Genomic DNA, 144,179 nt, shown 5'->3' on the forward strand with positions numbered 1-144,179 from the left:
CCTGTACAATAGCTATTATCCAGGAGACCCCTGCTTTCCCTCTGAACATAGTGGTGGAGTTCATAAGCTGTTTCATTCTGGTTCTAGAGAAGTTGAAGGCCACCAGTACATCCTTAACCTTCTATCAGGCCCTGTAGACTGTCTACCTTCAAACTTGGGGGATATTCATATAAGATGTCCTAGAGTTTAGGATTGCTATCTAAGCCAGTACCTGAAAGACTCTGTTTCCAGTAAGCTATCTGGCAATTTCTCACACATAACTGTAAAAAAACCAAGGCAGAGGGCAGCCAGTGCTCCTCCACATTTCCTGTCTTAACCTTTTGTAGGTTCCTTGGGCATGAAAACATGTGCTCTCATCAGGGTGAGCCACCAACCAGCAAACCTGTGGAGTTTATCTGTGGTTGGCTGTCAGGAGCTGACCAGCCCCTGGGGCTCAATCTTGAAACTTGAGGCCAGAAAATGCTGCCTCCTGCTGGATCCTTTCCCTCTTTCTCATCTGCAGAATCTCCTTTGCAGACAGAACTATGCAAAGAAAAATGCATGTTCCAATCTTGGCCCCAAATGTATGAGACAAAGTTATTACTCAATGGCTATATGAATGACATATTAAGATGTAAGAGAGCACTTATTGGTGTTTCTCTAGGCTGTAGAGTAAAAAGCTGTCCATTTAATTGCTTCATTATGGGGCTGGCGATAGTGCACCCAGATAAGCACACACAGTACATGGTCAAGGGCCCAGATTCCAGTTCCTGCTCATCCCTGCAGCAAGGAGGCTTCACAAGTGGAGCAGGTCTTAGGGGTCTCTATCTCTCTTTCTCTCTCTCTCTTTCTCTCTCTCCATATATATTCCTCCCTCCCTTCTCTTCTGAATTACTTTTTGTCCTAGCCAACAAAATAGGGAAGAAGAAAAGAAAAAAGGTTAAAAATGGCAACCAGGAGCAGTGGATTCCTAGTGCCTACACTGAGCCCCAGCGGTTATAACCTGGACACAAAGAAGAGAATGGATCCCAAATGTACTAAGGAAACTCAAACTATTTATTACGATACTTAACTCTGGACACACAAAAAGTGTTGTGTAGCGAGTCAGGCGAGAGCACAGCAGGTTAAGTGATTGTGGAGCAAAGCGATAGGACTGACTAAGGATCCTGGTTCAAGCCCCAACTCCCCACTGCAGGGGAGTCGCTTCACAGGCAGTGAAGCAGGTCTGCGGGTGTCTATCTTTCTTTCCCTGTCTCTGTTTCCCGACCTCTCTACATATCTCTCTGGCATATCTAACAACAATGACATCAATAACAACAATAATAATAACTACAACAACAAAGATCAACAATAAAGATCAACAAGGACAACACAGGAGAAAATAGATAAATACTAAAAAATAATAAAAAAGTGTTGTGTAAATTTGGACCCAGATGCATCTCTAAAGTATGGAATGGAATAATTCCAAAGATCTAAAAAACATAAACCAGAGAAAGAATCATTTTAGAAAATATTGCTGAATGCCTCCAGCTGACAATGTACATGTACTTTGAATTTCTGATTCTTATTCAACAATATGCACTGTTATAAGTTGATAATTCACAATTAAAATATGTGAATGTATCTATTGGAAGAATCTCCTTTCTAAGTACTTGAAGAAGAAAACTGAGTGAGTGTTGTTCATTTTGCTGCCCTGTGTAGGTGATGAGTGCCCTCAACTAGCTGAATCCCAAAACTGCAGCTAAAGCAAATCTGTCTGAACCTTTTAGAGGTGAAGTTCCAATGAGTCTCTGACAAACAAGGGAAGTGAATGACATCATGGCCACCTGTCTGTGCTTTACCGTGTGCCAGCAGCATGAAGGAAATCTAGCATATGTGGTCCATTGCCTCCTTAATATTTTCATCCTTCCTTATGGCAAAGACAAACATCTCTCTCGTTTTTCCTGGATTGAGTGAGGAAAAGCATTGTTCAAGCATCACATCATTAGTAAGAACGTCATATTTTCCTTCAAATAGTTTATAAGATATTAAGGGAAGGTAAGAAAGAAAGAAAGAAAAGTCTGAGGAACCACTCAGCCTGGTCATGCACTCAGATGATGCAGCAGGTGAGAACAGGCTTGTCCCCACCTCTCTCCCACACAAGCAGACACAGACACAAACACACTGTCTGGTGCTCAACACCCTGATTTTCCTGACCAGTGATTCTCTCACTGATGTTAATCTGGATGTTTCTCATCTTTGATCAGGTGGAGTGCATCCTACAGAGCTGTTTAAAACAAGAAGTGGTGGAAGGCTGGAGTGCACCTGGCTCAGAGCACTAGTTACAAGCTGCTGGGTTCAAGACACGGGTCCCCATGAAGAGGAAGAGCTTCACAAGTAGTTGAAGCAGTGCTGCAGGTGTCTCTCCTCTCTCCCTCCATCTCCTTCACTCTACTTTTTCTGTCACTGTCCAGTGAACTATATATAAAATAACAAAAAAGGGAGTCCAGCAGTAGCGCAGTGGATTAAGCACAGGTGGAGAAAAACAAAAGGACCAACATCAGGATCCTGGTTCGAGCCCCCAATTCCCCACCTACAGGGGAGTAACTTCACAGGTGGTGAAGCAGGTTTGCTGGTGTCTTTCTCTTCCCCTCTGTCTTTCCCTTCTCTCTCCATTTATCTCTGTCCTATCTAACAACAAGAACAACAATAATAACTACAACAATATAACAACAGAAGGACAACAGAAGGGAATAAATAAATAATAAAATTAATTAATTAATTAATTACATAATTTTTAAGAAGTGAAAGACTTTCATGTGTGTCTGGAGTACTTTCCAGGTTCAATCCTACTGACAAAGGCCTAAGCTGATCAATGCTCTTATCCTTCTCATTAAGATAAATAAATTGATTAATTAATGAATAAAAGAGAAAACATACCAAGAAGCTAAGGCATCTATTCTAGGATACATCAAGTCCTCCAATAGTTCCTTGAATGTGTGTCTTTTACACTAGAGTTGAAGGACATCAAAGAATGTCCACAACTCATTTGCCAATGGATTCATTCTTTCAAAAATGGTTTCATGAAGATAACATTGCCATTGTGTATGTACACACGGACACACACACACACACACACACACTCCTGGTAATAGTATGTCTGTGACAGCATCCATGTGAATATCCTACAGTGATATTTACTCTGTTTAGAATTATATAATTAGATGACCACTGCATGAAATAGGGGCAAGGCTTCTGGAATCTCTATTATTTCCAATAAAAGCATGGAAGTCTATAGTCATCTCAAAAGGAAAAGATTAAAAGACTCAAAGCTGTAGGTGCAACTGGCTTCAGAGGGTCACTCTGTCAACTCTGTTATGACACTGACCTTTTACCACTGACATCACAGCCCAGGGTCCCTGGCTACAGTGGAATCTTCAGTCTTGGAGACTGAGCTGAATAGTGCACACAGTGCTGTGCCCAGCTCTCTCATTCGCATCAAGGAGTGAAGAGTAGAGGATGTCTGTGTCTACCAGAAACTCTTCCAGGCTTTCAGGGTGTCTGGGCTGGCTGCCCTGCTTATGGTAGAGTCTGTTCACATGCCCTGTGTGACCAGCAGAGGAGGAGGAGGGTGGTCCCAGGAGGTGCTCTGTGTGATTCCCACTGACAGGATCCTCAGCTTCAGCCCTAGTCATCAACAGTTACTTGTGCTCATGAGATTCCCTTCTGCTGATGCCAGAGAGCAGGCTTGACCTGTTAGGATCTGAGTCCTGTGGGCTTACTCTGGGCAAGCTAAGGAATAGCTTTGTATGTCCTTGAGTTGAGAAACATTTGAATGTTTGGTTTATTCTCGGCTGATCATAGGTTTCCTGCCCCCCTCAAGCCCAAAGTGATGACTGGCTTAAAGGAGATTAGAGTCAGTTTTCCAGAATCCTGTTATCTAAGTGTGTATGTTAACCTGAGACCACAATGGAATGACTTCTTCACACTCTTGGATCTATGCAATCTGATCCCTATAGGTCACACATAGATCCATTTAAAATTATTTTTATGAGAGAGGAAGAGAGAGAGAACAAAAAAGAAAGAAAATAAGGAAAGAGAAAAGAAAAGGGGAGAGGAATGGATAGGAAGAGAGGCAGAGTCACTGAGGCAAAAACTGCAAAGGATACTTGGGGTTGATTATGTACCGCAACACTCTAGACATTGTGCTGCCTTCAGGCCTTGGCCCTGTGTCCCTGAGTTGGTTCTTTGAAACATTTCTCATCCTCTCTCCTTTGACCTCTTAGTGTCCCCTTACATTTTTTTATCCTTATATTTTGGGGTAAGTGTTAATTCACTACAGTGTGATTTGTTGACACAGGGTGTCTGCACAATACTCTCACCCCCACTCAGATCCTCTACCAGCACCAAGCACCAGGGCCCCAATACCCTCACTTCCCCTAACTCCCTCTCAGTGTCTCCTTTCTACCAGGTCCTGAGACTCTGCTACTTCCTTGTCCCCTGACACTGAAGTGGCAGGCCCTGTGCCCTGTCCTTTAAGCTTCCCTCCATTACCACCAGCCCTGAGTGACCTCAACTCTCACAGGAGCTCTGTGGAGCTCAAGACTACTGAATTGGGTTGCTGAGCCCTTCTGGGGAACTAGACTCCTCTGTAATGCTCTGTGAGTGCTGACATCAGCAGGAGCCCCTGTGTCCTGCCTGCCAGTGACAAACTGCCCTGTGGGTCTGCTCTGTTGCAGCTCTTCTTTGGAGGAGGTTGGTCCAGAAGAGAAGAACCTAGTGTTGCCTCATGGCCATATCTAGTTCTTTGGCTCTGGCAAATTCCAGAAGGGTGGGAGGTGGCAGAAAAGGCAACTGATCTTATATTCTAACGTGCTGCTTATCTCCAACACAAAGTATGTACCTGCTCACCCTGAAGTTGGTGTAAAGCACCAAAGTAAAAAACTGGGGTGGAGGAGTGGGGGGAAATACAGGTCTTGGAAAAGAATGACAGAGGACCTAGTGGGGGGGTGTATCATTATGGGGAAACTCTCAGGGAAAACTGAGAAATATTATGCATGTACTATTGTAGTTATTGTCGACTATAAAACATTAATCCCCCCAATAAAAATTGAATAAAAGCAAGAAACCCACCATCTCCTTAGGAGAAACTCAGCTGCTCACAGATCTATGGGATACAAGCTTACAGTGCTGTGCTCTATTCCCTCTCCAGGTACAAGAGTCACTTCAGAATCACTTCCGAATCAAGTACTCCGTGCCCCTGATGGAATTGTGGGTGGAACCCAACATGAGGAAAGCCACGAGAGCCCGCACATCGCTGGTCCTGGGCTGGGCTGACCGCAGCTTCGTGGTCTCTTTTCAGTAAGACTGCAGTCAGGCTCTGCCTGTCTCCTCATGACTCTCAGGGGGAGCACAGCTCCATCTGGGAGTCTATTAGCCACACGTGCTCTGACCCCCACAAGGACAGCTGTGTGCTCTCCCTTGTCCCCCAATGGATGATTCAGGCAAACACATGTAGCTGCTAAGACCCCTGCAGGTGGGGACCTGGGGCTTGAAACCAGGTCCTTGTGCATAGTAGCATGTGCAGTTAACCACCAGCACCACCAACTGAGCCCAAACCCAATTTCTCCTCCAATTATAAGATTTCCTTGCCAACCCAGAAAACTATTAAAGAGCAACATTCTTTTGCATATACAGAGTGGTTTGGATTGCTCCCTGTGAATTATTTCCCCCTGGAATGGGTGACTCTACTAATTAAAGAGAAAATAACAAGCTCAAGTTTTCTTTATGATACTGGACCAAAAGCAAGCTAGGAGGGACCAGGCAGTTGTGTAACTGGTAGAGTGCACATGTTACCATGCAAGAGGACCTGGGTTCAAGTTCTGAGTCCTACTTGTGGCAGGGGGAGCTTAATGAGTGGTGAGGCAGTACTGCAGGTGTCTCTCTATTTCTATGCCCCTTTCTCCCCCGTTTCCCCTCTATCAAATCAAATGAAAAAGAAGAAAATGACAGACAGCCAGGAGCTGTGGAGTCATGATGTAGCCACCAAGTCCAGTGGCAAAAGAAAGTTCGTTGAGTATCATTTGTTTTCTGGAATTGCAGTACAATAGCTATGACATTTACTATGGGGGACTAAGACATTCTCTTACCCACATTTTTAGTAGTGACTGAATAATAGTTAATAAACTTATCCAAGTATAGGGGTAGAGTTGCATGCTCATCCCACTCCAGAGCTCTGTGTTTCCCATAAGAGATAAACCCATAATTCTTGAGATAGCTTGGCACTTCCATTAGGGGGGGAGGGGCTGGAGCTGATTATGTTTAATGAATTGAGGTGGTGAGAGCTACTAGGTGGTTTCACACATTTAGGAATATAAAGAAATGAGTCATGTGAACTTGAACAAAGTAATTCGGAGTATCTTCTCCAATTTGTAAATGTACTTCTTTCACTAAGTTAGAATCTTTCAGTCATGTGACCTTGTATATTTTTTCTTTCCCATCTTAAATCTTCCCCCATTTTCAGGTATGGGACACCATCTTCTTCCCTTGGAGTTTTTTTGTCTCTTTGTTTTACTATTGATACATACAGAAAGAAATTGAGTGGGGAGGGGAGATAAAGAAGGAAAGAGACAGAGTCACCTAGAGCACTGCTTAACTACTCATGAAGTTTTCCCCTTAAGGTGGGGCCTAGGACTTGAATGTGGGTCCTTGTCCATGGTAATGTGTGTACTTAACTAGGTATACTGCCTTGCCTGGCCCTGAGGAGGGATCTTTCTTTCTTTCTTACTTTTGCTTTTTTTCCAGAGCACTGATCAGCTTTGGCTTATGGCCTATAGTGGTCCGGGGGGTTGAACCAGGGACTTTGGAGCCTCAGGCATGACAGTCTCTTTGCATAACCATTATGCTAGGAGATCCCACTATGCTATTCTCATGAGATCCCACTTACAGATATACTAGACCTATGGATACTGACTGCATGCCCCTTGGATACTGTGTGCTCTTTGTACAATTCTTTATTGCATTAGGATGCAATCATTTTTAATGATTTATCACAAACCAATTCCTCCTTAATTTCTCATCTTCATTAACAGCCTCATGTCAATAATAAGACCTTCTGGCAGAGTAGTGGCACCCAATCCTGGGTTCTAGCACTTGGTAAGGTGTGTGCCTAACCAGCTGCACAACTGCCTAGCCCTCTTTTTTTATTTCTTCTTTTGCATAATTTGAAAATCTGCATCATGTCATGGTTGGCCTTCACTCTGCAGCATTGATGCCATTTTCCTATTTCTTCATACACCAGGCAATGCTTCTCCTCAAGTGGAGGGGGCAGTTCAAAGCATTTGATTAGATAGTTGACATTTTAAATTACAAAGTACTTACTCAACTGGGAGTTACCTGTGTGTATATCCCGAGACTAGAGAGCAAGCAGGAAGAAATCCACATATCCTTGTCAACACACTTCTGAAGATGTACTGAAAATCTAGGTATTTAAATCTGCAGTGTTGACTCTAAACCAGTCACTCCCAGGGGTCAAGTAGCTTTGTCACTGGACACAGGGCTCTCTCTCTCTCTCTCCCTCTCTCTCTCTCTCTCCCTCTCTCTCTCTCTCCCTCTCTCTCTCTCTCTCTCCCTCTCTCTCTGGGGAAACAGAGCTGCTGGGAAATGTGTTTTTCCACTGCTCACTCCAAAGGCTTACTGTGACCCTGACTGCTTTCTCTCCCACGAGTCTGAGGAACCTGATCAGGGTTCTGTGAGTTCCAGGATGGAAGAAACCACAGAGCCACCTGCAGGTGAGTGGCAGGGCAATCTAAGAAGAGGTTGACTGGAGTGAGACATTAACTGCAAAGGCTCAGGGAAAATGGTTTCCAGCTTAGCTTCAATACCTTCTGACAGGGAAAAGTGCAGGCAATAGGCCTCCATGCATTCAGCAGACACTGACCAACTCACGGCTCTGTAACAGGCTCTAATGACAGTCCTTGCTTCTCTACTTCTCTGTGGCAGACAGGGCTGCTCTGTAGAGTTCTTTCTCATGAGGAATTCATTGCGTTCCAGGCACAGGAATGTGTAAGAGCATCTTCCTCTTTACTTTGTCAACTCTTTTCTTGGGCACATGCTAGGGCAGGGTCTCCTGTCAGATTCATGGACACAGAGACACAGAGACACAGCCTTCTTTGCACAGAAGGTCCAGGAGAAGGCCCATGTGTCATCTTCTACAGTGAGGTGAGTCTCTTCATGGTCAGCCTGGACCTAGATTCAGGTTTCTCTCCAAGTAGGTGGCAAACATCTGAATGAACATGAAGTGGGTCAAATGCCAGCCACTGAGGGGCTTCCATTAGAAGCAGATGACTCCTGCAGCCTCGCATGTGGAGACCAGCAACAGAGAGGGGACCTGCTGGGTTCCTGAATATGCCTCCTGCCAGGTCATATCTCCTTCCTGAAACAAGCTCATGACACTGAAAAGCAATCTCAAGGAAGGAGTGGAGGGCAGGATTGGCAGGGACCCAGTAGCCCCAAAGAAAACCATGCACATCTCCCTGGAAGATACTCCTCCCTTGCCAAACTCTGGCTACATCCTGTGGTCACAATGTGCTCACCACAGCCACCTCAGCCTAAACCTATGCTTGGATTTCTCTCCATACAGATGGTGAATATCACCATGAAAATGGAATGTCTCCACTGCCTGTGACTGAGGAGCAATTTCAGGAACAGGAAATCTCTGGCTTGGCTTCCAGCTACCAGGAGTCTTTCCTGTTGGAGCAGCTATTTGAGGACACCCCAGGTTAGTTCCTCCTCAAGCACAGACCCCAGGACAGGGCCAGCAGAGGAGAGGGAAATTGAACACTCTGCTGCAAGTGCCACCTCTCTGGCCATTTCTCCCTCCTGAAAACAAGCTCATGACACTGAAAACCAGCCTCACTGGGGAGACGGGACCATGATATACACCAGAACTAACAGTGACCCAGCATAACTTCTACTTCCAAGTTTCTAGAAACCTCTTATTTTGTCAAATAAAAAGCCACGGCCAGTTATATACACCTTCAAATTCAATCAAAAGTAGGGAGTCCAGGTCTCCTTTCTCAAATCCTCAAAGATTTTCCTGCTGATATGCAGAAATCGTCTCCTACACTTAAGACTTGATTTGCTTTCTTCATCTGTCCCTTTACAAAGGTTTCAGTTAGGAAGTAGACTCTCAGCCCCTTGGTTCTCCATGTCCTTCATCCTCTCACTGCCTCTGGTCTGCTCGCTACGGCCCCTCCTTTGTCCATTGCTAAGCCCAATGCTATGTTCACAGGTCTCTGTACTGGGGGTGACTCTACCTGGACACTGGGCAGCTCTGTTGGCAGAGGCCACCACAAGAACATCTTGGTGGCTGTGGACCAGAGGGATGACACTGACACCACCCTCCATGATGTGGAAGGCATCAGGAAGAGCTCCATGTTCAACTGTCCACATGGGGGCCCCTCATGGCCGCCTTTGCTGGACCTCACTGCCTCTAAGCTCAGAATTGAATACCTGATGGGTTGTGGGGACAGGGCCACCCACAAGCTGTCACTCTACAACTATGCCCTGAGCCACCCCATCATCACCATGAATCTGGCAATGGAGGACATCATGGACTGTGTCGCTCTGCTCCACCAAAAGGAGACGGCCACCAGCACTCAATTCTCCTGCATCATGGCCGTGCTGTGCACCAGCAACCACACAGAGATTAACAAGGAAGACAGGGAGGAGTGAGGCCCTCCATCCTGGTCCCGTTCCTGCTAGAGGTAGGTGCCTCCTTCCTGACTGATGCCAGTGGTACAAAGGTGACCAGGCTCCTGGACACACCTCATCTACACCATGAGTCTGGGTGAACCTAGGCCATGTGAGATTAATTCAATCAACTAGTATGTGTGAGACACAAGGTGTTCTATTTGATTAAAGCAGGACAAGAGAATCACATCCCAACAATGGCAGGACTTTACTCATTCTACTGGTGGCAGTACAGTCTGGGTAGAGGCAGCAGATTTTTGCTGTATAGAGAGAGGAAAGGTTTCTACTACATGCTGACTAGGTTTTAATATATTTAACTCTTTTGATAATAACTCAATTTACCTAATGGCTAGAGACAAAAATTAAGATGGGAGGGAGAGACAAATGGGGGGAAAAGAGAGACACCTACAGCTTTGCTTTTCAGCTCCTAAAGCCTCCCCCTTGCAGGTGGGGACAGGGGCAAGAACCAGGTGCTTGTTCACTGTGGCATGTGTGCTCACCAGGCACCACTTAGCCCCTTCATGTATTTATCTCCTTGGAGAAATTCGCTCTTTGGCTTACTTTCTCAGCTAGTATATGAGATTTTGATTTGACTAAAACAGTTCTCAGTGTTTCATTTCAGGCATGACAAGAAGACAGCCTCCAAATTCCAAGCCAGGAGAGTGACACCTACAGAAAGGTGCAGTGATGGACCATCTCAGGCCTCTCAGAGCAGGATCCAGACAGCCCACTGTCTACACCCTGCTCAGCTGATAAGGGCTCAGGTCTCCTCTCAGCACCTTGCTGGGGTAACCCTGGCAAATTTGCAATCAGTGAGGCCACCTAGGTGTCTGCTGGAATGCCTACAGTCACCCTTCCCCTTTCTAGAACTAACCCTTTCTTTTCCCTGTTAGTTTATGATATCCAACTGAGAACAATTATTTTCCTAATCCTTTGCAGGATTTTGAGTTAGTTCTCAGTCCTGCCATCTATGTGTAAACTTCCTGGTTCAAGACATGAAGCCCTCCGACTAAGACAGTTCTTTTAAACTTTTTGTCTTGTGGGGTCACAATGAAAAATGTCAACATTCCACATCCAGCTCATTTCATTTGAGTCATCTTCCCTGATGCCTTCTTACATCCTAGTTTGAGGGTCTTTTCACAGAAATCTCTCTCTTATTCCTTTCACTGTATGTATGTAGTTACAGAATCTTTTACTGTATTTTCTTGTTGATTGTACTGCTATAATAAATATCACTCCCTGACTCTGTGCCTTATATCACCCCTCTCTTTGCACAGGGCTCAGATGAAACCTTGGTGGGCTCCTCTGGGCAGCTCTGCATTAGCTGAGGTACCATGTGTCTGCAGGCAGGTAACAGCTCAACTGGATCTATTTTCTGTGTGTTTCCTGTTCCCCAAGCCTCCACAGGGTGGCACCGAGCTTCTTCAGTGCTGGGAGAAGGGCTCCCATACCATAGCCAGACAGCCACTGAGGTCTCTGCCTGCTTCCCATTTGTCCACATTCCATGGGCCAGAGTAAGGACATGACTGATTGGAGTCAGCTCAGGAGGAGACAGTAGCAGAGACTAAAGATGTTGCACTTCCAACTTCTGGATGGATGTTACAGTAAGCAGTACTTTCACAGCAAAGCTCAAGGTGACACCTCTACTACCATAGGACCTAAGCCTGGTAGTAGAGCTACAAGACTTTTACTCCTTAGCCCAGCCTCTCCCAGACAGATGCCAAGTGTGGGGACAAACGGTCATGGAATAGCCGCTCATTTGCTGACACTGGCATCTGCACACAGCCTGCAGGTCAGAAGGTCACAGGTCAAAACTGGCCTCCTGGGGAACTGAAGGTCACTGTCCAAACTGACTGCCCTTTCTCTTTTTAGGAAAACTTAGTACTACACTGTCTACTAAGGACTTCAGAAAATTTAACATTCAATGTTGTTTCAAAGAGAAGTGACATTTTTAAATAAGCAAGTACACGTTTTCCAAAATAAAAAGTTCAAATTTTCTAAAATATCATAATATGTTTTTGTCAAAATTAAAAAAAATGAAAACCTGTGTACACTACTACCACACCTGAAAATTAAACAAGTTTAAGTTCAGGAGTCGGGCGGTAGCACAGTGGGTAAAGCACAGGTGGCACAAAGCAGAAGGACGAGTGTAAGGATCCCAGTTAGAGCCGCCAGCTCCCCACCTGCAGGGGAGTAGATTCACAAGTGGTGAAGCAGGTCTGCAGGTGTCTATCTTTCCCTCCCCATCTCTGTCTTCCCCTCCTCTCTCCATTTCTCTCTGTCCTATCCAACAACGTCAACAAGAATACTAACTACAACAAGGGCACAAAAGGGGAATAAATAAATGAATAAAAAGTTAAAAAGCTCAGAAAGGCAATAAAAAAAGATAGAAACATGGAGTTGGTCAGTAGAGCAGCGGGTTAAGGGCATGTGGCTGAAATGCAAGGAGTGGCGTAAGGATCCCGGTTCTAGACCCAGCTCCCCACCTGCAAGGGAGTAACTTCACAGGCAGTGAAGCAAGTCTGCAGGTGTCTATCTTTCTCTCCCCCTCTCTGTCTTCCACTCCTCTCTCCATTTCTCTCTAACCTATCTAACAAGGACAACAACAATAATAACTACAAAAATAAAAACAACAAAGGCAACAAAAGGAAAAATAAATACATAAAAAAATTTTAATGCACCTTAAAAAATCATTTTTTAAAAAAGATGGAAACAATGATTTCAGTCCCAAATCACTGAGCATGGGAGTTTTTTTATATATATATTTCAATAGTGACCCACTTTTTTTATGCTACTTATAAATATAATCAACATTATAGTTTCTTTTGCACCTCCCTGATAATAACTGAACAAGTGTAATATTTTTATGTATTTATTGACACTTGTACTTTTTCTGTACCCTATTCATAATATTTGAAATCCTCTAAAGGCCAATGTGTCATTTTCTTCTTGATGTTTCACTGCTGTTGTTAATGCTATGGCTTCTGCTCATAAGCTATAGGACTCTATCATCATTATCAACTGTCTTAATTTAATTTTTATTTATTTTATTCATATATTACTAATATATCATTTATGTTATTTTTACTATTAGCGACAGGACTCTAACATCATAATCAGCTGTATTTATTTTATTTATTCATTTTGAATGTATGTAGAGACAAAGATGAAGAACCGAGGTGCAGAACTGTTCTACTATTTCTAAAACTTTCCCCCCTCCCTGCCTCGCGGGTGGGGACTGGGGCTGAAACCAAGGTTACCAACATGGCAACTTAAGTACTCTACTGGGTGACACACAAACTGCCCACTTTTCTCAATTTTTAAGAACTTCCCATAGTCTTGAATACTCAGATTGTCTCCAGGCATGTCATTCATCTGACTTCCTTATATTTCACTGTCCCTGCTGGGGAGCCAGCATAATGGTTCTGCATGTCACAGGCTTTCATGCCTGAGGCTCTGAAGTCCCTGGTTCAATTATCAGCTCCACCATAACCTGGAGCTGAGCAGTGTTTCTCTTTTTGTATCTCTCATTAAAAATATAAATTATATATTTATATTTTTAGGGTCCAGGCAGTGGTGCACCTGGTTGAGCGCACTTTACAGTGCACAATAACCCAGGTTCAATTCTCTGGTCTCTGCCTGAGGTGGGGAAAGCTTCAAGAGCAGGGAAGCGGGGCTGCAGGTACCTCTCTGTCTCTCCCCTTCTCCATCTCCCCCTCCCCTCTAGATTATTAATTGTGTGCTAATCCCAAGACACATGCACAGCTATGTTTATATAGCTATATAGTTGGTAAGTCTAATGTGGAACCAACCTAAACACAGACAACTAGATAACCATGTTAGAATGGGGCATGGCTGGTGATGCACACAGCTGAGACTGCTCTTACCATACACAGGGACCTGGGTTTGAGCTCCTGATCCCCACCAGCAGGGAGGATGTTTAATGAGTGGGGAAGTAGGTTTGAAAGTCCCTCTCTCTATATATCTCTTTTCTTTTTTTATTTAATTCCCCCCCAAAGATAATTGCTGGGGCTCAGTGCCTGTACTACAAACCCACTGTTCCTGGAGGCTCTTTTTTTCTTTTGTTGCCCTTGTTGTTTATCTTTGTTGTAGTTATTATTATTGTTATTTCTGTCATAGTGGTTGGAAATTGAGAGTAGGGGAAGACAGAGAGGGGGAGAGAAACATAGACACCAGCAGACCTGCTTCATCCCCTTGTACAGTGACCCCTCTGCAGGTGGGAAGTGGGTGGCACCAATGTGGATTCCTAAACTGGTCCATAAACTTCCTGCCATGGGCTCTTAACCCACTACACCAGTCCCCCTCCCTTTTTTCTTCCCACTCACCTCTTAATTTCTCTCTGTTCTAACACATAAAACAGAAAATTAATGACCATTACTCATACTACCACACCACTGATAAACTTGATGATAATAATAATAATAATTTCAAGTATATACTTAATATGAAAATATTTTGCAATTTAAAAAAGAGATAGTACCATGTCCTTTTGGACAAAGAATATAGAAAATTGGAACAAAAGAACTTGGAAAAAAGTGAAAGAAATAGAAGCAGCCAAGCTGACTTCTAAGATTATGTGAAAACTATGGTGGTTCCTCTTGTGGACAGAAGTACAGAACTTTGGCAATGGGTTTGGTGTGGAATCACGGCTGTCCATATTATAATCTTATAAAGCATTACTAAATCCCTAATACAAATGTTAAAAAAGATATTTAGTTATAACTATCATTTTCCCCCTTTATTCCTCTGGTCTTTTAAAAACAGTTTTAGCACTTTTAACTCAGGAAGACTAAGTGCCATTGCAAAGCAGAATAAATTTAAACCTGTAAGTTACAAAAATAAAAACAACAAAAAATAACTACTTATCATAATCAGAAAGTACCTTGGGAAGGAAAAAAAGACATTCACAGAGCCAGAGCAATCTCTATTTATACTAATATGAAAACAGAAAAGAGAAGCATGAAAAGTTGTTTGTGGCTATTGGTGATTTAACAACTGCGTAGTATCAGACACGACTTAGGCTCTGAGAGAGGAAAGAAAGCACACGTCTTCTGCCCACCAGAAACCACAATTCAGGTGTAAACAAGCATAATGTTAGCAACATTCAAGCAGCAGTGATTCTAAAGAGTTAGTGATGGGCTTCAAACCAATGGAAGTCATGATGCTGACAGTACAATGGAGAAAAGAATTCTAGTGGGTCTGAAAAGAGAAGAGCACCAAGCCTCCTTTAAAGAATACTTAGACTCTGATGAAAACATAATAAAGGGAGGAAAAGCACAGGTGTCACAATGAGTTCCATGAAGCTTTCTTGACACAGTAAACTGACCTCCAAACCCAGCTTCAGCTCACAACACCTACATGGCAGCACTCAGGGCTGCTCCTGGCTCCTTCAGGTCCCTGCACCAAACCTTGGTGCTATAAGTCTATTTTGCAAACACAACTGCAGTGACCGGGAGGCAGCATAGCGGTTACACAAAAGGCTTTCATGCCTGAGACTCTGGACTCCCAGTGGAACCTCTGGCATGACCACAAGCAGAGCTCAGAGGTGCTCTGGTTGTTTTTAAAAGCAGAATTATTGTGTCCCAGGAGGGACCTCAGAAGTCACAAAGCAGGGCCTGCAAGCATAGGATCCTGAATTTGGTTCCAGCACTGAATGTGCCAGAATGATACTCTGGTATGTTCTCTTGAGAAGAATTTGACACAAAGAATTCACTGTTCCAGCAGATGTAGAGAGCATAATGGTTCTGCAAAAAGACTCTCATACCTGACACTCCAAAGTCCCAGGCTCAGCAGCTCACACCACCATAAAATAAGCCGGAGTTGAGCAGTGCTCTGGTATAATAAATAAAACAAATAAATAAATAATAGAGAGAGACAAAGAGAAGGAGGGAGGAATAATAAAGAAAAGGGAATTTATAATAAAGAAAAGCAATGTCCAATATCTAGAAAACTGAATTTTCACTAATTTGTAAAGAGCAGCTATGCCTATAACTGGCATCCACACAAAGCTCAGAGGTGCTATGGTTGGTTTTTTTTTTTTAATATTTATTTTATTTATTCCCTTTTGTTGCCCTTGTTGTTTTATTGTTGTAGTTATTATTGTTGTTGTCGTTGTTGGATAGGACAGAGAGAAATGGAGAGAGGAGGGGAAGACAGAGAGGAGGAAAGAAAGATAGACACCTGCACACCTGCTTCACCGCCTGTGAAGCTACTCCCCTGCAGGTGGGAAGCCAGGATTCGAACCAGGATCCTTATCCCATTCCTTGTGCTTTGCGCCACCTGCGCTTAACCCGCTGTGCTACAGCCTGACTCCCTCTGGTTGTTTTTAAAAGCAGAATTACTGTGACCCAGGAGGGAGCTCAGAAGTTAGAAAGCAGGGCCTGCAAGCATAGGATCCTGAATTTGGTTCCAGCACTGAATGTGCCAGAATGATGCTCTGGTATGTTCTCTTGAGAAGAATTTGACACAAAGAAGTCACTGTTCCAGCAGGTGTAGAGAGCACATTGGTTCTGCAAAAAGACTCTCACACCTGACACTCCAAAGTCCCAGGCTCAGCAGCTCATACCACCATAAAATGAGCCAGAGTTGAGCAGTGCTCTGGTAAAACAAACAAACAAACAAATAATAGAGAGAGACAGAGAGAAGGAGGGAGGAATAATAAAGAAAAGGGAATTTATAATAAAGAAAAGCAATGTCCAATATCTAGAAAACTGAATTTTCACTAATTTGTAAAGAGCAGCTATGCCTATAACTGGCATGTAAAGTCAACCTATCCTCATTCCAAGACACTGTTTTGCAAATGCTACCTGTGAAAAAACAGTTTAAAATAATGTGGAAAATGAACCCTTTAACACACATAGTTCACCAAGTAGAGCAGGCTGCCCAGAATTGGACCCTGGCCCTACATGGGAAGAGAATGGACCAGGAGAAGTTTCAATGCAGTCAGTATGCCATCTGTCTCTCTTCACCTCTCTTGTCCCTCTGTCTGAATGAAAAAGCAGCCTAGAAGTGGTGAAATCAAGCATACAGGAGGTCCTAGATCCACAAGGTTAATAATGCTTGAAGTATAAATGCAGTTCAATTCCACTTAACTAGAGAAGGACATTCACTGATGGAATGAAAAACCATAAATGTAAATAAAGCCCTCACACTTCAGGATTATGTAGTACATAAAACAATCTTAAATGTTTCTTAGAACACTGAGTTCCTTAGCGAAAACTTCTCATACAACTATGTGTATGTGTATATATACAGATACACACTTCCTTACAAGCTGAGATTCATTCATGATGCTACCTAATCAAGGATGGTTTTTGTATTGCTACAGCCTTTGAATATTTCCTATGACTAATTGCACTAAGTTAATACTTTAAATTCTTGGAACTAAAATAATCTAGCAGAGACACCAGATGTACTGCAAAACCTTTCTAGAAGGGATTTCAGAAGAGTATTAATCCTTACTGTGTTAGGGCATTCATAGTCCTGACTAAATGGAGTTTTCTCATGTGTGCCTGGAATGGTCTTCTAATCCTTTTTTTAAAATTAATTTTATTTATTTTTTTGAGAGCGATGCAGAGAGAGAGAGACACACACACACAGAGAAACACCAGAGCACTGCTCAGCTCAGGCTTATGGTGGTGTGGGGGATTGAACCTGGGACTTAGGAGCCTCAGGCATGAGAGTCTGTTTGCGTAACCATTATGCTCTCTCCCCCACTCTGTATTATCAACTTTAAGAGAAAGGAAACAATAGTAACTCACTCCCTGGCCCATGTTAGAAAAGGTTGTTACCCACTAGATGATGAGACAAGGACCTGCAGAGTAATTGAATTCCAGCCAAAGCCAAATGGGCAAAATCTAAAACACACGAGGTATTTGTAAAATTAAGAACAATACATTTGGGAAAATAAAAATAAATGACTGAAAGGCTATTACTATGCACTATATACTGATCTAAAAACTGTATTCTACAGAACTTCAGTTTAATCCTAACAATACATAAGTGAGCCACCTAAATTAGGAAGTGACTTCTGTCCATAAAATCTAGTTTAAATTAAGGACAGAAGAACTTCTTTCTGTGGAAAACTAGAGTTTAGTGCTTAGACCCCAGAGTCTGCAGATGAGGTGCAGGGGGTTCATTGGACTCTGGTGGAAGATAAGGTGTTGCAACACATTTTGAAAAAGGGAAGATATCAATTTCTGTAACACTGGTTTATGAATCTACCTCAACTCAAAACAGCCTATTGTTAATCTTCAAAATTCCTTTCAGTTTATTTTTCTACTTAGGAAAGAATGATTTAAAAAATAGTAGTTATCAAGTGGGCACAATTTCTCCCCGTCTCTGACAGTCACCTGCACACTGACTCCACAGCCATCTTAGCCTTTCTGCCACCCTTGGGCAGAGTGGGTATCTCCAGCACCCACTCTTCCTCTTCCTGTTACAGCACAAGGCCTGGTCTTGTTGCAACAGGCCAAGCCCAGTCTAAAGTCTGCCATGTATCTGGCTTTTTCTTGCTAATTTTTTTTAAATGAAGGGAAAGGGCATTTAAAAAATATAATTATTGGTTTATTCCCTTTTGTTGCCCTTTTTGTTTTATTGTTGTAGTTAATGTTGATGTTGTTGTGGGATACAACAGAGAGAAATGGAGAGAGGAGGGGAAGACAAAGAGGGGGAGAGAAAGACAGACACCGGCAGAATTGCTTCACTGACTGTGAAGAGACTCCCCTGCAGGTGGGGAGCCAGGGCCTTGAACCTCTTCCTTATTTCTTAAGTTCCATCTATAAGTGAGATTTCCAAATACTCATCTTTCTCCTTCCAACAAATGGTACTAAACATGGCCACCTGAAGTTCCATACAGTAGGACGTAAGAGGATAATTTCTCCATCTTCAATGGGTGAGTAGACTTCCCTTGTGTATATGGACCACAAGCATTTAAAACACTGTTAACCCGTCTGTTAACCTTCGCGGTTGCTCCCGGATTTGGACCCACCTGTGCACTGATCATTTTGGAGACCTATTTGTCTCCTTTTGCATGGCAGTTTTTTAATCCTCTGCTTATTTCCTTTCTGTGTGTGCCTAAGTTGGGCGTGTGTGTGTGTGTGTGTGTGTGTGTGTGTGTGTGTGTGTGTGTGTGTGTATTTCCCACAACTAGAAGGCATTGCTGTCTCAACTTACCTGACACCAACATTTCATTCAAATGCTTCTAATGTAACACTGGCTCTGACTGGCCTGCTCTGGGCTCCCAATGTGGGAAAGGGCCCACAGTTCCTCTGTGACACTGTGTCTGTCTGGCTGCAATCACAAGGCCAACACTTCCACTTTGTCTCTCTTTGGTGGGGATCAGTCAGATTCCTCTCTTTGACATCAAATGAGCCAGATTGTTCCTTAGTTCTCATTTCTTTTGTTTTCTTTATACTTTCCTTCTCTTCCCTCCTTCATGTCTCTCTCCCTCTCCCTCTCCCTGTTCCTCTCTCTCTATATATATATATTTGTAAACTGGCACATGTATTTATGACCAGAAAGTACCTCATCAATACCCTTTGCAACCTTGTGTGAGTTGAGTAACTGTTGCAAAGTTACCAGTCACCAGCAGACTCTAGCAAGTGTTCAGACTGGTCAGCACAGGCAATGCAGACAGGTTGTTTATAGTGACTTCTCAACTGAAATTGAACAGCCAAGGTTTTAACACAATGGCTCCCTTAATATTCTGTGATGTCTGAACTTGATCCACTGTGGGAGCCTGGCCTTGTCGGTCCTCTAGTTACAGCCTGAGCCTTTCACGAACAGGAGGTGATGAACACCTTGCTGCTTTCAGAAATTCCAAAAGGGACCAGGGTGAATCTGGAATAACAGAGAGCACATGTTCCCCAGCATGAAGACTGAGTACAAATCCCTGGGCCCTTTACAAGGGGAAATGCGAGGATTTATGATATGTATACATTTCACTTTCTTGCACTCTGGTCTGGTAAGAGACACAGTGCACAGAGACAGAGTCCTGTGTGAGAGAGGCTCCAGAGACAAAGAGGAGGAGCCACTATCTACCTACAGCCACTGAAAAATAAGAACCCTCCCTAGCAGTGAGCTGGGTCTGATTTCACAACAGGAAGTGTCCCCAAGTTGGACTGTGTTGGGTCTTGGGCCCTGCCTGTACGACCCCCTCACCCCTACAGGTGGCTTTCAATGTCAGGAGCCACATCAGGATGGCAGTCATGGGCCCAGAGGGGACACTTGCAGAATGGCTGGGGTTCACCAGTGCTCCCTGCTGGTTCCTACTCAGTGTCTGGGCCTGAGGACACACTGACCTGGGTTCTCCTCAGAGGTCTGCTCCAGATGGCAGGGCTCTGCCATGATGGAGACAGAAGTGGAGTCTTGTGGTCTCCGGCGCAGCAGCTCAATAGTTGGCAGCTCACTCATTTCCTATCCACAGTCTTGTTGATGCCCTACACGGAGAACAGTCAACATGCAGACTCAGGCTGAAGAATGGTACCAATCAGGCCAACTCACCTTGAGCTAGTGCCCACATGGTGCCTTAGGTCCTCCCTCTGGGCGTCAGGATGGAGCCACTGTGTCTGTGGGAACATCACTGCACTCAGCCAGGGAAACCCTACAGAAAGCAGGTGCCCAGGCATAGAAATTGCTGAGTCCATGGGAGCAAGCTTCCCAGGTTCCCTTGCTTATAATGCAGACATCCCTTGGTACAGGGTGCAATAGGAACTTTATATTCCGTGATGTCTAGGGTGACATTGCACTGGGTTTGTCTTTCTTCCAGTAGAGGAGGGAGATAGATCAAAAATAACAAGAGGCCGGGAGGTGGGGCACCAGGCTGAGGGCACACATGACCATGTGCAAGGATCTGGGTTTGAGTCCAAGTTCCCAACATGCTTAGAGATGAAACACGCTGCAGGTGTCTATCGTTCTTTATTCTCTCTTTTCCCCTCCAATATATCTTTATTCAATAAAATAGGAAAAAAAAAAAAAAAGGAAAACGACTGACAGGACCAGTGAATTCATGGTGCCAGTAACCAGCTCCATCCACTGAATTACAGGATAGCAGAGAGAGAGGAAGAAAGATAGGGAGAGGGAGAGGGAGAGAGAGAAAGGCAGCAACACAGCACTGACACTTATTTCCATCATATGGTGAGGATTGAGCTTGAACCTGGATCTGGCACAGGAAAAGCTGGCGACTGCAGTACGAGGGCTCTTCTCCTGGGCCCATTAGTAACTTCTGCTAGGATCCTGTCTGAGAACACTCCTGCTCGTCCATGCCCAATACCATTGAGATCTGTATTTCTATGGCAGATTATTTGTCAGTTCTGACACTAAATGTGTCCTTCTTTAGAAAAGATTTGATTTACTGTTTCTTGTGAATAAAGATAAGAGATATTGAGAGGAGAGATGAGGGTAGAGAGATAGACAGGAGCATGTAGTTCTGTTTCCCTGTCCATCAAGGTTCCCTGTTGCAGGTGGGGGCTAGGGACTAGAACCTGGATGCTTGTGCACTGTAATTTGTGCGCTCTACCAGATATGCCACTGCCTGTGCCCTGACATTGCCCTTCTAAACTGTGCCTTTACAGAGATCTGTTAAGGAGTCAAACAAATGAAGGTAGGAACACTGATGGCTGCTGTGATTAAATAACTGCAATGGATTGTGTGGAATTGCTCTGCTCACTATACTGCCACATGAGGTCAGTCTAATAGACTTTAAATGTTTCTTTTCTTTTATTATTTACTTAACTGCTATGGTCTTATGACCCACTAGTTCCAGAAGACCTTTTCTTTTGAATCCTTTAAAAAGAGCCAAGGTGGCCAGGCGCTAGTGCAGCAGGTTAAGTGCACATGGTGTAAAGCTCTAGGACTGACCTAAGGATTCCGGTTCGAGCCCCTGGCTCCATAAGTGGAGAAGCAGGTCTGAAGGTGTCTGTCTTTCTCTGCCCTCTCTCTCTTCCTCTCCTCACTAGATTTCTCTCTGTCCTGTCTAACAACAATGATAGTAATAACAAAAGCAATTATAATAACAATAAAGAACAAGGGCAACAAAAGAGGAAAATAGCCTCCAGGAGCAGTGGATTCATAGTACAGGGCACAGAGCCCCAGCAATAGCCCTGGAGGCAGAGAAAGAGAGAGAGAGACAGAGGTTTTGAGATAGAGATCCAGGCTCACTGCAAGCCTCCACTGATCATGGAGTCTCCCCTCTGTGCTGTTTGAGCTGATGTGATGTGCACATGGTGTGTGAACCTGGGGCTTCCTACACAATAAAATGAACTTTGCTGTGGGAGCTCTGTGCCAGTCCTAGAATGTCCTTCTCCTTGTCAGGGCTACAAAGGAACAGCAGGCACTTTGCTCTATGCTCCCATCCCACTGCTCCTTCCAGCCCATGGAGTCACCAAAGAGAGGACGCAGGGGACTGAAAACCCAGAAGCCAAGTACAAAGCCAGAGCTGACACAGGGAGTAACTGTGCATAACAACAGTGGCTAGTACTTCATGCTTAGGATTGCTTTCCCTTGCCCTTCCCAAAATTGAGAAAGATAGTTTGCTGTGGTGTGGATTTGAGTTTTAAAAATGTGGTTCATTTCTTTTTCTTTTTTTTCCCTAAAATGTTTTCTTAAAGACGTTTTAAAATATTTATTTATTTACTTTTGTTGCCCTTGTTGTTTTTATTGTTGTAGTAGTTATTATTGTTGATGTTGTCATTGTTGGATAGGATAGAGAAATGGAGAGAGGAGGGGAAGACAGAGAGGGGGAGAGAAAGACAGACACCTGCAGACCTGCTTCACCACCTGTGAAGTGACTCCTTTGCAGGTGGGACGGTTCATTTCTTAATGAGAGAGAGAGAGAGAGAGTAGAGAAAGGAGGAGGAGGAGAAGGAAAGAGAGAAGCAGAGTGTCACTATGGATGGGCACTGAGGATGCTGCACTAAGCAGCTCACAGTCCTCTGACAGTGCTCTAGCTCGCAGTCTGGGAAATGGAGCTCATTTCTGAGGTATAGAGAGGAAAGTCTCTTTGCATTCTGATCTTGAGGATTTAACTTGGACTGTAAATGCACAACACTAAGAGGGCTGGGAACTCAGTCTGAGAAACACCAAGTGCAGGTGTTCAGCACATGAACACCTGAGCCTGGACACAAGCCTCTAGCTATCTTCAAATGCTGAGTACATTCTGCCATGGGGCTGGGGTTCAAGAAATACTTCTGTGTGGACTCAGAGGTGTGACCTCACTTGAAAGGAGTCTCAGAAATACAAGGGCCTTTTTTGCAAAGAAATATACTAGCAAGGGCAACCAAAAGGAATAAATAAATAAATAGACTAGCAGAATCCCATACTGAAAATAAAAAGCTGTGAGGAAAAGAGAGTGTAATTTGTATTTCTATAAACATCAAGAAAGAAAGACATGATTAGTGAAGTAAATGAATAAATCGATTAACATTTTTTTTCTTTTCCTGTTTTTTTTTTTTTTTTTTTTTTGCCTCCAGGGTTATTTATTCCTTGGGCTTAATAAGAGTCCACTTTTTCTGGTGGCCTATTTTTTCATTTTATTGGATAATACAGAAATTGAGAGTGGAGAGAGAGAAAGATGGACACACCTGCAGACCAGCTTCCACTCTTGTGAAGCGACCCCCCTGAGGTGGGGAGTGGGATAAACCTTGATTCTTGCATGGGTCCTTGTGCTGACTACTATGTGTGCTTAACAGGGTACACTGCCAGCCCCCTAAACATATATATTTTTAAATTTTTATGATATTTATTTATTTATTGATGGGATAAAGACAGCCAAAAATTGAGAGGGAAGGGGGTGATAGGCAGGAAGACACCTGCAGCACAGCTTCACCACTCATGAAGCTTTCCCCCTGTAGGTGGGGAACAGGGGCTTGAACCTGTGTCCTTTAGCATTGTAACATGTGCTCTCAAATGGGTGTGCTACCACCCAGCCTCTCTCTCAAAACATTTTTTCAAGACAGCACTTCTTGGTGAAAAAAATAGAGAGAAGACTTCACCTCTCTGGCTAACAACACCATCAAGCATGGCTAGAGGTGCAGAGGTGCAGGTCTGAGGTTGTTTTTTTTTTTCTTTTTTTTTTTTTTTCCTGAGAACATGTAGCAGAAAATGTGGAAAGGGGATGAAAAAGACACTGGGAACAGGTGAGTTTGGGACAGGGGTATTGATGCCTTTACATTGTACAATGCCTGTTTTCTATTTTCATTATTTTAAAGAAGCATTTTACCTAAAACAAATTACACTGTGATGACAAAATGAATAGAAAGACCCAACAACTATATTGTTCCCAAGATTTACAAATTGGTGTATTCTTCAATGTATTAAAGAAAACCTTTAGGAAGTCAGGTTTGACTTTTGTGCCACAGTAAGGGCTGGTCAGGATGTATGAAATGTGTGAAGACAATTAAGCTAAATACTAAACAGCTGCTACTGAGAGAGTTTTGAACTGCTATTTTAAATCTAACATCCCAACTTAGAATATCTTGACACTCACCCATCAATGTGTCTGGAGTCTCATTTTCCTTAGAAGTCAGACACATCTAATGCTGTGCAGGAACCTTGAATTAAAAAACAAAAACAAAAAACTGGAGTTACAACCCACCTTTCACAGGATCTACTTGAAGAAAACTTGTCTTTAGCTTCCCTAAGGTTCACAAAGAATGAATCAACTAAAAATATAAATTCTCTTAGCTCCACAGACTTCACTATGGTTGGAGAGTAAACATTGCTGATTTCAGTAACTCTTTAACTGAATGCATAAGAACAATATATGTTTAAAACACTAATGTCAACATTTGTATTTCTTCTTGCAGTGTGACTGTTTCCTTGTAAATGAGAAATATATATTCTAGCAAATTCAGCTCTTTGCAAATCAAGTTTAAATACAGATCATAGTTTAAAATAAGTATCACCAGGGCCACGTGCATCTGCATGAACAGGGATTGCTGCCAGGTGGCTTCTTGCTGATACAGGAGGAGAAGTTCTGCTCATCCAGCAGGGTTCCCAGGGCCTGGGAGTTCCTGGTAATGCCCTGGAATCCCGACCAGGGGACTCGCCCATCAGCAAGGACACCTGTGAACAAGACACTGAGCTCTGGGATGAGCAGAGGAGGAGGTTCCTGTCTGCTCAGTAGAGGCTTGGAGAGAATGGAGGACAGCTAAATATGGGGCCTGGGGCAGGTCCACTTCCTACTGAGGCTCAGTAGGACAGAAAGGAGGGGACAGCAAACTCCTATTTAATACAAGAAGGGATTCTCCTACATCAACATGGGAATATTTGTTAATAGATGAGTTGATACATGCATCCTGGTTTTCCTACCTGAGACCCAAGACTTCTAAAATGGAACCCAAATATAGTCCCTTACAAAGGCTTTCGGCAAGAACGCTCTATTCCTTGATGGAACAGAGCCTTTGTGCAATCTTATAATAGTGACTCCAGAACACCGACAGTCAGAAAAGGAGTCTCATCCCGAGAAGGACTGTCAGGCTCAGCTGTATTGTTAGTTACAGATAGATATGCCCTGGTGTAGACTCTGATTTTCTGTGACTGATGACAATAGCTGGTCTATTTTATTTTTTGGGGGGCAGGGCAAATGGAGATGATTAAACAAGTTAATTTAATGAAACCTCATCCTTCATCATCTGTTAAGGCAAGATTCAAGTACAGTTTCCTCAGGTTTCAGTGAAGTAAAAATATTATTGACAACAACAACAAGAACAAAAAGCTGAACTATATGTTAATAAAGTAAGAGTCACCTTAATAAAAGGTATGTTATATGATTTTCATTCTTGGTGTAAGATCTTTTTTCTCAACATAGAGACAGAAAAACAGAGGGGCGAAGAGACAGACAAATAGACAGACAGAGAGACAGAGAGAGATGGTGTCAAAGCTTTTTTCAACATGGAGGGTCTAGGCTTGAGGCTTTGTCATACAAAAGCAAGGTAGTGCTTTACCTAAGAGAGCCTTTTCCCCTTCCTCTGATGCAAAAGCTTATCAAATCATTTTTTTTTCTGTAGTAGGAATATTAGAAGCATAACATGGAATCATGAGGGAATATGAAGCTGGAGAATTAAAAAAAATTAGTCCTGACAATCAACATCCAGTCAATATGTGGGAAGTAAGTCAGTGGAGTGAGGTCAGAGCCACATTCTAGCTGAGTCAAGGCCACTTCAGCCCAGGCTGTGCTCAGAGTCCCTTTCACCCTCCAATACTCTCTGTGCATGGGAGTTCCCCACTACAAGTATGGATTGACAGGCCTGGCAGTGCATCTGCTCCCAGGGTGGCCAGGATACTGGACACACACTGGGGTGGGGAAGGCCTCTTCCCAGGCCCTAAAGGTCCTGCTCTAATGACAGAACAATGTACCTACAGAGAAGCCCATGCAGGATAGGATCTGGGCATATGAAATAAAAGCCACCTCTAGCCTGTGGACAACACGAGACCCAGGGAGTCATTTCATCTGGGAATCAAAGTCAGCACATAGCATCCAATGCTCATGTTCAAGCTGATAATTGTAGGGCCTGTAAATTATCTCTTAAATATCCATGTCACCCCTGGCAGAAAAAGGGTTGGCCACACTGACCTAGAGCAATTCCCAAAATAAAATACCTTTCTAGAAATGACTTCGGATGAGAATTGGGTCCCTGCCTGTAACCTTCCCTGAACCCCCGCACCCCCCACATGCGAATGGTCCTGTGTCATGATCCTGCTTCAGAAAGGGAGACATCCCAGAGGAGGCACTTTGGGAAGGCTGGGGCTCACCTCTCCCCTGCTGGCTCCTTCTCTACTGCCTGGCCTTGCGGACCAGCTGCCCTGGGGTCTCTGAAGTCATCTGCTCCAGATGGAAGGGCTCCTTGAAGGTGGGAAAAGACCATGAAATGGTGAGTCCAGATAAAGTACCTGAGGGGATTCTGAATGATCCTTTTACATTTACCATTTTTTTCTAGGTTATCTCAGTAAATCATAAGGGACAGGGACCTGTGAAAACACTGAAAACACCATTTGTAAGGATGACAATTAACTGAGGGAAATTGTTATTTGTTTATGCTGAGGAACTTTTAATTTTTTCCCCCAAGGGTTGTTGCTGGGGCTTGGTGCCTGCACTATGAATCCATTGTTCCTAGAGGCCATTTTTCCCATTTTTGTAGTTGTTATAGCTGCTGTTGTTGGACAGGACAGAGAGAAATCAAGAAAGATGGGGAAGACAGGGGGAGAGAAAGAAAGACACCTGCAGACCTGCTTTACTGCCTGTGAAGCGAGGCCCCTGCAGGTGGGGAGCCTGCAGTTAGAACCTGTATCCTTAACCTGGTCCTTGCACTTCTTTTTTTAATTTTTTTTTTATTTAAGAAAGGATTAACAAAACCATAGGGTAGGAGGGGTACAACTCCACACAATTCCCACCACCCAATCTCCATATCCCACCACCTCCCCTGCCAGGGTACTGGAGAACTCTCCTCAAATTAGAGTAGTCCTTCTCCATGGGAAACATTTGATAAGAAGTCCAGAAAGTCTCAGTGGAAATCCCCATGCATATCCCAAGGTCTATGATCATGGTCATAAAGAACCAAATTATGGCCCAGAGCAAAATGTAGTCCTTTTCCTCAGGAAACATGGGAGAGGGAATCCAAAAAGTCCAAGGAGAAATCTCAGTGCATCTCCCAAGCTCTATGATTAGGGTCACAAGAAACCAAAGTTCCTGGTCAGGGAAACAAAGTGTGGCCCAGAGCAAAATGTTCCAGAGACAGAGTAACTATCTCATGATGAAACAGTAGAGGCTTTGGCAAACCTCTTCATAACTGGAAGAGAAGACCATAGTGCATAGGTAGGCAAAGTCTTCACTTATCTGGGAGTTATCCTCTTCATAAGTGGAAGAGAAGACCATAGTGCATAGGTAGGCAAAGTCTTCACTTATCTGCGCAGGTCCAGTCCCACATTGTAAGCGCCATTATGTTGTTTTCGACAGGCTGGCTTCACGGGCGGGTAACAGACGACCAGGGACTCATGGTTGAGCTCTACGCAGTATCTCTTTATTCATACAGGACGCAGCACAATCTATACCAAGCTAAGCTAAACTAACTACAAACAATCTTGTCCTTATAAATATACTAGCCCAGTAGGGTGGGAACAGGATGTGATGCAGAGAGGGTGAAAAGAAAAGAAAAGTGACTGGTGAAAATCAGGGTATGACAAGGAGAGGGGGCGGAGCAGGCAAGAATTCTACCACTGAACCACCAATGCCCTGGAGGGAGGGTGGTACTTGTTAACAGCGGTTATGTAAATAGAATGAAGGGGTTATGTAAATAGAATAGTGTTAAGCAGGGGGGATTAAGCTAATGAAATAGAAGGGGTTTTTAGAAGCATACCAATACCCCCAAGGGTTATTGCTGGGGCTTGGTGCCTGCACTATGAATCCATTGTTCCTAGAGGCCATTTTTCCCATTGTTGTAGTTGTTATAGCTGCTGTTGTTGGATAGGACAGAGAGAAATCGAGACAGGAGGGGAAGACAGAGGGGGAGAGAAAGAAAGACAGACACCTGCAGACCTGCTTCACTGCCTGTGAAGCGTGGCCCCAGCAGGTGGGGAGCCTGCAACTAGAAACTGGATCCTTAACCTGGTCCTTTAACTTCTTACCATGTGCGCTTAACCTGCTGTGCTACCTCTTGGCCCCCAGGAATGATGTTTTGCAAGACTGTAGTCATCTGATGGGTTCACATTCATATCTCCCTAAACTACATGTAGAAACTCTCACCCTCAGCCATATGCTATCTCCCTTGAACACAGGGCTTTGGGCCTCTCCCCTGCTTTTAGAAAATTTCTTTGATTCTTGTAGGAGTTTCCAGTTAGTAAACATCACTCCCTTTTTAAAAAAAAAAAATATGTATCATTGGATAGAGACAGAAATAAATTGAGAGAGGAGGGGATACAGAGAAGGAGAGAGCCAGAGACATTTGCAGGCCTGCTTCACTACTCCAGAAGCTTCAACAGGGGCTTGAACCTGTGTGCTTGTGCACTGTAATGTGTGTGCTTATTCAGGACATGACCACCTGGCCCTCAAACTCACTTCCTTACAAAGAGTATGATGACTGACATCAGGAAGAGCCTGATCAACATTATGGAATTTAATAAGCAACATTATTTCTATATTTAGGCTGTAGAGCCACTAAGAATTCCTTTTGCTTCCTATGCCTTTACAGTTTCCCATAAACATAAATATCTGTAGTTTCCCTAGTAAACCAACTGCACAGCATGCAGGTGGTATACCCATTAGAGTGCAAATGTTATCAAGAGCAAGGACCTGGGTTCCGTTTCCTGCTTCCACCTGCTCTGGAGAAGCTTCATGGGCTATGACGCGGTGCTATAGGTGTCTGACTCTCTTCCTCTCCACCCTCTCCAGACAGGAATGCCACTCTTGTTTTTGCTGAACTGACCTGCAGTGCAAGAAATTGGGAAGAAATAAGTTCAACTCCACAAAATACTGATGTCCATATTTCCTTTTTTTATCTGTGGGCCTCCTGTGCATGATTACACTGTGCCAGATGACCCATGTTTTCTTTTGTTTTTCCCTTTTAATGTTCAGAAGAGAACGAGAGAGAATAACTAAGACTAAAGCTTCATGCTTGAGCCACTGGCTTTACAGACAAGTAGATGAAAAGGTTTTAAATGTAAAAGTCATGACCACATGGAAAACCAAGATGGAGGTCTTAGGAGAAAGTAACCAGGAAGCTGTTCCTGGGCCAGCCTAGAACCAGTGACCTCTTGTCTCTGCTGGTGGCTCTCCTGGATCTTTGCAAGTAGGCAGACACCCACAGGCTAAGCAGAGGCACTGAGTGCTTGATCCTGAAGCTCCTTTCAAACTTGGAGAGACAGAGAGAAGCACTCTGTCATTCTCCCCTCTGCTCTTAGCCCAACCCATGAGCTCCTGCAGCTCTGTCCTCATCTGGCAGCTCAGCAAGGGTGGGGAGAGGGGCCTGAGCACTGTGTGTGCTGACTGACCCTGGAGACACCACACCACAGGCAGGAAGGTCCTGCCCTCAGAGCTGAGGCTCCAGTGTGGCTGCACTCTGCACTTCTGGGTTTACAAATGCCATTCAGAGAATGCTGAGTGTTCCTTTCCTGTTGCTGAATTTCTGATATTTATACTTTGTTACACTTAATGTATATACTACATTACTAAACCTCATACATTAGTAGAAATGATGAACTTTTTAAGTCGGGCCTTCTAAATTATTTCAGGCCTTCACAGAAAAGAACACATGATTGGAAAAAAGATTTCAATAGCTTTTTCATAAAAGAATGAAATAAATAAATTTATTTAGAGTTTCTTTCAAGTTTTTATTTAGGATGAGAGGAATAGATCACCAGGTAGCCTACTTCAAAACTCCATTTGTTGATTGATGAGAGAGACAGAGATAGAATAACACATGACACAAGCATATGCAGTGCCACAGACCAGACCTGAGATTTATGTTGCTGAGTTGTTTCTACCCAGTGCCAAAAACCATTCTGTAGCTGTCACTTACCTCTTTACTTATCCACCAAGCATAATCCTATTTATCCCAAAGGATACAACATCATCTTTTCTTTCCTAGGGGATACTTCATTGAGTATATGTCCCATAACTTTTTTATCCAGTCATCTGTCAAAGGGCATTTGGTTTTTTCCAAATGGGGGCTACATAGGTCCTAAACTGGAGAAATGTGGGCTGTGGTTTTTCTAGTTGTTCAGGAAGCTTGATGGACGCCTGTCTTTTATTTAGCACTAGACACAGAACCACCTCAACATTATGCCTCTGCCAGGCATCATTCACAGTTTTGGATGAGACCTTGGTTTGCAAGACTGTATGTTTTAGACATGTCCATGCAGCTTCCAGGGCAAGTTTCCAACACTGTCCAGGTCCTGGACCCCTAGGTGCTAATGACCGTCCACCACAAGTGGCTACTAATGAATTCTTATCTGCATCTTCACATTGGCCTACATATTTAAGTTATTTTTCTGAGGAAATGAAATAGTGTCCTATAGTAAGAACTAAAAAAAAAAAGAAAAAGAAAAGAAAAAAGGCCCAATTCTCATGCAACCAACTTTTGAATGGAGATGACAGAAATTCAACAGAAGAGACTACCAATCACAATGTGATTCTAGACTCCTGGAAATATTACCCAGAAAAAAACAGAGGGAAGTGAGGGAGTAAAGGTGAAAGATGAAACCTGACTGACATTGTGGAGAGGACAAACAAGGAAGGCTCCTTGTAAGAGCTCATTTGAAAGGAGACTTATTTGAATTTAATTTCTTTTTTTTTTCCAGAGCTCTGCTCAGATCTGGCTTATGGTAGTAGCAGGGTTTGAACCTGGGACCCTGAAGCCTCTGACAGAAATGTCATTTGCATAGCATTATGCTCTCTCCCTGGCTCTTGATTTATTTTAATCACTGCAGGGAAGAATCCTGGCCCTGCCATCTGCACAGTGCCACTGAATGGCCCTAATGCCCAACTGTATAATATTTAAAATAATTTTTTAGAGAAAGAGAGAGAGAGCAGTTGGAAAAAGAGAGACAGAGTCATCACAGCACCTGTCACCACGCATGACGAGACTGAGGCCATGTATGGTGCTGATGCTCAAATGCAGGGATTCAAACATGGGAGGCATGCACTCTAAGAGATGAGCTATCTCCAGTCACCAAAATGTAAACATACTTTGAATTCATCTAAAATGCCACTGTGAATAACTGCAGGAACGATATAAAATTGAAGGGTAAAATTACACTTCTCACTGATATTTTTAGCTAAAATTGGTGTTAAGTCCTGGACCCAGACATGAACATGTTTATGTCTACAGTGTCAGAGAGAGAAGCCCACACTCCTTCATTTAGACATGGGTCAAGGTCAGTCACATCAGTTTCTGTTTTTAAAGGAAAAATGGAAAGACTCTAAGTTACAGAACAGCCTGACATGTGCTTCCAAAGAACATGAGCTGCTCAGAAGGGTCCCCAGAACAACAATCCACACACTGTTACTGTGGTGCCGATCTCCGCATCTAGGCTTCCTCACCAGCCTGGCCACCACCACTGGTAACACTCTGTCTTAATCTTATCTTCATATTCTCTGAGCACGCTCTTGCCAAACCAGAGGTGTGTGGGCACTCACAAGACTAACTGACCCCACTTCTCTAAGTTGATGTCAATGTCCCTGAAGCCCCGAGGCTGTCCCTCCAAATAAATGTGCAGCACAGGGAGTTTCACCTGGAGCTATTCAGCACTGAGCTCGGCCCCCTAGAGGAAGTCCATCCTGTGACAGAACAGAATTTCTGGGGTCTAAAAACTCAGATGGTGCCCACCTGCAGCCAGGCTTCATCTCTGCACACTGATGTGCTAAGAACGCTGTGCTCTGCACTAAACTCTGCTCCCTCACCTCAATAATAGTAACTCTGAGCTTCCTTCAGAAGTATGTTTAAATTCTAACATGCAGTTCATTCTGACGGAAGAGAACTTCTAACAGCTGCTGGGAAAATGCAAGTGCATCTGCGTGTATCTTCGATGCTGAATCCCAGGCCCCAGACTGTTCTGTTATTTCCCTAACGTGTTCAGTCCTGGCTATGCTGTGTCATGTTCATAGGTAAGGCCTGTAGGACTCCAACATCAGAAGCTAACTCAGTAGGAACCAAAAGGTTTGGGCTCTGTGTGTGCATATGTGTGTGTCTACATCCACACATCACTACCCCTGGCATGTTTGATGAGAGGGCTCAGGGCAAAAGCCATGGCTCAGGTGCTAGCTCATCTGGTAGAGAGCACATGTTACCATAGTAGAGGACCTGGGTTCAAGTCCCTGGTTCCCTCTTGAAGGGGTAAGAACTCAGGAGCAGGTGACCAGTGCTGCATGCGATCATCTTCTCTCTTTATTTTGAATAGAGAGAGAAATTGAAAGTGGAAAGAGAGATTATAGAAAGGGAGAGACACCTGCTGCTCTGCTTAACTGCTCTGTGAAGCCTCCTTTCCCCCCGGGTGAGGACCTGAGACTTAAACCTGGGTCCTTGTACATTATCGTAGCTGAGCTCTATAGTGTGTGACACTATTTCCCCCATCCATCTGGGTGCTCCATCGAATGAAAAATGGGAAAAGAAGAAGATAAAGAACCGCCTCTAGGAATGGTGGAGTTGGGCAGGTGTGGAGTCCCAGCCCTGGAGGGACAAAATGAAGCACAGAGTAAAGGCCGTCTCACACTAAACATTTCCTTGAACTTTCAAAGGTTCAGTGTTCACCTCACTGTTGCCTTCCTTCTAGCTTTTGCTGTTTGTCTGTTTTCCTTTTGCCATCATCTTAATGGGGCCTCCAGGTTTATGGGAGAGTTGACATAAGGGCACAATCCCAATCACTGTCTCTGTAACCTATGGAGACACCCGGTCTCCTGCCCTCAGAAAGCAGAAGCGCCTTTGAAGAAGCTTCTGGAAGCTCCAGGTGGGAAGCAGTGACGTCAAGGTCATAGGCATGTGGCTGAGGTCTCAGACCCACATCACTGAGTGCACCCCTTCTTACCATCCAGCAGGACGGGATCCCCCTGTGCACTGTGACTCCTGGTGGACTTGGGGTGTGGTCTCCAACCCGGGTCCTGGTGCCTCCTCTCAGAGCAGAAGTGCAGACCCATGTGGAACCATGAAATCAGGCAGGAGCAGGAGTGGGAGCAGGAGAAGGAGGCAGAGGCTCAGGGCATAGAGAGAGCAGGGGTGAGTCTTTCCTGGATGAGTCATGGTGTTGAGGGAGAGAAGGCACAACCCAGAAATGGTAGTGGTTACAGCTGTAGGTGGGGCCTTTGGCTTTAAAAGTGGTGAACCTTGAGGGGCTTGCTCTCTTTCTGGGGAATACCATGTGATCAAGGAGAAAGTAAGCGAGTTCATTCCTCTCCCTCTCTTGTACACTAACATGTTTCGTTTTCTCTACAGTTTAGTTTACTTGGATAATCATGCTCTCTTTTTAATTCATTGTTGAGATTGGCGTGAGGCACTTTCAGAATGGGGGCAGATGCCCCCCCCACATTATCTCTTTAACAATTGTGTGGGATGGAGGGGCTGTGAGTCAGTGTTTCCCCCAATAAAGGCCCAGCAGTGTCACTTCACTAAGGTGACCTGGACTGTGTCCTCCTGGCCACCATCACAGGGAAGATTGTGGGGCTGCTGCAGGCAGGGGCAGGTCTTGTGTCAAAGCCCAGCAGCTCCCCCAAGAGCTCCTGTGAAGGGGAGACCCAGGTCCCCAACCAGCACTGGCCCAAGTCAAGGGCCAGGAAGACACCAAGGTCATGACCTCAGAGGTTACAGGGGCCTTTGATTTTTTTTTTCTCAGCTGCTCACTCCCTGCTCAGCTCTGGCTGCTTCTGGTGCTGAAACAGGATTTGGGATCTCAAAGCCCCAGGCTTTCAAGTCATTTGCACAACAATTCTGCTGACTGGCCAACCCATTACAGGGACATTGGCAATGCAGATTGGGATCACAGTGAGACTCCAGTTCACACATCGACATACCTTTAAGATCTGGGGTCTGGGAAAGTGTGGGCAAAGGGAGCCCTGAGAAGTGACACTGCTGGTGGGAATGTAAACTGGTGCAGCCCCTTTGGAAAGCTGCAGGGAGAGTCCTCAAACAAACAAAAAGGGCAGTGCCTTAAGATCCTGCAATACCATCCCTAGGCTTCTATCCAAAGACATGGAAGCACTGGTTCTCAAAGATATCTGAGCCCGGGGGCCAGGTGGTATTGCAGCAGCTTAACTGCACATGGCAGCACAAGGATCCTGGCTTGAGCCCCAGGCCCCCTGCTCCACACATGCAGGGAGGGGTCGCTTCACTGGGGGTGAAGCTGGTCTGCTGGTGTCTGTCTTTCTCTCTCCACTCTCTCTTGCCCCTCCTCTCTCAATTTCTCTTTGTCCTGTCCAACAACAGCAATGCAACAATGGCATCAAAGTTGGAAAAATGGCCTCCAGGAGCAGTGGATTTGTAGTGCAGGCACCCAGCCCCACAGATAACCATGGAGGCAAACACATAAAAAAAAAAAAGGTATCTGAGCCCCATGTTCTCAGCTGCACTGCTTACAGTCGCCAAACAGGAAAGCAAATAGCCAATAACAGATCACTGAATAAGAAGTTATGGGAATAGGTATTAATCATTCCTTGAAAGTTCTGTAGAATTAAATGAATCTTTTTTTACTGGAAACAATGAATAGTGTTGTTTCCAGTCATTAATGTAGGAACACAAGCAGAATGACTTCTGGTCCACTGGGTTATCAAGCAAACTTACCAACATTGATCACGGATGTTTAATAGTGAAATCTGGCCTAATAGTGAAAATATCTAATAGTGAGACCTGGTATCAAGTGCTTTTTTCTTTTTTTCTTCAATTTTTTAAATTTATTTATGTTTATTTTATATTTTCCCTTTTTATTTATTTTTCCCTTTTTATTTGCCCTTGTTGTTGTTGTTGATGTCGTCATTATTGTTATTGATGTCATCATTCCCTTTTTATTTGCCCTTGTTGTTGTTATTGATGTCGTCATTGTTGGATAAGATAGAAATGGAGAGAGGAGTGGAAGACAGAGAGTGGAAGAGAAAGATACACACCTGCAGACCTGCTTCAAAGCTTGTGAAGGGACTCCCCTGCAGGTGGGGAACATGGCAGGCGGGGGTGGTCAAAGCAGGATCCTTACGCAGGTCCTCATGCTTCATGCCACCTGTACTTAACCCACTACACTATACCACCCAAGTCCCATCCACTGCTTTTTTTCCCAGTCCTCTTTTATGATTAACGTCATGAATAACTCCAAATAAACAGTGTGACACGTAACTTTTTAGTATATTCTTGGGAGAGTTTGCTTCCTACCTTGCTGTTCATTACTCCATTTCTCTCTTGTAGTACACAAATGGGCAGAGAGGTAGAGAAATAACTGCATTTGTATGTATAGATAGAGACATGTAGAAATAGGGAACGTTAAAGCAATACTATGCCGTTATTTATCTACTAGGAAAACATATTTCAGAAACTTTATCTCTTGTACTTCTGATACATTTTTGAACTCGAATTTTAGACACTTCTGCTTTATTCTAAGGAATCTGAGGATCAGCAGAATTGCTGTGACTTGAACTGCAGCTCTTTCCCATCTACATTTTTTCCCTCTTTATTTTCATGGAGGTTAAGGGAGCCTTCCTGTGGTTATCAAAGAAAGAACATGCAGAGAAAAAGTCAATCGACTGTGAGAGATGGTTAGGTCTTCTCTTCAAAAGAACACGAATAGAACAACTGTTTAGTACAAACATTCTTTTTTATAAATTGTTATCTGTGACCACCTGTGGCCAGTAGTTTTGTATTCTTTAGGTCAGCTCCCTGCAGTGCCTCCCAATCCTCCAGCAGAGACCCTCATACTCCCTTCCTCCTTTAGACAATGGAGAGATTGTGAGCTCTGAAGCCCAGCCCAGGGGTGGAGGAGTCAGTTCTGCTTCAGATATAAAAGATGGGAGAAGGCTGAGGGGGACATGCTGCTGCCTGAAGGCCACTGTTGGTGGCACGCCCTTTGCAAAAGAATAAATAAATGCCTTGCTTCAATTCCTATTTTTTGCCTTGACAACTATTTTTAATTGGACATCATTTCCAACACTAGGAACCCAGGGATGCTGATGGCTCACCCCACTCCTGCCACCTAACAACATCCCATTTGTTCTTTCTCTCTGGATTTAAAGTCTACTGAGAAATTGAGAGGAAGGGGAGAGATAGAGATGTGGAGAGAAAGAGACCCCCACAGACCTGCCTCATTTCTCCTCCCCATGCAGGTGGGGAACCAGGGCTCCAACCCTGGTCCTTATGCAGGGAAGTCTGGGAACTCCAGCAGGTTCCTCACAGCCCAGCAGCCCAGCAGCCCAGCACAGGTGTTCAAATCATTTTTCCAGGAAGGGGTTGGAGCAGTGCAAGAAATGGAAGGGGATACACCCATGACACAAACACAGGGGGGGCAAAGGCAGAGCTCCAGGACCCTTCTGTCTCTGTGGCCACCTCACCAGGACAGGGAACTTGGCGCCTCAGCCTCGTAAACCTGGTGCCATGCCCAGTGAACCGTCTCTTACCTCTCTCTAGCTCCTGGGAAGGAAGCTCCCAGGAACAGATCCTGGGAACAGACTGCAAACACCCTGCCCAAAGTAACAACTATTCCAGACCAAGGGGCAGTGCAATGAGAGCAAGGCCAGCCCAGGAGTGGCCCTGCTGTGTTATGTTGCCGCCTTGTGGACACAGAGCAGAATGCACCTTACAGCCAACCAAAGGGCTCCCATATTTCTCCCAAATTTCTCTTCACTTTCTTTTCCAGACACAGATCCAGGGACAAAAACATACAGAGAAACACCAGAACACTGTCAGCTCAAGCTCAAGGGGTGCGGGGGAACTGAAACTGGGCTCTTAAAGCCACAGGTATGACAGGCTTCAGCAGAACTCCTAAGCACAAGTTCTTCTTATTTTATTTAATTTAAAGAACTCACAAAGTTTTATACCACATTCAAATATGGGTCACACAGGTATGTTTCTTCTTCTCCTTCTTCTTCTTCTTTTTAACCAGGACACTGATCAGCTCTGGACTACGGTAGTCTTAGGGATTGAAAATGGGACCTTGGAACCTCAGACATGAAAGTATTTTTGCATAACCACTATGCTCTCTACCCCCACTCTCTTTTATTTTAAATAGTTGTATTTTATTGTATTATTATATTTAGTTATGGGGAGAGAGAAAGATGTCAATGCTCTCCCAGTCGAAGGGCTTCTTTGAAAAATATTTTTATTTTCCATTACTTTCTTAAATAGCTTTACTAATGAGAGATAGGTATAAAGACAGAAAGATGATAACTAGGCAGTCACTTCTGCCCAAGCCCTACTTATTTATTTACTACTTTATCACATTTTATTTTATTGTTATGTTTAGTAATGAAAGCTAGAGAAACGGAATGATACAAAAAGTGTGAGAATGGGCAGGGTTAAATAACATAATGCTGATGGAAAGAGACTCATACTGGAAGCTCTAGGGTTCCTGCCTCACCATGATGCAGAGCTGAGCAAGGCTCTGGTAAAAAAATACTTAATAAATAAGTGTGTGCGTGTGTGTGTGTGTGTGTGTGTGTGTGTGTGTGTGTGTGTGTATCAGAGTGAAAGCACAGCACTGCTCAGCTCAGACTTATGCTGGAGAGCTGGGGATTCAACCTGAAGCCTTGAAACCTGAAGCATGAAAGCTTTCTATGTAAACTTTAAGTTAGCTCCCCAGCCTCCAAGTTTAGATGTTATTAACTGGCAAAGATCCTGAACACAATATTAAGAAGAAAAAAAAGTAAAATCCATTATAGTGGTAACGCCATTATGTTAAGTAAAGACATCTGGGGAGTCAGCGGTAGCACAGTGGGTTAAGCACACATGGCACAAAGCACAAGTACCAGCATAAGGATCCTGGTCCAAGCCCCTAACTCCCCACCTGCAGGGGGGGTGGCTTCACAGGCAGTGAAGCACGTTAACAGTTGTCTATCTTTCTCTCCCCCTCTCTGCCATCCCCTCCTCTATGCATTTCTCTCTGTCCTATCCAACAACAATAACAACAACAGGGAAAATTGTTTTTTTTCAAAAAAAAATAGGAGTAGGAAAGAACAGACAAACTGTGAGAGACAGAGTACGATTATTGTTTATATTTGGAGGGTGGATGAAATGGGGATTTGTGGTTTTTTCTAATTTGGTCTATAAGTGGTAAAAAAAAAACTGAAAAAAAAAAAAGACTGAGGAGATAGCATAATGGTCATACAAAAGCACCACTATACTCCATATATCTCTCCTTCTCCTTCCTCTCCTTTTCTGTATTTCCCTTCCCTTCCTTTTCCTTCTTTAGCTGACCACTGCTTAACTCTGGCTTATGCTGTTGGAGACTGAATCTGGAATCTCTGGTGCCTCAAGCACTAAAGTCTTCTGCATGAACTACTAAGTAGTCCCCCCAATTTCACTCAGAGAGACAGGCACTCCCCCTTGGTGCTGTGACTCTCATTTTTTAATAAATGTATTTGATTTAATAGCACAGAGAGAAATTAAGAAGGAAGGAGAAATAGAGAGGGGAGAGACAGAAACACACCTATAGCACTGCTTCACCACTCCTAAAGCTTTAACCCCTGCAGGTAGGGGCTGAGGGCTTGAGCTAGGGTCCTTGCACATGGTAACATATACACTCTACTGGGTGTACCTCTGCCCAGCCCCTGGTTCTACTATGTGGTAACAGGGTTCATCTGGGCCAGGAGCACCCTACTAGGTATGCATCCGACCTCTCTCAGCCCCTAGCAAAGATATTTAAATATTATGTGGAGCAGAGCATGGTGGGTGGTGCAGCCAGTTGAGCACACAGGTTACCATGTACAGTGACCTGGGTTCAAGGCCCAGGTCCCCACCTCTGGGGGGAGGTTTCATGAGAGGAGAAGCAGTGTAGCAGTTATATTTCTCTCCCTATATCCCCGTTCATTTTCAATTTCTCTCTGTCTCTACAAAGAAGAAAGTAAATAAATATTTTTTTTAGATTTTTATTTATTTCCCCTTCTGTTGCCCTTGTTGTTTTTTTATTGTCTATGTACTTATTATTGTTGTTATTGACGCCATCATTGTTAGATAGGGCAGAGAGAAATGGAAAGAGGATGGGAAGACAGAGAGGGGGAGAGAAAGACACCTGCAGACCTGCTTTACCACCTGTGAAGTGACTCCCCTACAGGTGAGGAGCCAGGGGCTCAAACCGATATCTTTATGCTGGTCCTTGTGCTTTGTCCCACATGCAATTAACCCACTGCAGTACTGCCAACTCCCATAAATAAATATTTAAAAAAAATTTTTAAAAAGACTAAGAAACAAAGATTTTGCTAGGCAGGTGAAATAGCTCACTTGAATAGTGCATTGGCTTTTCCATGTGTCTAATGCAGTTTGAACCCTGCCCCCACTTCACTGAAGCAAGCTTTAGTGCTGTAATCTATCTATCTATCTATCTATCTATCTATCTATCAATCAATCTACCTATGTATCATCTCTATCACAACAAAGAATTATTATGGTTATTCTGGGAAATGGCATAATTCAGAAATAGGATTGACTCACTGCTCAGAATCCTTCAAAGCAGATGCCAGGATCTGACTCCTGAAATGAGTCAGAGATGGGTGAGCTTATAGCAGTAGCGGAGTGGACTCTCTCTATGATTCTATCTCTCTCCCTGTGCCTCTTTCCCCTTCCTTCACTCTCCCTTCCCACTATCTCAGAATTTATAGTTGATGGCTTATTTTTGTAATTGTCTATTCTTGCCTTTCCATTTTTCATTTCTCTTCTTTTCATAATGTCTGTTGTTGTTTTTACAGTGGTGGTGTTGTCTGGCTAACTGGTTTTGATTGAACTGCATCAATCTCTGCTTCAGCTGCTATTATACACTCTGGGGTTTGTGACTTCATCTGAGAAAAGACTCTAGTGTGCCCTTATACTCACACACACAACAACTTAAGAATGACAGGACAGAAAACTACAAACCACGTCAATGAAAAAATAAAGAAGGTTAAATTGAGAGCAAATAAAACTGCTAGCACAATGAATCAGGACAAGACCCCAGAACAGAGTCCAGATAAATCAGAAGTAATTCTAGATTAGAAAGGTATGCAAACACTAATAGACCTGATGATCACAGAAATGAAGACAACTATGGAGGAAAGGACTATCAGAAATAGGGAATCAACAGAGGAGACCCTCAAGGAAAATACCAGCTACCTCAAGGTAATTAGAGAACTGAAAGCTGACATAGCTGAGCTAAAAGGCCAACTAGCAGAACAAGTTACTGAGCTGAAGAAGGAAGGGAACGAAGATTAACAGAAGCAGAAGAAAGAATTACCAGACAGGGAGGATGAGCTAGAGAAATAAAAGAAGGATGTAAAAGAGTTAAAAAAGAGATTGAGAGACACTGAAAACAATAACAGAGACATATGGGATGATCTCAAAAAGAGTAACACTTCATAATTGGCCTACCAGACGAAAAAAGAGAGGAAGGGGAAGAAAATATCCTAGAGGAATTAAGAGAGAAAAACTTCCCAGCTCTCAACAACAGAAAGGACATTAAGATTTCAGAGGCCAGGAGAGTCCCAAACAGGATAAACCCAAACCTGAAGACACCATGACACATCGTAGTTACAATGAAAAGAAGTAAGGATAAAGAAAGGATCCTGGGTGCTGAGCAGCAGCACAGCCAGTTAAGTGCACATGACCTGAAGTGCAAGGACCAGCATAAGGATCTGTGTTTGCACCCCTACAGGGGGTCACTTCACAGATGGTAAAACAGGTCTGCAGGTGTCTATCTTGTTCTCCCCCTCTATCTTCCCCTCCTCTCTCCATTTCTGGCTGTCCTATCCAACAATACTACTAACAACAATAATGATAATATTGCATTTGCCAGTCCCAACCTAATCAATGTAACGAGTACCACCTCAGCATGCTTCACTTCAGACTGTGTCAAGAAACTTCAGGTGTGGAATGACAACCTTCAGCTTCATTACTCGGGTGAGACCTTTCCTTCCATAGTATTCTCTAATTCCATCCCAGGAGGTTCACTCGCAACAAAGTCCCAAAACCTAGATATAGACCAGGTCCATTGAGATAGAGCATATGTTCACACCATCCATAAACTAGGGCAAAACATATACCTGAAAGCATAAGTACACAACAGTCTGCAGTGAGTCAGTATAAAGTTCCTAATGAAATAGTATCTAATTAGACTTAGATACCCTCCTCACCTCCTTCCTATTACAGTTCTCTCACTCACTCCAAAGCTAACCTTAACAAAGCAAGGACTGCAAACCTGAATAAGGGCAAGAGACTGGCTTACGTTAATGATGACTCTTTAGTCACTATCAGGCCACCCCATCAGCTGGGGCCCTATTCGGGGAGTCCTGAGATTCTCAAACAGACATGATGGGCCCAGACATCAAATAATTCCCTCTCTCCATTGTTACCAGTCATCTCTATCAAAAACAACCCTATGTGGGCCCCCCATAGGACCTTGTCCTCACCTTGGATCAACAATGGTAGAGAATGTTCTATCCTCCCTTTGGAGGATGGACAACATAAGCTATGCTACACCTAAGGAAGATCGGTCCTGATATTGGGGCAGCTTGCAATGCTTCTACTCGTGACCACAGAATGTGAGCTCAGATCTACAGGGATGCAGAATTCACATAGGCTCTTAAGTTGAATATTGGCCCCAGTCCATATCAAATAGATGGGGTTTACAGTCAACAATATTTATACACCTTTCCCATATTAGGGAACTACTCTCTTCCCTGATCCAGCTTTCTGTCCCTTTTCCAGCCATGACATCACCTCCCCAGACAATACTGGGATCCACTTGCATATCAGATTTCAGGCTCAGAGGAAAAATAAAAAACAAACTAGTATAGCTACAGGACCTTTGAAATATTACTAAAATATGCCTATTAGCTATCTCCAAAATGGAGGGCCCGCCTCCCCAACACGCCATCTGCACTATTCCAGCCTTTCACATGTATCCATAAACTAGGGAAAATATATACCTGAAAGCAGAAGTACACAAGAGTCTGTAGTGAGTACCCCCCAATACTTCATCTGCACTATTCCAGCCTTTAGGTCCATGACTGTCAACAATTTGTTTGGCTTTGTATGTTAGTTCTCTTTTCTGCCACCAGGTTCCAGATGTCAGCATGATGCTGACCAGACTTCCCTGGACAGACAACCCCACCAATGTGTCCTGGATCTCTGCTTCCCCAGAGCTCCACCCTAATAGGGAAAGAGAGAAGCTGGCTGGGAGTATGCATCTGGATCGACCATTCAACGCCCATGTTCAGCAGGGAAGCAATTACAGAAAACAGACCTTCCACCTTCTGCATCCCACAGTGATCTTTGGTCCATACTCCCAGAGGGATAAGGAATAGGAAAGCTGGCAGGGGAGGGGATGGGATACGGAGTACTGGTGGTAGGAATTGTGTGGAGTTGTACCCCTCTTATCCTATGGTTTTGTGAATATTTCCTTTTTTAAATAAATTAAATTAAGAAGGTGAAGAAGTTTTTAAAAATTAAACATTTTGAAAATTGCCTGCCTGCAGAGATTTTTTTTTTTTTGGCTTCCAGGGTAACTTCTAGGGCTTAGTGCCTGCACTACAAATCCACACTGTGGATGTGCCTAGGTAAGAAAGGATTAAGAGGCCCAGAGGTAGTCTGAGCAGTAACTACTGTGCCAGGACTGTGGGGCTGCTCACCCTTTCACCATGAAATTTAAACAATACATTGCATGGCCCGGCTGCCACATACAAATACATACACTACAGTGCCTAAGGATACCAGGGAGTAAGCCCCGTGACCTTGCCTGCAGGGGGGAAAGCTTCACAGATTCTAAAGCAGGGATATGGGAGTCTCTGTCTCCTTCTTCTCAATTTCCTTCTCTAGAAAAATAAATATTGAATTAACAAAATAAGCACTAAGGTGCAGAGCTTACCCTGCAGTCCTTAGAGCCTGGCTTCTGGTAACTGAAATATGGGAATAGGAGAAGGTGATTCCAGGGTTTAGAAGAAGCCTTTCCAACTATAACTGACTTCTAGAGAAAGTATTCTGTAAAACTTTGGAGGATTGAGTTAATGGGATGACAGAAAGGCAAAAAGATAACTGAAGGGAAGGTTAGAATGTCCCCAGAAGTCACAAGCAAGGTCCCATCAGTGTAAATCAATCTGAGAAAGTCCAGAAAGAGCTTTGAAGAATAGACTCTGTGGGGTTGTAGGCCTCAAAAATAATTTTATTCTATCTCTTTGAGTAAAAAACAAGAAACCCCTGATTTTATGATTTAGCTTTCATGGATGCAGACCAGTTTAGAGAAACAAATACATTAACTGGGTATTTTGAAAGGAGGCACTGGTGATCTGTTTATATATCCTCTGTGCAGCTCTACTTGCAGGCCAGTATCTAAAGAGAGAAAATCATGCAGGCAAAGAGCTGCAAGGAGGTGGCAGATGCCGGCACTGGTAGTGACAGAGAACCATTAGCTGTAGGAGATTTGATTTCACTTTGTTTAAAGCCCCCTAATGGCTACCTCTACAGAGTATTATTTAATTTAGTTTTTGTTTGCTTGCTTGCTTTTTTGTTGTTTTTGTTTCAAACAGAGCACTGATCAGCTATGGCTTATTGGGAATTAAACTTAAGGCTTCATGTATCTTGGGACTGAATGTTTGGAGCTTTAATGCTAGTACCATCTCCCCAGCCCAACACACACTCTATTCTTTAGAAATTACCTTCTGAATATTTCTGAATGAATCCTGTTATGGCCGGCTTTTATACCACAGCCTCTGTTCAGGTGCTTAAAATATCTATGTTCAACATCTTCTCACACCATCCAGTTCCATGCTGTGCTACCTCTGCAACTGCTGCCTGTGACTTCTGAAGGATAGTTCGTGCCCAACTGCCCAAATCCAACTCAGTCCTCCACCATCCAGCTCAGTGTTCCTGTCGCCAAAAAGAAACCTGCTGACAGCAGCTTCTCTCCTCATGAACTAAGCTTTCTACTTTTCACAACACCTCAGTCAGTGCCCATCTGCCACACAGCTGAGCAGCTTCTTCCCCTAGCAGACTGAGGTCCTGCATTCCTGGGGTCACCTCTGGAAAAACGCCAGTCCCCGCAGGTTCCAGCAGGTTCACTAAACTCAATGGTCACAGGCAGAAATACTTAGGAGACAGCATTTCAAATGCATGAATGAGCACCACAACATCTGCAAACTGGACACAGCCAGGTGGGCTCTCCAGGGCAGGGAGAAGCCTGTCTGCCTGCCTTGTCTGCAGCATCTACACTAGGCTCCCTTTTCACCAGTGCTGAGCTGGCCTGGCTGAGGCTTCACTTCTGTCCCGAGGCCCTGCTGGACATGGTCACTTCCCTGCTGGACATGGTCACTTCCCTGCTGCTGGACAACTCTGCCCCAGACAGCCTCCCACTGGATCCTAAAATATCCAGGCTTAACACCCATGGGAGGAGAGGCAGGAGCCCAACAATGCCCAGGGGGACTAATGGCCACATGCCTCTGAAGCTCCAGTCGCCATTCCTTGTACAGGAACATTTCTGAGCCAGAAACTAACTAGGACAGAACTGTCTGTGGGATCAAAAGTTGTTGGCCTGTTGGTCTCTGTGTCCAGAAACAAGGATGAGCTGTCACAGTTGACCTACTAGGCGAAAATGGACTGAACTGATTTCGGCAAGAGTGGCAAGAAAAAGCAGAGAAGATCCTGGAAGACTGACCTAAAAGGAAGACTCAAATTGTTTACAGTGATGCTGTATCTGTGTTGATGGATGGATTGGGGATGTTTTTAGATTTCTCTAGTGTCTCAGACAATCCAGGAAGTGATGCAGTCAGTGTCTGGATTAGGCATGGAATCTACTATGATAGTGGGAGGTGGTAGAATTGGGATTCCCATTAGAAAGAAACTCCATTTCATCCCACAGTGTCTTAGCATCCCTACCTGCCTCAGAGCCAGGTTATGCTGAAAGAAGACAGGAATGTTTTTGACCAGTATTTTTTAAAATTTCTATTTATTTTTTTAAAAAACGAGATGTTAACAAAACCATAGGATAGGAAGGGTAAAACTCCACACAATTCCCAACACCAGATCTCTATATCCCATTCCCTCCCCTTAAGGAAGACAGGAATGTTTTTTACTATTATTTTTAAATTTCTTAGGAGCCATTTTATCCATACCATTCTAATACTCTCCCATCAATAATTATATACTGAAAAAAGTGTATTGGCTTGCTTTGTAGTATGACCAGACTAAGATGTCTAATTAAATAATTTATTATTATGACTTTATTTTTTTTACCACCAGGGTTATTGCTGGGGCTCTTGGCTGCACAATGACTCCATTGCTCTCCACAGACATTTTTTCCCTTTTCTAATTTGCTGCGCCAGAGAGATACAGAGATGGGGAGAGAAGGATAAAGGCAGACATCAGCAGCACTGCTCAGCCACTTGGGAGGTTTCGGGGTGTCTCTCTCCTTCTCCGGCAGGGTGTCCTCCAGGGGAAAGGTAATAGGCTGGTTCTTTCTCGCTCACGACAGGGGTGACACGAAGTAAAAGACACCAGGGGACTCTTAGCGTGAATCTAGAATCTGAGTCCTTAGAGTCCCAGAATCCTAGAGTCTGTTTATTAGCAAAACTGACATGAGTTAAATAGAAAAGCAATGGAGGTAATTATTGTTGCAATATGACAGCAATTACAGGTTTCTTAACAGTCAGCATGCCCCTAAGGTAGGGGGTTGGTATGACAGGAATTGATGAGACACAAGACAGTTATCTTCCATAACACAAGCAACTTAATTATCCAAAGGTATTTGAGAGAAGGATAGTGGTTAAACCCATAGGGTGAGACAGAGAGAAGATGGATATCAAAAGGCCATATAGTTTGGCATTTCTCTTGTCTGGGGTCTGAGGTGTGTGATGAAGTGTGTGATAAGATGTGTTCTTCTGTGATCAGAAAGTGACTTTGAATGAGTGAATCTGTGGCCATGTGGCCTGCAGTTAATGGAGGGAAGTACTGGGGTATCTGTGGGCCTGAGAGTCAAGAAGGAAAGAACCAAGTCTCAGTTTCCCCCCTTATGCTCACCTCGATTGAGAGAGATTTACCAAGAGGTTATCTTCTCAGACCTCCATCCAAAGATGGGGGTGGTTCTCCCTAAGCTCTATCAGGCTCACACATGTTCCCAACAGGGAGGTGTTCTACACTCCCTCCCTCCACCCAGGATTAGGGTCCAGGGACTTAAAACCAGGTAGTGCCCGGGCTCCAGGTGCACCACTGCTAGGCCCCTGGTGATTCTTGCAACAAATACTGTCCATTCAAAAGGCTGAAGCCTGACAGACAGTATGAGACAAGACTCAGTGCCCTCTCTGCTTTCTGTCTTTGCTCATAGACGTGTCCTTGGAGGTAGGACTGTATGTCAAGGGACAGGGCGTTCTTTCTACAGGCATTCTCCCTGTGAAAGATGAATAACACAATATATCTGGATTCCACCTTCGAATTCTTAAATTCTGTTAAAAGTAGAGAAGGCAAAACTCATACATCAGCCCATGCACAAATATTTCCATGGTGAGGTACATTATTCTCCTGGACGTAAGACTGGTTGGGCTTTCTTCCTTCTCTCCTTCTATAATGCTCTCAACTAGAAAGTGGGCCTGGTGACCGCCTGCCTCTCCACCTCCTCTCAGCACACAGAGTGGCCACTTGAGCTCATCATTACACACACTGCTATGTCACAGGTCTATTTGCTGGGAGAGGGTGGGTTATCCCCGGCCCTTGTACAATCTGTCATCAGACACCATCCATCACAGTTTCTTGGTGGCAGTGGACCAGAGCAGTGACATCATCACCACCATCAATGATATGGAAACTTAGCTGCAAGCACTCCACCATATACCACACGCCCATGGTCCCAACTTGGCCAAATCTACTCCTCCTCAGTGCCTTGAGCTCACCCCTGAATCTGTGATGGCCTCTGGGGACAGGGCCGCCCCAAACTGCTCCTGTACATTAGCTACTTTCCAGGAGACCCCCTTCTTCCCTGAGAACATAGTGGTGGAGGACATAAGCTGTTTCATTCTGGTTCTAGAGAAGTTGAAGGCCACCAGTACATCCTTAACCTTCTATCAGGACCTGTAGACTGTCTACCTTCAAACTTGGGGGAGCATCACATCAGATGTCCAAGAGTTTAGGATTACTATCTAAGCCAGTACCTGAAAGACTGTTTCCAGCAAGCTATCTGACTATTTCTCACACATAACTGTAAAAACCAGAGCCACAGGGAAGCCAGTGCTCCTGGACATTTACTGTCTTATTATTTTTTTTATATTTACTTATTCCCTTTTGTTGCCCTTCTTTTATTGTTGTAGTTACTATTGTTGTTGTTGTTGATGTCCTTGTTGTTGGATAGGACAGAAAGAAATGGAGAGAGAAGAAGACAGAGGGGGAAGACAAAGATAGACACCTGCAGACCTGCTTCACCAACTGTGAAGTGACTCCCCTGTCACTTCACGATGGGGAGCCGGGGGCTTGAACCAGGATTCTTATGCCAGTCCTTGTACTTCCTGCCACGTGTGCTTAACCTGCTGCGCTACAGCCCAACTCCAGACTCCCGGATATTTACTGTCCTAACCTTTTATAGGTTCCTGGGCATGAAAACATGTGCTCTCATCAGGGTGAGCCACCACCCAGCACCCCTGTGGAGATTCTCTGGAGTTGGCTGTCAGGAGCTGACCAGCCCCTGGGGCTCAATCTTGAAACTTGAGGCCAGATAAGGCTGCCTCTTGCTGGATCCTTTCCCTCTTTCTCATCTGCAGAATCTCCTTTGCAGACAACTATGTAAAGAAAAATGCATGTTCCAATCTTGGCCCCAAATGTATGAGACAAAGTTATTACTCAATGGCTATATGAATGACATATTAAGATGTAAGTGAGCACTTACTGGTGTTTCTCTAGGCTGTAGGGTAAAAAGCTGTGCATTTAATCACTTCATTATGGGGCTGGCGGTAGTGCACCCAGATAAGCACACACAGTATATGGTCAAGGTCCTTCCAGGTCCTGCTCATCCCTGCAGCAAGAAGGCTTCACAAGTGGAGAAGCATGTCTATAGGTCTCTCTCTCTCTCTCTCTCTCTCTCTCTCTACATACATACATATATATATATATACATATATATATATATATATATATATATATATATATATATCCTTCCTTTCTCTTCTGAATTTCTTTCTGTCCTATCCAAAAAAATAGGGAATTAGTAAAAAAAAAAAAAAAAAAAAAAAAGGTAAAAAAATGGCAACCAGCTGCAATGGATTCCTGTGCTGCAATAAGCCCCAGCTGTTATAACCCTGGAAGAGAACTGACCCAAAATGTCCTAAGGAAACTCAAACTATTATTGTGGTAGTTAATGCTGGACACATAAAAAGTGTGGTGTAGGGAGTCAGGTGAGAGCACAGTGGGTTCAGCTCATGTGGCACAAAGCGCAAGACTGGCTAAGGATCCCAGTCAAGCCCCAGCTCCTCACTGCTGGAGACACTTCACAGGCGGTGAAACAGATCTGCAGGTGTCTATCTTTCTTCTCCCCTCTTTGTCTTCCTCTCCTCTATACATTCTCTCTGTCCTAACAACAACATCATTAACAACAATAATAATAACTACAACAACAATAAAAAACAAGGGCAAAACAAGAGAAAACAAATAAATATTAAAAAAACCAAAAAAGTGCTGTGTAAATTTAGATCCACATGCATCTCTAAAGTATGGAATGGGATAATTCCAAAGTTCTGAAAAGCATAATTCATAGAAAAAATCATTTTACAAAATATTGTGGACTGCCTTCATCTGACAGTTAATATCAATCTACATGTATGTTGAATTTCTGATTCTTACTCAACATTATGCACTGTTATAAGTTGAGCATTCACAATTAAATTATGTGAATGGATCTGTTAGAAGAATCTCCTTTCTAAGTAAGTACTTGAAGAAAAAAACTGAGTGAGTTTTGTTCATTTTGCTTCCCTGTGTAGGTGATGAGTGCCCTCAAGAGGCTGAATTCCAAAACTGCAGCTAAAGCCAATCTGCCTGAACCTTTTAGAGGTGAAGTGCCAGTGAGTCTCTGACAGACAAGGGAAGTGAATGACATCACGGCCACCTGACTGTACTTTACCAGTGTGCCAGCAGCATGAGGGAAATCTTGTATATGTGATCCATTGCTTCCTTAATCTTTTAATTGTTCCTTATGGCAAAGACAAACATCTGTCTCACTTTCCCTGGACTGAGTGAGGAAAAGCATTGTTCAACCATCACATCATTAGTAAGAATGTCATATTTTCCTTCAAACAGTTTATATTAAGGGAAGGTAAGAAAGAAAGAAAGAAAAGTCTGAGGAACCACTCAGCCTGGTCAAGCACTCAGATGATGCAGCAGGACAGTGAGAACAGGCTTCTCCCCACCTCTCTCTCCACACAAGCAGACACAGACACAAGCACACTGTCTGGTGCTCAACACCCTGTTTTTTCTGACCAGTGATTCTCTCACTGATGTTAATCTGGATGTTTCTTGTCTGTGATCAGATGGAGTGCATCCTACAGAGATGTTTGAGACAAGAAGTAATGGAAGGCTCAGATGCACCTAGCTCAGAGCACTAGTTACAACATGCTGGGTTCCAGACACGGGTCCACCCTAAAGAGGAAGAGCTTCACAAGCAGTTGAAGCAGGGCTGCAGATGTCTCTCCTCTCTCCCTCCATCTCCGTCACTCTACTTTTTCTATCTCTGTCCAGTGAACTATGAATAAAATAATAAAAAAAAGAAAGTGAAAGACTTTCATGTGTGAGGATCTGGGGTCCTTTCAGAGGTTCAATCCCACTGCCGAAGGAAAGAGCTGAGCATTGCACTTATCTTTCTCATTAAGATAAATAAATTAATTAATAAAAGAGAAAACATACCAAGAAGCTAAGGCATCTATTCTAGGCTACATCAAGTCCTCCAATGGTTCCTTGAATGTGGGTCTTTTACACTAGAGTTGAAGGACATCAAAGAATGTCCACAACTCATTTGCCAATGGATTCATTCTTTCAAAAATGGTTTTATGAGGATAACATTGCCTTTGTGTGTGTACACACACACACACACACACACACACACACACACACACACACACGCGCATGCGCGCTCCTGGAAATAGTGTGTCTCTGACAGCATCCATGTGAATATCCTACAGTGATATTTACTCTGTTTAGAATTATATAATTAGATGACCACTGCATGAAATAGGGGCTAGGCTTGTAGCATCTTTATTATTTCCAATAAAAGCCTGGAAGTCTATAGTCATCTCAAAAGGAAAAGATTAAAAGACTCAAAGCTGTAGGTGTAACTGGCTTTAGAGGGGCACTCTGTCAGCTGTCAGTTATGATGATGACCTTTGACCACTGATATCACAGGCCAGGGTCCCTGGCTACAGTGGAATCTTGAGTCTTGAAGACTGAGCTGAACAGTGCACAAAGTGCTGTGCCCAGCTCTCACTTTCGTGTCAAGGAGTGAAGAGTAGAGGATGTCTGCATCTACCAGAAAGTCTTTGAGGCTTTCAGCGTGTCTACGCTGGCTGCCCTGCTTAAGGTAGAGTCTGTTCACATGCCCTGTGTGACCAGCAGAGGAGGAGGAGGGTGGTCCCAGGAGGTGCTCTGTGTGATTCCCACTGACAGAATCTCAGCTTCAGCCCTAGTCATCAACAGTTACTTGTGCTCATGAGATTCCCTTCTGCTGATGACAGAGAGCAGGCTTGACCCCTTAGCATCAGAGTCTTGTGGGCTTACTGCAGGCACAGCCAAGGAATAGCTTAGTACTTCCTTGAGTTGAGAAACATTTGAATGTTTGGTTTATTCTTGGCTGATCATGGGATTCCTGCCCCCCTCCACCCCAAAGTGATGACTGACTTAAAGAAGATTAGAGTCAGTTTTCCAGAATCCTGTTATCTAAGTGTGTATGTTAACCTGAGACCACAATGGAATGACTTCTTCACACTCTTGGATCGATGCTATCTGACCCCTATAGGTCACACATAGATCTGTTTAAAATTATTTTTATGAGAGAGAAAGAGTGAATAAAAAGAAGAGAAAAGAAGAAAAGAGGAAAGAAAGGGGTAGAAGAATGGGTAGGGAAAGAAGCAGAGTTACAAAGGCTAAAACCGCAGATGATACTGTGGTTGATTATGCTCTGACAACGCTGTAGACACTGTGCTGCCTTCAGGCCTTGGCCCTGTGTCCCTGAGTTGGTTCTTTAAAACATTTTTCATCCTCTCTCCTTTGACCTCTTAGTGTCCCCTTACATTTTTTTATCCTTATATTGGGGGTCAGTGTTAATTCACTACAGTGAGATTTGTTGACACAGGGTGTCTGCAGAATACTCTCACCCCCACTCAGGTCCTCTCCCAGCACCAAGCACCAGGGCCCCAATACCCTCACTCCCCCTCACTCCCTTTAGTGTCTCCTTTCTACCAGGTCCTGAGACTCTGCTACTTTCTTGTCCCCTGACACTGAAGTGACAGGCCCTGTGCCCTCTCCTTGAAGCAGCCCTCCATTACCACCAGCCCTGAGTGACCTCAACTATCACAGGAGCTCTGTCTAGCTCAAGACTCCTGAATTTGGCTACTGAGCCCTTCTGGGGGACTGAGACTCCTCTGTAATGCTCTGTGAGGGCTGACATCAGAATGAGCCCGTGTCCTGCCTGCCAGAGACAAACTGCCCTGAGGGTCTGCTGTGTTGCAGCTCTTCTATGGAGGAGGGCAGTCTGGAAGAGAACATCCTAGTGTTGCCTTATGGCCATATCCAGTTCATGGGCACTGGCAAATTCCAGAAGGGTCGGAAGTGGCAGAAAAGGCAGCTGATCCTATATTCCAACGTGCTGCTCATCTCCAACACAAAGTATGTACCTCCCTCCAAGGAGTTGGTATAATGCACCAAAGTCAAAGACTCTGGGGTGGAGGAGTGGAGGGAGTACACATCCTGGAAAAGGATGACAGAGCACCTAGTGGGGGTTGTATTGTTATTTGAAAAAATCTCAGGGTAAACTGAGAAATGTTATGCATGCACAAACTATTGTAGTTATTGTCAACTGTAAAACATTAATTCCCCAATAAAAAAATTAAAGAAAGAAACACACCCACCATCTCCTCAGGATAAACCCAGATACTCCCAGATTGCTAGGATGCAAGCTAACACTGCTGTGCTCTATTCCCTCTCCAGGTACAAGAGTCACTTCCGAATCAAGTACTTGGCACCCCTGATGGACATGTGGGTGGAAGCCAACATGAGGAAAGCCGTGAGAGCCCGCACATCACTGGTCTTAGGCTGGGCTGACCGCAGCTTCGTGGTCTCTTCAGTAAGACTGCAGCCAGGCCCTGCCTGTCTCCTCATGACTCTTAGGGGGAGCACAGCTCCATCTGGGGGTCTATTAGCCACAGGTGCTCTGACCCCCACAAGGACAGCTCTGTGCTCTCCATTGGCTCCCACTGGCTCTGATACAGGCAAACACATGTAGCTGCTAAGCCCTTTGCAGGTGGGGGCCAGGGGATTGAACCCGGGTCCTTGTGCATGGTATCATGTGCAGTTAACCACCAGCACCACCAAAGGGCCCTAAATACAATTTCTCCTCCATTTAGAAGATTTCCTTGCCAACGCAACAAACTGTCAAAGAGCACCATGGGTCCCTCAGCACCATGACCAGGACAGGACTCCTGGATCACACAGTCCCACCAATAACAATCAATGATGCTGTTTACACTGGCCAACACTCATAATATGTTTGTGTGAATGTGCATTTTAACTGTTTTTCTCCCCTTCTCTTGGATTTCAGATCAGTTGAGAAGATGGAGCAATGGTATAACGAGCTTTCTGAGTATGTCCTTATTTCATGTATTTCAAATTTTCAAGTTCTCAGAATGCAGAGTCCAAGCAGTCAATGCCCCTCCCTCTTGTCCCCCTTCTCTTCATGCTGTGATGGGAGCTAACATCAGCCTGCACCATGTATTAAATGGCCCTGACTTAAGGGCAGGTTTCTCCATGGGCTGGTTCTCAAAGCAAATGAACCTGCCAGAGCTACAGCCCAGGGAGGGTCTGGCCTGGACTCTGGATGGGGTGCTCAGCCCTGGTCTCAGAGACCTGACACCACAGACATGTTTTCTGGCATCTGTCTCATTCTCCAGAAATACATTTGCATACTGTTAGTCTCATTAAGTCTTGCACATATCTTTAAAAACTTGATATCTTGAAAAAGCATTGAAAAATGCTGAAATGATTAGCCAAAACACAAGTTCATTTGATAATAGTCTAACAGCTCATTTCTCCTTCTCTCTTTTGGGTCACTGTGGAATCTATTAGCAAAATTTATACCGCCATTCTGGACTACCTGGATATCAACCAAAAGGAGGCAGAACGCACCTGTGTGAGTGTTTCTAAGTCTAGAACTTACATTCCAAGTTCCTGCTTTACACAGAAAGTGGTCTAGAGATGAGGGAAGAATTCAGCACATACCACCCGGAAGGATGTATTTTCCTATTTACACACACTTCTCTATAGACACAAAAAAGGGAGCTTAGACTGAATGCAACCCTATCTTGCATATACAGATTTGTCTGCATTGCTCCCTGTGGATGTTTTCCTCCTGGAATGGGTGACTCTACTAAGTAAAGAAAAAATAACAACCTCACTTTTCTTTATGCTACTGGACCAAAAGCAAGCTAGGCGGGACCAGGCAGTGGTGTACCCGGTAGAGTGCACATTACCATGCAAGAGGACCTGGGTTCAAGTCCCTGAGACCTACTTGTGGCAGGGAAGCTTCATGAGTGGTGAGGCAGTACTTCAGGTTTCTCTCTCTTTCTCTGCCCCTTTCTCCCCCGTTTCCCTGCTATCAAAGAAAACAAAAAAGAAGAGAATGACAGCCAGGAGCTCTGCGTATCATTTGGTTTCTGGAACTGCAGTACAATAGCTAAGACATTTACTATGGGGAACTAAGACATTCTCTTAACCATATTTTCAGCAGTGACTGAAGAATGGTTAATAAGCTTATCCAAGTATACGGGTAGAGTTCCATGCTCACCCCACTCCAAATCCCTGTGTCTCCCATAAGAGATAACTTCATAGTTCTCACAAACCTTGAGATACATTGGAGCTTCCATTTTGGGGGAGGGCCTGGAGCTGATTATGCTTAATGAATTGAGGAGGTGAGGGCTAAAGAACTGAGTCATGTGAATTTGAACAAAGTAATTCTGAGTATCTTCTCAAATTTGTAAAGGTACTTTTCATTCAGTTAGAGTCTTTCGGATATGTGACCTCGGATATCTTTTCTTTCCCATCTTAAATCTTTCCCCATTTTCAGATATGGGACACCATATTCTTCCCTTGGAGGTTTTTGTTTCTTTGTTTTACTATGGATAGATACAGAAAGAAACTGAGAGGGGAGGGGAGATAGAGAAGGAAAGAGACAGAGTCACCTACAGCACTGCTTAACTACTCATGAAGCTGTCCCCCTACAGGTGGGGCCCGGGGCTAGAACATGAGTCCTTGTCCATGGTAATGTGTGTACTTAACTAGGTGTACTGCCTTGCCTGGCCCTGAGGAGGATTGATTCTTTCTTTCTTTCTTTCTTTCTTTCTTTCTTTCTTTCTTTCTTTCTCTTTTTTTTTTTTTCCAGAGCACTGCTCAGCTTTGGCTTAATGCTTATGGTCATCCAGGGTGTTGTACCTGGGATTTTGGAGCCTCAGGCATGACAGTCTCTTTGCATGACCATTATGATAGGAGATCCAACTATGATATTCTCATAAGTTCCACTTACATATATACTTGACCTATGGATACTGTCTGCATTTCCCTTGTACACTGTGTGCTCTTTTTACAATTCTTTACTGCATTAGAATGGGATCATTTTTAATGACCTATCTCAAACCAATTCCTCCTTAATTTTCATCTTCATTATCAGCTTAGTATGTCAATAATAAGGCTTTCTGGCAGTGTAGTGGCACCCAATCCTTGGTTCTTACACATGGTAAGGTGTGTGCCAAAACAGCTGCAACACCGCCTAGCCCTCTCTCTTTTTTTTATTTCTTCTTTTGCATAATTTGAAATCTGCATCATGTCAGGGTTGGCCTTCACTCTGCAGCATTGATGCCAGTTTCCTGCCTCTTCAAACACCAGGAAATTCTTCTCCTCTAGTGGGGAGAAGATATATTTTTTTAAAGTATTTGATTAGATAGCTGACATTTTAAATTACAAATTACTCTCAACTAAGAGTTACCTGTGTGCGTATCCTGAGACTAGAGAGCATGCAGGAATGAATCCAAATACCCTTGTCATCACACTTCTAAACATGCACTGAAAATCCAAGTATTCATGTAAATCTACAGTGGCGATTCTAAACCACAGTCACCCCCAGGGGTCAAGTAGTTTGATACTGGACACAGGGTGTTCTCTCTCTCTCTCTCTCTCTGGGAAATGTGTTCTTCCACTGCTCACTCCAAAGGCTTATTGTGACCCTGACTTCTTTCTCTCCCAGGAGTCTGCAAAAACTGGTCAGGGGTCTGTGAGTTCTAGGATGGAAGAAACCACAGAGCCACCTGCAGGTGAGTGTCAGGGCAATCTAAGAGGCTGACTGGAGTGAGACATTAACTACAAAGGCTCAGGGAAAATGGATTCCAGCTTAGCTTCAATACCTTCTGACAGGGAAAAGTGCAAGCAGTAGGCCTCCATGAATTCAACAGACACTGACCAACTACTACTCTGTAACAGGCTCTAATGACAGTCCTTGCTTCTCTACTTCTCTGTGGCAGACAGGACTGCTATATAAAGCTCTTCCTCATGAGGAATTCATTGCATTCCAGGCACAGGGATGTATAAGAGCATCTTCCTCTTTACTTTGTCAACTCTTTTCTTGGGCACATGCTAGGGCAGGGTTTCCTGTCAGACTCTTGGACACAGAGACACAGAGACACAGCCTTCTTTGCACAGAAGGTCCAGGAGAAGGCCCATGTGTCATCTTCTACAGTGAGGTGAGTCTCTTTATGGTCATCCTGGACCTAGATGGGAGTTTCTCTACATGTAGGTGTCAAACATCTGCATAAACATGAAGGGGGTCAAACGCCAGCCACTGAGGGGCTTCCACTAGAAGCAGATGACTCCCACAGCCTCACATGTGGAGACCAGCTGGGTTCCTGTACATGCCTCCTGCTGAGTCATACCTCCCTTTTGAAACAAGCTTATGACACTGAAAATCAATCCCAAGGGGGTGGGGAGATTGGCAGGGACCCAGTAGTCCCACAGAAAAACATGCACATCTCCAAGGAAGACACAGCTCCCATGCCATGCTCTAGCTACATCCTGTGGTCACGATGGGCTCATCACGACCACTTCAGCCTGAACCTATTTTGGATTCCTCTCCATACAGACAGAGAATATCACTATGAAAATGGAATGGCTCCACTACAGGTGACTGAGGACCAGTTACAGGATCAGGAAATCTCTGGCTTGGCTTCCAGCCACCAGGAGTCCTTCCTTTTGGAGCAGCTATTTGAGGACACCCCAGGTTAGTTCCTCCTCAAGCCCAGACCTCAGGTCAGGGCCAGCAGAGGAGAGGGAAATTGAACACTTTACTGCCAGTGCCACCTCTCTGGACATTTCTCCCCTCTTGAAATCAAGCTCATGATACTGAAAACCAGCCTCACTATGGAAATTGGATCAGAATATACACCAGAACTAATAGTGACCCAGCATGATAACTTCTACTTCCAAGTTTCTAGAAACCTCTTAAGTTCTCCAATAAAAAGCCAAGGCCAGTTATATACACCTTCAAATTCAATCGAAAGTAGGGAGTCCAGGTCTCCTTTCTCAAATCCTCAAAGATTTTCCTGCTAATATGCAGGAATCATGTCATACTCTTATAACTGGGTTTGCTACCTCCATCTGTCCCTCTACAAAGGTTTCAGTTAGAAAGTGGACGCTCGACCCCTTGGTTTTCCACGTTCTTCATGCTCTTACTGCCTCTGCTCTGCTCCCTAGGGCCCCTACTTTGTCCATTGCTAATCCCACTGCTATGATCACAGGTCTCTGCACTGGGGGTGACTCTACCTGGACCCTGGGCAGCTCTGTTGACAGAGGCCACCACAAGAGCATCTTGGTGGCTGTGGACCAGAGGGATGACTCTGACACCACCCTCCATGATGTGGAAAGCATCAGGCAGAGCTCTGTGTTCAACTGTCTGCACAGTGCCTCCTCATGGCTGCCTCTGCTAGAGCTCACTGCCTCTGAGCTCAGTACTGAATACCTGATGGGCTGTGGAGACAGGGCCACCCACAAGCTGTCACTCTACAGCTATGCCCTGAGCCACCCCATCATCCCCGTGAATCTGGCAGTGGAGGACATGATGGACTGTGTCTATCTGCTACACCAGAAGGAGAAGGCCACCATCACTCAGTTCTCCTGCATCATGTCCGTGTTGTGCACCAGCAGCCACACAGAGCTTAACAAGGAAGACAGGGAGGAGTGAGGCCCTACATCCAAGTCCCCTGATCCTGCTAGAGGTAGGCACCTCCTTCCTGACTGATGCCAGTGGTACAAAGGTGACCAGGCTCCTGGACACACCTCATCTACACCATGAGTCTGGGTGAGCTTAGGCCATGTGAGATTAATTTGAGCAACTAGTCTGTGTGAAACAAATGTTTCTGGCTGATTAAAACAGGACAAGAGAATCACATCCCAACAATGGCAGGACTTGACTCATTCTCCTGGTGACAGCACATTCTGGGTGGAGGCTGCAGAATCTTGCTGTGTTGAGAGGAAATGTTGACTAGGTTTTAATATATTTAACTCTTATGATAATAATTCAATTTACCTAATTGCTAGGATAGAAATTCAGATGGGAGGGAGAGACAGTGGGGGAGAAATTGAGAGATACCTACAGCTTTGCTTTTCGGCTCCTGAAGCTTCCCCCCTGCAGGTGGGGATAGGGGCAAAAACCTAGGTCCTTGTTCACTGTGGCATGTGTGCTCACCAGGTGGGCACCACTTAGCCCTTTCATATATTTATCTCCATGGAGAAATACTCTCTTTGGCTAAACTTATTTCTTCAGGAATCAAGAAGAAGCTAGTATATGACAATGTGATTTAACTAAGACAGCTCTCTGTTTTTCATTTCAGGCATGACAGTAAGACAGACTGCTAATTCCAATCCGGGAGAGTGACGCCTCCAGAAAGGCTCAGTGATGGAACATCTCAGGTCTCTCCAAATGGGATTCAGAGAGCCCCCTACCTACAACCTACTCAGCTGATAATGGCTCAGGGCTCCCCTGGCAAATCTACAATCAGTGAGGCCACCTGGGTGTCTGCTGGAATGCCTACAGTCACCCTTCCCCTTTCTAGAACTGACCCTTTCTTTTCCCTGTTACTTTATGATATCCAACTGAGAACAATTATTTTCTTAATCCTTTGCAGGATTTTGAGTTAGTTCTCAGTCCTGCCATCTATGTGTAAACTTCCTGGTTCAAGACATGAAGCCCTCTGACTAAGGCAGTTCTTTTAAACTTTTTGTTTAGTGGGGTCACAATGAAAAATGTCAACATTCCATATCCAGCTCATTTCATTTGAGGCATCTTCCTTGATCCCTTCTTACATCCTGCTTTGAAGGTCTTTTCACAGAAATCTCTCTCTTATCCCTTTCACTGTATGTATGTAGTTATAGAGTCTTTTATTGTATTTTCTTGTTGACTGTATTACTATAATAAATATCACTCCCTGACTCTGTACCTTATATGGCCCCTCTCTTTGCTCAGGGCTCAGATGAAACCTTGGTGGGCTCCTCTGGGCAGCTCTGCATTAGCTGAGGTCCCATGTGTCTGCAGGCAGCTCACAGCTCAACTGGATCTATTTTCTGTGTGTTGCCTGTTCTCCAAATCTCCACAGGGTGGCACCTAGCTTCTACAGTGCCAGAAGAAGGGCTCCCATACCATAGCCAGACAGCCACTGAGGTCTCTGCCTGCTTCCCATTTGTCCATGTTCCATGTGCCAGAGCAAGGACATGGCTGAGTCTACAGTCAGCCCAGGAGGAGACAGTAGCAGAGACTAAAGATGGCGCACTTTGGGCTTCTGGATGGCTGTTACTGTGATCAGCACATTTCACTGAATAGTTCAAGGTGACACCTCTACTGCCATAGGCCCTCAGCTACTAGCCTTTTAAAGACTCCTTAGCCCAGCACTTCCCAGATAGTCACCAATTGTGGGGACAAATGGTCATGGAATAGCCACTCATTATGCTGACACTGGCATCTGTACACCACATGTAGATCAGAAGGTCACAGGTCAAAACTGGCATCCTGGGGAAACGAAGGTCACTGTTCAACCTGACTGCCCTTTCTCTTTTTAGGAAAACTTAGTACTACACTGCCTACTAAGAACTTTAGAAAATATAACACCCAACATTCTTTCAAGAGAAGTGACATTTTTAAACAAGCAAGTACGCATTTCCAAAATAAAAAGCACACATTTTCTAAAATATCAGAGTATGCTTTTGTCAAAATTTAAAAAATGAAAACCTGTGTACACTAGGACCACACCTGATAATTATAAAAGTTTAAGGTCAGGAGTTGGGCAGTAGCACAGCTGGTAAAGCACAGGTGGCACAAAGCAGAAGGACCGGGGTAAGGATCCCGGTTAGACCTGCCAGCTCCCCACCTGCAGGGGAGCTGATTCACAATTGGTGAAGCAGGTCTGCCGGTGTCTATCTTTCCCTTCACGTCTCTGTCTTCCCCTCCTCTCTCCATTTCTCTCTATCCTATCTGACAAGGTCAACAACAACAATAACTATAAAAAATTAAAAAGTGCAATAATGGGAATAAATAAATTTTTAAAAGTTTAAACTCTCTGAAAGGAAAAAAAGATAGAAACAGGGAGTTGGGCAATAGCGCAAGGGTTAAGGGCAGATGGCGTGAAATGCAAGGAGTGGCGTAAGGATCCCCAGCTACCCACATGCAGGGGAGTCACTTCACAGGCGGTGAAGCAAGTCTGCAGGTGTCTATCTTTCTCTCCACCCCTGTCTTCCCCTCCTCTCTCCTTTTCTCTCTATTCTATCTAATAACGAAGACAACAATAATTACAACAACAATAAAAACAGTAACTATTTTTCAATAGTGACCCACTTTTTTTAAGCTACTTATAAATACAATCAACATTATAGTTTCTTTTGCACCTCCCTAATAACAAGTGTAATATTTTTATGTATTTATTGACTACCTGTACTTTTTCTGTACCCTATTCATAATATTTGAAAAACTCTAAAGGCCCATGTGTCGTTTTCTTTTTGATGTTTCATTGTTGTTGCTAATGCTATGGCTCCTGCTCATTAGCTATAGGACTCTATCATCATTACCAGCTGTCTTCATTTAATTTATTTTATTCATATATAATAAATATATCATTTATGTTATTTTTATTATTACCTACAGGACTCTAACATCATCATCAGCTGTCTTTATTTTCTTTATTCATTTTGAATGTATGTAGAGACAAAGATGAAGAACCGAGGTGCGGAACTGTTCTACTATTTCTAAAACTTTCCGCCATCCTCACCTAGCGAGTGGGGACTGGAGCTGGAACCCGGGTCACCAACATGGCAACTTAAGTGCTCTACTGGGTGACACACTAACTGCCCACTTTTTTCAATTTTTAAGAACTTCCCATAGTCTTGAATACTCAGATTGTCTCCAGGCATGTCACTCATCTAACTTCCTTATCTTCCACTGACCCTGCTGGGGAGCCAGCATAATGGTTCTGTATGTCAAAGGCTTCCATGCCTGAGGCTCTGAAGTCCCAGGATCAATGTTCAGCTCCACCATAACCCAGAGCTGAGCAGTGCTCTGATCTTTCTCTTTTTGTATCTCTCTCATTAAAACATATAGAATTGGGAGTCCGCTGGTAGTGCATCTGGTTAAGTGTACGTGGTGCAAAGCACAAGGACAGGCATCAGGATCCCAGTTAGAGCCTCAGGCTCCCCACCTGCAGGGGGTTTGCTTCACAGGTGTGAAGCACATCTGCAGGTGTCTATCTTTCTCTCCCCCGTATTCCCCTCCTCTCTCCATTTCGCTCTGTTCTTTCCAACAACGGCTACAACAGTAATAACTACAGCAATAAAACAAGGGCAACAAAAGGGAATTAAGAAATATTAATAAAAATATTTTAAAAATATATAAAGAATATATATATATTTTTAGGGTCCGGGCAGTGACACATCTGGTTGATCCCACATGTTACAGTGCACATTGAACCAGGTTCAGGCCTCTGATCTCCGCCTGAGTTGGAGAAAGCTTCAAGAGTGGTGAAGCAAGGCTGCAGGTGCATATCTGTCTCTCGCCTTCTCCACCTCCCCCTCCCTTCTAAATTTCTCTCTGCCCTTTCCAATAATAGTCTGTTAAAAAACATATATATGTACTTTAATTTCTAATATTTAATTGTATGCTAGTCCCAAGACATATGCACAGCTATGTTTATATAGCTATATAGTTGGTAAGTCAAAATATGGAAGCAACCTAAACACAGACAACTAGATAACTATGTTAGAATGGAGGATGGCTGGTGATGCACATAGCTGAGACTGCTCTTACCATACACAGGGACCTGGGTTTGAGCCCCTACTCCCCACCAGCAGGAAGGATTTTTAATGAGTGGTGAAGTAAGTTTAAAAGTCCCCCTCTCTCTCTTTTTTTTTCTTTAATTCCCCCCCCCCACCCCGTGTAATTGCTGTGGCTCAGTGCCTATGCTACAAATCCACTGCTCCTGGAGGGTATTTTTTCCTTTTTTTGACCTTGTTTTTTATCTTTGTTGTAGTTATTATTGATTTTTATTTCTGTCATTGTTGTTGGACAGGACAGACAGAAATTGAGAGGAGGGGAAAACTGAGGGGGGAGAGAAAGATATGATTAGTGAAGTAAATGAATAAATCAATTAACAGATTTTTCCTTTTTTTGCCTCCAGGGTTACTTATTTCTGGGGCTCAATAAGAATCCACTTTTCCTGGTGGCCTATTTTTTCATTTTATTGGATAATACAGAAATTGAGAGGTGGGAGTCGGGCGGTAGCACAGCAGGTTAAGCGCATGTGGCTCCAAAGGCAAGGACCGGCGAAAGGATCCCGGTTTGAGCCCCGGCTCCCCACCTGCAGGGGACTTGCTTCACAGGTGGTGAAGCAGGTCTGCAGGTGTCTATCTTTCTCTCCTCTTCTCTGTCTTTCCCTCCTCTCTCCATTTCTCTCTGTCCTATCCAACAATGACATTGATAATAACTACAACAATAAAACACCAAGGGCAACAAAAGGGAATAAATAGGTAAATATAAAAAAAATTAAAAAAAAAGAAATTGAGAGGTGAGAGGAGGGAGAACGAAGGACACACTAGCAGACCTGCTTCGACTCTTGTGAAGCGACCCCCCTGAAGGTGGGGAGTGGGGTTTGAAACTTGATCCTTGCATGGGTCCTTGTTCTGAGTACTATGTGTGCTTAACCAGGTACACTGCCAGCCCCTTCAATATACATATTTAAAAATATTTTATTATCTTTATATATTTATTGATGGGATAGACAGCCTAAAATTGAGAAGGAATGGGGGTGATATGGAGGGAGATACCAGCAGCACAGCTTCACCACTCATGAAGCTTTCCCCCTGCAGGTGGGGAACAGGGGCTTGAACCTGAGTCCTTTAGCACTGTAACATGTGCTCTCAACTAGGTGAGCCACCACCCAGCCTCTCCCTCAAAATATTTTTTTCAAGACAGCACTCTTGGTGAAAAAAATAGGAGACTTCACCTCTCTGGCTAACAACACCATCAAGTGTGGTTAGAGGTGCAGAGGAGCAGGTCTGAGTTTTGTTTTTTCCCTGAGAACATGTAGCTGAAAACATGGAAAATGGGATAAAAAGACACTGGGAACAGGTGAGTTTGGGACAGGGGTATTGATGCCTTTACATTGTGCAATGCCTGGTTTCTATTTTCATTATTTTAATTAAGTATTTTACCTAAAACAAATTACACTGAGATGACAAAACAAATAGAAAGACCCAGCAACTATATTGTTCCCCAGATGTACAAATCAGTATATTCTTTAGTGTACTAAAGAAAACTTTTAGCAAGGCAGGTCTGAGTTTTGTGCCACAGTAAGGGCTGGTCAGGATGGATGAAATGTGTGAAGACAATTAAGCTTAATACTAAACAGCTGCTATTGAGAGAGTTTTGAACTGCTATTTTAAATCCAACCATCCCAACTTAAATATTTTGACACTCACCCATCAATGTGTCTGGGGTCTCATTTTCCTTAGAAGTCAGACACATCTGATGCTGTGAAACCTTGAATAATAATTTTTTAAAAACTGGGGTTACAACCCACGTTTCACAGGATCTACTTGAAGAAAACTTGTCTTTAGCTTCCCAAAGGTTCACAAAAAATGAATCAAGTAAAAATGTAAATTCTCTTAGCTCCACAGACTTGACTACAGTTTGAGAGTAAACATTGTTGATTTCAGTAACTCTTGGACTGAGTGCATAAGAACACTATATATTTGAAACACTACTGTCAACACTGTATTTCTTCTTGCACAGTGACTGTTTCCTTGTAAATGACAGATATATATTCTAGCAAACTCAGCACTTTGTAAATCAACTTTAAATACAGATCATAGTTTCAAATACTCCCTTGCAAGGAAATATATTGTATCCATATAGCAGTTAAAGTGCTCCTTAATGTAGGGGGGAGGAGGGAAACACCTTGAAAATGTGAGCAACTTTCAAGAATAGAGACCAACTCTCAAATGATCAAAAATTAATGTTAACTAGGAAAAATGCAGAGGTAGCAATTACTAGGAAGAGGGTCCCAGGACAGGCTGGGAGTAGGGATGCGAACACCTCCTGAGACGGAGAGAGTGCCAGATTAGGTGATCACTCCAGCCAGATAGGTTCTGTATATGCTGGGACGTTGTCTCTCTGTCTCTCAGTCCCTGCCTTTGCCTCTATCTCTGTCTCCATATATATAAAATCGGGCATGTCATGAAAAATATTTAAAAAGAGAAATATAACTCTGAACATGATCTAAAGAAATGCTTCCTAAAAAGTCCGATCTATTATTCTGAGTCTATATGAGAAATAGTCTCATTATTAGTAAGGTACACCAAAGTCATTAAAGGCAAATACCGGGGGCTGGGCCATACACAGCGGGAGAAGCACACATGGCTCAAAGCACTAGGATGGGCATAAAGATCCCAGTTTGAGCCCCCACTTCCTTATGTGTGTGGGGGAGGTCGCTTCACTAGCAGTGAAGTAGGTCTGTAGGTGTCTGTCTTTCCCCCTCTGTCTTCTTGTCCTCTCTCAGTTTCTCTCTGTCCTGTCCAACAACAACAGGTATAGCAACAACAACAACAACAACAAGGGCAATGAAATGGTAAAAATAGCCTCCAGGAGCAGTGGATTCCTAGTGCTGCCACCAAGCCCAATGATAACTATGGAGGCAAAAAAAAAAAAAAAAAGACTAAAACTCATAGGGTATACATGACCTTCAGAGACAAGCACATACTCAGTGCATATAGAAAGGGAAAAGAGGAGATTTGTGTGGTAGTGCAGCTGATTATGCGCCCATGGCTCAAAGTGCAAGGATGGGGGTAATGATCCAGGTTGGAGCCCCTGGCTTCCCACCTGTAGGGGAGTTGCTTCACAAGCAGTGAAGCAGGTCTGTAGGTGTCTATGTTTCTCTCCCATCTCTGTCTTCCCCTCCTCTCCTCAATTCTTTTTTTTTTTTTCCTCCATGGTTATTGCTGTGCTCGGTGCCTCCACCATGAATCCACCGCTCCTGGAGGCCATTTTTCCCCCTTTTTGTTGCCCTAGTTGTTGCAGCCTCGTTGCGGTTATTATTGCCATTGTTGACATTGCTTTGTTCTTGGATAGGACAGAGAGAAATGGAGAGAGAAGGGTAAGACAGAGAGAGGGGGAGAGAAAGATAGACACCTGCAGACCTACAACACCGCCCGTGAAGCGACTCCCCTGCAGGTGGGGGGCCAGGGGCTCGAACCAGGATCCTTACGCCAGTCCCTGCCCTTTGCGCCACGTGCGCTTAACCCATTGCGCCACCGCCCGACCCCCTCCTCTCCTCATTTCTGTCTGTCCTATCCAACAATGATGACATCAGTAACAACAACAACTACAACAGGGGATTTGATTTGGTTGGTAGTGCAGCAGGTTAAGCACAAGTGCGCAAGCAGAAGGATCACCATGTGGATCCCGGTTTCAGCCCCCGGCTCCCCACCTGCAGGGGAGTCGCTTCACAGGCAGTGAAGCAGGTCTGCAGGTATCTATCTTTCTCTCCCCCTCTCTGTCTTCCCCTCCTCTCTCCATTTCTCTCTGTACCACCCAACAAAACAACAATAACTACAACAACAACAACAAAAAAACAAAGGGCAACAAAACCGAATAAATAGATATTTAAAAATAAAATAATAACAACAATAAAACAAGGGCAACAAAAGGGAATAAATAAATATATTTTTTTAAAAAGCGGGGAAAAAGGGAACTGAGCAGTAGCGCAGCCAATTAAGCCAAGTGGGGCAAAAACGCAAGGCCTTCTGAAGGATCACAGTTCGAGCCCCCAGCTCCCTGCTTGTAGGGGAGTTGCTTCACAGGCAGTGAGGCAGATCTATGGTTGTCTTTCTCTCCCCGTCTGTCTTCCCCTCCTTTCTCAATTTTTCTCTGTCCTGTCTAATAAATATGACATCAATACTAATAAATACAACAACAATAAAAAAGGGCAACAAAAGAGAATATATAAAAAATAATTAAAAAGAAAGGCAAAACAAACACTGAAATGCCCAACAGCATATGGCTAGCAGGCATCTCTAGGTGATACTGACAGTCACTCCAGTGAAGATGTTGTAACTAGGGCGACACAGGGGCCTTGCTGCTGTCCTGTGGTCCACTGTGGGATCCCCGGCCCCCAAGTACTGCACAGATGGGGGGCACTGAGCTGTGCCCAGAGCCAGCATGGATGGATGGACCCCGCAGTATCACCAGGACCACATGCATCTGCATGAACTGGGACCGCTGCCAGGTAGCTTCTTTGCACCATGTATGCTTAACCTGTTGTGCTACCACCAGGCCCCGAAATTTGATTCCTTAATAAATCAAAGATACAGTAAGCACATTCAGTAATATTACCTTAATATCTTGGACTTCATATCCTACCCTGTGGTCAGTGACTCTCTTCTGGGTAAAATTGTAGGTCCAAATTCTTTCTGACTGGGCCCCTGTTCCAACCTGTGCAGAGATAGAAAGGAATTCACATTTTAACACAATCACTATCTTTACTACAATGGAAAAGGCGCTTGTAAATTTTCTTCTAAGGATTTCTATTTCTGAAGGTCAGACACATACAATTTACAAGAGCAAGAGTAGAAGGAACTTAATTGTTTAAGAGTCTTGTTATCTCAGGTTTACTTATGGAGTAAGAGTGTTTCTTTTTCTTTTGCCTCCTGCACTACAAATCCACTGCTCCTGGAGGCCATCCCTCCCCCCGCCCTTTGTTGTTCTTTTTGTTTATCATTGTTGCTGGAATAGGACAGAGAAATTGAGGGTGGGGGGGAGACAAGGAGTAGGAGAGAAATACAGACACCTGCAGACCTGCTTCACTTCTTGTGGAGTTACATCCTTGCAGGTGGGGAGCTCAAACCAGGATCCCAACCCCTAACCTTAAAGCTTTGTGCCATGGGTGCTTAACCGCTGCACTACCACCCAGCCCCCAAGAGTGCTTCTTCAGTAGTTCCAGTTCCAATCAAAGCCAAATTATGAGTGGTCTGGGAGAAGGAGGCAGAGTGGATAAAGTACAGGATTCTCAGGCATGAGGTCCCAAGTTCAATCCCCAGTGCCACATATACCAGAGTAATGTGCAGATTCTCCCTGCTCCTCTCTCTCTCATTAATGAATAAATAAGATCTTTAGAACAAAAGAAAAATATCTCTGAAGATGGGTAGGTTGCACCATGGATGAAATTAAGAGTTTCTAAATTGTAGGTCCTGAGCCCAATCCCAAGCACTGCATATGCTATAGAGTGCTGCTTCTGTGCCCCTCTACCCCTTTCTGTAGTTCATGAAATTAAAAATAATTAAAAAGCTATATTTTACCCACATCAGTCCGTTCTCCAGCAAGTTTACTAATGTGTTAACTCAAACTTCTTTCTCAAGCTGTTTCTATTCAGGATTTGTATCATAACTGTCTAAAGAGAAAATTGGTTTAAAGGTCATTTTTATGAAATTTTTTATGGAAATTAAGATACTTTCAAGTTGTAAAATAAAACATATTATTACATAGATTTATTACGACTCCCTGTGGGTTCAGAAATAAATAGCTCTGCCAAGACCATACTGCAAAGCGCAAGGACCAGCAGAAGGATCCTGGTTCTGGCCCCCAGCTCCCCACCTGCAGGAAAGGTACTTCACAAGCAGTGAAGCAGGTCTGCAGGTATCTGTCTTTCTCTCCCCCTCTGTCTTCCCCTCCTCTCTCCATTTCTATCTGTCCTATCCAACAACAACAACATCAATAACTACAACAATGTTAAACAAGGGCAACTAAAAAGGGAAAATAAATTAATTCATTAAAAAAACCATACTCTAATATTTTCTCCTTACAGAGTCTAAGGTCAAGGGGCAAGAAAGGGTTTTTCCCCCACTACATTTTTCGATATTTCCTAGACTTTGAATTACATATGTATGTAGTTTTATTCAAATGTGTAAGTTCTACTAAAGTGTATGTATCATTTAAATAAGCAAAGTATGTATACTCTTGTTCTCTTCAAATTGTATAAATCTTTTGCCTCTTAAGTAAACAAAGTATCATAATAATTTAAATTATAAGAAAAATAAAGGCTGCCACTGTCTGTGAGGTTGTGCAGTGGATAAAGCTTTGGAATTCTTAGGTGTGAGGTCTCAAGTTTGGTCTCCGGCATCAGATGTGTCAGAGTGATGCTGTCTCCTTCTTCCTCTCCCCTATTTCTCTCATAAATAAATAAATCTTTAGAAACAAAAGTAAAACCTGAATGGTATTGAAAGAGAATGTGGAAGCCCAAAATACCCAGATTTTTTAGTTATCTGCAATAAACCTTGTAGCATTTTAGGAAAAGTGGGTTGCATAACAATAAGCATTATAGTAACTGTCACTAGTCACTTTGATTTAGATATCTTAGTTTTTCCTACTTTTGTCCTTTCCACTTTCCCTACCCTTGTTTTAGCCTGCAGTAGTGTAAGTGACAGTGCAAATGATATATTAATCCCTTGCCTGCGATGGTCTCAGATTGCAGAGGAGCATCAGTAGGTAGACTTGAAGCTAGGAATTCGGATTTCCCAACCATTACTTCTTAGCAAACCCCTTCTTGCACAGACACAGAGAGACTAAACATTCAAGTTATTTCTTATTCTCAATGGAGTATATTTTCTATATGTCCTGAGATATTTTTACTTGGTCAAGAATAATGAAATAACATTTTTAATATAAAGTAACCTTTAAAAAGTCTTTTTTCTTTTTGTTTGGTAAGAGAGAAAGAAATAGAGATGGAAAGGGGAGATAGAGTGGAAAAAGAAAGTGAGACACATTAAGATAGTGTTTCACTGCTTGTGAAGCTTCTGCCTGCAAGTGGGGATCAAGGGCTTGAACATTGGTCCTCTCACACTATACATGTGCACTCACAAAATGACCTTTAAAAAAAGATGAATATATTGATGTATTTTAGTACAACAGAGTTTTATACTACATAATTCTACTATTGCCAACAGATGTTTTCTACTTTTAAATTTAAAATGAAAAAATGGGGTCCGGGAGGTGATGTAACCAGTGGAGTGAACATGTTACAATTCGCAAGGACTAAGGTTCAAGCCCAAGATACAACCAGCTGAGGAGAAGCTTCACAAGTGGTGAGGCAGCTCTGCAGATGTCTCTCTGTGTCTCCCCCTCTACATCTTCTGTTCCCTCTCCATTTCTATCCAGGAAATAATAAATGAATAAAATATACAGGGGGCCAGCAGTGGTGTATCTGTTTAAGCACAGAAATTTCAGTGCATAAGGAATCATGTTCAAGTCCCTGGTCCCCAGCTGCAGGGGGTAGGGGAAGCTTCACAAGTGGTAAAGCAAGGCTGCAGGTGTTTCTCTGTCACTCTCCTTTTCTAACTCCTCCTCTCCTCCCAATTTCTCTGTCTCAGTCCAATAATAAATAAATATATCAATATATATAAAAGAAAATTGACTTTAAAAATTTTAAAAAATGAAATAGAAAAAGGGGGAGAAAGAGCATGTGAGAAACATCACAGTACCTGCCATCATGCCTGGTGCTCCCATGTTGTGTTAGGGCTCAACACCAAGTCTGCAAGCATGGTGATGTGATGTGCACTCTACTGGGGGAGCAAGCTCTGGACCCCTTCCTTTATTTATTTTTATGGATAGAGCACCACTCAGAACTTCTGTATGTTGGGGATCAAACTTGGGGCCTCCTGCATGTGCAGTATGCAATTTACCAATAAGCTATCTGTCAGTTCAATGCTTACAATTTTGAGATAGAGACCTAAGCACAGATCTACTATCCACTGAACTTGGCTTGCTGTATCTGTGTTGCTGTTCAGTGGTGCCAGGAATCAAGCCCAGGGACTCCCATATGTAAGGCATGTGCAGAGTGACTCTTCGAACAGTTGTTAAGTGATTCTACTAAATAAATCTTATCTGCAGTGTCCTGAGAGGTGGTACAGTGAATAAGACATTGGACTCTAAAGCATGAAGTTCTCAGTTTAATCTCTGGCATTGCATAGGTCACAGTGATGCTCTGGTTCTTCCCTTACTGCTTCTCATTAATAAATAAATCTTTTTTTTTCCTTTCCATTTTGTTGCCCTTGTTGTTTTATAATTAGTGTGGTTATTATTATTGTTGTTATTGCTGTCATTGTGGATAGGACAGACAGAAATCGAGAGAGGAGGGGAAGATAGAGAGAGGGAGAGAAAGATAAGACATCTGCAGACCTGCTTCAGCACTTATGAATCGACCCCCTGCAGGTGGGGAGCCAGGGGCTCAACCCAGGTTCCTTACACCAGTCCTTGTGATTTGCACCTCCTGCACTCAACCTCCTGCACTACCACCTGACCCCCACCTTTCTTTCTTTCTTTCTTTCTTTCTTTCTTTCTTTCTTTCTTTCATTTAAATGTATATATATATATATATATATTACCTGCAGTCTTTTGGCATTTTGCTGTTGACACCTGTCTTTCTCTATAATCTTCTGGTAAAGCCTACCTCGAAGCACATGCAGAGCAATTTCTTTGTTTTTTATCTGGGAGCATTCTTGCTGGCATTCAACTACAAGCCCTGGAAAATTACTAAGACCAAAGACAGATGGGACTTCCCACAAGGCAAACTTAAACAGAACTAAGATGTTTAAGACAAGAATACATGAATCAGGAAGTTACTACAAAAGATTAAGAACATTTTAGATTTAACAGGCTTTAGAAATGATACCTAAGGGAGCCAGAAGGTAGCACAGTGGGCTAAGCCCACATGGCACAAAGAGCAAGGACCGTTTAGGATCCTGGTTCAAGCCCCCTGCTCCCCACCTGCAGAGGAGTCGCTTTACAGGTAGTAAAGCAGGTCTGCAGGTGTCTCTCTGTCTCTCTATTCCTCTCTATCTCCCCCTTCTCTCTCAATTTCTCTCTGTCGCTATCCAATAACAAACAAAAAAAAAGATACATAGATTGCTTTATGGAAAACTGGGAATTGTTATGCAAGTACATACATAACTTTTTTATTCATAAAAGAGAATGAGAGCATCATTATGGTACGTGCAATGCCAGGAATCAAACTCAGGACCAGAAGGCGGCTCAGGGGGTAAAGCACATGCTTTACGTAGCATGTGGCTGGGGGTCTGATCCTCCACACTGCAAGTGCACACCACAGGCAGGCAATGGGCGGGACTCCGTGCATAGAGGAGCAGTGCTTTGCATGTCTCCCTCTCTTAAAGGATACAGAATGGAGACAGGCAGGGAGGCTTCTCAGCTGTCCCATGCAGGTGCAAGGTTCTGGGTGTGATTGATCCCCAGGCACAATATTTGAGAAAAATTTTTTAAAAGTCTTTGTATTACTTAAAAGATGTACAGTTAAGAGAACAATATTACCATGATTTTTTTCAAAAAAGCCAATCTGCAGCCCTGGAGGCTGGCACAATGGTTGGAGTTTTGGACTCAAGCATGAGGTCCTGAATTCTACCACCAGCATCACATGTTACAGACTGATGCTACAGTGTTTTCTCTCTCTCTCTCTCTCTATCTCTCTCTCTCTTTCTCCTCCCCTTCTCCCTCACTAATTAATAAATCTTTTAAAAGAGCTCCAGCATATGTAGAAACAGGGTTCAGACAGACCTAGGATCCCACACATGCAAATCCAGACCTCTTACCACTGAACCACCTCCCAGCTTGCATTAACTGGCTCTTTAAAAGATTTTAATTATTTATATGTGTACATATATTTAATAAACTTTTTTTGAAAAAATATGGTACACTTCATTAATTTGTGTGTAATCCTTGAGCAGGGGCCATGCTAATCTTCTCTGTATCATGCCAATTTCAGTATATGTACTACCAAAGCTAGGACTATATTATAATCTTATTTAAAAAGTGTTAAGAGATGGAGACAGTTGGAGTCGGGTGGTGGCACAGCGGGTTAAGTGCACATGGCGCAAAGCTCAAGGACCGGAGGAAAGATCATGGTTCGTGGTTAGAGCTCCTGGCTCCCCACCTGCAGGGGAGTCCCTTTACAGGTGGTGAAGCAGGTCTGCAGGTGTCTGTCGTTCTCTCCCCCTCTCTGTCTTCCCCTCCTCTCTCCATTTCTCTCTGTCCTATCCAACAACAACGACATTAATAACCACAACAATGTTAAGCAACAAGGGAAACCAAAAGGAAAAATAAATAAAAATTTAAAAAGAGTGGAAAATAATAGAAAAGAAAAAAAAAGAAAGGGAGACAATGAGACCTTGGTGACAACAACAACAAAAAAATAAAATAACCTATTTATACTTTAGAATTGCAAAATGGCTAGGGCAGTGGATCTGTAGGCATTAAGTCCTGAATTCAATCCCCAGATTTGCATGTGCCATAGTCATGCTCTGCTTCTCTTTTTGGTATTAATAAGTAACATTTTTTTTCTTTTTTTTAATTTCCTTTTTTTTTAAAACCACAGTTCCTGTCCGGTTCCTACCCAGCTCCAAGATTGGCTCCTGCCTGGCTCTGCCCAGCTCCTATTGCAGCTCCCACCAGCCAGTGCGCTGGCCGCCCTGTTGTGCGCAGGCGGACTGAAGTCCCCCCAGGACTGTCCTCGCAGACACAAGAGCCCCAGGCGCCCCCCCGCCCACCCCCCATGGCGCAAGGAGCCCAGCCAGGCCCAGGCCTCCTGAAAGGGGTGGGGGGGGGCGCTGGGAGTGGCCTCCCTGGATCAGCACTTTGCAAAGTGCCAGACCCTCAGCCCAGACCCAACCTGCAGCCTGGCAAATGGCTCAACAGGGGTTCCAGCCAGCCAGCATGGGGCACAGCTCAGAAATGCATGTCTCTTCGAGAGAGACAGAGGCAGAGAAAACACTCCAGTTCTAGAAGTGTGAGGAGACCCCCCCAACCTGGACCCACACCCCGCGCCCAGGCCTTCACCTTAGTCTGGGAGCCTGGCTCGCCATGTTGCCCCAGGCCAAACTCCAGGTTCAGGATTCCAAACAGCCGGCCCCCGAGGACCTCATCGTGGGCCACACTGAGGAAGGACAGCGGGCGCACATTTCGGATGGGCGGGCGCGCGGAAAGTTCTCTGGGCCTGGCCACTCCCGAAGCCAAGGCAGGCTGGTGGGTTCCACTGGGATCCCCTCCTGCCCGGGCGGTTGGGGTGGGCGGGACGCGCACTGCCTGGCCTCGAGCTGCCGGGGCGGGTCCTCACCCTCCGGGCGCTCGGAGCCGCAGGCATGGACACGCTGGGCGAGGCCCTGGGACCCCAGAACCCCTCTCCTGGCTGGAAGGAAAGGGAAGGCCGGCTGCCCAGACTCTCAGACGGGGTCCCTGCGCTTGAGCTCCTGGAAGCCGAAAACAGCGGGATCTGGGGCGTGCAGCCACCCTTCCAGGGTGTCCCTGCCCGGGGTGTGGGGTCTGGGGGCTCGCGCACACCTCCCCCGGGTGCGCCCCTGCCGGGGGTGCGCATGGCCCTTATCCGGGGACCGCCCCGCTCAAGGCTGCTGGGTCCTGGGGGTTGGGGGGGGGCGCAGCCACCTCTTCGGGGTGTGCCTGGCCCGGGGTAAGGGGTCCAGCGGCGCTGGCGCCTGAGGCTGTACCCCGACTTCGCCCCTCCCCCCACCCAGCACCTTCCTGGGCGGGCCCCACACCTGAGCCTTCCAGGATGGGTGGCACCGGGGGCCACTTACTTGGAATTGGAGGAATGGCAGTAGATGGCCCGAGCACGATGGACCTGGCCGCTGCTGTCCAGCACAGCACCGTCGTGACTCCGCAGCAGTACTTCCACTCAGGGAGCCTCCGCACAGCCGTGACCCTGCGCTCAAGTTGCAGACCTGGCCCCAGCGCTGGGGCCTATGGGTGCGACGCAACGCAACGCAATGCGGCGTGGGGGTGACGTGACGCGACGCAACGCTAAGCAATGCAGCGTGAGGGCGACGGGGCCTCAGGGCGCGGGCCGCAGGCTCCATGGCGCTGAGCTGGAGGCAGCTGGGACAAAGAGAAGAAGAGAAGAAGGGAAGACAGGGGGAGAGAAAGATAGACACCGGCAGACCTGCTTCACCTACTGTGAGGCCAGGCCCCTGCAGGTGGGGAGCTGGGGGCTCGAACCAGGATCCTTAGGCTGTGCGACCTGCGCTAAACCTCCGAACTCCCTTTTTTAAAATGTTTTATTTATAAAAACGAAACATTGAGTAAACCATAGGATACGAGGGGTACAACTTCCAACAACGACGACAACAATAATAACTACAACAATAAATCAACAAGGGCAACAAAAGGGAATAAATAAATTAAATAAAATATTTTTTTAAAAAAAGAGGGGTACAACTCCACACAATTCCCACCACCAGAACGCTGTATCCCATCCCCTCCCCTGATAGCTTTCTTGTTTTTTAACCCTGGGAGTATGGACCCAAGGTCATTGTGGGATGCAGAAGATGGAAGGTCTGGTTTCTGCAATTGCTTCCCCGCTGAACATGGGCGTTGACTGGTTGATCCATACTCCCAGCCTGTCTCTTCCTTGTCCTAGTGGGCAAGGGCTCTGGGGAAGCAGAGCTCCAGGACACATTGCTGGTGTTGTCTGTCCAGGGAAGTCTGGTCAGCATTATGCTAGCATCTGGAACCTGGTGGTTGAAAAGAGTTAACATACAAAGCCGAACAAATTGTTGACCAATCATGGACCTAAGATGGAATAGTACAGATAAAGTGTTGAGGGGATTCTTAAGAAATTCTTTAATAATTTTAAAATAGGCACAGGTGGTGGTGACCTCAGTTGAGCATGCACATAACCATGACTAAGAACCCAGGTTCAAGGCCCCAGTGCCTACCTGCTAGGGGGTGGGGTTAAGCTTGACAAGCAAGCAGAGCTGTACTTGTCTTTCTCTCTCTCCATTATCTCCCTTCCTTTTATGAATTGCCTTGTTCTATCAAATCAAAATTTAATTGTAAATACAAATTCCTTAAAAATAATCTAAGCGAAGTCAGGAGGTAGCACAGTGGGTTAAGTACACCGGCTCTCAAACTGCAGAGGGTTTGCTTCACAGGCAGTGAAGCAGGTCTGCAGGTGTCTATCTTTCTCTCCCCCTCTCTGTTTTCTCCTCCTCTCTCCATTTCTCTCTGTCCTATCCAACTACAGGGACATCAATAAGAACAATAATAACTACAACAATAAAATAACAAGGGCAACAAAAGGGAAAATAAATATTTTAAAAATTTAAAAATATTTTTATTATCTTTATTTATTGGATAGTAACAGCAGAAATCAAAAGGGAAAGGGGAAGTAAAGAGGGAGAAGAGAGAGAGAGAGAGAGAGAGAGAGAGAGACCTGCAGCACTGCTTCACCATTCACAAAGCTTTTCCTCTGCAGGTGTGGTGGGGACTCAAATCCAAAATAAATTTTAAGAATCTAACTCAACTCCTTTTGTGTTGATGGTGTTAGGGTTTAGAGACAGACTTAAGTTTGAATAAAATCTAGAGACAGGATGTAAAGTTCAAAATCTCAGAGCCAGAAAAAGAAATAGGGCTTTGCCCAGACCCATCCCTGCTACCTGCACGATGAGACTGGCTGAAAGAAGAACAAAGCAGTAGTAATATAATATACCTTTGGAATATATATCCCTTAGAATATAATATCCCTTTGGAATATATATCCCTTTGGAATATAACATTTTAAAAATAGGCCTACTAGCTATCTTCAAAACAGAGACCCCAAATCTTCATCTGCAATATTCCAGCCTTTAGGTTCATGATTGGTCAACAATTTGTTTGGCTTTATATGTCAACTCTTTGTTTAGCCACCAGGTTTCAGATGCTACCAAGATGCCTACTGGACTTCCCTGGACAGAAGACTCCACCAATGTGTCCTGGAGCCCCACTTCCCCAGAGCTCTGCCCCACTAGGGAAAGAGAAAGACAGACTGAGAGTATGGATCCACCTGTAAACAACCATGTTCAGCATGGAAGCAGTTATAGAAGCCAGACCCTCTACCTCTGCACACCATAATGTCCCTGAGTCCATACTCCCAGAGGGTTAAAGAATAGGAAAGCCATTGGGAGGGGATGGGATACTGAGTTCTGGTGGTGGGAATTATACCCCTCTTATCCTATGGCCTTGTCAATGTTTCCATTTTATAAATAAACCTTTAAAAAAGAATAGCATATATAGAGAGTTGGATGCAAAAAAAATCAGTGGAAGCTCCTTTAAAAGCAAAAAAATGGGGGCAGGTGGTGGTGCACCTGGTCAAGTGCATACATCATAGTGCACAAGGACCTGGGTTCAAGCCCCTGGCCCCCTACCTGCAGGGGGAAAACTTCACAAGTGGTGAAATATAGCTACAGGTGTCTCCATCTCTTTCCCTTTCTATATGCTCCTCCCTTATCAATTTCTCTATTTCTATCTAATCAATCAGTCAATCCAGACATAGATAATTAAAAAAAAAAGAGGCATCACATGCAGAGAAACTCCCCTCTCCCTCTAAGCTGAGGGGAGACATTTGCAGAGTTTCTTCTGCCCTAAACAAAGTGCTGGGTGAAGATTTTGCCTCTTATTTTGTATTTCTTCTCACCTATAAAGGAATGCAAATGGGAGGGTGGGGTAGGTAGGGGTTCACTGGGTTTAGTGCACATAGTATAAAAGCACAAAGACCCATGCAAGGATCTTGGTTGGAGGCCCTGGCTCCTCACCTGCAAAGGGACACTTCACAAGCAGAGAAACAGGTCTCTATCCCTCTCTATATACCCCCTCCCCTCTCAGTTTCTCTCTGTCATAGCCAAAATAAATAAATGAATGAATCAATAAATATATGGCTGCCAGCACCAGTGGATTCATAGTGCTGGCCCTGAAACCTGGTGATAAGCCCAAAAGCAAAAAAAAAAAAAAAAAAAAAAAAAAAAAGAAAAAGAAAGAAAGGAAAAATAAACAAAGAAAGAAAAGCCAAGAGAAAAAGGGGGGAGTCAGGCAGTGGTATACTTGGTTAAACACACAACAATGGAGAGGGACCTAGATTCAAGCCCCTGATCCTCACTGCAGGAGGAAAGCTTCAAAAGTGACTAAGCGGGGCTGCAAGTGTCTCTGTCTCTCCCTCCCTCTCTCTCCCCCTTCCATCTCATCTCAAGTTCTGGCTGTCTCTATCCAATAAATAAAGATAGTTTAAAAAGAAAAGAAAATTAAAGAAAGGAAAAAGTTAAGCTACTAAAAACAGGCTTTCCAGAAGCAGTTTGTTTCCACTCATTTGCTCTGTAACAGGGGACCTCAAAAAAGAGCTTTCTTATTTCAAATGCCAATTTGATGTAGACTTCTGTCATGTAAATTAATTTTTCTATTATTATCTTTATTTATTTAATGGATAGAAACAGCCATAAATTCAGAGGGAAGGTAGGTGATAGGGAGAGAGACAGAGACACCTGCAACATGGCTTCACCACTCAAAAAGTTTTCCCCTTGCAGATGGGGGCCAGGGGCTTGAACTTGGATCCTTGTGCACTGTAACATGTGTGCTCAACCAGGTGTACCACAATCAGGACCCCAGGACTATTTAAAATAGTAACTTGCCAAAAAGCAGTTAGCAGTCACACTCCAAGGAGACTGTTCTAGCATCAGGAAACACTTGTAAACACCCCCCCCCCCACACACACACACACACACACAGAGACAGGCTCCAGGGGGCAGAGGAAGCCAGTCTGACCTGGGAGTGAAGTGGGCAGGGCATAAATGTGGCCCTGGGTCCTTCCACCTCAGTGGGCCCCCTCCCCTACTCTTTCAACATTCTCAGTTCAGATGACAGATTTACAAGCAAGACAAAGGGACCAAGACAAGAAGGAAAGGAAGATAATAGAATATTAACAAGGGTTGGGCTGTAGCGCAGTGGGTTAAGCAAGGTGGTGCAAAGCACAAGGATCAGCCTAACGATACCAGCTAGAGCCCCCAAATTTGATTTCTTAATAAACCAGGCCCTCAAATTTGATTTCTTAATAAACCAGGCCCCAAAATTTGATTCCTTAATAAATCAAAGATACAGTAAGCACATTCAGTAATATTACCTTAATATCTTGGACTTCATATCCCACCCTGTGGTCAGTGACACTATTCTGGGTGAAATTGTAGGTCTGGATTCTTTCTGACTAGGTTCTTGTTCCAACCTGTGCAGAGATAGAAAGGAATTCACATTTTAATATAATTACTATCTTTACTACAATGGAAAAGGCACCGCAAATTCTTTTCTAAGGATTTCTATTTCTGAAGGTCAGGCACATACAATTGACAAAGAGCAAGAGTGGAAGGAATTTAATTGTTTAAGACTCGTGTTATCTCAGGTTTACTTATGGAGTAAGAGTGTTTCTTTTTCTTTTTTTTTTCTTCCTGCACTACAAATCCACTGCTCCTGCAGGCCATCACCCTTCCCCCCGCCTTTTGTTGTTCTTTTTGTTTATCATTGTTGCTGGATAGGACAGAGAAATTGAGGGTCGGGGGAGACAATGAGTGGGAGAGAAAGACAGACACCTGCAGACCTGCTTCACCACTTGTGAAGTGACATCCCTGCAGGTCGGGAGCTCAAACTGGGATCCCAACCCCTATCCTTGAGCTTTGTGCCATGTGTGCTTAACCCGCTCGCTGCACTACCACCCAGCACCCAACAGTGCTTCTTCAGTAGTTCCAATTTCAATCAAAGCCAAATTATCAGTGGTACTGGGAAGAAGAGGTAGAGTGGATAAAGTACAGGATTCTCAGGCATGAGGTCCCAAGTTCAATCCCCAGTGCCACATATACTAGAGTAACGTGCAGATCCTCCCTGCTCCTCTCTCTCTCATTAATGAATAAATAAGATCTTTAGGACAAAACAAAACTATCTCTGAAGATGGGTAGGTTGCACCATGGAAGAAATTAGAGCTTCTAAATTTTAGGTCCTGAGTCCAATCCCAAGCACTGCATATGCTAGAGTGCTGCTTCTGTGCCCCACTACCTTCTGTAATTCATGAAATTAAAATAATTAAAAAACTATATTTTACCCTCATCAGTCCGTTCTCCAGCAAGTTTACTAATGTGTTAACTCAAATTTCTTCCTCAAGCTATTTCTATTCAGGATTTGTATCATAACTGTCTAAAGAGAAAATTGGTTTAGGTCATTTAGGTCATAAAAAAGGTCATTTTTATGAAATTTTTTATGGAAATTAAGATACTTTCAAGTTTTAAAATGAAACATATTATTACAAAAATTTATTACAAATCCCTATGGGTTCAGAAATAAATATCTCTGCCAAAACCATACTGCAAAGTGCAAGGACCAGCAGAAGGATCCTAGTTCTGGCCCCAGCTCCCCGGACCTGCAGGAAAGGTACTTCACAAGCAGTGAAGCAGGTCTGCAGGTATCTGTCTTTCTCTCCCCCTCTGTCTTCCCCTCCTCTCTCCATTTCTCTCTGTCCTATCCAACAACAACAACATCAATAACTACAACAATGTTAAACAAGGGCAACTAAAAAGGGAAAATAAATTAATTCATTTAAAAACACCATACTGTAATATTCTCTACTGATAGAGTCTAAGGTCGAGGGTCAGGAAAGGGTTTCCCCCCACTTCATTTTTCTCTATTTCCTAGATTTTGAATTACATATGTATGTAGTTTTATTCAAATGTATAAGTTCTACTAAAGTGTATGTATCATTTAAATAAGCAAAGTATGTATACTCTTGTTCTCTTCAGATTGTATAAATCTTTTGCCTCTTAAGTAAGCAAAGTATCATAATATTTTAAATTATAAAAAAGTAAAGGCTGCTGGGAGTCGGGCTGCAGCACAGCAGGTTAAGCGCAGGTGGCGCAAAGCACAAGGACCGGCATAAGGATCCAGGTTCGAACCCCGCCTCCCCACCTGCAGGGGAGTCGCTTCACAGGCTGTGAAGCAGATCTGCAGGTGTCTATCTGTCTCTCCTCCTCTCTGTCTTCCCCTCCACTCTCCATTTCTCTCTGTCCTATCCAACAACGACAACAACAATAATAACTACAACAATAAAACAACAAGGGCAACAAAAGGGAATAAATAAATAAAATAAATATAAAAAATAAAAATAAAGGCTGCCACTGTCTGGGAGGTTGTGCAGTGGATATAGCTTTGGGGTTCTTAGGTGTGAGGTCTCAAGATTGATCTCCAGCATCAGATGTGTCAGAGTGATGCTGCGGTTCTCCTTCTTCCTGTCCCCTATTTCTCTCACTAATAAATAAATCTTTAAAAACAAAAGTAAAACCTGAATGGGGTTGAAAGAGAATTTTGGGGTTGGAAGCCCAAAATAGACATGTTTTTGAGTTATTTGCAGTAAACCTTGTAGCATTTTAGGAAAAGTGGGCTGCATAACAGTAAGCATTATAATAACTGTCACAAGTCACTTTGATTTAGATATCTTAGTTTTCCCTACTTTTGGCCTTTCCACTTTCCCTACGCTTGTTTTAGCCTGCAGTAGTGTAAGTGACAGTGCAAATAATATATTTATCCCTTGCCTGCAATGGTCTCAGATTGCAGAGGAGCATCAGTAGGTAGACTTGAAGATAGGAATTTGCATTTAAAAACCACTAATTCTTAGCAAACCCCTTCTGGCACAGACACAGAGAGCCGAAACATTCAAGTTATTTCTTATTCACAGCGGAGTATAATTTCTATATGTCCTGAGATTTTTACTTGGTCAAGAATAATGAAAAAACATTTTTAATATAAAGAAACCTTTTGAAAAGTTTTTTTTTCTTTTTGCTTGGTAAGAAAGAAAGAAATGGAGATGGAAAGGGGAGATAAAGTGGAAAAAGAAAGTGAGACACATTAAGATACTGTTTCACTGCTTGTGAAGCTTCCACCTGCAAGTGGGGATCAGGGGCTTGAACCTTGGTCCTCTCACACTATAACATGTGCACTCACAAAGTGACCTTTAAAAAAAGATGAATATATTGATGTATTTTAGTACACCAGAGTTTCATACTTACACCAGAGTTTCATACTTACATAATTCTACTGTTGTCAACAGTTGTTTTCTCCTTTTTAATTTAAAAATGAAAAAATGGGATCCAGGAGGTGGTATAACCAGTGGAGTGCACACGTTACAATGCACAAGGACTAAGGTTCAAGCCCAAGATCCATCCAGCTGAGGAGAAGCTTCACAAGTGGTGAGGTAGCACTGCAGGTGTCTCTCTTTGTCTCCCCCTCTACATCTTCTGTTCCCTCTCAATTTCTATCCAGGAAATAATAAATGAATAAAATATACAGGGGGCCAGCAGTGGTGCATCTGGTTAAGCACACAAATTACAGTGCATAAGGAACCAGGTTCAAGCCCTTGGTCCCCAGCTGCAGGGGGTAGGGGAAGCTTCACAAGTGGTAAAGCAAGGCTGTAGGTGGTTCTCTGTCTCTCTCCTGTTCTCTGTCTCCCTCCCTTCCCTATTTCTCTATCTCTGTCCAATAATAAATAAATATATTAATATATATAAATGAAAATTGACTTTAAAAATTAAAAAAAATGAAATAGAAAAAGGGGGAGAAAGAGCATGTGAGAAACATCACAGTACCTGCCATCATGCCTGGTGCTCCCATGTTGTGTTAGGGCTCAACACCAAGTCTGCAAGCATGGTGATGTGATGTGCACTCTACTGGGGGAGCAAGCTCTGGACCCCTTCCTTTATTTATTTTTATGGATAGAGCACCACTCAGAACTTCTGTATGTTGGGGATCAAACTTGGGGCCTCCTGCATGTGCAGTATGCAATTTACCAATAAGCTACCTCTCAGTTCAATGCTTATGATTTTGAGATAGAGACCTAAGCATAGATCTACCATCCACTGAACTTGGCTTGCTGTGCCTGTGTTACTGTTCAGTGGTACCAGGAATCAATCCCAGGGACTCCCATATGTAAGGCATGTGCAGAATGACTCTTTGAACAGTTGTTAAGTGATTCTACTAAATAAATCTTATCTGCAGTGTCCTGACAGGTGGTGCAGTGAATAAGACATTGGACTCTCAAGCATGAAGTTCTGAGTTTAATCTCTGGCATTCCATAGGTCACAGTGATGCTCTGGTTCTTCCCTCACACCTTCTCATTAATAAATAAATCTTTTTTTTCCTTTCCATTTTGTTGCACTTGTTGTTTTATCATTATTATGGTTATTATTATTGTTATTGATGTAATTGTGGATAGGACAGATAGAAATCGAGAGAGGAGGGGAAGATAGAGGGTGAGAGAAAGATAAGACATCTGCAAACCTGATTCACCACTTATGAAGAGACAACCTGCAGGTGGGGAGCCAGGAACTCAACCCAGGTTCCTTGCACCAATCCTTGTGATTTGCACCACCTGCACTCAACCTCCTGCACTACCACCTGACCCCCACCTTTCTTTTTTCTTTTATTTAAATGTATGTATATGTATATGTATATATATATATATATATATTACCTGCATTCTTCTGGTATTTTGCTGTTGACACGTCTTTCTCTATAATCTTCTGGTAAAGCCTATCTCGAAGCACATGCAGAGCAATTTCTTTGTTTTTTATCTGGGAGCATTCTTGCTGGCATTCAACTACAAGCCCTGGAAAATTACCAAGACCAAAGACAGATGGGAGTTCCCACAAGGCAAACTAAAACAGAACCAAGATATTTAAGACAAGCAAACATGAATCAGGAAATTACTACAAAAGGTTAAGAACATTTTAGATTTAACAGGCTTTAGAAATGATACCTAAGGGAGCCAGAAGGTAGCACAGTGGGCTAAGCCCACATGGCACAAAGAGCAAGGACCGTTTAGGATCCTGGTTCAAGCCCCCTGCTCCCCACCTGCAGTGGAGTCACTTCACAGGTAGTAAAGCAGGTCTTCAGGTGTCTCTCTGTCTCTATTCCTCTCTATCTCCCCCTTCTCTCTCAATTTATTTTTGTCGCTATCCAATAACAACAAAAAAAAAGAAAGAAAGAAAAGAAATGATACATAGATTGCTATATGGAAAACTGGGAATTGTTATGCAAGTACAAACTATTGTATTTACTGTGGAATGTAAAACATTAATTCCCCAATAAAGAAATTAAAAAGAAAAAGAGAGAAAGGAAGAAATGATACCTAACTTAAGATGGTAATAACTGTTGACTCACCTGTAAAGAAGGAAGCTTCACAGGCGGTTAAGCAGTGCTGTTGGTGTCTTTCTCTCTACCTCCCCCTACGATCTCAGTTTCTCTGTCTTTATTCAATAAACAAGTAAAGTAAAATAAATTTTGAAAAAATACTTGTAAATGGTTGCTCTGATACTGATATCTTGAGGTGTTTCCTATATGAAGGCTGAATGTAGCAACACCTATGGATGAGGATGATTCTTTCTCCAAGTTCTGCCTCCCAATCCCACCCCAGCACATTCATTTACTTTCAAAGATCAACATACAGCAGGGTATTGTGACCCAAATGTAGATACACACCTTGTCTGGCTAAAGGGAACTAAGTCAGCTTGACCCATTTCAATCACAAATACAGAGATGTTGAAAATAACTTATATAGAGAGACCAATGCAAAGAAGCTACCCAGTGTCTTAAAAAATTATAGTGACTGTTCTTTCCTTTGCCTTGGTTCTAAATTTGTTGAATTTGGATTTTAAATGGGCCTGGACTACTGTTGAGTCCAGTTACCCGCCTAAATCTAGGCGCAGGTTGTCTGTTTCTTAAAAAGAAAACATAACATAACATACATTAATTAAAAACATAACATAAGTAACATACATAACATAACTTTTTTATTCATGAGAGAGAATGATAGTATCATTCTGGCACATGCAATGCCAGCAATCAAACTCAGGACCAGAAGGCGCAGCAGGGGGTAAAGCACATGCTTTAAGTAGCATGTGGCTGGGGGTCTGATCCTCCACACTGCAAGTGAAAACACATGCAGGTAATGGGCGGGACTCCTTGCATAGAGGAGCAGTGCTTTGCATATCTCCCTCTCTTAAAGGATACAGAATGGAGACAGGCAGGGAGGCTTCTCAGCTGTCCCATGCAGGTGCAAGGTTCTGGGTGGGATTGATCCCCAGGCACACTATTTGAGAAAAAAATTTAAAAAGACTTTGTATTATTTAAAAGATTTACAGTTAAGAGAACAATATTACCATGATTTTATTCAAAAAAGCCAATCTGCAGCCCTGGAGGCTGGCACAGTGGTTGGAGTTTTGGACTCAAGCATGAGGTCCTGAATTCTACCTCCAGCATCACATGTTCCAGACTGATGCTATAGTGTTTTTCCTCTCTCTCTCTCTCTCTCTCTCTCTCTCCCCTCCCTTTCTCCCTCACTGATTAATAAATCTTTTAAAAGAGCTTCATCATATGTAGAACCAGAGTTCAGACAGACCTGGGATACCACACATACAAATCCAGATCTCTTGCCACTGAACCGCCTCCCAGGTTGCATTAACTGGCTCTTTAAAAGATTATAATTATTTATATGTGTGTACATATATTTTATAATCTTTTTTTGAAAAAATATGGTATGCCTCATGAATCTGTGTGTAATCCTTGAGCAGGGGCCATGCTAATCTTCTATGTATCATGCCAATTTTAGGATATGTACTACGGAAGCTAGGACTATATTATAATCTTATTTAAAAAGTGTTAAGAGATGGAGACAGTTGGAGTCAGGCAGTGGCACAGCGGGTTAAGCGCACATGGCGCAAAGTTCATGGACCAGAGGAAAGATCGCGGTTCTAGCCCCTGGCTCCCCACCTGCCCGGGGGTCCCTTCACAGGTGGTGAAGCAGGTCTTCAAGTGTCTGTCTTTCTCTCCCCCTCTATGTCTTCTCCTCTTCTCTCCATTTCTCTCTGTCCTATCCAACAACAACGACATTAATCACTACACAATGTTAAGCAACAAGGGCAACAAAATGGAAAAATAAATAAAAATAAAAAAGAGTGGAAAAGAATAGACAAGAAAAAAAGAAAGGGAGACAATGAGACCTTGGTGACAACAACAACAACAAAAATAAAATAACCTATTTATACTTTAGAATTGCAGAATGGCTAGGGCAATGGCTCTGTAAAAATTAAGTCCTGAATTCAATCCCCAGATTTGCATGTGCCATAGTCATGCTCTGCTTCTCTTTTTTGTATTAACAAATAACATTTTTCCTTTTTTTAATTTCCTTTTTTTAATTTCATTTAAAAAAAAAAAAACCGCGGTTCCTGCCCGGTTCCCACCCAGCTCCAAGATCAGCTGCTGCCTGGCTCTGTGGGGCTCCTAGTGCAGCTCCCACCTGACAGCATCCTGGCTGCCCCATTGTGTGAGTAGGCAGACTGCAATCTCCCCAGGACTGTCCCCACAGACACAAGAACCCCAGGCGACCCCTGCCCACCCCCCACCACACACGGAGCCCTGCCAGGCCCAGGCCACCGGGACAAGGGGGGTTGGGGGTGGGTGTTGGCAGTGCCCTCCAGGACCAGCAGGTCGCAAAGTGCCAGACCTTCAGCCCAGACCCAATCCACAGCCCAGGCCCAGGGCTCAACAAGGGTTGGAGCCAGCTGGCTTGGGGCACCCCTCTGAAATGCATGTCTCTTCCAAAAGAGGCAGAGAAAACACTCCAGTTCTAGTAGTGCGAGGAGACCCCCAACCTGGACCCGCACCCCGTGCCCCAGCCTCCTTCACCCTAATTTGGGAGCTTGGCTCGCCATGTTTCCCCAGACCAAACTCTAACTTCAGGATTCCAAACAGCCGTCCCCCCGAGGACCTCGTTGTGGGCCACACCAAGAGGAAGGACAGCGGGCGCACATTTTGGGTGGGCGGACACGCGGAAAGTTTTCTGGGCCTGGCTGCTCCTGAAGCCAGGTCGGTGGGTTCCGGGGTCCCCTCCTGCCTGGGCGTTTGGGGTGGGCGGGAGGCGCACTGCCTGGACTCCAGCTGAGCTGGCAGGTCCTCACCCTAGGGCACTTGGAGCCACCAGCACTGACATGCTGGGTGAGGCCCAGGGACCTAGGACCCCTCTCCTGGCAGGAAGGAAAGGGAAGGCCGGCTGCCCAGACTCTCAGGTGGGGTCCCTATGCTCGCGCTCAAGGAAGCCAAAAGCAGCAAGATCTGGGGGCACGCAGCCACCCTTCCAGGTTGTCCCTGCCAGGGGTGCGGGGTCTGGGGGCTCGTGGACACCTCCCCTGGGTGCGCCCCTGCCGGGGGTGTGCATGGCTCCATCTCGGGGACTGCCCTGCTCAAGGCCGCTGGGTGCTGGAGGTTTGGGGGGGTGCGCAGCCACCTCTAAGGGGTGCGCCTGTCCCGGGGTACTGGGTCCGGGGGCGCTAGCCCCTCTGCGGCTGTACCCCGACTTTGCCCCTAAAGGTAACCCGGAAATTGGGAGAAGATACCTGGATGTCACAAAATTGACAAGAGACTGATAACAAATGACAATAAATCAATCATATGACTCAACAATAACAACAAAACAATTAAACCCATTATTAAATCACTAATAAAAATAGGAAAAAAAAACAACCAATGTTCCTCCCTCACCAAGTGTACAGAGAACATGTTTTCTTTAGTATTTTTGTTAAGCTAGCTAAGCTAAACTCTTTTCTAAATATACTACAGAATGAATGTGAAGCTTCAGAAAGTTACTAAGAAGGTAGCTAGCAGATAGTGTGCTTCTGTGTTTTTATAGATTTTTTTCTCTTGCTTTCTTTAAATTAGTGATTTAATAATGATTAAGAAGATTGTGGGATAAGAGGAGTACAATCCCATACAATTCCAGTCACCAGAGTTCCCTATACCCTCCCCTCCACTGGAAGGTTCCCTAATCCTTATCCCTCTGGGAGAATGGACAAAAGATTTCTTCTTTTTGCCTCCAGGCTTATAGTTGGGGCTTGGTGCCTGCACTACAGTCCACTGATCCTGGAGGTCATTATTTCCCATTCTTTTGTCCTAGTTGTTACTGCTGTGGTTATTGTTGCCATTGCTATTGTTGTTGGATAGGACAGAGAGAAACAGAGAGGACAGGAAGACAGAGACTGAAAAGGAGAGCAACACCTAGAGTCTTGCTTCACCACTTGTGAAGTGACCCCCCCCCCCGCAGGTGGGGAGCCAGGGTTTCCAACCAGGATCCTTAGGCCAGTCTTTGCTCCTTGTACTGTGTGCACATAATCCACTGCACTACCGCCAGGCCCTGAATTTGCTTTATATTTATATAAATCTTATATATATATACATATATATAACACTTGTTAATTATTTACAAGATGCCTTCAAATTCTTCTATTAAATTTTTATTTATTCATTTATCCTTTTGTTGCCCTTGTTGTTTCAAATTCTTAATAACAGCTGATCCTATTATTAATATTCTCAAATGTGTACAAAGAGAGGAAAGGCTACGTAACTAAGAAAGACTACTAACCACAGTCCAGAAACATTTTTTTCATTATGGGACTATATCAATTCACATCTAGACCATCCCCAAACAGCAGTGTTGTTTCCTCTGATGATGACAGCAGCGGGGGTGGGGATAAAGATAGAGACCTGCTTCACCATCTGTGAAGGACTCCCCTGCAGGTGGGGAACCTGGGGCTCGAACAGGGATCCTTAGGCGGGTCCTCGTGCTTCGTGCCACCTGCGTTTAACCTGCTGCACTACCGCCCAGCTCCTCCAGATTCTTTTAACTTTTTTCTCTCAACATCATTGTTTATTTATTTTTTTTAATGTTCTGTGTTTTGTTTTCCTCACCAGGGTTATTTCTGGGTATTGGTGCCTGCACAAGGAATCTATCATATTTTACATATTAATTTGCTTTTGTTACAAAAGGCTTGGTTATAAAATCCTGCGCCTCGTAGAGCCTCGCTTAGCAACCACCCCTAAAAAAGCCCGGTGCGCTAGCAGGCACTTGGAGAGCAGGGCATTGGTCACCCCCTGCCTGCGCACGCCTTCCCCCCACCACAGTCACCACAGCCGAGGCCACCCCGCACCAGTGACCCCACACCTCTCCTTTCCCGCGGGTCCCAGAGCGTCACCACACGGAATTGACCAAGGAGGTTGGGGGGGTGCAATGTGCCGCCTGCCCCACCACCACCACCACCATGGCGGCTGCCCCTCCTGCACCGGAACCGGAGTCCCAGTCAGCATGTAGCCCTCTCGCTGGTCAGCCCCTCCATGGGTCTCCCAGCTACTGGGCTCACAGGGCCAAGGAGGGACCGTTGCACCTCCGCGGAGCCCCACTAGGCGCCCTCCATGTGTTAGGGTCCGGTAATCCACAGAAATAAAGTTGACCAAAGAAGTGAAAGACTTATATACTGAAAACTATGAGTCGCTACTCAAGGAAATAGAAACTGCTACCAAAAATGGAAAGATATCCCATGCTCATGGATTGGAAGAATAAATATCATCAAAATGAATATTCTCCCCAGAGCCATATACAAATTTTATGCAATACCCATCAAAGTTCCACCGAGCTTCTTTAAAAGAATAGAACAAACACTACAGTCATTTATCTGGAACCTGAAAACACCTAGAATTGCCAAGACCATCTTAAGGAAAAAAAAAACAGAAATGGAGGCACCACACCCAACCAAAAAGAGGTGTGTACTCCTATGTTCATAGCAGCACAATTCATAATAGCTAAAACCTGGAAGCAACCCAGGTGCCCAACAACAGATGAGTGGCTGAGAAAGCTGTGTTATATATACACAATGGAATACTATGCAGCTATCCCGAACAATGAAGCCACCTTCTCTGACCCATCTTGGACGGAGCTAGAAGGTATTATGTTAAGTGAGCTAAGTCAGAAAGATAAAGATGAGTATGGGATGATCCCACTCTTCAATAGAAGTTGAGGAAGAAGATCTGAAAGGGAAACTAAAAGCAGGACCTGACCAAATTGTAAGTAGGGCACCAAAGTAATAACCCTGAGGTGAGGGGTAGACATGCAGCTTCCTGGGCCAGTGGGGGGTGGGAGTGGGTGGGAGGGATGGGTCACAGTCCTTTGGTGATGGGAATGGTGTTTATGTACACTCCTAGTAAAATGTAGTCCTATACATCACTAGTTAATTAATACGAGAGGGGGAAAATTAATTGTATGTCTTGAAGTTTTCAAAACACAAACTGAATCTTTTCTCAATATATGCATTGTAATTGATATGCAGACACTCTCAAAGGTCTTTACCAAGTAGATCAGAAGCAACCAATAGCACAGCTATATACAAGATACTGGGTACTATACAGCAAACCCTAACAAAAGGACTTTTCAAAGTTAACCCAATTACCAAATAATGTGATAACATTAACTATCAATTGTCTTTTTGAACCCTAAGACAGCAGGAACCTCACATCTCCACTATAGAGCCTCTACTTCCCCCAGTCCTGGAACCATTGGATAGGGCCCACTTTCCCGTATGCTTCTCCTAATCCATAACAAATAATATTGCATCTGCCAATCACAACCTAACCAACACAATGATTGCCACCTCAACATGCTTCACTTCAGACTGTGTCCATGTGTGGAATGACAACCCTTCAGCTTCATTACTTGGGTGAGACCTTTCCTTTCATAGTATACTCTAATTCCATCTCAGGTGGTTCACTTTCTAACAAAGTCCCAAAACCTAGATATACACCAGTTTCTGTGAGAGAGAGCATATGTTCACACATATCCGTAAACTACTGCAAAATATATGCCTGAAAGAAGAAGTACACTAGAGTTTTCAGTGAGTATCCCCCTAACACTTCCTCTCCACTATTCCAAGCTTTGGGTCCATGATTGCTCAACAACTTGTTTGGCTTCGTATGTTAACTCTCTTTTCAGTCACCAGGTTCCAGATGTCATCAGGATGCCGGCCAGGCTTCCCTGCACTGAAGACCCCACCAATGTGTCCTGGAGCTCAGCTTCCCCAGAGACCCACCCTACTAGGGAAAGAGAGAGGCAGACTGGGAGTATGGACCGACCAGTCAACGCCAATGTTCAGCGGGGAAGCAATTACAGAAGCCAGACCTTCTTTCTACCTTCTGCAACCCATAATGACCCTGGGTCCATGCTCCCTGAGGGCTAGAGAATGGGAAATCTGTCAGGTTAGGGGGAGGGATATGGAGAATGGGTGGTGGGAATTGTGTGGGATTGTACCCCTCCTACCCTATGGTTTTGTTAATTAATACTTTATTAAATAAAAAAAAATGTCATCCCAGAGTGTTAAAGCTCCAGAGGTGATGGAAAAGAAAGAAAAATAGATAACAAATTATTGGTACCAGAGACAGGCAAGAGAAAATAGGAGAAAAGTGGTTGAAAAATAAAGATTCCTGTCTGAGATCAGACATTCTGATGACCCATTGTGGTGATCACAGTGAACACTGTTGTATGTAAGATAACAGAGCTGTTGGGAGAGTAAATCTTCAGTATTCTCACCACAAGGAGAAAAAAATTATTTTGGTATCCCATTGAAAGATGTTAAGTAAACATAATATAATCATTTTATAACATGTAAGTCATTATGCTGTACCTTAGTGTTGCATGTCTACTATGTCTTAATAAAACTGGGGAAGGGACTGGAAAGTAGAGGTTTAAAAAATCACCATAAGGTTCCTGGGATCATTTTATTGTGAATTTCAGAGTAGGCTTGAATAAAGGTGAGAATTTTGAAGAGAATGACAAGTTCAAGGCGAACCCAATCAAACATAACTTTATCGTGTATTTCTTCTCTCTCCTGCATTATTCATTTTTTAAAATAAAAATTTTAGGGAAGTGTATAGTTCACAGCAAAACTGAGCTGAAGGCACAAAGATATATATATATATATATATATATATATATATATATATATATATATATATATATATATATAAACCTTTGGTGTTCCCAATCTGCCCAATTATGCACACCCTGCCAGATGGAACATTTGTTACAACTGGTGAACCTATACCTGGGACATGCTGTTATTACACAGAGGCTATAGTTCCTATCAAGGCACTCTTAGTGTTGAACTTCCTGTGGGTTAAGGTAAAGGTATAATGACATTTGTCCATTATAGCATCTTACATTATCACTGACCTAAAACGCTCTGTGTTCAGCCTATTCATTACGTTTCCAATGCCCTGGCAAATTTTTTTATTATATCTCTTGTTTTCCCTTCTCCAGAATGTCCTATAGTTGGAATTGTACAGTGTGTAACCTTTTCAGAGGAACTTCTTTCACTTAGTAATGAGTGTTTAAGGTCCCTCAGTGTCTTTTCATGACTAGCTCATTTCTTTTTTAGTGCCAACATTCCTCTTTTTGGATGGACCATAGCTTATTTCTTCAGCTACTGAAAGGCATCTTTATTGTTTCCAAATTGTGGTGATCATGAAAAAAAACTGAATAAACATTTTTGTGCATGTGTTTGTGTGGAACCATTTGGGTTAAAAGCCCATGGAGAACAATTTCTGGATCATATAAGTGTTTAGTATTAACAAGAAAATATTAAACTGTCCTCCAAAGTATCTGTACTCCCATTAGCAGGGACCAGAGTTTCTGTTGCTCCATGTCTTCACCAGCAGTGATCATTCTGAATGTTTTTTTGCAATTTTCTATGGTGAGCTGTCTATGGTCTTTTGCCTTTCTCCTTTCACCTATTTTTAAATTATAGTGTTTGTCTCTAGTACTTATTTTTCAGTCTCAACTTGATCAGGTCCTTCAGAACATGCATGGGATGTGTGTATCCTTCCTTTGACTGTAAACGGCTTATTTATGTGCCTAATTTTCTTTCATACATGGGGTGTGTCCCTCCTTTAATTATTTATAGGTAGTATGCACATGTTTCTATTTTGACTATATGTGGGGAGTGTATCTTGATTTTAGAAACCCTCCAGCCACTAACCTGTCTAGTCTCTGTGGAGAGTGGTCTGCAGTTAATGGCTTCAATTTCCCTCTTGCAAATCTCACTATTGAATTGCCAGCAAGTTTTGCATCTACCCCTTCAACAAAATCAAGGTTACTAAAGTCTGCTATGACAAAATCAGTTGTCTGAGATGAGCTCATCTTCACCCACTTACCTCATCTGAAACTAATGACTTCTTTGATTGGCTTTGAGCCTCTCACTTCTTCCATCTCCTCCTTGCCCATTCCATGTCATATTCCAGGCCTTGCACCTTCTATCTCCACTCTGTTTGGATTAGAAGGGGCTGGGTGGTGGCACAACCAATTGAGCACACACATTAGTATGCAAAAGTGTCTGGGCATAAGCCTGAAGCCCCACCTGTGACAGGAAGCTTCACAAGTGGTGAAGAAGTGCTGCAAGTGTCTCTTTCTCTCTATTCCCCCAACCCCTAGTTTCTCTCTGTCCTATCAAATAAAAATAAGGTTGTTTTTTTTTTTCAGATAGTACCTAGTTAAAAGTTTGGTTCTGGACCACTCTTCTTTCTTTCTTTCTTTCTTTCTTTCTTTCTTTCTTTCTTTCTTTTTACTAGTGGTTTAATAATGATTCACAAGAATGTGGGATAAGAAAGGTAGAATTCCATACAATTCCCACCACCAGAGTTCTGTAACCCATCCCCTCCATTGGAAACTTCCCTATTCTTTACCCTCTAGGAGTATGGACCAAAGAACTTTATGAGGTGCAGAAGGTGGAAGATCTGGCTTCTATAATTGCTTCTCTGCTGGACATGGGCATTGGCAGTTCGATCCGCACACCCTGTCTGTTTCTATCTCTCCCAAGTGAGGTAGGGCCTGGGGAGGGGACCACTCTTTTCATGACTAGTCTGACAGATTCAGGTGCTGCCATAGGCATATGTCCCTGCTGGGCATTTTTGCTGAACTCTGAAGTCACTCTCAATTGCCCACAATGACACAGCTAACCTGCATTTCACATTCAATCCAAGGCACCTCCTCTCTCATTACACCGCCAGTCTTTTGGTAAAGAACAACTGTGGGGATATGCTGTAGTTCTTTTTCTCTGTCAGAGCCTGCACTTGTTCAATCCGAAAATCCCTTGCTTTGTCTTCAGACATATCCAGATTTCACTACCTCTTCCCACCAGTTCCACTGCCATTGCCTTTTTACTGCTTGCAATTCAAAGGATTCTCCAGGCCTCCTCCACTATACCTCCTTTCAGCACAGTGAAGAGATGACATCATTTCATAAATCTGCTCTGGCGAGTTTCCATCTTGCTCCTTGCAAGACACCTACCACAGTAAGATGAGAGATCATACTCATGTGTTTACAATTGTACTGTAATCCATTCCAAATCTGCCCAGAAAAGGAAACAAAAGAGACTATTTATATGGTGCCAGGAAACAAACCCGGGACTTTGTATGATAACCCCAGGCCCAATTTTTATTCTTTATTTGAGCCACTCCTCGATCAACCCTGAACTTTGAATGTGCTTGTACATCTCTAGCACACTGAATAAAAGAAAGGAGAAGGAATACCTCTCTGACAACATGATTCAGACCTGAGTGAACCAGCTCTTCTCTCCTCATTCTCTGGTTGGCATTTCAGTCAGCACTGGTTGTTGGTCAGGGGTTCCTTCTAGAAGGTCCTGCTGGTACCTTACCCCCTGAGGAAAACAACACCAGAAGGCTCTCTGGTTTACAATTCTAAGATGTTCTCTAAGTTTAACTGAAAACTCTTAAAAGTCTCCCAGATGCTTTGGAATCTATTTCTGAGGGAGAGAAAAATAAGCAGTATGACAGGAAATCAGGAAGAAACTTTTCTGAGTTTCCACAGATCATTCAATGAAGCTACTGTCCAGGAGCTGAGTCACAACCCTGACAGTTATTTAATCTCACTTAGCACCATCTGACATCCTTAGAAAGAGGAGAGTGAATGCCCCAAGAAAGCCACTTAACTGTGGACTTCAAATTGTGTTTCTGTGTTTGTATACATTCTCATAGTTAGTACTGATGAGTGACTTCGTAGGCATTTTCAACATAATCCTTTGTATACTATGAACAAGCCCTTAGTCATTGATACTGAGCACAATAGCAGCTGCAATGGAGGTGGGACTTGGAAGCCTTTTGTGAAAGAGGAATCATGCTATAATTTGTCAGCTGCACGTGATCAAGTTATACAAAGATGCAAGCACCTTCTGGCTTGTCTGTATATTCCCTTATTAAGTGACTTTGAAAAATGAACACACCCATGTTGTTATTCCTCTAGTTTAGGTAATAATATCCCTCCTTTGCAAAGTTAAATACTCAAGTATGAACTTGTAGGGGTCAAGAAAACCTAGCCCCTTTGTACACAGGCAGGTGAAGTGAAGGCACCAATCTCTGCATGTTGGACTCTATTCCCTGATAACAGGTGTGGTCCACCTCCTCTGGTGGATAATTAACTGGAAAAAATCCATAATCTAAGGTGACATCCTTCACTCCATCGAAGGAAATGTCAGATACATCGATGAAGTGGATTAACCCTGGATGAAAACAAATTCTCAATGCCTAGGTCCTTGTTCTTAAGTGGTACCTAGGTCAAATAAACTCTGATAGGAAGAGTCAGCATCTGCTTAGACAATGCTCATAGTCTGAGCAACTCTCTCACATGGTGGGAGGGGAATAATCTCATGTAGATCTACTTTATTGGAGGAGGAAAGGAAGAGAGTTTTCAGAGAAGTATAGATGTACCAAGTCAATAAATTTCAGGGACCAAGGTCATAGGAAGACACCCAAATAGAGTACCATGAGCACAGAAAAATTTATTTAAAAAAATAGACATTTGACCATGTGATGAGAAGGGTCTGGTGACTCCCACTCCTGGAACCCAGTGTCAGGGCTCTCCAACAAGAGAATAAGCACAGGAGAAACTCTCATGGAAAGGAGAATAAAAGTGATAGGAAGGTGCTTTCACTGGGAGGAGTGGGAGGAGTGTGTTTGGGGAGAGTTTGTGGGAAGGCCTCTGGGTCAGAGTGTAATTACAGGGATCTTTGGTCTCTGAGCTTCTCCCCCAACTCTGTCCTGGTGAGAATGGGCTGTATATCTGGTCCCTCCCATCTCTGTGGAAGGAATGGGGGCAGGAAAAGCCTAGGGTTCCTGTGCTGACCCACATGTGAGCCAGCTATGGGCAAGCCAAAACTGCATTCAACCGCAGAGAAGGTTTCTCTTATCACCTCAGTGACACACGTGAAACCTCACAAGAAACTGTCCTCTAACAGGATGCGGCATCATCTAAGGTCCTTTCCCATGTCTACACTCGACCGGACCTGCCAATATACGCAGATATCTTCGCCCACCCTGTCCAACCCTTGACGTCTCATCACCCAATCTGGTCCCCTATGCTTACACTGAACTTCTCTGTTCCAGTCTTTTGGAAACAGAGTTGGCAGTCAGCTGAGGTAAAGAACAAACACCTCATCACAGACCCCTGCAAGCGTCAACCCGGCTTTGACCTAGCACGTTATGATTGGGCCCTCCTCAATCGCTATCGAACAGGCCATGGCCGGTGCGCCGCTATGTTCCATCGCTGGGGAGCCAGAGACGACCCGAACTGCTCCTGCGGCTACAGACAGACTATGACCCACATAGTCAACGACTGCCACCTCTCCAGATTCAAAGGAGGTCTCGAAACTTTACATCAGGCTCAACCTGACGCTGTTGACTTGCTACAGAAGAAGGGAAAATGCTAGAAGAACTATATGAATGGGCAACGTCAGCCAGGGTGAAGACACATACTTAAGGAGAAAGGCACCAGCAAACAACGCCCATCTCTCACACAAGCAGTGCTGGCACAGAAGCCAAGACCTGGCACATCCAAGTTCAGTGTCACAAAGAAAGCCCAGGGCTCTTCCTGCTGAGCCACTGCCCAGAAACAAGGACAACCCCACCCAAACCCCTTTTCAGCCTTCAAACTGCCCTGGGGATGTCAGTTGTTTTTTCTCACACCCTCCAGTTTCATGCTGTGCTGCCTCTGCATCTGCTGCCAGCAACTCTCAAAGATAGTTCTCGCCCAACTGCCCAAATCCACCTCAGTCCTTAACCATCCAGCTTAGTGTTCCTGCCACCAAAAAGGAACCTGCTGCCAGAAGCCTTTCTCCTCAAGGACTAAGCTTTCTGCTTTCCACAACATCTGCCACTTGACCAAGTGGCTTCCTCCCCCAGCAGACTGAGGCCATGCCTTCCTGGGGTCACATCTGGGAAAACACCAGATACCGCAGGCTTCCAGCAGGTTCACTGACCTCACTGGTCTGGTCGGTCACAGGCGGAGTACTAGGGGAATGCATATCAAGTGCGTGAAGGAGCACCGCCACATCAGCAAACTGGACAGAGCCAGGTAGGCTCTCCCGGGCAGGAGAACCATGTCCGCCTACCTGTCTGCGGCCTCTTCTCTGGGCTCGCATCTCCCAACACTGTGCCGGCCTGGCTGCGGCTGCACTTCTGTCCCAGGCCCTGCTGGCGCAGTCACTCCGGGCTGTGGATGGAGGGAAAGGTTGTCACAGGGTGAGGATGAACAAGAGTTGTGTGTGTGACCCACAGGAAGGGCATTGGGGACTCTGCTCTGGGCCCAAGGAGCAGGCCAGGGGTGAGGGCTTTTGTCCTCCATCACTCTCACTAGCAGAAGGGCCCAGCTCCACCCAGCGCCCTGCATTTTATCAAGTGAGTTTTTCCTGCATAGTAGGAATATTGATATTTTAGTGCAAAGTCTACAGGATTTTTTCTAAAGGGATTTATTTCAGGAAGCTTAGGAGCCTTGAACCTACTGGAAGCCAGGAAGCACAAGGTGATGTCAGGAGCTGCAGGCCGGTCCTGTGCAAAAGGTGAAGGTCTGGCCTCAGCTGGGGACTGTTAAGGACCCTGAAGTTGGCCACAGAGGCTGAGGTCGGCCTCGCAGTCACCACAGTCATCGGTGGGGAATGTCCAGATTTTAGCCCGTGCACTGCTTATAGTTTGTGCTTATAATCTGGCTGTGATGCATGTGTAAGTGGGCCACAACACAGGACAGAAAGACTGAAAATATAGGGGGCTGTGCAGTCATGCAGCAGGTTAAACCCATATGGCACGAAGCTCAAGGATCCTGCTGCAGGGATCCCGGTTCGAGCCCCTGGCTCCCCACCTGCAGGGGAGTCGCATCACAGGCAGTTAAGCAGGTCTCCAGGCTTCTGTCTTTCTTTCCCCCTCTCTGTCTTCCCCTACTCTCTCGATGTCACTGCCCTATCCAACAACAACAATGACAGCGCTGCCAACAATTATAACAATGATAAACAACAAGGGCAACAAAATTGAAATTCTACTTTCAGAATTCTACTTTCTTTTTTCCTCTTTCTTTCTAAGATATTTTATTTATTTTAATGAGAGAGATGCAGAATGATATACACATATAGAACAGAGCACTATTCAGCTCTGTCTGATGATGGTGCTGGGGATTAAGCCTAAGACCTCAGAGTTTCTGGCATGAAAGTATTTTGCAGAAAGTATTTTACTGTCACCCCAGTTTTCTTTTTTTTAAAAAGAGATTTCTTTTTATTTTTGGCTAGGGATGTGATTCAGTGGGTAGAGAGCTGACTCTCAAGCATGGGGTCCTGCCTGAGTTTGATCTCAAGCATCACAAAGGCTACAGTGATGCTTTGCTGTATCTCTCTCTCTCTCTCATTCTCTCTCTCTCTCTCTCTCTCTCTCACACACACACACACACAAGCATTTACAGAATTAAATTCTCTTGTCAGCTTACAACCCAGGAAACATCTTACGCAAGGACCACTTTTAAATGTAAACAGAAGAGTCAGCAACCCTATTTTGCAGTCTCCCCAGGAAGGAGGGAGCCTACAGCAGTGGGCCCCTTCCCATAAACTGTCTCAAAGATATAAGAAATTGCCTCCTGTCTCAAAGACATAAGAATGGGCCCATTGCCTTTAGGTAAAGCTCATGAGCAAGCACAGATGACTAAGGACCTCCTTTTAGCCCCTAATTGAACCCCCCTTATTGTTTTGTTCTGTTGAATGTAAAAATTAATCCCCAATTAAGAAATTTAAAAAATGCCCCACCCTCTGTTTTGTCAGCAGAAGTGAGCTCAGGCCCAGTTCTTGCTTTTATACTTTTTAAACATTTATTTATTAATGAGAGGGATGGGGCAGAGGGAGCCAGAGCATCACTCTCTCACAAGCAGTGTTGGAGACCGAGCTTGGGATCTTGCGATTCAGAGCCTAGCACCTTACTTAGCCACTGTGCCACTTCCAGAGCCCCACAGTTCTTTTCTTCTTCTCCTTCTCCTCCTCTTGCTTTAAAGGCTTATTTGTACTTATTTTTAAGATTTCGTTTTAGGGTTTTGATTTCTTTTTTTTTTTTTTGACAGGACAAAGAAAATTGGGGAGGTAGGGCCGGGTCGAGGTGAGCGGGCTGGAGGCACCGGGGTGGGTCGTGAGGGCTGAGACTGCACTGGCCAGGCTGCTATGGGCGACTCAGGCTCAGGCTCCTGGGGCAGGGGCGCCTAGGCTGGGGGACCTGTCGTCGCGGCCCCGCGCTCGGCTGTGGGGCCAGGTGTGGTCAGGTGAAAAAAAAAAGAAAATTGGGGAGGTAGTGGGGAGACAGAGAAGGAGAGAGACAGAAGATACCTGCACACCTACTTCAATGCTCATGCAACTTCCCCTCTGCAGGTGGGGACTGGGGGCTTGAACCTGGGTCCTTGTGAATTGTAACATGTGCTCCACCACCTGGACTTTAAAAATAATTACTCAGTTATTTAACAGATTTAAGGATCAAACTCTGGACTTTACCCAGGCAAGTCCTGTGCTCTATCACTGAGCCACCTCCTTTTCTTGAGGACCAGTTCTTGCATGTACACACTTCTCTCTTGCTCTATCTTTAAATACCTTTGAATCAAGTCTTCCTCCTCTGTTTAGTTTTCCAGGAGAGGGTTTTATCTCTTTTCCTCCCCAATACGTCCCATACTTTCAGATTGGGTGCTTGGTAACTCTGACCAGTTTTGCACCTGGGTGTCATGGGTAAAGGCTTCCTGGCTTTCTGCAGGTGTGGAGGCTAGGAGTTCATTTTTACCTCCTCTGTTCTGACAAAATTTCCCTGCTGTTTGAAAGGAGTTCCAAGGTGTGGGAAGCCTATAGGGGGAAAAAATGGCCTCCAGGACTGTTGGATTCATGGTGCAGGCACTGAGCCCAGCAATAACCCTGGAGGAGGGGAAAAAATGTCTTCTCTCTAAAAGAAAGGCAAGGAAACTAGGCTCTGATATATTTTTTTTTCTGATATTTTTTTAATTGTCAAACAATTAAAAAAGTGCTAAGTGCCCTCCAGCGGCAGCTCCTCTCTTACCACTGGGGGAAAAAATTCCTAAACTGAACAACCTTAGCCTTGGCCAACAGCCAAATAGCCAACAGGTAATGTGCAAGGTAAAAGGAAATGCATGAATTTGATGTGTTACTCTGTGTTTTTGCCTTTCCTGGTGCAGTTCTTTTTTATTCTCCTTAGAGAATCATTTCCTCCATTCCATAAATATACCAGTGTTTGTAACCATGTTTCCATTTTATAAATAAATATATTAAAATAATAATAAAAATAAATTACAATCAATCTGTTTAAAAAAAAACACTGAAAAACGAGTCTAACACGTCAAGAAAATAATTCACCAAGTACAAGTGGGATTCATCCCTCAGAAACAGGAATGGAACAATATCTGAAAGTCAATAAATAAAATCTATCATACCAGAAAGAGAGAGACAGAGAGAGAAGAGAGAAGGAAAAGAAAAAAATCACACTGTCATATCAACTAATGGTGAAAAATAATTTGACATGATCCATTAGCCATTTATAATAAAGACACTCAAGAAATTGAGAAAAGAAGGACATTTACTCAACCTAGTAAACACCATTAAGACAAACCCACAGCTAACATCATTCTCAATGGGGAAAACCAAACAAGGATGTCCACTACCTCCACTGTTATTCACTACAGTCACTGAGGTCCTCAGCATTGCAACCAGACAAGAAAGAGATATCAAATATATGCAAATTAGAAAGAAAAATTAAACTAGCACTATTTGCTACTGACTGATAACATATCTGGAGAACCTCAAGGCTCTACGGACAAACTACTGAAGTATTTAATAAATTTCATAAAGTAACAGGATATAAAGTCAATACTCATAAGTCTGTGGCATTTCTGTATACAAAAAGTTAGAAGAGAGTAAAATAAAAGACTCAAGTACATTTAAAATCAAAACCAAAAACATAAAATACCTTGGGATGGTCTCACAAAGGAGGTTAAAAAAATAAACTACACAAACACAAAAAGGAAAACTATTGGGCACTGTTAAAAGAAATAGAGAATGTCTTTTCACACAAGAATTGAAGAACATTCCTCGTACCTGGATTGGAAGAATAAACAATATTAAATGGTCTTTCTACCAAAACTAATCTACAATTACAATGCAACCCCTATCAAGACTCAGTGGCATATTTCAAGAAAATTGAACAACTTGTCTAAAAGTTTTGTACGTAATCATATTTTTCTGAATGCACAGTAATATTCCCATATATATATAATATATAATATATCCCATAACTCCATACAGGCATTTATCCAAAGTACACTCAAATGTGAAGGGACAGAGACACTCTTATGTTCATAGCTGCATTATTCACAATAGTCAAAGAGTGGAAGCAGCCTAAATGCGATCATCAGAAGACTGGCTAAAGAAGTTATGGGATATATATTCAGTGGAATATTACTCGGCAATCAAAAAGATGCTATTGTGTGTTTCAGGACAAAATGGATAGAACTGGAAATGATTTTGTTTCTAGATATAAATAAAGGCATTAAAGACAACTCTCAGATGGTTTCACTCATGTGGAATATAGATAACTGAAACATATGAACTTGAAAAAACATAACAGAATCAAGCAAAGTGTAAGACTTGTGAGAGCTCTAGTGGTCATCTTTGGGTAGTGGAGTGGTTGGGATTCAGGACTCTGGTGCTGGGTGTGAGATGGCACTATACACTGGAATTTTACAATCTAATCAAAATTTAAAAACACAAGAATCAGATAAAAATGTAATAAAAAGTGAAGAAAGAGGACTGGAGATGTAGTCCATCAGGTAGGACAAGAACCTTGCCATGCACGTGGTCAGATTCAGGTTCTAGTACCATAGTGAGGTACCACAGCACCAGAGCAAGTTTCAGAGAGTGGTCTTTCTTTCTTTCTTTCTTTCTTTCTTTCTTTCTTTCTTTCTTTCTTTCTCTCTCTCTTTCTTTCTTTCCTTTCTCTTTCTTTATTCCTTGCTTCCTTTCTCCCTCACTCCCTCTCTCTACCTCTCTCTTCCCTATCTCTCTATTGTTATTGCTATTGTCGATGTTGGTAAAGTCAGAGAGAGATCCAGAGAAGAGGGGGAGACAGAGATGGAAGAGAAAGAAAGACACCTGTAGACCTAATTCACCACCTGTCAAGTGAACCCCCTGCAGGTGAGGAGCCAGGTGCTGGTACCTGGAGCCTTATGCCAGTCCTTGCGCTTCGTCCCTTGTGTACTTAACCCGCTGCGCCACCACCCAGGTCCCTCATTCTTCCTTTCTTTCATCTTTATATGTTGGATAGAAATAGCCAGAAATTGAAAGGGGGAGATACAGAAGGAGAGAGACAGAGAGACACCTGTAGCCTTGCTTCACCACTGGTGAAGCTTTTCCCCCACCCCTGCAGATGGGGCCTGGTGGCTTGACCCCGGGTCCTTGCACATTGTAACATATGAGCCACCATCTGACCCAGCAGTGGTGTTTCAGTCTATCACTATATGAATAGGCAATGTCAGCCAGATTGACGAGACACTCTAGACACCTTAGGTCCTCCCCACCCTGCCAAACAAAAGGTGAGGAAGAGGAAACTAAAACTCTTGGAGCAGCAAAACTTCCTGAGATGGGGACGAAGAACGTTCCCATTCAAACCAGGTGGTATAGCAAGTTCTGGGAGTTGAGCTGATGAAAAGGACTGTTGAAGAGGTCAGGCAACAGCACCGAGGCCTCCACCAGGAGGAAACAGAGCACAGCAGGAACATGTAAGGAGGCTGAGCAGTCAGTCTTCAAGGCCTAGTTTATCAGATCAAAGCAGAAGGAAAACTCAGAAACTTCAAAGATGGTGTCCCAAAGAAGAAGCTGTTGAGTAAAACCCTTGAAGATCACCTGAAACTTAAATAAAAAAACAAAACAAAACAGGGCACTGAGTCTATTCTGCAACACAGCCTGTAGTGAACATGGACATCCACATTAAAAGAGGTGTGAACAGCAGAAGCAGCAATAGGCGGGTGAAAAAACTCGCCAGCCAGGGAAGAGACCAGGGGGTGCTCCGTGGATCTTTGGAGACAAGCAAGAGGACCGAGTTTAACTGAATTTGGAGTTGTTCCTACATGTGATTTGAAAGGGTCACCTGTCCCCTAGTTAATACACACTTGGGTACATTAAGCATGAGTGTGACAGACACTCTTCCAAGACTTCATGCAAAGTCTCCGTACAGGTCCAGAGGTATGGTGTTCACATGAATCTTCACTGAGACTGGCAGCCCAGCTGGTGAGTGAGTCAACCCTGGGGCCTTTTTGGAAGTTATTTATCGCTCCTCATTATCATTATCCTTCACCCTTGGTTTTAATCAAGTATCAAAGAAACTAGATTCATTAACACTAGAATGTGTACAATGAGAGGAAATGCTATGTAACTAAAAAGACTACTAATCACATTCTAGAAACAATTTTATTTTTCATTATCTACTGCAATTCACGTCTAGACCATCCCCCAACAGCACTGTTGTTTTTTCTGATGTCTGCACATATATATGCCTTCTATATAGTGTCTACAAGGATATGTGGGCTGACTTGTTACTGTTTACCTGTTTGCTTTAGATTTAAAGATTCTTTTAACTTCTTTATCTCAACATCATTTTTTTTTTTAGTTTTGTTGTTGTTGTTATTATTGTTTGTTTTTTTCATCACCAGGGTTATTGCTGGGGATTGGTGCCTGCACAAGGAATCCAAGATACTTTAAATATTAATTTGCTTTTGTTGCTTAAGATGGAGTCTAATAAATTTCCAAACCTACAGAATTATGCTACTACATTATTTTGATAATTGAATACAAAATTCTACCATTTTCAGATTTTCTTTTTCCACCAGGGTTATCATTTGGGGCTTGGTGCTTCCACAATGAATCCACTGACCCTAGTGATCATTCATTTTTCCTTCCCTTTTTTTTTTGGTTTTTGTTTCCTTATATTTGACAGGACAGAAAGAAACTGACAGGGGTTGGGGAGAAAGAAGGAGAAAGACAGAGACATGCCTGCATCCTGGCTTCACTGCTCATGAAGCTTCTTCCCTGCAGATGGAGGCCAAGGGCTTGAAACTGGGTCCTTGCACATGTCAATATGTGCACTCAACTGGGAGTGCCACTGCCTGAACACAGATGATTCACGTTTTGAAAGGTTTTTATTAGTGGCTTAATATTGATTTACAAAATTATGAGACAACAGAAGTACAATTCCATTCCTTCTCTGCCCCTTCACTGGGAACTGCAGTGGTTTTCCCAAGGTTAAAGATATGAGTTGACTTATTCCTTCTGTAAATAGTCATCTTCAAGTCACCTTCCCATAACATTTCTCCTCCCTCTGGGAGTATGGACCAGAATTCCTTTTGGGGTGCAGAAGGTAAGAATTCTGCCTTCTGTAACTACTTCTCCTCTAAACATGGGAGTTGGCATGTTGATCCATACACCCAGCCCATTTGTGTCTTTCCTTTGTGTCTTTCCTCAGTTTTTTAAAAAAACATATATACATATACATATATATGTATATATATTTTAAAAATTTATTATCTTAATTTATTGGACAGAGACATTCAGACATTGAGAGGAAAGGGAAGTTAGAGAGGAAGACAGAGAGACACCTGCAGCCCTGCTTCACATTTTGAAAAGCTTTCCCCCTGAAGCTGGGGGGCTTAGGAGCCTCAACCTGGGTCCTTCAGCATTGTAACATGTGTGCTCAAACAGGTGTACTACCACCAAGCCCCCAGATACACTTATTTCTAACACACACACACACACACACACACACACACACACACACACACACACACACACCCCAGACTGAACCTGGGTTTTTATGCATCTATGTTCTGTGCTCTGCTTATGAGTTATCTTCCTGGAACTTAACAATTTTTCTTTAAGCTTTTATTTATTGAGTAATGAGAAATTATAGGAGACAGAGCGAGAACCAGACATCACTCTGGTACATGTCCTGCCAGGGATTGAACTTAGGACCTCATGCTTGAGAGTCCAATGCCTTATCCACTGCACCACCTCCCAGTCCACAGAACTTAACATTTTTTAAACCAGTTTCTTATTTGTCTATTTGTCTCTGAAGTACCAGGATCTGTATAATGAATTTTGGAACAAAGGCCCAGTGATTTCCTTGGGACAAGTTTTTTAAAGTATATTCTTATTCAAAGAGTCTATGTATTTTCTTTCTTTTTTTTACAACTCTTTATTAATATTTTACTTCTTTGTTTAAAAGAGACAAAAATCAATATGGAAAGAGATATTGAGAGAGAACAGGAGATAGAAATAGAGATAGATAGATAGAGATCTCCTTCCCTGCTTCACCACTTGTACAGCTTTTTCCCACTGGTGGAGACTGGAGTCCTGGCCAGGGGTCCTTGCAGATGTCATGTCAGCGCTCAACCAGGGATGCCACTGCCCGGCTCCCAAGCTCATGTGATTTTTTCAGTTTAACAACCATTTGAGAAAATTTTCTCCTGAAAGTGTGCATCAATTTGCAACCAACTCAGCAATGTTGGTAAGAATGTCACTTCCCCAGCCTCACTGACACTGAATAGAATCACTGATTTCGAAAACTAACCTGTGAGTCAAACAGTAATAAATTGTAATTTTGTATAAGGGACAGGCCAGAGCACCATTCACTCCAGGACAGGACATGCTGCGGTGGGTAGGAAGCTAAGTTGTCAGTGCTGTGCTGTGCTCCAACTCAGTAGTGAACCTTCAGATACTACCAGTATGTTACACATCAGACTTACTGATCCAATGAGCCTTAGAATACAGTTGGTTTACACTACTGAGAAAATATTAATAAGCCTATGAATGCCTACTTGGCACATGCTAGTCACCAGATTTTTGATGTACCTTTCTATGTCAGAATCTACAGAAAGTCTAAGAGGTGAGTGCAATCAACTTCAATGTCAGCAAGAGCAGCTCTGCCAATTACATGAACGCAATCTGTAATTAGCTAGTGGTCACATTTCTTCAGTGTCTGATTAGTTAAAAACATATCTCTAGCTGCAAATTCAACTGTAAATTGGAATTATAATGAAAATAGCTGTATCACAAGATTAAAGTCAGGACCACCTTACTGATTGGACAGTGGCAATCATAACAAAAACCATACTTTATTATTTATTTTATTTATTTATTCCCTTTTGTTGCCCTTGTTGTTTTATTGTTGTAGTTATTATTGTTGTTGTTGGATAGGACAGAGAGAAATGGAGAGAGGAGGGGAAGACAGAGAGGAGGAGAGAAAGATAGACACCTGCAGACCTGCTTCACCGCCTGTGAAGCGACTCCCCTGCAGGTGGGGAGCCGGGGTTTGAACCGGGATCCTTATGCCATCCTTGTGCTTTGCGCCACCTGCACTTAACCCGCTGCACTACAGCCCGACTCCCCAAAAACCATACTTTAATTTTAGTTAGAGAGTAAAGGCCACGCCAGGTGGTGGTTCACCAGGTTAATCGCACATAGTACAAAGTACAAGGACCTGCGCTAGGATCCCAGTTCAAGCCCCTGACTCCCCTCCTGCAGAGGGGTTGCTTCACAAGCAGCAAAGCAGGACTGCAGGTATCTATCTTTCTCTCCTTCTCTCTATCTCCCCCTCCTCTCTCAATTTTTCTCTGCCCTGCCTAATAAAATAGAAATAATGTCCGCAGGAGCAGTAGATTCATGGTGCAGGCACTGAGCCCCAGAAACAACACTGGAGGCAAAAAAAAGAAAGAGTAAGAGCCAAATGAAACACAAGTGCAAATAGTATATAAATACAATTATTATTCATCTCCAGGGATGAGTTTTAAATTGAAAATTCATTTTAAATTCAGACATTTTATATTTTTAAATTGAGCACTCATTATAAAAATAGCATGTAAGCATACCCATATCCTTGCAAGGAAGACCTTAAAACTAGAAAATAGGGGGCTAGGCAGTAGCAGTGCAGTGGGTTAAGCGCACATGGCATGAAACACAAGGACCTGCATAAGGATCCAAAAACGTTCAAGCCCCTAGCTCCCCACTAGGGGAGTCGCTTCACAGGCAGTGAAGCAGGTCTGCAGGTGTCATACTTTCTCTCCCCTTCTCTGTCTTCCCTTTCTCTCTCGACTTCTCTCTGCCCTGTCCAGCAGCAACAACAACAGCAATGGCAACAATAAAAATAAAACAACAATGGCATCAACAAAGGCAGCAAAAATGTGGGGAATGGTCTCCAGAAGCAGTGGATTCGCAATGCAGGTACAGAGCGCCAGCAATAACCCTGGAGATATATATATATATATATATATCTCCAGGGTTATTGAAATAGACAACTTTAGGATGAAATAGACAACTTTAGGATGCAGGAAAGATGAAAGATTTGGAGCAATCCAAAGATGTCCTTGTGGGCAGTGAAAGAAATCTTGTTGTGTAAGCTCTCTAGAAAGAGTGTATCCCATTCATACAGGCACAAGGAAGCCTCTCAAAACCATACTCACAGTAACACCTGAGGCAGCATTCATTCTTTAATTATCTGAGTGCTGAAGACAAGGCAGTTCAAGTCAGAAAGCAGCAGATACATAGACTCAGGTTTCCTAAATAACCTGTAGGTGAAATCACTGGGGCTCACGGGGGGGGGGGGGGATTTTTTAGAAGAGCTGAGTTGTATGGACTGCAAAGACTAGAGAAAACAAAACAGTGGAATAACCTCAGAGGTCAAACTCATGCAGCTGAATTAGAAGATAACTGTATCTGTACTGTTGCATTTAAAATGTCTTCTCTCTGAAAGAAAGGCAAGGATACTAGGGATTGATTTTTTTATTTAAGAAAGGATTAATTAACAAAATCATAGGGTAGGAGGGGTACAACTCCACACAATTCCCACCACGCAATCTCCATATCCCACCCCCTCCCCTGATAGCTTTCCCATTCTCCATCCCTCTGGGAGCATGGACCCAGGGTCATTGTGGGTTTCAGAAGATAGAAGGTCTGGCTTCTGTAATTGCTTCCCCGCTGAACATGGGCGTTGACTGGTTGGTCCATACTCCCAGTCTGCCTCTCTCTTTGCCTAGTAGGGTGTGTCTCTGGGGAAGCTGAGCTCCAGGACACATTGGTGGGGTCTTCAATCCAGGGAATCCTGGCCAGCATCCTGATGGCATCTGGAACCTGGTGACTGAAAAGAGTGGCTGAGAAAGCTGTGGTATATATACACAATGGAATACTATGCAGCTATCAAGAACAATGAACCCACCTTCTCTGACCCATCTTGGACAGAGCTAGAATGAATTATGTTAAGTGAGATAAGTCAGAAAGATAAAGATGAGTATTGGATGACCCCACTCATCAACAGAAGTTGAGGAAGAAGATCTGAATGGGAAACTAAAAGCAGGACCTGACCAAATTGTAAGAAGGGCACCAAAGTAAAAACCCTGTGGTGAGGGGTAGACATGGAGCTTCCTGGGCCAGTGGGGGGTGGGAGTGGGCGGGAGGGATGGGTCACAGTCTTTTGGTGGTGGGAATGGTGTTTATGTACACTCCTAGCAAAATGTAGATATATAAATCACTAGTTAATTAAGATGAGAGGGGGAAAATCAATTGTATGTCTCAAAGTTTTTCAAAACACAAACTGAATCTTTTTAAATATATAGGCTGTGTATTTGATATGCGGACTCTCTCAAAAGCATAGACTAAGTAGATTAGAAGCACCCAATAGCACAGCTATATACAAGATACTGGGTACTGTACAGCAAACCCTAACAAAAGGACTTTTCAAAGTTAACCGAATTACCAAATAATGTGATGATAACATTAACTATCGATTGTCTTTTTGAACCCTAAGACAGCAGGAACCTCACATCTCCACTATAGAGCCCCAACTTCCCCCAGTCCTGAAACCCTTGGATAGGGCCCACTTTCCCGTATCCATATCAGATTTTTTTTTAATTGTCTAACACTGCCCTACAGCAGCAGCTCCTCTCTTAGCACTGGGGGGAAAAAGTACTAAACTGAACAACCTTACTCTTGGCCAATAGCCAAACAGCCAACAGCCCCAAATTCCACAATTATTTGGTTTTCCATAAGGTACATCTTATAGGTCTATGGATTTTTTGTGCATATGTGTATGTAACCTATAAGGCATAAGATAACCCAATCCAATAGCCCCAAATTCCACAATTATTTTGGTTTTTCTTACCATGGAACCATGGAAAATTTACATACAACTTTGTGTGTGTGTGTGTGTGTGTGTGTGTGTGTGTGTGTGTAAAAGTCTTTTTATTAAAACATGTCATCCATTTCACAAATAAGGATGGATTTTTTTTAAAACAAAACTTTAGGTCACAAAGGGTTAGAGCATTGGAAAACTGAAAGCTAGCAGTGCATTAGCAGCCCCTGGTCTACTTACTGTGTCTTTGGTGCACATGCTTGATCTCATCAAGATCTACAGATATCTATGGGGCCTCGGGGGGGGGGAAACTAGCAGATGTGTTCTACTAATGAAAGCTAACAGCTGCTGAATCAGGCAGAATATCCCCAACAAGGAGAGTGGACTGGCAAGAGGATCCCCAGGGAACAACTGATCATCAGTAGAAGCCTAGAAGGCAGGATAGCAGTTGAACTTCATTGACTCCTGACCCAGCAAACTCTGGAGACTTTCAAGTTTTTCTGGCTGTTTACTTCTCTTAGTGAATTTGCCCAATAAAGCCATCTCCTGACTGTACACAGTTTAAAGGGATATCATATATTTAGACAATTACAAGGTATGGAGAGACATATCTACACCATTGACCACTATATTTACAACATCTGTTTATAATCTTTAAAGACCATTTGATGAATGTGTGTATGTGTGTGTATAAGTACCTAACTTACCTATAACCTTAGCCAGATCAAAATCGATTTGCCCTGTCAGTATCTAAGATACTGTTATTAGCAGACAGCCTTAAACAGCAGAAAGCATAGTGAGGTCAAGTATATTATGGTAAATCCCAACCACTGGAATTTCAAAGAAAAACAAGCTCAGCTAAATCAACACTACCTGAGCCACCAGGCCACTACGTGCTGCTGCTGACTTGTTACCGTGAATTGTCTCCACAGACACCAAGTCTGAGATGTCAACCTCCCATCTCCTCTTATGGTGAGATCTTTCCTCACACATGAGACCACCTAGTTCCATTTCCACGGCACATTTTCTAACAAAGTTACAGAGTAGACATAGGCTGGGGCCTAGGATCCTGGGCACAGGTGTACATGTCCCCCTAAGTAAGGGGCAATTACATGCCTCAGACAAGAGTCCTTCATAGTCCTTCCCGATTAGACTCAGACCTCACAAGCCTGGAATTTAGTGGAAGGGCCTAAAGAAGGCATTGCATGTACTTGAGGGTTCTTATTCATTAAATGTTTTGTCCTGCTTCCCATCTTTCTGACTTTCAGTCACCAAGTTCCAGGTGCTACTGTATTACCCTCCTGACTTTCCTGGGCAGACAACCTCACCAACATGACCCAGAATACACCTCTCCAGAACCCTGCCCCACCAGGGAAAGATAAATACAGACTAGGGGTATGGATCAACCTGCCAATATCTATGTCCAGTGGAGAAGCAATTACAGATGCCAGAACTCCCACCTTCTGCACCCCATAATGATCTTTGTTCCAGACTCCCAGAGGGATTTATGGGAGCGGAAGTGAACCAGAGGGCTCTGTACCACTATTCGACAAGGATCCAAACTTTTTGTTACCAGGAAGCTTGTTTTTATAGCCTCAATGAAAGGGAAGCGAATTTGGAAAACACCAGAGGAAGCTTTGCAGTTTCACTTATCTGAGAGGGAAGGGGGGGGAAGACTCCTGGAAGTAGTAATAGATGCCAGGGGGTGAACTAGAAAGTGGGTAAAGGCAGGACCACTATAAAAATTGGGGACAGGATATATATATATATATATATATATTTATACATATACATATACATATATACATATACACACACACATACAGATAGATTAGTTATAGAATCAGCCTATATTGGTGATCTTGGGAGAACTTTTCTCTCAGATAAGTGAAACTGTGCATATTTTCCTCTGGTGTTTTGCACATTAGCTTCCCTCTCATTGAAGTTATAAAAACAAGATTCCTGGTGACAAACACTCCCAACATCACCCAGGTGAAATGGAGGAGTCAGGACACTGAATTGTGGTGGTGAGAACTGTGTGGAACTGTACCCCTATTATCTAACATTTTTGTGAATGAATATTAACTCTCTAATAAAAAATTAAAAATACATTTTAAAAGTAAGTAAGAAAGATGAGAACTGTCTGGCAGTTAGTATGTTGAAGTGTTATAAAATGAGGTAAAAGCTAGAATAGAGGTAGGAAAGACCCTTCAGGAACAGCAAGATGGCCGAACCAGACAGGTGCCCGCTTTGCCCTGTGCACCACCTGGGCTCAGGCCTGGGCCTCACCACACTGTAGAAGATGGCAGTGCTGAGAGCTTCCCCCTCGCTCTGTCCTTATCTGACAGAAAAAAAAAAACAGCCTTGGAGGAGTGAAGCCCTAGGCATGATAAACATAGAGATATTATGGAAGAAACAGAGAGAGAAAGAAAGAGTGGTACTTCCATGAGTACCTTTGTATCCACAGGCCAACAACCTAGTTGGTAGAAGCAACAATTTCCTACACAGAGTTCATCCTAATATTTAGTTGTACTGATACCTCTTCAATATAACACATTTAATTGTCATATGAAGTCTGATTTTATAAAATTTTAAATGCATTTATTTCTTCATTTTTGCTGCATGGGTTTTCTATGGGGGTTGCTGTCTGTGTGATACATTTTAAGTTCCCAGCGGCCAGCTTTCCTTTCATTGTTTTTTACTCATCTTTTTTTATGACAGAGACAGAGAACAATAGGCTGAGAGAGTGTGAGATAGAAGGTACAGGGAAGGAGAAACAAAGCTCTCACTGCAGGCCTGAGAGTGAGACAGCTTCCACTGGGGAGGACACGGGACGAGGCCTGCCTGCTGCCTGCCTGCTGTGTGTGTCTGTGCATCTGTCTGTGTGTGTCTCACACCTGGACGGTCACCCACCACAGTGCACAAATTGCCCTTGGTGTGTGCAGAGGGCTCAGTGCAAAGACCAGGCCCCAGGTGGTGACTCAGCTGGAAGAGTGCACGTGTTACCACCACAGTGCAGCTGAGTTCGAGTCCCGGGTCCCTACATGTGTGTGTGTGTGTGTGCGCTTGAGAGAGAGAGAAAGAGAGAGAGGGCTTTATGAGCTGATGAGCAGTGCTGGAAGAGTCTCTCCCCTTTGTCTTCTCTCCCTGTCTCCCTGTCTCTGTGTCACCAAAAAAGAAAAATGAAACAATAAAAAAAGAGAATAATGAAAAAAAAGGTCTCCAGGAAAGGTGGAGTACAGCAGGCAATGAGCCTCAGCAATCACGGTGGTATGGAAAGAGCAGGAAGAAAAGGCCACTTCACACTAAACATCTAATGGAATTAAAGCTGTGTTGTGCTCACCTTACTATTGCCTACCATGTGCTATTTTTTTAATTGATTCATTTTTAAAAATTTATTTATTCATTTCCTTTTGTGGCCCTTGCTGTTTTATTGTTGTAGTTATTATTATTGTTGTCATCGTTGTTGGATAGGACAGAGAGAAATGGAGAGAGGAGGGGAAGACAGAGAGGGAGAGAGAAAGATAGACACCTGAAGATCTGCTTCACCGCCTGTGAAATGACTCTCCTGCAGGTTGGGAGCCGGGGTCTCGAACCGGGATTCTTACACCGGTCCTTGTACTTTGCACCACCTGTGCTTAACCCGCTGTGCTACAGCCCAACTCCCGATTGATTCATTTTTTTAATTTTACAAAATTGCCTGTCAACAGGGCTTTGAATTCACACCATTCCCACCACCAGAGTTCTGACACCTCAGTCTCCCCACTGCGAGCCACCCCAGTTCCCCTAAGGTTGTAGACATGGACCAACCTCCATCTCTACAACCTTTTTTTTTCATTATCATACAGGGGGCTTCATGGTTCACAGTTCATTCACTGATACACAGGCACAATTCCACCTGCCCTCCCTGTAAGCTATGGAGATTCCTGGGTCCCTGGTCTTCAGAAAGCAGAGGAGAAGCTCCTGTAAGCTCCAAGGGGAGGCAGTGACATGGCCTTGTGGCTGAGGTTTCGGGACCCCACCTCCAAGCACATCTGCACTCAGCTACCCTGCTACTCTGCTACCCTGGAGGGCAGCAGCTCCTGCAGGACCCGGGGTGCAGTGGCCCAACCCCAGGTCCCTGCACATCCTTTCAGGACAGCAGTGCAAGAGCAGGAGGCTGAGGCTCAGTGAGAACAGGGACAGAGTCCCCCTGGATATGCCACAGGGGTGAGGAGGATGGGGGCTGTGAGTCTCAGCAGGAGCAGGAAGTGGACAGAGCAGGGCCCAGCAAGGCCACTTCACTCAGGTGGCCTCGCCTGTGTCCTCCTGGTCAAGGTCACAGGGAAGACTGAGGGGCTGCAGCAGCTAAAGCAAATCTCCCTGGACCTTTTAGAGGTGGTGTTCCAATGAGTCACTGGGAGATGGAAGCAGTTGAGTAAAACCAGGGGCACCTGACCGTGCTTTACCCATTTCCCAGCAGCACAGGGGAAATCCATGATGTGCGCTTCAATTGCTCTTGTTCTTAATATTTTTCTTTAGGACACAAAACATTTGTCTCATATTTCATGAGTTGAGTGAGGAAAGCACTGTTCAAGCATCACATCATATTTTCTTTCAAATAGTTTATGAGATCTTAAGGAAAAGGTAAGAAAGAAAGGGAAGTCTTGTTGTTGTGGCAGTGTGGTGTAGGGCTGCACCGCAGAGAAGAGAGTGGACATCCAGAGCAAAGCGGTATACAAATCTTTATTATAGGAAGGGGGGGTTTGGTTCAGACCACATGGAGTCAGCCAGCAATGGCCGTCCCCACTACCTGAACACGGGGGGAGAGCAGGGGGCGAGATCTCAGAGAGGGAGAGCTGAGAGCCCAGAGAGGGGGGGGGGTAAGGGTTTTTTTTATTGGGCGACAACCAGGGGTGACGTGTGGGGCCAGGATTGGTTGAAGGGGGCACTGCTAGGATTACTCGGGGTATAGTAAAACCTGGGGGCGGAGACTGCATCAGAATAACTCCTCAGCAACATCTCCTCCTATCCCTTTATATCTAAATGGACACAGTAAAGAAAAATGGAATGGAGCAGGCTTAAATGTTTTAGAGGAATGCTGTGCTCAGGTGGGAAGATATAGGACTTTCTGTGGAGGAGGGAAGGCTTAAATGGCTGCGAACCTTGTGAGATTTATGCGTCCTCCTGTGCTCAACCCCTCTTTAGAGAGAGAGACTTATCTGGAGAGACTCATCTCATAGGTTTAAGCGCAGCCTGCTCAACCATCTCTTCACAATATCTCTACATCTTTTCTATCTTTCTATCTAGTAATAGCATAAGATGTACAAAGTCTGTAAAAGATTATCATGGAGAAGAAACCTTTTGGGCATAAGCCTGAATGATATACCAAAACAGGAAGGGACAAGTAGGGGAGTAGTAAAAGCCAGTGTGGTGTGAAGGGAAGGATTGGTGTGTAAAGGAACATTCCCTGCTTGGGGTGGGGGAAGGGCAAGGGTACATAAAGAGGGGGAGGCGGGAGGGCATGACCCACCAAACAGAGGGGCTATTTGGCATTGTATAGTCCTCAAGGCAACAGCCTATCAAGTCTATGAATTACTCAGGATCAGTCTATGAAAAACCAGCAGCGTGAAGGGAAATAAGCTACTTCAAAATTGTGTAAAATGTATATAGGGTATGTCAGAAAGTCCGATACAAGTCTCAGTCCGAAGTAGATGGCTAGGGGAAGAATTGACAGGGGATGCGACGGTGCATGAGGGAGGTCAGCCGCTGGAATTGAGGGAGGTCAGCCGCTGGAATGTTGCTTTTCTGTAGATAGCCAGCTGGAACCGCCAATACGTGACAGGCAGGTCAGAAGCAGGAACAGGCATGAAGAAAGTTCTGTCCTTGGACTCTGTGTATCAGGTTCTTCAGATCGCGTTGAATGACATCTAGGGTTTCGGGGGGTGTGCCACGGTAGTCCTGCCATCTAGTGGGTGACGTCAGGGTGTGCAGGGGTTCACATGGTTTTTCCGTGATTCCTGTGAAAGAAACACAAACAATCTGCTTCTCATGGTTAATTTGAACTTGTAACAAGTTATAGTTTTGTTATAGTTGATACCTCGATGATTATAATTGGTTTAAAATCTCTTTATGATTTTATTTAAAGGTCATCTAATGTGACCTCCTGTAGCAGCCTCTACTGCAGGATCCTGAGACCAATTTTAGCTAAAATATGTATTTTAAACAGACTCAAATTGCTTAGAGAGTTAACGCGTATTTGTGACAATGATTTTAACGTTTACAGTGCCAGAATGATGCCAGATCTGTTGTGGATTAATTTCCACAAGATAGCTTACAGGGCACCTTTGGGGGCCCTTCAAAGGTGTCCTGTATATAAAATTTATATAGTTTAGTTTTGGGAATGAATAGTCACGTTGAACATTTAGACTTTTACCTAAATAGTAAGTTACCTTAACAAATTAATTTTTACCTTGTCTGGTAAAAGTGTAGCTGTAGGGTTACACTTTTGACCGTTAAGTTAGTGTTACCAAACTTGAGACATACCCAAAAACATTTAGTTATAACACACTGGAGGAAAAAGAACTTTTGTTATAAAAACACATTATTTAAAAACAAATTTATATCTGTCATTAGTCACACAGCTTAAGACTAAACACTTACATATATACCAAAACTATATATAAAAATCAAAAGAGGGAGAAAGAAAAAAATTTTTGGAATGTTTCTGGATGTCTCCAGAAACTTTGGCTGCATCCAGCATTTTTATATAAAGCCAGTTATCTTTTAGAGTACTCCGAGCAGATGGGTCATGCAAAAAAAAAGATTTTTTTTCCCATTCAACACACTCACTCACAAAAACAACTGGCCAGTTATAACATAAGACATGCAGGGAAAAGGTAGGAGAGAGGTCTCTGTGAGCCAGATTTTGTAGGTTCTGCCATGTCGTATTACGGGACCTGGGATGTATCCTGCATCTGGTCCTCTTGTAGTATTTCTTGTTCTTCAGGAATAACAGCGCCATCCTGCGGGTATTGTTGGACATGGCGGGCAGGAACCCAGACAGGTTTAGAGAAATTTTGAGGGAAAATGCATGCGAAACCCCTTCCCATGGTCAATAATGGGTCAGGCCCTTTCCAAATTTTATCGAGTGGGTCTCTCCATTTGACCTTAATAGATGGGAGGGTAGATGGTGTTTGCCAGTGAAGAATAATAGGGGGTAAGGCCGAGTTATTGTAAATATTAAAGAGATTTAACGTAGTTAAGGCTTTTGCTAGCTGGATATTGGGGGGATATGTTCCTCCTTTATCTTTATTTAGTTGAGCCTTCAGAGTTTGATGTGCCCTCTCAACAATGCCTTGTCCCTGTGGATTGTAGGGAATGCCCGTGGTATGAGTAATATTACAGAGGGAACAAAAATCTTTAAATTGTTTGCTTGTAAACATATGTGCATTGTCTGTTTTCAAAAATAATGGGACCCCCATAATGGCAAAACAAGAGAGCATATGGCTTACAAGCTTTTTAGCAATTTCTCCTGTCTGAGCTGTAGCCCACATAAATTTAGAAAAGGTATCAATTGAGACAAACACATATTTTTGTCTGCCAAAGTTTGGTATGTGGGTGACATCAATTTGCCAAATAGCATTAGCTTTTAAACTTCGGGGGTTAACCCCAAGGGTCTGGATAGCAGGTATCTTTATGAGACTTGGACAAGAAGAGCATGTAGCGAGGATATGTTTTAACTGTGGTACAGGAACATCAGGGAATCAAGCTCGAAGGCCTTTAAGATTAACATGGGTTAGAGAATGAAAATTAGCAGGATCAGAGAAAGAGACTGGGAAAGTTCCTGTGGAGGCAAGGTGGTCAACTGCGGCATTCCCTTCAGACAGGGAACCAGGAAGAGGGCTGTGGGAACGAAGGTGTTGAATATACAGTGGTTGGGTTCGAGAACAAAGCATAGAGGTGATTTGAATCAAGAGAGGGGAAAGTGGGTTGTCATCAATTTTCACATAGGAACAAGCAAGCCATGGAAGTAAGTTAACAGTATACACACTGTCAGAAAAAAGGTTGAAGGATTCTGGTACAGCTTTTAGTGCAAGGAAAACAGCATAAAGTTCTTTGTACTGAGGGGAATGCTCAGGAAGCTCAGTAAAGAGAGGTTTAGGAGATTGTTTGTCTGGGTAATATATAAGGGCAGCATCTCCCCTTTTTCCGCCATCAGTAAATATTGTAGGAGCGGAGGGAATGGGATCCCAAGAGAAAAGTTTAGGTGCTAGTAGAGGCAGAAGAGGTAAAGAAGCTATCAATTTATTAGAAGGAAAATGGTTATCTATTTGTCCTGGAAACCCCACGAAGCTTATGGCAAAGCGGGAATGATGGCGTATAAGCCTTCTGTATCTGTGAGAGAAAAGGGCAGAATGATTAAATCCAGTTCTTTCCCTAAGACCTGCACAGACCTATTTCTCCCTTGGCGAACCATGAATGCTAACACATCTATCTCAGTGAGGAGTCTTGGAGCTCCTCCTACTGGCGTGTGAAGCCATTCGAGAACCCCATGGTCTTGCCACAGTGCCCCTACTACTGTGGGGGTGGAGTTGAAGATTAGAAGGTTTACTGGAGAGGAGGGAGAGAATCGAACAAGGTGCATGTCCTGGAGGGCCTGGTTAACCCTTTCCAGTGCCAAGGAGGCCTCAGGAGTTAACTTACGTTTTGAAGAGGGCTGTTTGTTTCCTTTCAACAGGTCAAATCGTGGTTGGAGGCAGCTTGTAGGCAGATAGAGATACTGCCTAAGCCAATTTAAATTTCCTAGAAAACTTTGTAAAGAAGCAAGAGTAAGGTTAGAAGGGAAGGTAACATTAGGTTTTAAGGGACGAATTTCCGTTAGAGAAATCTCTGAACCTAGGAAGGATATTGGAGGGATTAGCTGTATCTTCTCAGGGGCTACATTAAAACCGCTTTTCTTTAATGCAGGAATGAGAAAATCACGTAAGGCATAGAGATCTGTATCTGATTTTCCCCATATTAAAATATCATCTGTATAATGAAAAATATTAAGGCCCTTATGAATATATGGGACAAGGGCAGATTTAACAGCCTCCTGACAAATAGTAGGACTATTGGCCATACCCTGGGGCAGCACCACCCATTCAAATCTATCAGCAGGGCTGGCATTATTAATAGATGGAACAGAGAAGGCAAAACATTTACAATCTTGCGGATGCAAGGGGATAGAGAAAAAACAATCTTGTATATCAATAGCTATGATTGGAATTCCCGTGGGAATTGCAGAAGCAAAAGGCAAACCCCGTTTGGGGGAGCCCCAGACCTGCATGGTTTTATTTACTACATGGAGATCTTGAAGGAGGCGCCATTTTCCCGAGCGCTTTTTATTCACAAAGACAGGAATATTCCATGGGCTTCGAGAATGACGAATGTGTCCCAAGGACAACTGCTCTCGGACGAGCTCTTTTAAAAATTTTAGCTTATCCCTAGGTAAAGGCCACTGTTCCACCCAGACAGGCTCATTAGAAAGCCAGCTTAAGTGGGGTGTTTGGCTACAAACAGTGGCATTTAGTATTGGGGGTGCTGAGTAGACCTGGTATCGCAGGAACGAGTTTTATACTCTGCAGAGGCGTCTATGGATATCCTAACATCAAGACATTCCAGAAGATCCCTGCCCAGTAAGTTGGTGCTAATATTAGCTACCAAATGGCGGAAGTGTCCGGTAGAACCTTCTGGGTCTTCCCACATGAGCGAGTCTCGTGTGCAAAATGCTCTGGTCATCCCTCCTATTCCATGTATACTGAGTCCAGGGATAAGTTCCCAATCTTGGGGAACCTCTTCTTGCCTTAAAATCGTCTTTTCTGCCCCCGTGTCAATCAAAAATTTAAAAGGAATATTGCCAAGCTTTACTGTCATAGAAGGGTGGCCCCGTTCTAAAACAGGAGTGGTCCACAAAATCTCAGGCCTCGAATCTGTACCATTCAGGGGTGAACCATCTTTATGAAATTGGGGCCAACAACCTCTCTTCCAATGAAACCCCTTACAACATTTTGGATAAACAGTACGTTGTCTCTGGCTCCCTGACTGAAAGCGGGGTTTCTCTGGCTGGTGCGTGGTTTCCCTGACTGGAGGTGTGGTTGCAACTTATGAGGACATTGGTTACGCAAATGTCCTTGGCGACCGCACTGAAAGCAGGCCCTGTTTTGCTTACGTGGGGCAACTGCATAGACCTGTGTCGTAGCGGGTGCCCCATAATTACCTGATGTAAGTTCCTGTGTCGCTAGAATCCAATTATCTGGGTGTAGGTGTTTAAGATTAAGGCATACCTGACGGAATTGTGATGTCATGCCTTCCCAGACAACAGAGCGCAGGAGTAGTGTGCGGACGTCAGGATTATAAACCTTTCTCTCTAAGCTTCTCTTCACCCTTGAGATGAAGCTCCCCAATGATTCATCAGAGCCTTAGTGAAAAGAGTTAATGGGAGCTGACGAATCTACATTGGGTGGGGTCACCCTTTCCCATGCTTGTGTTGCACAGATGCGTACCTGTTCAAAACAACCGGTTAGAAACCTGGCTTCTGCCTGCTGAGCTCCAGATTCATAAGCTCCTGCTCCAAACAAAGCATCAGAATTCCATTCTACCTGTTTGTTACTATTTTCTTGCAATTGTCTAGAGCACTCATCGCGGAAGCATGCCTGCCACTAAAGATAGAGTGGGTCTGGGAGTGCAGCACGAGCCAGATCTTTCCAGTCTTGTGGTGTATTGAGATGCTGGTAAAAGCTTCTTAAGACAGACTTGGTCCATGGAAACTGCATTCCATCCTCCCTTTCTGCTTGCCTAAGCGTTCCAAGATCTTGAGAGGAATATGGCTGCCACGGCTGAGGGTTTTGTTTAGAATGGGCCAAGTTTACTGGGAACTTGTGGATTTGGTCCGATGGCACGGGAGAGGGAGCTACAGAAGTGGAAAGTGCCATAGAAACTGATGTAGTGGCCGCAGGGGAGACTAAATGCATATCTACGGGGACGGAGCTCCCGGGGTGGACTGCACATGGTTTAAAGTCCTTAAATGCTGAAAAAATATCCTTTAGCTCTTGTATCTCAGCCACTAGGTCCCTTAATGATGACGTATCAGCAGGGGGCGGGGTCAGGAACGCAGAAGCTGTAGGCAGAGCTGAAATGGGGCGACAGGGGCGGGGGGGTTCAGGGACTCAGAAACCTCAGATGGAGCTGAAACTGGGCGGCACGGGCCTGGGGCGGGGTCAGGAACACGGAAGCTGCAGGCAGAGCTGAAACCGGGGCGGCAGGGGCAGGGGGGGTTCAGGGACACAGAAACCTCAGGCGGAGCTGAAACCGGGGTGGCAGGGGGCAGGGTCAGTGGAGGAGCGTCCGAACACATGTCCGTGTCTGTGGGAACGGAATTCTTGGGTTTAGCCGCTGATCGCTTAGGACATCTAAGTCTTAAGCACATATGATTTAACTCTCGTACCTCAGCCTCAGGGTCACTTATCCTTATGGCATACCACGTTTTACATATCTTGAAAGTGGCGACCACAGTTAAAAAAATCCAAGGGGTAGCGACAATTAAACCGTTTATGACAGTGCGAATCTGTCCCAGGTCAAGAGATAATGACTGGGACACCCCCTCATAAAACGAAAAATTTCCCATGGTGGAGGGAAATGCGGGGCCACAGAAGTGGGCGGATGCCACTTACCTGTGTCTGGGCGGTTTCGGGGACCTCAGGCCGGGCGTGGTGTGGGTACAGAACAGGATGGGTGCCAGATATTGTTGTGGTGGTCTGGTGTCGGGCTGCACCGCCGAGAAGAGAGTGGACATCCAGAGCAAAGGGGTACACAAATCTTTATTATAGGATGGGGGGGTTTGGTTCAGACCACGTGGAGCCAGCCGGCAATGGCCATCCCCACTACCTGACCACGGGGGGAGAGCAGGGAGCGAGATCTCAGAGAGGGAGAGCTGAGAGCCCAGAGAGAGAGGGGGGTGAGGGGGCTTTTTATTGGGCGACAACCAGGGGTGATGTGTAGGGCCAGGACTGGTTGAAGGGGGTACTGCTAGGATTTCGCGGGGCGTAGTAAAACCTGGGAGTGGAGACTGCATCAGAATAACTCCTCAGCAACACTCCTATCCATTTCCTTCTGTCCTACCTAACAACAAGTACATCAATATCAACAATAACTACAGCAACAACAACAAAAAAACAAGGGCAACAAAAGGGAAAATAAATTTTTAAAATACCTAAGAGGTCTATTCTAGGCTAATGGTTACTTGGATGTATACTTTTTACACTACAGTTGAAGGTCATCAAAGAATGTCCACAACTCATTTGACATTTGATTTTCCAAGTGACATTCCCTACACACACACACACACACACACACACACACACACACACACACACACACACACACATATGCTCCTGGAAATAGTGTGTCTCTGACAGCATCCATGTGAATATCCTGCCATGATATTTACTCTGTTTAGTATTATATAATTATATCACCACTGTGTGAAATGGGGGCAAGGCTTGTGGCATCTCTATTGTTTCTAATCAATGCATGGGGATCTATAGTTATCAGAACAAAATTCCAAAGGACTAATGAAAAACTCAAAGCTGAAGATACAAATTGCTTCAGGGAATCATGCTGTCAGCTGTTCAGTAATGATCTGACCTTTGACTGATGACATCACATCCCAGTGGCCCTGGCTACAGCGGAATCTTCAGTCTTGGAGACTGAGCTGACAGTGCAAGTAGTGCTGTGTCCAGCTCTCTCTTTAGTGTCAAGGAGTGAAGAATAGAGGATGTCTGAGTCTACCAGAAAGTCTTCGCGGCTTTCAGAGTGTCTGGACTGTCTGCCCTCTTCAGGTAGAGTCTGTTCACATGCCCTGTGTGACCGGCAGAGCAGGAGGAGGGCAGTCCCAGGACGTGCTCTGTGTGATGCCCACTGACAGAATCCTCAGCTTCAGCCCTGGTATCATGAACGGTTACCTGTGCTCATGAGATTCCCTCCTGCTGATGCCAGAGAGCAGACTTGACCTGTTAGGATCAGAGTCCTGTGGGCTTACTCAGGGCACAGCCACGAATAGCTTAGTACTTCCTTGAATTGAGAAACTTTTGGATGTTGGATTTATTATCTGCTGATCTTGGGATTCCTGCCCCCTCAACCCCCAAGTGATGACTGAGTTAAGATTAGAGTCAGTTTTCCAGAATCCTTTTATCTAAGGGTGTATGTTAACCTGAGACCACAGTGGAATGAGCCCTTCACACTCTTGGATGTCATGTAATCTGTAATTTGACTTCTATAAGGTCATATATCTGTTTATATTTTATTATTATCATTATTGAGAGTGAGAGTCAGAAGCAGAAGTAAGAGAAAGTGAAGGGGTTAAGGAGATGGGGAAAGGAAGAGGAAGAGGAAGGAGAAGAGGAAGGGGAAGCAGACAGACAGAGTCATTGGCATATGCAAAACTGGGAGTGACACTTGGGGCTACATGATTTTCAGTTCATCTAGACACTGTACTGTGAACCGGAGTTAGTTGTTTGAAACATTTGTCTTCTCTCCTTTGTCCTCTAACTGTTACCTCACCCCTTTTATCATTTAGTGGAGGGACTAATTCACTACAGTGCAGTTTGTTGACATGGGGTAACATTTCTCATCACTCAGAGGTGTCTACAGAACATTCTCCTCCCCACTCAGCTCCTCTCCCAGCACCAAGCACCAGGATCCCAATACCCTCGCTCACCCTCGCTCCCTCTTAGAGTCTCCTTTCTACCAGGTCCCCAGACTCTGCTGATTCCTTGTCCCCTGACACTAAAATGACAGTCCCTGCGTCCTGTCCATCAAGCTGCCCTCCATCTCCACTGGCCCTGAGTGACCTCAACTCTCACAGGACCTCTGTCTAGTTCAGGACTCCTGAATCGGGGTGCTGAGTCCTTCTGGGGAACTGAGACTCCTCTGCAATGCTTGTGAGTGCTGGCATCAGCAGGAGTCCTTGTGTCCAGCCTCCCCAGTGACAGGCTGCCCTGTGGGTCTGCTGTGTTGCAGTTCTGCTGTGGAGGAGAGCGGCCCAGAAGAGAAGAACATCCCAGAGGTGCCTCGTGGCCACATCCAGTTCACAGGCCTTGGCAAATTCCAGAAGAGTCGGAGGTGCAGAAAAGGCAACTGATCTTATATTTCAACGTGCTGTTCATCTCCAACACAAAGTGTATACCTGTTCCCCCTGATCCTGACTCCACAGCTGCCTCTTCTCTGCTGCCCTGAGGACAGAAGAGGTGGCTTTTCTGCAAGGTTTCTGTCCAGCACTGGGCAGGCAGCAGAGGGGAAGCAAGGAGAATGGGCAGGTCCCGAATTCTGGGGAAGGGCAGCCAGGGTGGAGAGGCTGAAGGAGAGATGCAGAGTCAGAGGCCAGGGGGCCCCCAGACTGGAGGACCCTCCCACACCCTGCTCTTCCATCATGTGTCTGCCCTTCCAGCTAGGCCCCAGGGAGACAGGACAAGCCATAGCCCGCCCCTGCTTCCTAGAACTAACAGACACTCACACTAAATTTCTGCAAAGTGTTTGCAATCACAGACTGCACATGGTGACAGGGACCAGGGACTGAGGGAATGAGTGGTTTATTAACTGAATTTATCCTGTGTGACACAAGGCAATGAATTCAGTGAGTGGACTACACTGTTGAGCAAAGTCCTCCTCAATTTTTTTTTAACCAGAGCACTGCTCAGCTCTGGCATTTGGGGTGCAGGGGATTGAACCTAGGACTTTGGAGCCTCAGGCATGAGAGTATCATTGAATAACCATTATAGTGTCTATACACCACCCTCAAATTTCTTTTAAAGTACCTGAGAGACAAAGAAGGAGATGGGGAAGGGAACAGAGAGGAGAGACACCCAGTGACAGCTCCCACCGTGCAGTTCCCTTTGCTCCTGTCCATGGTCCTTCTCATAGTACATGAGCCTCTGCCTGGTTTTAGGTGGGCACAGTACTTAAGCAGCTTTTTATGTTTTGCCAGAATATAAAAACATAACATAACATGTTGACAGATATGTATATGTAAAATTATGAATACAAATTTATGAAAGCAAATTTTAAATAACTGAAGCTTTAAAGGCATGAAAAACTCTTAGAAACTGAGACTGGGTGGCTGCATGGTGGTGGCACACCTGGTTTAGCATCCATGGCCTAAGACCCAGGTTCAATCCCCACTCCCCATCTGCAGAGGGAAAGATTCATGAGCAGTTAGCAAGGCTGGAGGTTTCATTCCTCTCTTCCACTCAGTCACCTTACCATCCTATTTCTCGCTGTCCTATTAAAAAAACAAAACAAAAAACAGGAAAATGACCCACAAGAACAGTGGAATCATCATGTAGCCACTAAGCCACAGAATAACCCCAGTGGCAACTAAAAAAAAAAAAAAACAGATAATGAAAATTCAATTTGTTTGGGACTCATGGAAAATATGTTTAACTAACATTGTAATGCATGATTTATTTCATTAGTATCCTCAAGTACTTTCAGGATGACAATAATTAACTAATAAGCTCATTGCAATTTCCATACAATTAATAAGGGAAATATGATCATGGATCATTATGGGTAATAAGTAAGCAACAGGAAAGATGCTAAATGAGTGAAAGGTTCTCTTAGCGAGCTCATAAATATAGGGGGGTATCTAATTGTTCTAAAATGTTCAGGAAAATGTCTGCTTTCCTCCCACTGGTAAGGAGTGTTCAGGGACATCCTGGGCCAGGGTCCAGTCAGCACACAGCACTCAGGCCCCAGCCCTCCCTCTGCTGTGCTCTCAAGGCTCAGCTCAGAGGGGAAGGAGCCACAGAAACACACCCACCATCTCCCCAGGAGAAACCCAGCTACTCCCAGAATGCTGGAGATGCCAGCTGACTGCTCTGTGCTCTGTTCCCTCTCCAGGTTGAACAGTGACTGCAGAATCAAGTACACGTTGACCCTGCGGGACATATGGGTGACATTCAACAAGAGGAAAGGAAAGAAAGCCCGAACATCGCTGGTCTTGGGCTGGAGAGACCGCATCTTCGTGGTCTGTTTTCAGTAAGACTGCAGCCTGACCCTGTCTCCTCATGACTCTCGGGGGGAGAATAGCTCCATCATGGGGTCTATTAGCCACACATGCTCTGACCCCCACAAGGACAGCTGTGTGCTCTCAACTGTCCCCCAATGGCTCTGATTCAAGCAAACACATGCAGCTTCTAAGCCCTCTGCAGGTGGGGACCAGGGGCTTGAACCTGGGTCCTTATGCATGGTAACATGTGCAGTTAACCACTGGCACCACCACCTGACCCCCAACCCAATTTCCTCTCCATCTAGAAGATTTCTTTGCCAACTCAGTAAACTATCTGTCAGAGAGCTGGGCCTCTCACCACCCAGTGAGCAGGACAGACCTCCTGACTCACACAGTCCCACCAATAACAACCTGATGTTGATGTTTCCATGTTGAAGATTTTTTTTTGTTTCCTGTAGATAATTTACCCCTGGAAGGGATACCTTTATTTTACTTTTTTTTAACTTTTTATTGGTGGGGGGAAGTACTCACAATATGTTTGTGTGAATTTTGTGCATTTTATCTTCTTTTCTCCCCTTCTCTTGGATTTCAGTTCAGTTACGAAAATGGAGCAATGGTACAATGAGCTTCATAGGTATGTCCTTAGTTCAGGTATTACAAATCTTTTTCTAAGACTTTATTTTATTAATTAGAAAGACAGGGGGAGAGAGAGAAAGAAACAGACATCACTCTGGTACATGTGCTTCCAGGGATTGAACTAGGATCTCATGCTTGCATCCTTTTTCCTTTGTGACACCTCCCAGGCCATGGTATTTCAAATCTTCAAGTTCTCAGAATGCAGAGTCCCAGCAGTCAGGGCCCCTCCCTCTCCTCCCCCTTCTCTCCACGCTGTGATGGGAGCTAACATCACCCTGGACCATGTATTCACTTGCCCTGACTTAAGGGCAGGTTTCTCTGTGGGGTGGTTCTCAAAGCAAATGCACCTGCCAGCCCTACAGCCCAGGGAGGTTCTGGCCTGTACTCCAGGCAGGAAAGCTGTGAAGACAGGATCTGTAGGCCTGATTTCAGAGAGCTGACAACATAGATATGTTTTCTAGGATTGCTCTCATTTTCCAGAAATACATTTGCATATATTTTCATTATATCTTGCTGAGTATGTTAATATTTTGAAAATGTAGTGAAAAAGACTGAAGTGACTAGTCAAAATGTAAGTTGACTTGAAAATAATCTAACAGATATTCTTCTGTTTTGGGTCACTGTGAACTTGATTAGCAACATTCAGAATGAGATTCTGGGCATCCAGAACACCTCCCGAAAGCAGGTGGAAGACATCATTGTAAGTATTTCTAAGACTAGAACTTACAATCCAAGCTCCTGCCTTGGACAGAAAGAGGTCTAGATATGAGGGAAGAACCCAGAATGTACCAGACAGAAAAGTGTATTTTTCTACAGACATAGCAGTCTGTGTATACACAGAAAAGGAAGCTGGGACTATATGCAACAATCCTTGGTGGTCACATGACAAACTTGGAAAGAACACTGCATCTGAAAAGTTACCTTTTTTTTTTCAGATTTCCCCTAATATCAATCCTTGATGTCTCTTGCACCAAATAATTTTCACGAGGCAGCTTTTCTATTAGCGTGGATTTCTTTTTCCAATTAACTCTTGCATATACAAAGTGGTTTGCATTCTTTTCTGTAGATAATTTATCCCTGGAAAGGATTTTTATTTACTTTTTATTCAAGGGGGTATTACTGGTTTACAGTAAACAGTAAACAGTTGTTGGCACATATGTATATTTTCTCAGTTTTCTGCAAAACACTCTCACCCCCAGCCAAGCTCCTCCTCCCCCATCATGCACCAGGACCTGAAAGACCACTCGCCCTAGTCCTTTACTTTGGTGCAGTACACCAAACCCAATTCAGGGATGGCCCTTTCAAGTCAAGAGAAAATACTGACCTCAATTTTCTTTTCCTTTCCTTTCCTTTCCTTTCCTTTCCTTTCCTTTCCTTTCCTTTCCTTTCTTTTTTTTTAGTAATTTATTTCTTTATTGGGGAATGAATGTTTTACATTCCACAGTAAATACAATAGTTTGTACATGCATAACATTCCCCAGTTTCCCATTTAAGAATACAACGCCCACTATGTCATTTATCATCCTTCATGGACCTGTATTCTCCCCACCCACCCACCCCAGAGTATTTTACTTTGGTGCGATATGCCAATTACATTTTGGGTTCTACTTGTGTTTTCGTTTCTGATCTTGTTTTTCAACTTCTGCCTGAGAGTGAGATCATCCCATATTCATCCTTCTGCTTCTGACTTATTTCCCATAACATGAATTTTTCAAGGTCCATCCAAGATCGGCTGAAAACGGTGAAGTCACCATTTATTTACAGCTGAGTAGTATTCCATTGTCTATAGATACCACAACTTGCTCAGCCACTCATCTGTTGTTGGACACCTGGGTTGCTTCCAGGTTTTGGCTATTACAAATTGTGCTGCCAAGAACATATGTGTACACAGATCTTTTTTGATGGATGTGTTGGGTTCCTTAGGATAGAACCCAGGAGAGGAATTGCAGGGTCATAGGGTAGGTACATTTCTAGCCTTCGGAGAGTTCTCCAGACTGTTCTCCATAGAAGTTGGACCAATTGACATTCCCACCAGCAGTGTAGGAGGGTTCCTTTGACCCCACACCCTCTCCAGCATTTGCTACTGTTACCTTTTCTGATGTATGACATTCTCACAGGAGTGAAGTGATACCTCATTGTTGTCTTGATTTGCATTTCTCTGACAATCAGAGACTTGGAGCATTTTTCCATGTGTTTCTCGGCCTTTTGGATCTCTTCTGTGGTGAATATTCTGTCCAAATCCTCCCCCATTTTTGGATGGGGTTATTTGTTGACTTGTTGTTGAGTCTGGCAAGCTCTTTATATATGCTGGTTATTAAACTCTTATCTGATGTATGGCATGTAAAGATCTTCTCCCATTCTGTGAGACATCTCTTGGTTTGGGTAGTGGTTTCTTTTGCTGTGAAGAAGCTTTTGAATTTGATGTAGTCCCATAGGTTTATACTTGCCTTAGTCTTCTTTGTAATTGGATTCGTTTCATTGAAAATGTCTTTAAAATTTATGCAGAAAAAGTTCTGCCAATATTTTCCTCTAAGTATCTGATAGTTTGTGGTCTAACCTCCAAGTCCTTGATCCACTTGGAATTTACTTTTGTATCTGGTGAAATACAATGATTCAGTTTCATTCTTCTGCATGTTTCAACCCATTGTTTCCAACACCATTTGTTGCAGAGACTCTGCTTTCCCAACTTAATAGTCTGGCACCTTTGTCAAAGATTCGATGTCCTTAGGTGTGGGGCTTCATTTCTGGTCTCTCCATTCTATTTCACTGTCTAGTGTGTCTATTCATGTTCCAGTACCAAGCAGTTTTGATGACAATGGCCCTGTAATACAGTTTGAAATCTGGATGTGTGGTCACTCCGGTTCTGTTCTTGTTTCTCAAGATTGTTTTGGCAATTCTAGGTGTTTTCTGGTTCCAGATAAACATCTGTAGCATTTTTTTTTCTATTCTCCTAAAAATGTGCTTGAGATCTTGATAGAGATTGCATTAAATTTGTAGATGGCTCTGGGTAATATATTCATTTTGATGATGTTAATTCTTCCAACCCATGAACATGGAATATCTTTCCACTTCTTTGTGTCTTTTTCAATTTCTTTGAGTAGTGACTCATAATTTTCAGTATACAAGTCTTTCACTTCTTTGGGTAGATTTACTCCTAGATATTTTATTGTTTTTGTTGCTATAGGAAAAGGAATTGATTTCTGGATTTAAATTTCTTCTAACTTAGTGTTTGCATAGAGGAATGCCACTGACTTTTGAATGTTAATTTTATAGCCTGACACCTTACTGTATTGCCTGATGATTTCCAAAAGCTTCTTGCTGGATTCCTTAGGTTTTTCCATGTTAACTATTATGTCATCTGCAAATAAGTAGAGTTTGATTTCTTCTCTTCCAATCTTTATCCCTTTAATTCCTTGCTCCTTCCTGATTGCCTTATTGCTGTGGCAAGAACTACAACACTATGTTGACTAGTAATGGTGATATTGGGAATCCCTGTCTAGTGCCTGATCTGAGTGGAAATGCTTCCAGTTTTACACCATTGAGTATGATGTTGGCTGTAGGTTTGCTATATATAGACTCTACTATCTTCAGGAATTTTCCATCTATTCCCATTTTTGTAGTGTTTTCATCATAAAGGGATGTTGTATTTTGTCAAAGGCTTTCTCTGCATCTATTGATATGGCCATGTGTTTTTTGGTCTTGCTTTTGTTGATGTGGTGGATCACATTGTTTGATTTACATATATTAAACCAACCTTGCATGCCTGGGATAAACCCCACTTGGTCATGATCAACAATCTTTTTGATATACTGTTGTATCTGGTTGGGTAGAATTTTGGTGAATATTTTTGCATCTATGTTCATCAGAGATATTGGTCTGTAGTTTTCTTTTTTGGTTGTGTCCCTGTCTGCTTTTGGTATCAGAGGGATGTGGGCTTCATAGAAGCTGGCAGGGAGTATTCCAGTGTCTTCAATCTTCTGGAAGACTTTTAAAAGTAGAGGTATTAGTTCTTCTTTGAAGGTTTTGTAGAATTCATTTGTAAAGCCATCTGGTCCAGGACTTGTATTTTTGGAGAGATTTTTGATAACTGTTTCAATTTCATTAGCTGTGATGGGCCTGTTCGTGTTATCCACTTCCTCTTGACTTAGTTTTGGAAGTTGGTAGGTATCTAGGAAATCGTCCATTTCTTCCAGGTTCTCTAGCTTGGCATATAGTTGTTCATAGAAGTCTCGCATGACATGTTGAATTTCTGCAGTGTCTGCTGTGATATCTCCTCTTTCATTTACTATCCAATTTACTTGGGTCTTCTCCCTTTTTTGTTTTGTGAGTCTGGCTAAAGGTTTGTCGATTTTGTTCACTCTTTTGAAGAGCCAACATTTACCTTCATTGATCTTTTGTATGGGTTTCTTATTCTCAATGTTATTTATTTCTGCCCTAACTTTAGTGATTTATTTCCTTCTGGTTGCTTTAGGGTTCCTTTGTTCTTCTTCTTCTAGGTCTTTAAGATGTGAAATCAGGCTGTTTATTTGTGCTTTTTCTTGTTTCCTAATGTGTGCTTGTATAGCTAGGAACTTCCCTCTTAGGACTGCTTTAGCTGTGTCCCAAATATTTTGATAGCTTGTGTCTTCATTTTCATTGAACTCTCGAAACATTTTGATTTCTTCCTTGATTTCCTCTTTGACCCAGAAGTTGTTAAGAAGTGTACTGTTGAGCTTCCACATTTTGGCACTGTTACTAATCTTTTGTTTCTTGTTAAGTGTTAGTTTAATTCCACTGTGGTCTGAGAAGATGCTTGGGATGATTTCAATGCTCTTGAATTGGCTGATGCTGTCTTTGTGGCCTAATGTATGGTCTATCCTTGACAACGAACCATGTGGATTTGAGTAAAATGTGTATTCCAGTTTCTTGGGATGAATGACTCTTCAAATGTCCAATAGTTCTAGTTTATCTATCTCTTCATTTAGCTCCCTTATGTCTTTATTGATTTTCTGCCTGGATGATCTGTCAAGTTGAGAGAATGGGGTGGTGAAGTCCCCTACTATGATTTTATTGCTGTTAATATATTGCTGTAGCTCTTTCAGTAGAAGTTTGATGTATTTAGATGGCTTCTCATTGGGTGCATATATGCTAATAATTGTTCAGTCCTCTTGATTGATCCTCTGAGCATTAAGTAGTGTCCATTCCTATCTTTTTTAATCTTATCTATTTTAAAGTCTATCGTATCAGATATGAGTATAGCTGTTCCTGCACTTTTTTTCTGGGCCATTGGCTTGTATGATAGTTTTCCATCCTTTCACTTTAAGTCTGTGTTTGTCTTGTTGAGTTTGGTGGGCTTCATGTAGACAGCATATTGTTGGTTTGTGTTTTATGATCCATCTTCCTACTCTGTGTCTTTTAATAGGTGAATTCAGGCCATTGACATTTATTGATATCAAATATTGATGATATTTTAACGCCACACTTGTAGAGTTTTAGAGTGTTTTGATATATGTCCTATTTGTGGTGGTCTGATTGTTTATAGGAGACCTTTCAGAACTTCTTTCAGGGCAGGCTTGTTGATAGTTGATTCCTTCAACTATTGCTTGTCTGAGAAGGTTTTGATGCCTCCATCTAGTCTGAATGACATTTTAGCAGGATATAGTATTCTTGGTTGAAAGCCTTTCTCATTGAGCACTCGATAGATATCTTGCCATTCTCTTCTGGCCTGTAGTGTTTGTGTGGAGAAGTCTGCTGTTAATCTTATGGGTTTTCCTTTGTAGGTGACTCTTTGTATTTCCCTTGCAGCCTTCAGGATCCTTTCTTTATCCTTATTCCTTTCCATTCTAAGTATGATATGTCTTGGTGTCTTTAGGTCTGGGTTAATTCTGTTTGGGACCCTCTGGGCTTCTTGAATCTTTATGTCTTTGATGTTGTCTAGACTAGAGAAGTTTTCAACTATTATGGCCTGGAAAATGTTTTCTTCCTCTCCTGCTCTTTCTTCCTCTGGTATGCCAATAATGCATATATTGTTTCTTTTGAAGTCATGCCATAGGACTCTGTTGTTGTTTTCAGCATCTATTTATCTCTTTTTGAGATCTCTTACTTCTTTGTTAGTTGTCTCTAATTCATCCTCAATCTTGCTAATTCTGTCTTCAGCCTCACAGATTCTATTCTCTCTGTCCTCTACTGTTTTCTGGAGTTCATCTATTTTGTTGCCCTGTTCTGATTTTAGCTTGTTCAGCTAGTTGCGTTCTTAGCTCAGCAATTTCAGCTTTCAGCGCTCTAATAACCATGAGATAATTAGTATTTTCTTCCATAGTCCCATTTGTTGTTCCTGTATTTCTGATTACAATTTTTTCAAATTCTTTACTCACTCCTGTTATTATTTCCTTAGCTAATGTTTGGATGTTGAACTCATTATTTTGTGCTTCACTCTCTGGAGGACATTTAGCTGGACTCCTGTCCTGGTTCGATTCTCCAGTATTTCTTCTTGTTGTTTTAACCATTTTATATATTGTTATGAGTTCCCTTTATCAGTACTTTTCAAATTACTGATCACTATTGCCTGGATTGACCGGTGTCAAAGTAAGTTAATTAAAGGGTTCACAGTGGTGGAAGTTACCAGTTGTTTCAATAGTTTTTTAATCAATCCCTGAGTTGGAGCTCAGTGGTTTAAAAGCCTCTTTTTTTCCTTCCCTGTAGGCTATGGGAGCCTGAGGGCTTTTAAAATATCAGTAGGCTTCTTAGCTTAATCACTGAATCCTGACCAAGAGATAAAGCAGGGTGTGGCATAGGTAATCCAGTGGTTATGCAAAGAGATTTTCACAGCCCCTCAGCTATGCCAAGGAGGTATAGGTCTTCTGAGTTTCCTGGTTAGATCTCTGTCCCCTGGTGTCCCTCCCTGTCGCTGCTCCAGATGCTGAGGGCAGTAGCAATGGAGACTCAGAGTTGCACTTGGTGAGTCTCTGGGGAGTCCTCTCCTCCCTTCAGCTGTCCCCTTGTTCGTGGAGCAGACTGGAGGTGGTGTCTCAACTGATAAACTGCTGGACTGTTAGCAGTCACTTCATCTCTCCTTTTGCTCCTCTCTCCTCTCTGTCACCAGCCACACGTGTTTGTACTCACCGGTGATTTAGTGGGTTCCTGTGGTCATTTTAGTCCTGTCTTGTTCAGTCCCGGGTGGTCTCCTTTGGTATTCCTAGTTGATCTGGGAGAGGAGAGGAGAGGAGAGAAAGCGATATGCTGCTGCTCGTAGCTCTGATCCGGAAGTCTCCTTTCCATTCTTTTTCTCCTCTCTCTCTGGGGCTCTTGCTGCACTACAAATCAACTGCTCCCATGGCTATTTATTTGATTTTTCTTTTTTTTATAGGAAAGAGAGAAATTGAGAGAGGAGGGGAATATACTTGAAAGAGAAAGAGAAACTGCAGATCTGCTTCACCACTTGTGAAGTGACCCCCATGCAGATCAGGAGCAGGGGCTTGAACCAGGATCCTTCTGTAGATCCTTGCACTTTGTACTATGTACGCTTAACCTGTTGCACCATAACCCACCTCTCCCCCCTCAAGAGAGATAGACACCTGCAGACCTGCTTCACCTCTCAGGAATCCTCCCCACTACAGGTAGGGAGTGAGGGTTCAGCCCTGGGTTCTTGCACTTGGTAAAGTGTGTGCCTAACCAGCTGCACCACCTCCTAGCCTGCTTTCCTTTTTTTTAATTCCTTCTTTCACATAATTTGAACTTGTGCATCATGTCAGGGTTGGCCTTCATTCAGCATCACTGATGACATTTTCCTGCTTCTTCATACACCAGGCAATGCTTCTCCTAAGTAGGGGAAATGTGCATTTTTTTCTTTCAAACCATTTGATTAGATAGTTGATATTTTTAATTACAAATTAATAAACTAGGAATTACCTGTGTGTATATCCTAAGACTAGAGAGCAAGCAAGAAGAAATCCATATATCCTTGTCAACACACTTCTGAACATGCACTGAAAACCCAAGGATTCACTTAAATCTACAGTGTAGACTCTAAACCACAGTCACCCCCAGGGGTAAAGTAGCTTTGATCCTGGACACAGGGCTCTCTCTCTCTCTGAGGAAACAAAGCTGCTGGAAAATGTGTTCTTCCACTGTTCACTCCAAAAGCTTGTTGTGACCCTGCCTTCCTTCTCTTCCAGGATGCGAATTCCAGTCTGGAAGAAACCACAGAGCCACCTGCAGGTGAGTGTCAGGGTAATCTGAGAAGAGGCTGATTGGAGTGAGACATTAACTGCAAAGACTCAAAGTAAATTGTTTCCGGCTTTGCTTCAATACCTTCTGACAGGGAAAGCACAGGCAACAGGCCTCCGTGCATTCAATAGACAGTAACCAACTCACTGCTCTGTAACAGGCTCCAGTGACAGTCCTTGCTTCTCTACTTCTTTCTCTGTGGCAGATTTGCTCTGTAGCGCTCTTCTTCATGAGGAATTCATGGCATTCCAGGCACAGTAATGTATAAGAGCATCTTCCTCTTTATTTTGTCAACTCTTTTCTTGGGCACATGCGAGGGCAGGGTCTCCTGTCAGGTTCAGAGACACAGAGACACGGCCTTCTTTGCACAGAAGGTCCAGGAGAAGGCCCGTGTGTCACACTTACAGTGAGGTGAGTCTCTTCATGGTCAGCCTGGACCTAGACTGAGGTTTCTCTCCATCTAGATGGCAAACATCTGCAGGAGCATGAAGTGGGCCAAATGCCAGCCACTGAGGAGCTTCCACAGGAAGCACAGGAGTCCCCCAGCCTCGCATGTGAAGACCAGCAGGGGAGAGGGGACCCCCTGGGTGCCTGTGTATGCCTTGAGCCAGGTCAGATCTTCCTTCCTGAAACAAGCTCATGAAACTGAAAACCAATCCCATGGGAGGGAGGGCAGGATTAGCAGGGACCTAGAAGCCCCCAGAAACCATACGCGTCTCCACTGACTCTGGTAGAGGTGGAGCTGCAGTGTAGCTCAGAGTTGAAGGGATGGACTGGACTCTATTCTGAGCTTGTATTGGAGAAGCCTTGGTGTTCCTGTTACAGTGAAACTCTCAATTCCACCCCCAGAGCAGACTCATTTCCCAAGTCGTCTTCAGGCCCAGATGAGCAAGAAACTATACTGAAAGTCTATGTGTTATCAGGTGTCTTTAAAATGGTCGTTCTAGCCAGTCCCTCCCCCTTCCCCAATATAATGCTAAAACTCTCCCACCAATCTTTGTGCCTTGTAAGAAAAGGCCTAGCTGGCATTTTTTTTGGATCAGAATAGAATGGATTAAAATATTTTTAATATGATAATGCGAATCCAGAAGAACTGACTTACACTTTCAAGGTTGTATTCATACTCCATCAACCCTGAGGTATTCATAAAACAAATCTTGCCTAAACTCTGAAGACAGATCATTTTAATAAGCTAGCCTGTTTAGTCATCCCACTCAGCCCCCATGGATAGAGCATCTCTCTTGTTTGGTCACTGAGGGAACATGAACTCTTCCTCTAAATAATGCCCAGCACAGAAGGACCAGGCCTGACAGGGTGACACAGGACTCTGTTTCTCTGCTGCTGCCTGTGCTCAGCCTCAGAGGACTCTCTGGGTGTAGAGTGAGTGTAAGGAGATATGGCATTCTTCCTCAAGGCGTTCTCTCTGCTGAGACTCCATATTGAATTTATCTGGATTCCAGTTACAAATATTAAGTTCAGTAAAACATAAGGTCACATACCTCAATTCCTCATTAAACATTTTCCTGCTAATATGCCGGGATCATGTCTCCTAGACTTAAGACTGGGTTTGCTCTCCCCTTCTGTCCCTCTACAATGGTTTCAAGTGGACCCTTGGCCCCTTGGTTCTCCAAGCCCTTCATCCTCTCACTGCCTCTGCTCTGCTCCCTGAGGCTCCTCCTTTGTCCATTGCTAAACCCACTGCTATGTTCATAGGTCTCTGTGCTGGGGGTGACTCTACCTGGACCCTGGGCAACTCTATTGACAGAGACAAGAACAAGAGTCTGTCAGTGGCTGTGGAGCAGAGGAGTGAGGACAACACTGCCTTCCGTGACATGGAAAGCACCAGGCAGTGCTCCATGTTCATTCATTGGCACAGGGCTCTGGCACGGCCACCTTTATTGACCCAGACTGCCCTGGAGCCTAACACTGAGTTTCTGATGGGCTCTGGGGACAGGGCCACCCACAACGCGCCAGTCACCAACACTGCTCTGGCCCTTTACAGGCCCCGTTATCCCATCAATAGTGTCATATATTGGTATATAGTCATTTGTTGTATTTTTCTGTTTATTGATATAATAAAATTTATCCTATAATTCTGTACTTATATGATCTCTATTTTTTGTTCAAGGCTCACATTAGCCCCTTGCTGAGGCCTTACCTGGGCAGTTCTGGAATCAGCCGAGGTCATGTGTGTCTCTGCTTAAATTTTATGAACTTCAGGGTAAATTTGGTTGTGTTCTCAGTCTGTCTTGTACATGCCTGTTAGCAAGCATCTCTTTCCTTACGATGTCAGAATTTTTGAAAACCTGTTCCATACATACCAAATTTCACATTTCTGAATCATAGGCTCATGTCTTTTAGAGCTTACTAATGCCTGGGACGGGTGCTGTCTTTGTTGATCTCACAGCAGCCTATGACAGGGTTTGGCACCGTGGTCTCCTAGTCAAGATCTCAAGATGCCTGCCTCCATGGGTGGCCGACACTATATCGTTTCTTCTCCAAAACAGAAGATTCCGGGTGCATCTGGGTGACAAGTTTAGCAGATGGAGACTTGTCTCAAGTGGCCTCCCCCAGGGCTCTGTTCTGGCTCCTACGCTATTTAATATTTACATCAATGACCTCCCAGAAACTTCTTCAAGGAAGTTCATCTATGCCGATGACATCTGCTGTGCAACCCAGGCATCCAAGTTCGACATCCTTGAGGAAACACTCACGAAAGACATGTCTCTGATATCTGATTACTGTAAAAAATGGCGACTAATCCCTAGCACTGCAAAAACGGTATCATCTGTTTTCCATCTACACCATGCCTCGGCTTCGCATGAGCTTAATGTGCAGCTTGGCGATACGAGAATCCGACATGAAGCCCAGCCAGTATATCTTGGCGTTACTCTCGATCGCACTCTGTCATTTCACAAACATCTCATAGAAACTGCAGCAAAGGTGGGCGCGAGGAATAACATCATTGCAAGACTGGCCAGTTCCTCATGGGGCACGAGTGCTTCCACACTGAGATCATCATCTCTGGCATTATTCTATTCCACTGCAGAATACTGTGCCCCAGTATGGTTCCGTAGCCCCCATGTCCACCTGGTCGATTCCAAATTATATTCCTCCATGAGGATAATTTCTGGAACTATCCGTTCCACCCCGGTTCCATGGCTGCCAGTTCTTAGCAACATCGCCCCGCCAGATATCCGTTGGGATGCGGCATCATCTAAGTTCATTTCCCACGTCTACGCTCGGTTCATTTCCCACGTCTACGCTTGACCAGACCTGACAATATACGCAGATATCTTCGCCCACCCTGTCCAACGCTTGACGTCTCGTCACCCAATCTGGTCCCCTACGCCTACAGTGAACTTCTCTGTCCCAGACTCTTGGAAAGAGAGTTGGCAGTCAGCTGAGGTAAAGAACAAACACCTCATCACAGACCCCTGCAAGTGTCAACCCGGCTTTGACCTAGCACGTTATGATTGGGCCCCCTTAATCGCTATCGAACAGGCCATGGCTGGTGTGCCGCTATTTTCCATCGCTGGGGAGCCAGAGACGACCCGAACTGCCCCTGCAGCTACAGACAGACTATGACCCACATAGTCAACGACTGCCATCTCTACAGATTCAAAGGAGGTCTCGAAATTTTACATCAGGCTCAACCTGATGCTGTTGACTGGCTACGAAAGAAGGGCAAACGCTAGAAGAAGAAGAAATGCCTGGGATTATTATTATTATTTTTATTGTTGAAGTTACTGTTGTTGATATCATCGTTGTCATTGGATAGGACTGAGAGAAATGGAAAGAGGCTGCAGGGGGGTCACTTCACTGGTGGTGAAGCAGGTCTGCAGGTGTCTATCTTTCTCTCCGTCTCTCTCTTCCCTTCCTCTCTCCATTTCTCTCTGTCCTATCTAACAATGATGACATCAATAACAACAACAATAATAACTATAACAATAAAAAGCAAGGGCAGAAAGGGAAAATAAACCCACATGTGCATACATAATAAAGGACTAAAACCTTTTCAGTAGGGGGGAAAGAAGTCCTGTTCAATAGCTGACGATGGGTAGTCAATTGGAGAAAAATGAAACTGCACCAGTAATTAACACCATATGCCAAATTAACTCAAAATGGGTCAAAGATCTGGTTATTGGAACTGAGAACAAAAAATATAGAGAAAACATTGGTGAAAAACATCCACAATTTAACATCAGGCTCTATTTGGAGACTCATTGCTATGAGTAAGCAAAACTAAAACAAGGATAAATTACTGGGACTACATCAAATATATAAGGGAGTCGGGCTGTAGCTCAGCGGGTTAAGCGCAGGTGGCACAAAGCACAAGGTCAGCATAAGGATCCTGGTTCGAGCCCCAGGCTCCCCACCTGCAGGGGAGTTGCTTCACAAGCGGTGAAGCAGGTCTGCAGGTGTCTATCTTTCTCTGTCCCTCTCTGTCTTCCCCTCCTCTCTCCATTTCTCTCTGTCCTATCTAACAAAGACAACATCAATAACAATAATAACTACAACAACAACAACAAAAACAACAAGGACAACAAAAGAGAAAATAAATAAAATATTTTTTAAAAAAATTACTGGGATTACATAAAATATATCAGCTTCTACGAATTTAACAGCTTCTTCTAAAATAAACAGACACAGACACAAACACACACACACACACAAAGGTAACCCAGAATTTGGCAGAAGATACCTGGATGTCACACAACTGACAAGAAATGGATAACAAATGATAATAAACAAATCATATGACTCAACGATAACAACAGAACAGACTCATTATTAAATCACTAATAAAAATAGAAAAAAAAAAAACAATCAATGTTCCTCCCTCAACAAGTGTATAGAGAACATGTTTTCTTTAGTATTTGTGTTAAGCTAGCTAGGCTAAATAAACTCTTTTCTAAATATACTACAGAATGGATGTAGAGCCTCAGAAAGTTACTAAGAAGGCACATAGCAGATAGTGTGCTTCTTTGTTTTTATAGATTTTTTTTCTCTTGCTTTCTTTAAATTAGTGATTCAATAATGATTAGGAAGATTGTGGGATAAGAGAAGTACAATCCCATACAATTCCAGTCACCGTAGTTCCCTATACTGTCCCCTCCACTGGAAGGTTACCTAATCTTTATCCCTCTGTGAGAATGGACAAAAGATTCCTTTTTTTTTCCTCCAGGGTTACAGCTGTGGCTTGGTGCCTGCACTACAGTCCACTGCTTCTGGAGGTCATTATTTTCCATTCTTTTGTCTTTGTTGTTACTGCTGTGGTTATTGTTGCCATTGCTATTGTTGTTGGATAAGACAGACAGAAATCCAGACAGGATGGGAAGACAGAGGTGGGGAGATAAAGACAGATACCTGCATACCTGCTTCACCACTTATGAAGTGCCAACTCAGCAGTTGCGGAACTGGGGGCTCGAACTGGGATCCTTACTCCAATCCTGGAGCTTTGTGCCATGTGCGCTTAACCTGCTGCCCTAACACCCAGCCCCTGGACCAAAGACTTTATGGGGTGCAGAAAGTAGAGTTGTGACTTCTGTAATTCCTTCTCCACTGGACATGGTCATGGACAGGTAAGTCCATACCCCCAACCTGTTTCTGTCTTTCCCTAGTGAGGCAGCAGGGCTTTGGGGAGGTAACAGTTATATCTTTTTTTCAGTCTCCTATGATTTCACATGAAAAATGTTGATTTTCTTAAACCTCTGGGGTTATTGCTGGGGCTCAGTGCCTGCACTATAATCCACTGCTCCTGGAGGCTATTTTCCCTTTTGTTGCTAATCATTTTTGTTATTAACACTGTTGTCACTGTTGTTGGATAGGACAGAGAGAATCTGAAAGAGGACAGGAAGACAGAGACAGGGAAAGAGAGAGAGACACCTACAGTCCTGCTTTACCTCTTGTGAAGTGACCCCCCTGCAGGTGGGGAGCAAGGGTCTCCAACTGGGACTCTTAGGCCAGTCTTTGAGATTTGCACCATGTGTGCTTAAACCACTGCACTGCCGCCTGGTCCTCGATTTTTTTCTTTTATAATATACTTGTTAATTTTTTACAAGATGCTTTCAAATTATTTTTTAATTTTATTTATTCATTTTCCCTTTTGCTGCCCTTGTTGTTTCAAATTCTTCATAACAGCTGACTCTATCTTTTCAAATAGTCTCTGAGTAAAGAATATTTCATGCTCCTAAGGGAGGATGGACAACATACCCTATGTTCCACCTGAGGATGATGGATCCTAAATTGGGGCAGCTTGGAACATTCGTACTCATGACCACAGAATGTGAACTCAGATCTATAGGGATGCAGAGGTCATATAGGCTCCTAAGATGAATATGGGCATCAAATCAGATCAAATTTTTGGGGCTTACAGTCATCAATATTTATACACCTTTCCCACATTTGGGAGCTACTCTCTTCCCTGATTCAGCTTTCTGGTCCTTTTTCCAGCCATGATATCATCTTCAGGATCTTCCCCCATAATCTACCTCTTGAATTACCGACTTTTATAATCAACATGAAATTTAATTTTAGATCTACTAGTGGGTGGCATTTCTTTTTAGAAAACTTAATTGAAGAGTTAGATGAGAATACAGAAACGACTGTTTATATTCATTAAAATTAGGCACCAAGAATGATCACGGGAATGTAGGGCTCAAAGACATCTCATTAACTCATTAACTCATCATATCTCTGCACATATTTGCAGGGATTTTTACATGAACTGTCTGTCACAAGGTGATAGTTAAATCTCTGATTTGTGCAGAATGTAGGGAAGAGATGATCTGGCAAGAGGGAGATGACACACCCCATATTGTTAAAGAGATTACCAAAAATTAACAAAAACCATGCACTTGAATTAAGTGAGGAAGAAAAGAAGCAACAATCTACACGAGAGACAAATAGTTAAAAGCCCTCAAAGATCTACTGTTTAACATTATGTTTTAAAGCACTGACATGATGGAGAAAAGGAATCATTTAGGTTTTTCAATCAATTTGTATTTTTTTCAGGTAAATAAAGTGTTTTTATTTCTAGGGAGGTGCTAAAATCAGTGAGAAAACAACATAAAATTGAAACCAATAATCAATGCTATAGTCTATAGAATTCTTAGTGAGATGCTTTTTCAGCTGAATTATCTAATTCATTCTTATTCTTTGAGTTCATCTGGAAGTATTATTACTATTTATTAGTGTTCTGGCCATTTCTCATAGATGTCCCAGTTTTGTCCTTCTGACCAAGTAGTTATGATCTCACAGAAAACATGTTTACTTATGGCAGCTGCAGTTGATCTTGAGCAAGGGAGAAAAGCTTCAACTAAGTATGAACAGGTGATGTGCAACTTAAAAGGAAATGCATGAATTTGATGTGTTACTCGGTGTTTTTGCCTTTTCTGGTGCAGTTCTTTTTTATACTCCTTAGAGAATCATTTCCTCCATTCCATAAATATACAAGTGTTTGTAAAAGGTTTCCATTTTTAAATAAATACATTAAAATAATAATGAAAAAGAAATTGCTATTTGTTTTTTAAAAAACACAGAAAACGAGTCTAACATATCAAGAAAATAATTCACCAAGTAAAACGGGATTCATCCCTGAGAAACAGGAATGGATCAATATGTGAAGTCCAATCAATAAAATCTACCATGCCAGAAAAAGGGAGAGACAGAGAGAGAGAGAGAGAGAGAGAGAAGGAAAAGAAAAAATCACAACCTAGTAAACACCATTAAGACAAACCCACAGCTAACATCATTCTCAATGGGGAAAACCAAACAAGGATGTCCACTACCTCCACTGTTATTCACTATAGTCACTGAGGTCCTCACCACTGCAGCCAGACAAGAAAGAGATATCAAATATATGCAAATTAGAAAGAAAAATTAAACTAGCACTATTTGCTACTGACTGATAACATGTCTGGAGAACCTCAAGGCTCTACGGACAAACTACTGAAGTATTTAATAAACTTCATAAAGTAACAGGATATAAAGTCAATACTCATAAGTCTGTGTCATTTCTGTATACAAAAAAAGTTAGAAGAGAGTAAAATAAAAGACTCAAGTACATTTACAATCAAAACCAAAAATATAAAATACCTTGGGATGGTCTCACAAAGGAGGTTAAAAAAATAAACCACACAAACACATAAAGGAAAACTATTGGGCACTGTTAAAAGAAATAGAGAATTTCTTTTCACACAAGAATTGAAGAACATTCCTAGTCCCTGGATTGGAAGAATAAACAATATTAAATGGTCTTTCTACCAAAACTAATGTACAATTACAATGCAACCCCTATCAAGACTCAGTGGCATATTTCAAGAAAATTGAACAACTTGTCTAAAAGTTTTGTATGTAATCATATTTTTCTGAATGCACAGTAATATTCCCATATATATAATATATATAATATATAACCCATAACTCCATACAGGCATTTATCCAAAGTACACTCAAATGTGAAGGGACATAGACACTCTTATGTTCATAGCTGCATTATTCACAATAGTCAAAGAGTGGAAGCAGCCTAAATGCCATCATCAGAAGACTAGCTAAAGAAGTTATGGGATATATATTCAGTGGAATGCTAATCTGCAATCAAAGAGAGATGCTATTGTGTCTTTCAGGACAAAATGGATAGAACTGGAGATGATTTTGTTTATAGATATAAATAAAGGCATTAAAGACAACTCTCAGATGGTTTCACTCATGTGGTATATAGAGAACTGAAACATATGAACTTGAAAAAACAAAACAGAATCAAGCGAAGTGTAAGACTTGTGAGAACTCTAACGGTCATCTCTGGGTAGTGGAGTGGTTGGGATTCAGGACTCTGGTACTGAGTGTGAGATGGCACTATACACTGGAATTTTACAATCTAATAATAAAATTTAAAAACACAAGAATCAGATAAAAATGAAATAAAAAGTGAAGAAAGAGGACTGGAGATGTATTCCATCAAGCAGGACAAGAATCTTGCCACGCACGTGGTCCAGATTCAGGTTCTAGTACCATAGTGAGGTACCACAGCACCAGAGCAAGTTTCAGAGAGTGGTCTTTCTTCCTTCCTACCTCCTTCCTCCCTTCCTTCCTTCCTTCCTTTCTTTCTTTCTTTCTTTCTTTCTTTCTTTCTTTCTTTCTTTCTCTTTCTTTATTCCTTGCTTCCTTTCTCCCTCACTCCCTCTACCTCTCTCTTCCCTCTCTATTATTATTCCTATTGTCGATGTTGGTAAAGTCAGAGAGAGATCCAGAGAAGAGGGGGAGACAGAGATGGAAGAGAAAGAAAGACACCTGTAGACCTAATTCACCACCTACCAAGCGAACCCCCTGCAGGTGAGGAGCCAGGTGCTGGAACCTGGAGCCTTATGCCAGTCCTTGCGCTTCATCCCTTTTGCGCTTAACCCGCTGCACCACTACCCAGGTCCCTCATTCTTCCTTTCTTTCATCTTTATATGTTGGATAGATATAGCCAGAAATTGAAAGGGGGAGATACAGAGGGAGAGAGACAGAGAGACACCTGCAGCCCTGCTTCACCACTGGTGAAGCTTCTCCCCCACCCCTGCAGATGAGGCTGGTGGCTTGACCCTGTGTCCTTGCACAGTGTAACATGTGCCACCATCTGACCCCAGCAGTGGTGTTTCAGTCTATCACTATATGAATGGGCAACGTCAGCCAGAGTGACGAGACATGCTAGAAGCCTGAGGTCCTCCCCACCCGCCCAAACAAAAGGAGAGGAAGAGGAACTAAAACTCTTGGAGCAGCAAAACTTCCTGGAAAATAGATGGGGACGACGGACTTTCCCATTCAAACCAGGAGGTGCAGCAAGTTCTGGGAGCTGAGCTGAAGAAAAGGACTGTTGAAGAGGTCAGGCAACAGCACCAAGGCCTCCACCAGGAGGAAACAGTGCACAGCAGGAACATGTAAGGAGGCTGAGCAGTCAGTCTTCAAGGCCTAGTTTATCAGATCAAAGCACAAGAAAAACTCAGAAACTTCAAAGATGGTGTCCCAAAGAAGAAGCTGTTGAATAAAACCCTTGAAGATCACCTGAAAGTTAAATAAAAAAAAAAACAGGACACTGAGTCTATTCTGCAACACAGCCTGTAGTGAACATGGACATCCACATTAAAAGAGGTCTGAACAGCAGAAGCAGCAACAGGTGGGTGAAAAAACTCACCAGCCAGGGAAGAGACCAGGGGGTGCTCCGTGGATCTTTGGAGACAAGCAAGAGGACCGAGTTTAACTGAATTTGGAGTTGTTCCTACATGTGATCTGAAAGGGTCACCTGTCCCCTAGTTAATCCACACTTGGGTACATTAAGCATGAGTGTGACAGACACTCTTCCAAGACTTCATGGAAAGTCTCCGTACAGGTCCAGAGGTATGGTGTTCTCATGAATCTTCACTGAGACTGGCCGCCCAGCTGGTGAGTGAGTCAACCCTGGGGGCTTTTTTGAAGTTATTTATTGCTCCTCATCATCACTGTACTTTGCTCTTGGTTTTAATCAAGTATCAAAGAAATTAGATTCGTTAACATTTCAAATGTGTACAATGAGAGGAAATGCTATGTAACTAAAAAGACTACTAATCACATTCTAGAAACAATTTTATTTTTCATTTTCTACTGCAATTCACGTCTAGACCATCCCCCAACAGCACTGTTGTTTTATCTGATGTCTGCACACTGTCTTCTATATAGTGTCTACAAGGATATGTGGGCTGACTTGTTACTGTTTACCTGTTTGCTTTAGATTTTAAGATTCTTTTAACTTCTTTATCTCAACATCATTTTTTTCAGTTTTGTTGTTGTTGTTGTTGTTATTGTTTACTTTCATCATCAGGGTTATTGCTGGGGATTGGTGCCTGCACAAGGAATACATCATACTTTACATATTAATTTGCTTTTGTTGCTTAAGATGGCATCTTTAATCTATTTCCAAACT

The 144,179-nt window shown here is 43.6% G+C and overlaps 1 long non-coding RNA gene and 2 other non-coding genes across 3 annotated transcripts; all 3 read right to left on the reverse strand.

The window, feature by feature from the left end:
- Window positions 1-20,135: 20,135 nt before the first annotated feature.
- On the reverse strand, window positions 20,136-63,652 carry LOC132536781 (uncharacterized). Its single transcript, XR_009548311.1, has 5 exons — window positions 63,597-63,652; window positions 29,018-29,150; window positions 26,485-26,575; window positions 24,218-24,281; window positions 20,136-20,171 (listed from the first exon to the last, which is right to left on the reverse strand). It is a non-coding gene; the product is annotated as an uncharacterized LOC132536781 (long non-coding RNA).
- An 8,206-nt stretch (window positions 63,653-71,858) lies between these two features.
- LOC132537174 (U6 spliceosomal RNA) lies at window positions 71,859-71,965 on the reverse strand. The gene has a single exon (XR_009548636.1). It is a non-coding gene; the product is annotated as a U6 spliceosomal RNA (small nuclear RNA).
- A 12,580-nt stretch (window positions 71,966-84,545) lies between these two features.
- LOC132537232 (U6 spliceosomal RNA) lies at window positions 84,546-84,652 on the reverse strand. The gene has a single exon (XR_009548693.1). It is a non-coding gene; the product is annotated as a U6 spliceosomal RNA (small nuclear RNA).
- Between the last annotated feature and the right edge of the window lie 59,527 nt (window positions 84,653-144,179).

This window comes from Erinaceus europaeus, chromosome 2 (genome assembly GCF_950295315.1).
Source record: "Erinaceus europaeus chromosome 2, mEriEur2.1, whole genome shotgun sequence".
NCBI classification, from domain to species: Eukaryota; Metazoa; Chordata; class Mammalia; order Eulipotyphla; family Erinaceidae; genus Erinaceus; species Erinaceus europaeus.